The sequence below is a fragment of the Malaya genurostris genome, chromosome 3 (genome assembly GCF_030247185.1).
Source record: "Malaya genurostris strain Urasoe2022 chromosome 3, Malgen_1.1, whole genome shotgun sequence".
In the NCBI taxonomy this organism is placed as follows: Eukaryota; Metazoa; Arthropoda; class Insecta; order Diptera; family Culicidae; genus Malaya; species Malaya genurostris.
Genome location: NC_080572.1, coordinates 4,534,660 through 4,672,150, shown reverse-complemented (window position 1 = coordinate 4,672,150; position 137,491 = coordinate 4,534,660). Strand labels below are relative to the sequence as shown.

The following is a 137,491-nucleotide window of genomic DNA, read 5'->3' as shown; positions in this document are numbered from 1 at the left end:
CAACAAACGCTAGATTATTGAAATTTTCTGATATCGTGGACTGGATAGCTTTCAATATTACTGATCCTCTAAAAAGCTTCCTAACTGCTCTACTGCCAACAGTAAGGACCTCAATGCCCCTCCTTGCAGCGATCGTATCTTTTGATAAATAATTTACCACTGAGAATAGAAGAATATGAACATTGTGCTTCAGTGTAAGATATGACCATTGTGCTTCAGTGGAATTGCAAAAGTATCTCCCAAAACTTGATTCTTTCAAACGCTTAATAAATACTCGCAACTGCGATTTATTCTCCCTGAGTGAAACTTGGCTTACTTCTAACATCAACCTCGACTTCCATCATTTTAACATAATCCGCCTGGACCGAGAAGACTCTTTTGTAAGGGTACTTTTAGGGATCAAAAAGTTCAGGGATCTATTCATTTTATCGTTTCAACCTTCCCTCGACACCGGGAATTAAAGTTGTTGCTTGCCAAACTAATATTAAAGGCAAAGATCTATGTATAGCTTCCATCTACATTCCTCCCAGAGTCTCGATAGGGTATCGTCGGCTTGCAGACATCATAGAACTTATTCCTTCACCGCGGCTGGTTTTAGGGGACTTTAACTCGCATGGTACAGGATGGGGCTGCTTACGATAACCGTTCTTCGTTAATCCAAGAACTGTGTGACAACTTCAATTTGACAATTCTAAACACGGGAGAAATGACACGGAACCCTAGACCGCCAGCACAACCAAGTGCGCTGGATTTATCCCTTTGCTCGACTTCGACTTCTCGTTTAGAAGGAACGAAACCCCAGATAATTATCGGAAATACGCAGCGTTAGAATTTCAAATGGAACGTCTGATTAAAGCTAAGAAACGCGGTTATTGGCGAAGATTTGTTGACGAATTAACGAGAGAAACAGCAATGAGTACTCTTTGGAATACGGCCCGTCGCATGCGCAATCGAAATCACGCGAACGAATGCGAGGAATATTTTATACGCTGGATATTCGATTTCGCTAAAAAAGTATGTCCTGATTCTGTTCCAGAACAGAAGATATCCCGCGTGGCGACTTCGAATACAAACTAAACACCGTTTTCGATGGTAGAGTTCTCACACGCGCTCTTATCGTGTAACAATAGAGCCCCAGGGTTGGATAGAATTAAATTCAACTTGTTGAAAAATCTACCTGACTCTGCCAAGAAGTGCTTGTTGAATTTATTCAACAAGTTCCTCGAGGGTAATATTGTTCAACACGAATGGAGAGAAGTGAGAGTTATCACCATTCAAAAACCTGGGAAATCAGCCTCCGATCACAATTCGTTTCGGCCGATTGCTATGGTTTCCTATATTCGGAAATTGTTGGAGAAAATGATTCTTTTCCGTCTAGCCAATTGGGTAGAGACCGAGGTATACCACTCAAGTCACGGATGTTTTGGAGATGACCCTCCACTTGATCGACCCACCTTGGTTCTTCTTGTCCCAGTCGGATTAGATTCAAGAACCATTTTCACTGCACTGTCGTCCGACATCCTTATGACATGCCCAGCCCATCTTAGACGTCCGATTTTAGTTGTCCGTACGATGGATGGTTCTCCTAGCAGCTGTTGCAATTCGTGATTCTAACGCCGTCTCCACGTTCCGTCTTCCATCTGCACTTCGCCATAGATAGTCCTCAGTACCTTTCTTTCGAAAACGCTGAGGGCGCGTTGATCCTCTGCCAACATAGTCCAGGTCTCGTGGCTATAGAGAACAAACGGTCTAATGAGCGTTTTGTAGATGGTCAATTTCGTGCGGTGGCGTACTTTTCTCGATCGATGAGTTTTTCTGAGTCCAAAGTACGCACGATTTCCTGCCAAAATACGTCTCTGAATTTCTCTGCTGGTGTCATTATCGACGGTCACCAGTGAGCCCAAATGCACGAACTCGTCAACCACTTCCGTTCCAAGGCAATATTGAACAAGATACAAGAGAGTCCATCACCATGACGTAGCCCTCTCCGTGATTCGAAGTGACTCGAGAACGTCCCAGATGCTCGGACGTAGCACATCACTCTACCCATCGTTGCTTTGACCAATCGCGTTAGTTTATCCGGGAAACCGCGGGCTCCAGTAAATCCCGCTTGGTACGGCCCTTCGAATTCCTAAGCTGTTGGTGATAGACGACAGCAAAGAATTTGGGAGAGTACCTTGTAGGCGGCGTTCAGCAATGTAATTGCAACAATCTAGCTTATTACCCTTTTTGTAGATGGGACATACCACTCCTTCCATCCATTCCTGCGGTAGAATCTCCTCCTCCCAAATCTTAGAAATCAGCCAGTGCAGCGCTTTAGTCAGTGCCTTTCTTCCATGTTTGAGAAGCGCGCCCGGCAATTCGTCATGATATATCGGTATCGCAAAAACATAGCGCTTCACTTAACTTTTAACAGAGACGATTCTGGTTCATAAGCCTTATAAACTTAAAATATTGTTACGAAAAAAAATCGACAATAATAAATGTGCAACTAAGGTAACGGTAACTATGATTTACATAACAACAGATAAGCTGCCAGTTTCGATCATTTTTCAACGATACCATTTTGATATTACGAATTGCTGAGGGGTAGTTAAATTTTGTGATACAGTTTTCAAACACAAATGGGAGGTCGTGTCGTCGTATCCATCGTGTGACACTAATAGAGCCCGCATCTCTTCGAATAATATAATTAACTATTGCAAATATTCTTGTGAAAAACCAATGGGTGAGTCTGAGTGGGTTAGGGATTGTATGAAGTGCCAAATGTAAGGCGACTAATTTGAGATTGTCCACTGGTTGCTGACTAATCCATCTCACAAAAAACTACACACTACTATATATTGGCCCGAATCAAGCTCTGCATGTTGATATATTTAATTAGGCTTAGGTTCCGAGGGCAGCATGTTGATATTTATAAGAACCAGGAAGCTAGAGGGAATATAAAACCATTCCCATATAAACGATGAATCGTAACCGTTTGTTGTCTTTTGGGAATCAAGTTGAATAGTTAGTTGAATACGTATTCCAGAAATTTCGACTGTAGCACAGGGTCGTGAACGCTTATCAAACTGTAAATACGGGCCAGTGTGAAATGAAATTTAAAAGCAACATTTTCACCAAGCAAAAAGAAACGAATATAGCCATGGCCGCGTCAGCATCACAGGCCCGTTGCTGTTATCTTGGATCGAAGCTCAACGGACAAAATCCGTGACTTACTTATCAGTTCGATACGGCGGCACTTTCATAAGTATGGACCGGCATGAAATTCGAATGAAAAGATTTTAAATATATAATTTGATGAACTATGAATAATCCGATCTTGCAGCAACGTATGAATTGTAGTCCAATTAATCGAACTTTGATGTCCTGTATATAATTTTATTGTTTTCCATTGGTGCTGTTAAGGCGTTCTTGGGTGTGATCTTGAAAAATAAAATCATTTTTCATTTCTATTTATATTTTGATATAGTTCACCGTACTATGCGTAATCATCCCAAGAAAATGTATTACAGTAAATCGCCGCAATTGGGTTATTAGTCGTTCGTTTGAAAATACAAGTACCCCTTATTACCATAGTCCGACCCTCATGATCATCGTTCATAGCAAACCAAACGAATACTATACAAATATTTTTTTGTCTGCTACGACAGCGTGCTTTTTTGACATAGGATTATGTCTCTATCCTCAATTCTGGGATACATTTACCAATCCTAGAAATAATACTTTAACAATGATCTGATAGTATAAAAATCACATGTTCTTAAAACTTTTACTGAATGTCGATGACTATTGGTGGAATAACTCTAGTTCAAGTTTATATGATTTTTTGCATACTATCATGTTTATCACGGTACAAGACATGTCTAATTGTCTTAGTATAGAATAAATCTGTCTGGGTTTAAAATTTATATACTTTAATAGTTGAAGCTTTGTTTGAATTAAGAAATTGAGGATTTGATAACAGAGATGTTACAGGTTATAGACCCAAAACACATCTTTTTAACTACCAGTCGAAATAATTGGCAAAGAATTCAATTGCATAGTTTAGGTAGTATATAAAGGTTTATATGGGCCAAGAACTGTCAAGTTTGCTTTTGTTTCTTGTGTCGTTAGTAACTAACTATTTTTTTCGGTAAAGAACTCGAAAATATGCGATATTTTTTTATTTCAATATGGTACGTGGAATTTTCGAGATATGATTTTTTGAAGTTTCGCTATTTCAAAAAAGCCTTTTTTCAACAGCCTATACTGTAAAATTTAATAAAGATACAAAAATTCGTGCAAGACATGAAATGTGCGTCTTTTCCTTAGCTTTCAAATAAGCGTTCCCAAAAACAACCTTTAAAATTAGTTCCATGAAAAAAGTTAAAAATTATTAAACAAATAAAAAATTTCAAACTTAGGCCAATTTTTTTCCTTTTGTTATTTGAAAAAGGAAGCCTTAGGAGTTTAACTCAATCTTGGCAAAGTTTCAGAGTGGAAAGATTAATACTTCCGGAGCAGTGAATTTTTCAATAACGACCCTCACGCGCGAAGTGTACCGCAGCGCAACTCGCTCGAATACGGGCTTAACTTATCGACACATGTCGCGCCACTGATCGAATCCTTACTTTGACAGTTTATTGTTAGCAACGTTATAGTTAAGATTGTGGTGTGAAAATGAATTCAAAAATCAAAAATCGCTGCTGCAATCCATTCAAGACTCATGTTAGCAAAAAGCAAAAACATCGAGGAAGTACATTTTTGCAAGCAAATGATGTTTCGTGTGCACCGTACAGACAGAAAGCGAATAAGCGAGTTTAATCCGCCAAATGATTTACGTGAGTATTCAATTAGTGCTAATATACAGTTTTGGCGGAAAAGTTGTGAAATGATGCAACTTTCACTATTCAGCTGTGAGGGAAAATTCTGCTGATGCAATAGTGATTATGAATTCTCTGAGACTGATGACAATGTGTCTATATTCAGGTACTCTACAGAAGGAATTTACATAAATTGTATCATTGCATTTTTAAAATTTTAAAATTTCGATTGCCTTCTTAGAATGAACCATATTTGCCTTCCGGTTATCTTACCGAATTGATACAAAAATTTTATGCAAAAGATGCAACTAAATCCGAGAGAAGGAGAGTTTTAATTGGAGGAGTATTCATAAGACAGCGCATACGATGAACACATCAAGATATTTTGTTACGAAAGTAGGGAATCTCGTGGAAAAAAAATGATTACTGCGATACCGAGAACAACAAATAAAAACTAATTCTTTTATCAAACGTTTGATGTCTTTATATTAAAAATCATGAACATTCATATTTTACAGAAAAACAATTTTCCCTCGAAATAATAATTAAAGTCAAACAGTTTAACACGATGCACACAAAACATCATTTACTTGCAAAAAATCGAATTTTTCAAGAAGGGAAGAAGAAACTCGATGCAACGAATGTTGTTGATGTTAGAATTCATTTTACACCGCGATTTTAACTGTAATGTTGCTAACAACAAACTTTCAAAGTTTGAATTCGATCAGTGACGCGACATGTGTCGACAAGCTAAGCCCGTATTTGAGCGAGTTGCGCTGCGGTACACTTCGCGTGTGCGGGTCATTATTGAAAAATTCCCTGCTCCGAGAGTATTAATCTTTCCACTCTGACACTTTGTCAAGATTGAGTTAAACCCCTAAGGCTTTTTTTCACCTAAAAAAAGAAAAAAAATAGGCCCAAGTATGAAATTTTTTTATTTGTTCATTAATTCTGAACTTTTTTCATGAAACTTACTTTAAAGGTTGTTTTTGGAAACGCTTATTTGAAAGCTAAGGAAAAGACGCACATTTCATGTCTTGGACGATTATTTGTATCTTTATTAAATTTTACAGTATAGACTGTTGAAAAAGGCTCTTTTTAGAAAACGCGAAACTTCAAAAAATCATATCTCGAAAATTCCACGTACCGTATTGAAATAAAAATAAATACGTGTCGAATATTTTCGAGTTCATTACCAAAAAAAAAGTTAGATGAAAAAAAAATTTGGGTGGCTGATTTTGCGTGGAACGCCCCATATATATATATATATATATATATATATATATATATATATATATATATATATATATATATATATATATATATATATATATATATATATATATATATATATATATATATATATATATATATATATATATATATATATATATATATATATATATATATATATATATATATATATATATATCTCAGAATCCAAGAATTATAATTTACATAATGCAATATAATTATTAAATAAAACGCAAAAGAGCAAATGTATTTGTTTCTTTAGACTAAACCGATAACGGTACAGTCGTAGGAAAAAATATGAATCTGATGCGATGGGATTTTTTCGTGAGCATCAGGCGCTTTATATCATTTCATTGAAAAAATATTACCGTGTATTAATATGAATTAGATTGCATAACCAACAATCAATTCAAAAAATCAAATGCGATTTTCAATTGACGTCTCACATATGTAATCAACCCTTATCTTTGCGAACGTGTCCCAGTGGGTTGTCTGGGCGTTTTTGGGCCACAATATGAAACGTCATGGCGATGTCATCGGCAAATTTCTCAGAGCGAATTGTTAACTCTTCTCTCTTCCTTTCTCGCGCGAGCCGTGAATCCCATTGATATGTTGAGTGGGGTTGCTTTGGTCGATTCACTTTGGCTTTTTCACGCACTCTTCACTTTTTCATCGGTCGTCTCGCAGTCGCGGTGGAGGTATAAAACTTTTCCTCTATCGAACTCGTTGACTATCTCATAAATACATTATTCTGGCACATTTCCCGTAGTCAATAGAGCTAACAAAGCCTATCAACTACGAATGTGACATACTTCTGAGTTTGATTTCCGAATTACGCGTATTCGATAAAAAAGGATAATTCAAGTGTTGGTGCATGATAAGTGTTTGGGAGGAAAAATTGTTCCCTGCAGTCCAATGTTGAGTTAGGAAGAAAGAAAGTGAGTGATTGGTGAGCCGAATGCAGAAAGGAGTAAAGGAAACCGATGAAAGGGGAATAGTTCTCGGAAAAGTTACTCGCTTTTCCCGAATGCTGTTGTTACTGCTGCGTGTGCCATCGCCGTAGACGCAAGCAACAAAAAATCTTGTTCACATCATCTGCAACAAGACGACGACGCGAGAAGCTATTTATAGAACAAACGCATCTTTGCCTACTGCTGGTCGCAACTCCAAAGGAAATATTAGCTGCAGAAGAAACGTGCCGCCTGCTGTTACTGGCACGGCTTTTTTATTTGGTTCGAAAATCAGACATTTTATCACCTCTTCCTTCCCCTTGCTGATGGGTTTAGATCTGGAGGAAAATACACAAAGGAAGCCGCTGCTAATATGACGTCACGTCATCATAATACCAACTTCACGCATGGTGTAATGTAGAAACGAAGGTAAATGATACATTTTGTCTCAACAAAGTTGCTTATTTCAAATGTTAACATGTAATCAATTCTAATTTCTAATCTATCCTCTAATCAAATACAGATTTCACGTATGCAGTCTCCTTTGAAAAGGAAATTTGATCAACAAAAATGAAATGAAAACGAGAAAATATTGAAATTGCGATGCCATAAGGATAAAAAACTGGTTGGGTGGGAGAAAGTAGTGCAATATCCGTAACCAAGTTCTAGTCATCATCGCAAAATTACGCGACTACACGGAAAGCAACCAAGCAAAGAGAAATATATACAAGCAAATATTTATTTAGTTCTAAGAGAAGAAAGAGCAGTGCAGGAAAAATCTCACGGCGTTTAGGGATACGGTGTGTGCATTTGGTTCGATTTATCGTGTGGGAGAAGAAAAGTAATTTACCATAGTGTGCCATAAATAATAGAGTTGCAGAATTTTTGAAAAATATTTGCTAGTGAAAATCGTCTTGTTAAATTGAAATGTGTGACGCGGCATGGCAATAAAAGAAGAATGACAACCTTGTGGTTCGCGAGCATGAAACCTTTTTCGATGCTTCATTCAAACGGCAGCCGATTGATTTATGTTTAACAGTGTCAACCGAATTTTCACGCATGGTTTTGTGCTGTTGATGGCAGAAGTATGCCTAACACAAACGAAAATTCACATTCCGGTTCAACCGGTGATGATCTCGGTAGCACGGATGAGGTGAAAGTGTTTAAAGACGAAGGCGACCGAGAAGACGAGAAAGCCTCGTCGGAGAACCTTTTGGAAGAAAAATTTAACCTGATCGATCTGACGGAGAGCGCGGAAAATCTGGTGAAAAATTCTTCCCGACAAGACCTGAGTCCACCGTACGCTGGCGGCGGCAGTGGCGGGAGCAGTGCAGGAAAACTAAACTCTCCAGACCATTCACCAGGATTCAACATGGGATACCTGCCGCCTTATCAGTATTCAAGTGGAACAGTTAGTGCAATACAGGGTTCGATGGGCAAAATTGGTTTGTCACAGTTCTTTTGCAATGAAGATCCTCTCTCGAATCCACCCCCAGCTCATTGTGGAATCATTCCCTATCAGCTCGATTCCAAAGCAATTGGATTATCTGCTCGCCAGTCGCTGTATTCCTTCTCCACTAGTCAGTATCCGTATCCCATATTATCCTCAAATATGCTACCAGTGCCACCGTCTTGGCATACACCGTCAATGTATTCGACTGCACCCAGCTTCCGAAATTCCTATCCTTCTTCCCTTCAGATCTACACAACATTAGCTAGCGATCTATATTCACGCTATCAATCCTCGACTTTACTAAACTCAGTGCATCCCCACAATGTACTAAGCCAGGTGAAACAGGAAGCTTCGGCGGCACAAGAAGGATCTCACAACTACAGTGTACGACAGGCTCATCATCATGGGCAGGCTGGTAGTAAATCTACGGACCTGCCACAAGAACTGACGAATCGTTTTACTCGGCCTTCCAATAGCAGTAGTGCCGGCGGTAGCAGTACCAGTTCGAGCAGCGGTGGCACCAAGAAAAAAGGAACCAATGCAGCTAGTCAACAGCAAAATCTTAAACCACATATCAAGAAACCTTTGAACGCATTTATGCTTTATATGAAGGAAATGCGAGCAAAAGTGGTGGCCGAGTGTACATTGAAGGAGTCCGCGGCTATTAATCAGATCCTAGGTAGAAAATGGCACTCGCTTTCTCGTGAGGAGCAGAGTGTGTACTATGACAAAGCCCGTCAGGAACGGCAGTTGCATATGGAGATGTATCCGGGTTGGACGGCACGGGACAACTACGGATATGGGGCGAAAAAAAAGCGGAAAGCGAAAAAGAAAGATCAGTTGGGGTCGGAGGCGGCTAGCAGGTGAGTATCACTGTTTCGGATGGGGAATGTTCTTTTATGTCCTTTTTATTCACCTACAACACTTCACAGCGAGTGAAAACAGTAGTGGGTAGCAGTGTGTGAAGTGTGATAACGAGCAGACAAGGATACGCAGTTTATGAGGGAGGGTGAATCGGCTGAAGGTGGGACCTGTTGCATTGGTGATGTGATTTCAAGCTGGTATTTCGCAGAACGAAATACATTGACGAGTTTAGTGATAAATAATATCATAAAAGTTGCTCTTTATCGGCTATTCGATTGCTAACGAACTAGTTTTTCTGACAGAGTTCTGCGTAAAGGACTGTAGTTCAATCTTGTTCTTAAACAAATCGACATCCCCCAGTAAACGACTTAACATCTAAAACCAGAGTCAAAAATACGATACGATTAGGATTACACTGCCGCCAAATTCGAAACTCATTCTAGTCCTTACCATTATTTATGTTTCAGAAAAAATAATTAGTTGCTTTAGTTACACAATTTCGGGCATGACTTTTTACACTCATTTCCACTTTAGTTTTGGATGGATCTACCGAAAATTTTGACTTTGAAACAGAAAACTAGTGACATGAAACAATATACTGATGTTTCTTTTGTTCAATTAATGTTTATATTTAAATCAGTATAAATATTAATTCAACAAAAGCAACTTCAGTTGGTTATTATTAATTGAATTAATGTATGTTATATCGAACAAAAATGTAGTACGACTCCATTTCGTCATATAAATTCATGCAATAAAAAAAAGGCGGGTGGGTAATGTCACAGACATAACCTTTGGAAATATTTTAGTAGTTCTGAAAAACCGCTTTGCGTAATTTGTCCAATGTTTATAACTGGTAAAATTTAAGAACTAATATAGTAATCTGGGACACGCTCCAAATTCTACTGCAAATTTTCGGAATCTAGATCATGAACTCAGGTCAAAAATTTAGTTCTAAGAGTAAGGAACTGTAGATATTTTTAGAATTTTCCAAATTGCGTTATAGAACTAAATTTTGAACTTCAACATCAAGTCTTAAGGTGAAATGTAGCGGAATGCGAAAATCGCGTTTTTGATCAATTATTCAAAAACTAGACCGATTTTCGACAAACCAAAAACACTTAAGTTTTCGAAATCAAATTTATCATAACTAAGTATTCTTAGAATTTTAAAATTTTGCTTTGCCAAGTCGTAATTGGTTTTTGAAATGTATAAACGGTTACTGTTTCGTTCCACGGGGATGATTTTAGAACTGAAAAGTAGTGTTTGTAGCAGAATTTCACAAAGAATCTGAAAATGCAACTCAAAATTATAAAATATTAGCTAAAACCACCGAAATTTGAAAAAGTTTACATAAACTTTTCCGCATTTTTTTTATTGCTTGCGCGCTGCTGTTTCGTATTGAGGTGGTGTGAGAAATGCACGGTGGGCACGGTGGCATTATATCGTGAGCAGAAATTACATATAAAATTATGACGCGAATTTATGCAGCATTGGGTTTTGTGTTGATATAAAAACGAGTTGAATACAATAAAATGGGTATTGTAAGAAATTGTTTATTTTCTAGGTAACTGTCATTTATAATGCTAATAATGTCCAATTCTGTTGAGTTCAATGCATTGATGTTGCTGAAGCAAAAAAGCCTGGCTGTGTGATATCGTATAACAGGTATTATTTTAGATTGTAGCAATTTTTATAGCAAAACTATAACTTCATCATTGACAAGCTACTGAATGAAATACAAACCAAGTATTATTGCGATACAAACAATGTGATTACCATTGAAAAACAACAGGCATATACATGGTTAGCAAGTTGGTCAATACATATACATATAACCTCATGTTAGTCATTCATAATTACTCATGATTTATAGCTCTAGTGTAAGAGTAATCAATAACAATAACGATTGAATTAGCATATATTCAAAGTGTGAAGGATTCAAAAATCCATTACGTCCAGTCTTTTTTACAAGCCAATATAATGAGAGGTAAGCCCACTGCGCTCAATCATTGAAGAAAGTTCTTGTTTCTATGTGTCCGTTTTTCTTGGTATGCTTTGTGCGACGGTTCGTTCAACTGAAGCGAATAAAATTTTGCGCGCATTTTATGACGCTACATTTCACCTTAACACTAACTTCAGAATTCAGGTGGACCAGAATTTAGGTTCTGAGATTAGTTCTTGAATTTAACTAAAAATTCAGTTCTCTGCTACTGCTAGCCACGACGTCCGAATGCGAATCGGTCAAGATTTATCTATTACACTCGGCCAGTAGAACATTGGAACTGATATGTGCCTGACTACCTCAAAACCGTCGTCGTGGTGCGAAAAGGGCAAGCAAATGTGATGAGTTTTCCTCGTTGTTTCCAAAAGTTAGTTTTTGAGTTATTTATGGTTATTTTACACTGTTGAAAATTTAATCCCAAATTCCTGATTATATTTCTTATAGCATGGAGAAAAAATTATGTTGCTGCGTTAAGTAAAACAAGAGATATTCACGATCAAAAACTTATCACTCTCCCAGAGGGTAAATTTTGAAAAGGCGCCCCATAGTAAAGTAAGTCGTATTCACGACATAACAATTCCCTAGAAAATTTACCAGCTTTTGAACTATTACGATACGTTTTGTTTAAATTGTGGAAAAAATCTTGCAATATTTACAATCTTAACTCAATTCACTCTGTCTACATCCAACCAAAGTTACAGGTCTTTATGAACCTGCTTTCCGGGATATTAGTGAGTTGACAAGGATTCACTAACGTCGATTCCAATTGTTTGTATTTCAATCCCATGCCTTTGTAATCTCCGATAATCCCAAAACAACATTGCAGCTGAATTATTTGCTGTCTTCTGAAATTTTTCAATTTATGCCTTCCCTGTATGAAAAGGTAATATACTGCCCATACTTGCATATCAGTCCCATATGAAAAATCGGCATGTCGAGAAAAAGACGATTAAAATTTTTTTCCGAATTTTTTGATTTACTGTGCTACCTAATGCTAAATCATGGTATTTTTACATGAAATATCGATCAGCACAATGAAAGCTCACCAAGAAAATTAAGATATTTTGGACGCTGAATTTTATAGGAGTAAGTTTGAGAATAACTACACGAAACACTATTGGCAAAAATATTGGCGAAAAAAAATTAATAAAATTATTAAAAAAATTTAGGAGTTTTTAAATGTAGTAATCATTGCTCTAATTTCATCACCATTTGTTTTAGTAGTGTCAGCTTGCTACAATACTTGTATTATGCTCATATTTGTGTGAGATATTGATTTGAATAGGACTCACAAAATAAAAAAAGCGTAGAACATAGAACTAATTGAAATAATCATAGCATTATTTGTAATCCTGAATGTTATTGAGAGAAGATCTGAATCAGTAATCGGTTCACTACAAATGTGACATTGATCTGCTAGAACCAGATCGATTGTAGAAAGATTTCTATTCAAAGATATACTAGTTGGGCTATTCGGGAATAAAACTGACGAAAAACAAGCGGGGAGATGAAAAATTTGTATTTAATGGTTTTTATAATTACTGTTGCTTAGTATTTGAAACCCTATTGAGAAAAAATAAATCGATATGCGCGTTGCAAATCTCATTTGATTTATTTTTTCATCAACGCATTAAAATTGCAACATGCCGCATTTTAAAACTGAGATGACATGACGGATGTACCAATCGTTTATTGACTAACAGGTACATTAGAAAAAAATGGTGTTTCCGAAGAGTCAGGCGTGGCAGTGAAACGATTTTGCTAAATGTTGCGTATATAAGTATATTTTAAATTTGATTTTGTTGGATGTGAACGGATTTTTTTGTCTGGTAGGTCGTTAAAAATTGGATTTATGGTTTCCATTACCGGAGAACCGAGTGTTATATACCAATCGATTCAGCTCGACGAATTGAGCAAATGTCCGTTTGCGTGTGTGTAGAAATGATCATCTAATATTCAAATGAAAGGTCTTAAACTTTCATAAAAAATACTTGTTTTTTAATCAGATCCGACGCCCCGGCCGCAACTTTTGAAGGGGGCGGCAAAGTCATCTTTGGGACCTTTTTTTGCTCGTCGAAGATATTTGCAAATTTCCGGATTTTGGTTCACCTTTTTTTTTGCTCTCCGAAGATCTTTGTGGATTTCCGGATTTTTGTTTTTTGCTCACTAATCTAACGATGGGGGCGGCAAAACTCTTATTTTGCCCCGGGTGCCAAATTTCCTCGGTACGCCACTGATAAAACGTTATAAGCGTGCTAAACGTTCTGCTCTAAGAAAACTATCGAAGCATCCTTCGCTCCAATTGAGATCTTATTATATGTTCCTCAACAATCGTTTTAAGCGACTGAATAAAACGTTATTTCATTCCCATCTCCTTCGTGTACAAAATAATTTGAAAATCAACTCTAAAAGCTTCTGGAACTACGTGAACGATCAGAGGAAGGAATCAGGACTACCCAACCAGATGTTTCTTGGTGACGTGGAATCATCCGTGTTGCTTGGAATCAGGAATCAGAACTAATTGGCTCAAGTGGCACGTTCCCCTAGTTATTTGGAGATTTGTGCCCTGCCGTAGCTTCTCATCAATTTCCTGATGGGAAGGCAAGGATAAAAGGAACATGGAAGGGAATTGTGAAGTGGGTGAGGTGCACAAAACATAAAGAAACAAATCTTTCTGCATCCCAAAAAGGATGCTGAACGATCTGTAGGTACCAAAATGCACAGGTAATAAAACCTCCAACCCCCGAGAGGATTCAGAGATTTTACAAAAGCGAAACCATTCTGCATTCCCGGAAGAATGCAGAACGATTCGCATTATGTATGAGCAGAAGTAAATTCGGCACCCCATAAAGGATGCCAAAAAATCTGCTAAAATCTTTTTAGGGTCAATAAAGAAAGGATTCATTCACTCCATGAAGAACGATGAACCATTTTGACTATAGCTTCTTACCACATTGGGTGAGAAACGATAGAATATCCTTTAATTTTAGCTCCGCATACACAGACTCAACCATGTATGGAGAACCAAAAACCCGGATACGTAGTTGCGTCAATGTGGGACAGTTACATATCAGATGATATGAAGTACCGTAATCGCATTCACACAAATCACACGAATAATATTCAGCACGTTGAATAGTAGCCATGTGATAATTGAGTTTGCAATGTCCAGTCAGAGCTCTGACCAGAAATACTGCAATGATGCTTGGAAAAATGCAGTAGACACTTTGACATTTTCAGATTTAAATCTGGTAAAAATGCTTTTGTCTGAGCGCAAGTTTGCAAGCTGCGCCAGTAGCTGGCATGTTTGGATGCAGCCCAAGAACGAATCTTGTGCTTTATCCAACTAGTTGAAAGTGGTAAAGCTGGTTCCGGACCAACGAAATTATTCGTTGCACCAGCTCTAGCCAACTCATCAGCCCATTAATTTCCAGTAATACCAGAATGGCCGGGTACCCATAAGAAGTAAATAGCATTTGAAATGCTGTGATCTTCAACTTGAGTTCGACATGCGATCACTAGATTCGACCGTGAATCATTTGAACTGAGTGCTTTTAAAGCTGCCTGACTGTCGGAACAAAAATAAATTCGTTCACGACAAATTCTTTGCTGAAGTGCCGACTGTATTCCACAGAAAATCGCATAGATTTCTGCTTGGAACACAGTACAGTATCTACCAAGTGAATGAGACTGCTCTAACCTCATTTCACGACAGTAGACATCAGTACCAGGACGACTAGTCAACAGAGAACCGTCCGTATAACAAACTATGTGTTCATCATGTTATCGTTCCAAATAACCAGGCAACCATTCCTCACGAAGAGGATAGCTCAAATTGAATGTTTTGAAAGGAAAACTGCATGTGAGATTTAGGTCACTAGGAGCGAGTAAATACTCATCCCACGTAACCATTTGAGACCACAAGCGAGTGTGGCTAGCAGCATAGTCTATAGGGTTACTGATCCAAAGCCCTGTAACCTTAAGACGGTATGCACAAGACGTGAACGAACAGAGGAAGGAATCAGGACTACCCAACCAGATGTTTCTTGGTGAAGTGGAATCATCAGTGTTGCCTAACATTTGTAACCTATTTAAATCACATTTCAGCAATATATTCTCTGATGAAACCTTATCGAATGATCAGATCTCCAAAGCTATCATTAATGTTCCTCGCCGTTCCCCGATTGGCCCCCATCCAATCATAACGACAGCTATGATTGATAAAGCGTGTTCAAAAATGAAACTATCTTCTAACGCTGGGACTGATGGTATTCCTTCTTTGGTATTGAAAAAGTTCTCGAACAGCTTTCTGATTCCACTGTCGATGCTGTTTAATATCTCACTCAACTCAGGAACTTTTCCGGATGTTTGGAAAACATCATATATTTTTCCTGTTTTCAAGAAGAGAAATAAAGCTGATGTATCTAATTATCGTGGGATAGCCGCACTATGCGCTGTGTCTAAGTTACTTGAAAATATAGTTCTGGACTTCACACAACACGGTTTTATGCCAAAACGATCAACTAAAACGAACTTATTGTCTTATACATCTTTTATAATTGGATCCCTACAAGCGCGCCTTCAAGTTAACGCTATCTATATGGATTTCTCCGTCGTCTTCGACAAGATAAACCACCAAATTTCAATCGCTAAACTCGAAAAACTTGGATTCAGTGGATCTTTACTCAAGTGGCTTCAATCATATCTTATTGGTCGGGAAATGTTAGTGTAAATCGGTGAATGAACTACAACACCGTTTGCTGTAGGTTCTGGAGTCCCTCAAGGCAGTCACTTGGGACCATTTTTATTTTTGCTCTACCTCAATGATCTCAACTTTCTATTGAAATGCTACAAACTATCTTTCGCAGATGATTTTAAGCTGTATCATCTAGTAAGATCGCCCGACGACACTATATTTTTATAGTCACAGCTTGAATCATTCGTGAACTGGTGTAACGACAATAGAATGGTCTTAAATGCCTCGAAATGTTCCGTTACGTCGTTTATTCGCAAACACCCGCTATTTAGCTACGACTATAACACACAATCGTTGCGAGAAGAGTTAAGAAATACGATACAAAAACAATGTTTGCTACTTGGGCAGAAGGTCAAATTCCACTATAGGAATGTAATACCAAGGCTGTTTCGAACATGGCCTTATAACTAGCACGAAACAAAAGCCAAAAGCCTTGGTATTACATCCCTGTTGTGGAATTTGACCTTCTGTTTCAACATCCGTTTTTTCGCATCCGATTCTTAGCGTACATAATCATTGAATATTGATTCTTAGCGTACGTACACATTGAATACGATCCTGCTGACACGAAAAATCCTTCCAGATCGGGGCTCGAGCATACAACTAGCTTGTAAGACCAGCGACCTATGCAGAGAACCGCCAACCTGTTTGCGTTACCTTCTCATACAATTTTCGGCTGCGCTTGAGATCTCCTATCACCTCCTTTCTGGTGCAATAGCAATTAATCCATTATAACCCGGGGGTTTTAAAATTTGAATCAAATGAACTGATATCATCAGTTCCATCATATTATGTGTTGAAGATTATGGGAAACGCAAAACCACTGTTAGAAATTTTTCTAAACGAAATTATTCCACCGTATGATATATCATACACACAAATGATAGCATCAAATTTTACATTATTTTACACATTATTTGGATTTTTTATAGATATAACCTTTTTAGAGCATCTGCTAATGTTTTGTCACAAGATATAAGTATTAGCGCATAATTTGACCAAAAAATACAAAGCAATAAATAACTTAATTTTGCACTGCCATTTCTAGTCGTTAGTAGGTCAAGGGTCAAGGATCAAAACACAATTAAATTTGAAAAACATCTAGCAGATTTAACACACAAAGAAGTTGCGTGGTGTAGTTTATCTGTTTTTGTTGTCGTGAAGCTGTAGGGCAGTGCAGTTCCACAGTAAACATTTTTTTTAAATAGATATTTCTTCGTATGATATATCATACGCTAGGACATAATAGGTTAACAGTCTAACAGCATAATCGAAATATAAAATCAAGCCGAGTCTGGGTAATTCCTAATTCGTAGACAGGCAAAATTCAATGCCAGACAGTTTCAAATTATTCGATCCATTCCATTCGATTCAGTAAGCTGGATATTTGGTACTCCATTTTCTTCGTTTTTAATTTTTGTGTGAAGCTTCATAGTCGGGTTTTGCTCTATAACGAGTCCGGCTCAGCCCCGCGGTTCCAGAAATATTGGATTTTGGTTTGGTCACTTCTGCACGACTTGGTATGAAAACTAATGCATATTTTGCCAAATCACAAATTGGGAATTATAACTGAAGGTAGAATCTACGCAACGTTAGTGATAACTTGGATTAAAACCTAGTTGTAATGGATTTAGATTTCCAAAAAGTGTCCGGTTTAGCCCCGGTTTCCCCTATATTATGAAAACTCTTTTCTTTGGATATGTACTGCCCATACTCGCATATCAGTCCCATATAGCCCGACGGATAACATCTATTTACGCTAACAGTAATGGTAAAATACTTCATAATCAACTCTCAGCTGGTTACTTCACAGTTCTTCATCCCAGTAATCCGACTTGTTTCTCTTCAGTGAAAAACCCGTCTACAATTGATCTGGTTCTAACAGATCAAAGTAACATTTGTAGTGAACCGATTACACATGCTGACTTTGACTCAGATCATCTTCCAGTAACATTCAGACTTTCCAACGAAGCTATAATTAATCTAATTAGTTCTATTTTCAACTATCATAGAGCTAATTGGTTGGATTACAGATCTCACATTGAAAATCATGTGGATCATGAAACTATTTTAGAAAATTCTGCGGACATCGACACAGCAATTGATAATTTGAATCATTATATTATCGAAGCTAGAAATCTTTCAGTTCCCAAAGCTCAAACTAAATTAAATTCTCCTATCATCGATGACAATCTTCAACTGCTCATTCGGTTGAAGAATGTTCGTCGACAACAATATCAACGTTCTCGTGATCCTGCTATGAAAAATATAGTTAAGGATTTACAAAAAGAAATTAAACATAGATTTACTCTTTTGCGAAATGAAAATTTCGCTAAAGAAGTTCAACAAATTAAACCATATTCTAAACCTTTCTGGAAACTTTCTAAGGTTCTTAAGAAACCTCAGAAACCAATTCCTGCTCTCAAGGAAGGAAATCAAATACTTCTTACAAATGGCGAAAAAGCTCAAAAACTTGCTCAGCAGTTCGAGAGTGTCCACAATTTTAATTTGAACGTTGTGAGTCCTATTGAAAATGAAGTCTCACTGAAATATGATCATATTTCAACCCAAGTGTTATCACACGATGACATTATTGAGACGAATTTTGATAAAATTAAATCAATTATTAGAAAACTTAAAAACATGAAGGCTCCTGGTAATGATGGAATTTTTAATATTCTTATTAAAAATCTTCCCGATGTTGCCTTGAGACTCCTGGTTAAAATTTTCAACAAGTGTTTTTCATTAGCTTACTTCCCAAAAAGATGGAAAAACGCTAAAGTAATTCCTATCCTCAAACCTGATAAAAACTCAGCAGAAACATCAAGTTATCGACCAATTAGCTTACTTTCTTATATCAGTAAACTTTTTGAAAAAATTATCTTGTTGAGAATGATGACTCATATAAATGAGAATTCAATTTTTTTACCAGAGCAGTTTGGATTTCGTCATGAACATTCAACTACTCATCAACTTGTCAGAGTAACGAACATGATAAAATCAAATAAATCTTCTGGGTTATCCACTGGAGTTGCTCTTCTAGACATAGAAAAAGCATTCGACAGTGTTTGGCACAAAGGTTTAATAGCAAAAATGTCTGATTTCCAGTTTCCTATTTATTTGATCAAAATTATTTAACTGATCGTACTCTTCAGGTTAGCTATCAGAATTGTAAATCTGAATTGCTACCCGTACGAGCCGGTGTTCCGCAGGGTTCGAGTGTAGCTCCAATCTTGTATAATATTTTCACTTCTGATCTTCCAAATCTACCCGTTGGTTGTCAAAAATCGCTATTCTGTGACGACACAAGTCTGTTAGCCACAGGTAGAAATCTAAGAGTGATCTGCAGTCGCCTACAAAGAAGTTTAAATATTTTCAGTGATTATCTGTCAAAATAGAAAATTAAACCAAATGCAGCAAAAACGCAATTAATTATTTTTCCTCACAAGCCAAGAGCTTCTTTTCTTAAACCAAACAATAATCACATTCTCAAATTGAATGGCTTGGAATTGACATGGTCTGATCAAGCTAAATACTTAGGTTTAACGTATGACAAAAAACTCACTTTCAAGGATCACATTGAAGGAATCCAGGCAAAGTGTAATAAATATATTAAATGTTTATATCCTCTTATAAACATAAATTCTAAGCTCTGTCTAAAAAACAAATTGTTAATTTATAAACAAATTTTCAGACCAGCCATGCTTTATGCGGTACCAATTTGGTCAAGCTGTTGTTCCACCAGGAAGAAAACGCTTCAAAGGATTCAGAATAAAATTCTGAAAATGATTTTGAAGCGTCCTCCCTGGTTTAGTACAAATGAGTTACACAGACTCACAAATATAGAACCATTAGATGTAATGTCACCAGACGCGTACCCAGAAAAAAATTTCGGGGGGTGTTTCAGAACATGTTGATCAATTTCCATACAAATGGAACTTTTTATATAATTATTTGAAATTTTTTTTATTGTGGAGTCGTTTGTTGAAAATTATTCATTTTATTTTTTACTTATTTGAAAAAAAGAGTTTACATAATATCATACTTTTTTTGAGTTTCGGAGGGGGTTTGAACCCCTAAAACACCCCCCTGTATACGCGCCTGAATGTCACATAATATAATAAGCAAATTCCGACAAAATCGGTGCAATCTTCAATTGAATCGATTCGCTCTCTGTATTAGTTAGTAAGTTAGTATATAAGTTCCTTTTCCCCATTTCACAATACAAGTAGGTTTAGAATTTTCCCTACACAAAAATCTCAGAATTGCGGAAGCAAATAATGTCCTCATGGTAATAACCAAATCATATATGTAATAGGGCTGAAAAGTCACCACTTGTGGCTGAACACCCTATTTAAATCTTAATAATTTAATTTTAACTCATATTCCAATAGTTATTAAAAAAAAAAAAACATTTATTTACGTAACTTTCAGAAATTGCAAAAACTTTTCAAGTCGGGTCTGTCCCATGTGAAAAGTACTTGCATATCTGTTCCACGCATTAAATATCAGTATTTGTGAAAAATTTTCCTCTCTATTGTAAACTTGGTACTGTTTCGATTCCCTCACGTTTCTTTTAAAAGCAATATGCGTAATGAAAAGCACAAATTCTCCGCTGGGAGACCAATCGAATTCTCAATCGTGCCTTAAAACACGATGTCCAAAAATATTGTTTATGCGAACGATCTACAAAAATGAAAATTACAATTTATTTATAATAGGATTTATTTCTGGATAGTCACATTATCAAATTGTGTAGCATATCTTTTTTTTATAGTTTTCAACTTCAAAACTCGTTTTACAATTAAAATTTATTTTAATTGTGAGGTAAATATTTTATGAATTGCCACTACTTCCTTTTTTTACAATAAGAATCATTTATGTATAATTGATTATGATAAATCACAAAGTTGGTAAATTTTTATTGTCATTCATAAGATCAATTTTAAACTTAACTGAAGCCGAATTCGTATAGTACATTTTGCTATCCCACGTTATTTCGCAGACTGCTCCTTGGAAGCTCGCTATCACACTCAACAATCCTGATATAACAATCACACAAACCATATTCTAATTGTATATCTGGAACAATTTGCATCTCTATTACAGGCGAAAGAAAATTTGTATACGAAACGAGGAGTCCGACAACTATGATGGTTCTCGTATGTCGGATGAGTACATGGGGAGTTACGGTACTGTAGTGTAATATTAAACTATTCGTCACCCAATCAAAAAAAAAACAGCAACAAGCAACAAATCCCACGCATACAAGACTTAAACAAAACAACCAAACCAAATTATAACAAGAACAGTCACGTGATCCTGCCTAGGTCCAAAGTCTAGTTTTATACGATGTACTACTACTGTCTAGAAAACCAAATCTCACATCGTTACATTTACTTTTAGCTAATTTATTATTAAATTTCAATATTTGAGAGCCATCGTGGGATGATATTTTCGCACAAACTCAATTGCCGAAGCTTTAAAAATTTCTGTTGTAAGAAATTGTTCTTTTTATGATTTTTTTTTTCGGGTCAAGATAACGTTTTTGTACTTAATTATCATCTGCTCGTTTAGGCCGTACTATACTTAATTATGTTTGCAAGTTGAGCAAACAGTTAATAAACTGCAGGTGAACATACTGAAACAGGAAACACAGCGATTTCCCCGCCGGTAGAGGACGGGATATTATGTGACGAAATACTTAGTAGGTAAAAAATAACAATCTGTGGTGTTTTTAAAATAATTGAAAGTGAAACCAGTGACGAAGATACGAGAATGATAAGAATGAGTATGACAAGTCTTTATGCGTAAGTTTAGAAATGAAACCAAATAGGTATATAGATATAGGTATATTAAGTATTTAGAGGATAACCATTTAACTAACATGTAAGTAAGTGTTAGCAGTAACTTAAAGAAAACCGGAGTTCAGCAATAATGGTATCTATCATTTGTGTAAATGATGGTTATTGTTAAAACGAAACTGAAATAAAAGTAAGAATGGGAATAAAAACCAGAAGTACACCGGCATTGTTTGCCGTACGGTTTGTAAGACAATTCATTTCCGCCAAGGCAATTAGGATCTCTTTTGAGGTGGGAAAATCTGATAAAAGAGGGAAACATCGTATCTTCATTGCGATACCATGCAAGGGAAATCAAATGACTTAATTTCAGGAAGTTTGTAATCTTCCGTTATCAACGAGCTTATAGGAAAATTATGGTACTACTTGAGCGGAAATGAATTGTTACTTAATCACCCTTTACGATTCGCGTTTAAATTTCGGATGGTATCAGTATTTCTGTTCTGCAAAACGCTTCGTGGTCGTCAACATAGAAAACGATGTTTTTGCTGTTACTGCTGCTGCGGCTGTTGTTTGGAAAATTTATTCTATTGAAATGTTACGACTCTTAGACGAAACACATTTTAAATTCCAATTTTAGTTCAAATTAAACAAGCTTCACGTAAAAGTACTTTGGATCCTTGAACACTCAAAATTGCTTATTCCTTGATCTGACATTTTAGGCACCTTTCTCAACCCCACGTCAACCTCAACCGATGCGAGATCTGGGAAATGATTATTAATACATCATCCTAGGGATGGAAAGGAAAATCAACAGTTTCCACGCTTGAAAGATATAATTTGGTTTAAATCGGATCGAAATTTCCTACCTCCTCGTGTGCCATACTTTCTGCATTGCTTTTTTTTGCCGATCTCACTTCCCCTCTATAATTTGAGCTCGATAATCCTGATAACCTTCAGAAACAGAAACACAGGCATATCAACGTCGGCGGTCGTCAGCAGAATACCGTCGTCGTCCTTGTCGACGTTGTCGGGAGCGAAATTCTCTAATTACCGAGGAAAAGACTCCCTCTTGCTGCTCATGCAGTGACTAGGTTTGTTTTCTTATATTGCCACGAGGATACAGCTCATGATGATGCTGCTGGCGCTCCTCCCGTCATTATTGTTGTTGTTAGTCTGGCGGTGAACCTATATTTCTTCCGTCGGAACCTTCGGGTGGGCAGCGACGAGAGCAGTGCGGAAACAAGAAATCGCTTCATGTGTTTCGAATGAATAATTTTAATCTTCTAAATTAGAATTGAGGGGAGGAATCCCTTTTTACTTCGCCTCGGCTGCTACTGCTGCTGCACACGGACCGTATGAAATGGATGCTACATTTTCATGTGGCTGCCATTGCTGTTACTCCTTGGAAAAGAACATCATATCTATATGCGATGCTCTTGATTGTGTGCGATGATGTTAGAAAGGAAACAAGACTGATATTTGCATTTTATAAGTTGACCTCACAGTGGGTCAAATGGGCATTGTGTGTTCCGGAAAGTATCTCGTTTTATACTGATCTATTTTTTGTTTGTTTTCTTCCTTTCGTAGTCTATGTTGCGGCTCGATTCCATTGTGGAAGAATATTAGTAGACTGATTTCAGGTAAACAATAAACACGGCATTTTATGTCAGATCAGCAATATACTATTTTCTGAATATTTCCACCTATTGTGCATATCATTATGTAGTTTACTTAGCAAATATATTGCTACGAAGGAATTGTCAATTCAATTCATGCCAACATGACAATTGTATTACTGCTGAATGCTTTTCGTTCTCTTCATTCTGTTTATCTGTTGAATCGGTCAAGTACCAATTTGTAGAAATATCCGACCAAGTGATTAATGGAACTTGTTTCTGATATTTTAGCAAGTCATTTATAAGCTGCTATTTTTTATTGTAATTCGTAAAAATCCAATTTTTCAGTTTGTCCGAGGCTGCTTTACAAAAGGGCAGTAATATAAAATGTTCTTGCTCCAGGATATTTTTAGCATATGCAGATTCCCGCTCAAAACGTGTACTCTTTGTATGGGAAGGACTCGATAAACTTTTAGATTAGTTTTCCGGAAAAATAAATAGTTTTACAACAACATTCCATATCCATTGCCTTTCGCGTGTTAAATTAAAGGTTTGTATTTTGCGGGTTTACTTATAGAAGGTACGTAAATCTTTATATCGCAATAATTTCTGCAAGAGGAAATCCAATCAAATGTGTCAGTGGAAGTAAGCTGAAACTGAAATAATTTTTCTCGAGCAGTTTTAAGGAAAACGGAAGAGTTTTAGACTAAGATTTTCGCTTTTCTTGAATTGCAATTTTAAGCAGAATGAACTGGTTGGTTTATTTTTCAACCATATGGAGAACTTTTTGATTAAAATCAGGAAAAGAAGCGCCGGTATTTGTTTTTCGCACACATAGTTGACATTACTCATATGCTTGCAAAGAATCTTTTTTTTTTCAAGATATTTTTATGCAGGCCTATTTGCGTACAACTTTACGTGGCCGATTGAGCCGATTTTTTAAATATTTTTTTTTATTTGGATCTCGTTGTCACTCTTTTTCTAGGGGGAGAGGAGCTTCCATTTCCCTCCTGCGAGGATTGAGGGGCACTTCGTTCGTGGTTCGTCTCGTCATCCATTGCCGCATCGATGGTATTGTTGTCGATTTCCGTCTTCTTTTCGTAGCTAGTTGCTGTAGATGCGCCTTGTACATTGTTTGCAGTTGCTGGTTGGTTGGAGGGTAAGTCGTTAACTGCAGCTGGTGTACTTTGTTCTATAGGGGATGATGATGGATTCGTTGAAGGGGATGCATCATTGTTGTTGGTGGCTGTCACAGGTGTACTGGGGTTGCTTGGGGTTGGTGTGAAGAAAGCACCGTTGTCCTATGGTGTAGTTGTCTCCTTGTCTAGTTTATCACATGGTTGACTATAATGAACAGCTTTTTGGCAATATTGGCATGTTGCCATCTGATAGGTCATGGGTAACAAGTGATTTGCATGGAATTCTTGTATCTTGACCGAAAGTCACATAAGAATGTATAGGCCTCTTCAAGCGCATGCGTAACAAACGTACGCCATTTAGAATACCGGGGAAAAAATTCTTGCACTTTTCTTTTTCGATAGAGAAAATCTCTCCGTATTGGGACATAGATTTGCGAATATATGAACCGGTGACGCTTGAGTGAAGATCATGCACCTGCACTTCTATAGCACTATCATCCATATATACTGGAATGTTGTACTTAATGTTCTCGTGCTCCACATACTGCACATTGTTATTGTCTTTTGCGAATTGAATTGCATCCAACTCTTTATAAAACTTGATGTAAACCACATTATTTGTCTTGTTGCCTTGAAGTAAATGCACACGTTTAGTTTCAAGATGCATTTGCTCCTTAAGCAAACCTTCAAGTTCTCGTATCGAAGGTCGAATTTTGCACTGCCTGAAGTCAACAACAATTGTATTCTTTCGTGTCGGCGGAAGCTTTTGTTCGTTTAGTTCACTCATTTCGAGGTCGTTCTATTGTTCACTACACAATACTGTGCTTGGTTTCTTCTGTCCCGAACGTAAGCGGTTTTGTTTTATCGACTGACTTGGATGAGATGTGAAAGCGAACTGCAAAGAGTCTTGCTCCTTAAATAAAGCCGAAAATGCCTTCACGGGAAGTTGTGGACGAAAAATTTTGTGAAACAGGTGTCAATTTCACCGAAACGAGTCCGTTACAGGTTGTGAAGAAGCCCCTCGGTTAATTTAATATGTTTTTAAAGTCACGTGTAGTTGTAGCGTACGGCTGACTCTTTGGAAACGAGTTTCAAATAGAAACGCGCTGAGCGACACTCCAGTGCTCCATGATGGAAAACTACTAGATGAAAATAAACCTTAATTTCTCACTCTTCTCACAACGATTGGAAAAGCGCACTTTGCTTGCATGGTGTGGAATAAGTTTCTTGCTTGATATGTTTCTCAGCAGTAATATGTGTAAATGGAAACTTCCCTCGTAAACGAAGTATTTTTGCTTCTTCATTTCGAGCGTAAAATAAAAACAACTTTGAGTTGCTTATGCCGTTTTCGTTTTTGAACCTACACGCGGGCGACTCTGACTCCGAGTAAAAAGAACACGTGGTACGCGCCCTAAACAACAACTCATAGAAAAAAGAAAAAAATAAACAAACTCGCATTGATTTCGTGGTGCGACCCGAGAAAATTTTCAGAGCGAAACTACGCGATTGGAGTCCGATCTAGAGCTGGAGCGACCCCAGGTTGCTAAAACAAACATCTCAAAAGTTGTTTGGGTGACTTAGGATCAGCTCTCGGGCTACTCTGATCAATAAACGAAAACGGTATTAGTGTCAGTAGGATCGTAGTACCAGCCATGCAATCATCCTGTACTCTAAAAATCGGCTGCGAAGTCTGTTGAAACAGAAAGCCAATTCCACAAAAGGAATGAAATGCCAAGACTTTGCTTTTGATCGAAGAGAAACTAAAACCGATAAAATCATCGCAATCGATTACTTTTTGCATGTATGATCTGGAAAATCTTCCCGATTACCAACAGGAAAAGTTTTGTCTATAAAACATTGTTCATACAAAAATACAGGATATTCGTTATTTTTCGGTATTATCGACCACCCTAAGCATCTTAAAACTATCGCAGAGCGCAGGAGAACTGAAATGTTGTTGTTTTTGGAAGGCGCCTTTCTAAATTTGCTACTGTGGACCATTGATTTGTGAGAAGCAATGCATGCATTAACTTCTATTATTTGTTTCACATCGCATTATTTTTCTTTACTTTGTCTCTAGAATCAATGATTCACTTCTCGTTGTTCGAATGAGAACTAGACTCCATTTGTTCCCAAGCTGCATAGAGCATATTATTATTTATTATTATTATTTTGATAAATTTACTACACACACACAAAGGTATCCCTAACCATTCCCGCGTGGTATAACCGCACAGTGTTCCATATTTTGAAAAGGTTGGAGACGTATTTTGCGTGCAATAGTCGGAGAGGTCGCGTATTTACACAACTCAAATGCAAACAACATTGTAGCTTCGTAAGCATCAACACGCGGGGCGAAGCTAACAACAACTGTCGGTTGAAGATGTAAATAGAAATGTAAACAATATCATCCCTATACCTTCTCATACCTACTAACATGTTCCGCCCGTTTCTGAGTCTGACAGGCGGCGACCGACAACGACGGCAAAAGCTTCCAGTGTAATCTGTTTCAGCTGGAAAAATGGAGCGGGAAAAGACCACACGAACCCATAGCTGCTTCTGTTCGGATCAGCTCGGTTCGGTAACGATGTCGACGGGAGAAGGATGCGGCAAAGAGACGAGCTTAATTGTGTAACGTAGAAGAGTTTTCCGATTGTTTCTAGGGAGAAGGGATGTAGGACAAAGGCGGAGAAGATAGAATTGAAATTTAAATCTACTCTCGTCCTCAATTCAATCTCCCACTATCCCGGAAAAAATCATCCTGGTGAACTGTTTTGTTACCCAATGTGTTGTTTTCCAAAATGAAAGGGAGGCCCAACATTAATATGGAACAAAGATGTGTTGATTTTGATATGTTTGATACCTTGGGTTGGTGTATAGTATTCTTACAATGTTCGGTTTCAGTGAATGCCGGTTAGGTAAGGTGTTTCCAAACAGGTGTAGAGAACACTTTCAGGTTTTTGTTCGAAAGGTTACTACTTCAGAAGCTTAAAGTTCGTCTTCTACGAAATGTGATATCCTTTGCTTTTTGTGAAAAGATGTTGATTTGTTGTTTTTTAACTTTGGATAAAGAATACTTGGCTTCTCGTTGATGATATTCAATGATAAATAAACGAGATAAAACAAACCCTGATAAGCTTAACAAGATGAAAATTTTAAAAAAGCATATGGTAGTCGAAAACAAATTGCTGTCTCAGTTGAAACGTCGAAGCGGTTTTATTGATAAAGTTATTGACAGATTGCAAGACACATGCGAAAATCCATTCCACAATCCATAGTTTCACTTGCAACGAATTGTTACATCTGATATCATACAACATAAGAAGAACACAGCCAGTAAATTTTGTCACGAGACGCCATTGATTTCTGCGCTTTTGTTTCGATGCCAGTCCCACCTGTTCTGGACTTTCGACAACCGGATACACATTTTTGATTAATGCACTTATTGCTTGCAAGCAATTTCTATAAACAGTTTACAAATTGTAAGAAAAATTTTGCATATGTGAACATTACTAGCTTTTCCCAAAAATTCAATCCAATAAAAAGTTATACCCAAAAAAGGTACTGCATTTTTTTCGAGTACAGTGTTCAGTACTCTTACTAAAACAAAATATTGTCTCAACACTTCGATTCTGGTAGAACAATTATGATAAATAGTATTTGATAATAAGGCATCATAATTATTTAATCTCTTTGATTCCCCGAATTCGTGAATTCCAATAAATATTGTATTTCTTCGTTCGTTACTTTCGTTCTTCCCATTCAATCCTACCCATATTTTTCTTTTGCCCATCTTTTTGTGTCGTTAGTATTTCTCGCTCACTATCAAGACGACTCGAAAATATAAATTTTTGCATAGCTTCAGGCCAAGTGCTTGAAGAGATTTTCAATATCGAAGTACGCATACACACACAAATGTTCGCCAGCCTTCAGTTTATGAGTTCATCACATTTATTTCCCCATGCTACCACCACTTGAGTCGAAATAACCGAATTCGCAACCAGTCTGACATATCCTTGTCATCGTCAACAAGCTTCTACACACTTCCATCCTACTCCAATAGTCAAACAAAATGATCCTTCCTCGAATGGCCCTTCCTCGTCTGTCCCAAATTGATTGTATGGTTTCGGGTTGGAGGCTCGTGTGGGACACATAGCATTTACATTCGACCAACCGACTAACAAAGATATTCTACCCTGCCACTTCGCTGAGAAACATTTTGTCGTATATCACCTTTGGAAACAGAGAAGTGATAGGGTGTCTCCGGTAGATATGCCGTTCCGTTTTATGTCTAATCTTTAGGGCCGTATCATCCGGCAAGTAAATCAACGTTGTTCATTTTATTTCTGTGCATTCGTGGCTTAAACGTGATTGTTCTTATATTGAGTACATATGCTGAAGGGAAACGTTTAATGCCCAACGTAGGAAAAAAAGACATCACCGGCTAAATGATCAGTGGCGACATGTTAGGTTCTATCAATCAATTAGTGATGAAACAAGAATTTTCTCAAACAAATATTTCTTCCTTTAATTTTTCAAAATCATCCAGAATTTCAGAATTGAATAGCATGATTCGAAGATGAAGATATTTAATTTCAAATTTATATTTGTCAATCAATACTTTTCCACCAATTTCGACAATGGATGTATACGAATTTACCGCGAAATTTTTCTTCCCATCGCGTTTTTTTTTGCATGAATATCTGCTTATTAATATCATTTTTGTGTATTACATCAACGTTTTACAGTACAAGTGTTTTGACCCTTGGGCCTTTCATCTTTGTTGTTCTGAAATTTTTGTTTCCAAATTTGACAACCCTATAAACCATGTTAGAACCAAAGCATTAGCGATGGTAATTCGCAGCCCTATCGGCATCGGGAAAAGCGGCCGAGATGAGGTGATGATAGCTCCCCATGATGAGCAGATGATGATGAGCATGTCGAGAGGAAACGTGGGACAGACGGTGAATGTTACTCCGGATTGCTTGTACAAGCCGGGAAGTGCGTGGTTGGAACAGGAAGGTTGAAATTCGAGCGGTGGCAGCATTTCAAATTGTCCGACCAAAGAGAGCGAAGGATAAAAGTTAAATAAACAAATATGTACTCCAATGTATAAATAACCAAAACAAAACAAAAACAAAAAGATTAATGTTTTGTTGTGATGTGTGTTGGTATAGTATGCTGTTCGAACGGATATACAAAATTGGACCGCTCGCTGACTCGGTCGGTGTTTTTTTCTGTTCAGAGCTATTTGGCAGTGTGCGCTTCGCGCGGGTAAATGTTTCTCTGCTGATGGCGGAAACCGAAGTTCGGGCGGCTTATTGGATAATTCACATACATAAAGAAATCACAATCAGCAAAGAATTTATTTTTTAATGTGAATACATGTAGAAAATTTAGTATTTGCTCTATTAATTTAAACTTTGCTTGGTCATCCTTCCGTGAATGGTACAAAACAAACAGATGATATTTGGATATTCTTGAAAGTACGATGAACATGATTTATAATTAAAAATATCCATACGCCCATGCAAATAACTATATAAAGGTAAGAAATAAAAAATTGACCACAGTTCAACAAAACTTTGCGCCACCAACCAGTAGATTTCCATAAAACCTATTATTTGTGATTCATCAATGTATCAATCGTACTTTGCGAATCCTGATTATGGTCGTCCGACGGTATGCGTGACCGTAAAGTGCAGCAGAAGCTATACCCGTCCCCCTAGGGTAAAATGTTCTATTCGTTCCGCGCGTTGGTACCGAAGAATGCTGAAATCGGTCAAGCAGCGAAGAGGTATCTGTACCGAATAAGCATAAGTAAGCAGAAAGGTCAGCTGAGACCGAGATTTTCTGAACAGCAAGCAATCACCCAGACGAAGCGGCTGAAGGTGCTGACCAAAATTGTCATTCCGGTGAAATGTGACGTCATGATAATAATACATAGATGACGAGACCTACTTGAAGCTGAAATGCAACAACTGACAGTCAACCATATACTTTACGTATGTAATGATGCCAATTCTGTTTCCCATACCAAGATCCTGATGAAAGCTCACATATAAGACGAATTTTTCATTAGGTTCGCTACGGTATTGGATATACATTTTTTATGTGGCTGATTGATACAAAAAATCTGATTACACGACTGTCTATTCTACAATCGTCAATGGATTACGGTGCTAAACATATGTCTATCTAAACCAATGTCTGAATTCTTCAAGTATCATCTATTGTAAATCTTTGAGTATTCAGAATTGTAAATACAGGTTATTCACAATTAAATAATATTATGGCCTTTAAGTTGCCTCAAAAGTAACTTAAATGCTAATTTGCGTTTATATGCTGTCATAATCTAGCATTGGTCTTTGCTTCTGGGTCACCTGGATATTCATCTTGCTCGGATCGGATGTACGTTTGAATTGGGAGGTCAACTCACTCTTACTTAAAAAAACATATTCGGTGAAAATTCTCAATATATTGCATGTTGTTACTATCAAAAATTTGCAAACATTTGCAAAGATAGTATTACCGACGAATCGTCAGGTGAAAAAAGGCAACGAGGTATGGGGGTATGCCATTCCCGTGTTTGTTATTTTAAACCTAATTACCTATAATTACTAGATAGGGTGAAAACTGCCTACTAGTGAAAGAAATATGTATGTTTTTTTTATTTCTTCACCAGTACATTCATTTCAGCGGTTTTCCAATTTTTCCGTCCGAAAAGTAATTTCCAGGAAAGTCTGCAAAACACCGGAAACAATTTTTTGTTTCGCTCTATGTGAGGCCGTTTCGCAACGACTTCAGTTTCCAATCGCTCCAATAATACTAAATAAATTGAAATAGTAAATTTAGCGAAGTTACTTTCGGAAAAATAATTCACTCTCATTGAAGAATGGCAAAATACATAGAAGCACTTGTATTAAGAAGCGCACTCTATGTAAAATTTGTTTGTCTACAAATTGCTTCAATTCATAGATCTATATCTTCAGATAAAATAAATGCAAAGTTTCAAAGTCGTATTTCTTATATTTTCGGAGAAACATAGTTTAAGTTGAATTTACTTTCGCCATGCTATTCCTTTGAAGCACCTAAATTTTGTAACCCGTTTCTTGAAACCGCCCCTTTATATGATAAAAAGAAAATGACTATACCAATTGGCACGAATCTTTTTTAATTCGTAAGATGAAGCAAGCACCCTATTTTTGTCTTTCTCATAAAAAAGGTTCACTGTAAAACCGAGGTCCAGATTTCTTCAAGTACGCAAAATGTACGCACCAGTTTTTTTGCGATCCCATACAAAATTCCTGAATATGGTTTAAATCCGAATTCCGGTTCGCGAATTATGGAGTAAAATGTACAAAAAAATGAAAATATGTGTACTAACTTTTCTCGGAGATGGCTGAACCGATTTTCCATTTTAGTTTCAAATGAAAGGACTTGTTGCTTCATTGAAAATTTCTGAATCTCATCTTGATCCGACTTCCGGTTCGGGAATTACAGGGTGATTAGTAAAAAAAATCAATTTCGAATTATTTACTTTTCTCACAGATAACAAATGAATGGTCTTATAGTTCTATACAATATTTCTGATTTTCATCTGGATCTGACTTCCGGTTCCAAAATTACGGGATAAAGAGTGTTGAGCATTTCAAGCAGCTATACAGAGCAGTGATACACGGAAAAATTAGGTAGTTGAGGGCTCAAATTAGTCCCAATTGAATAGGACTTGTCAGTTAACGACAAAATGTATCCATTCCGGGTTTCGGAAGCACCGGAAATTGTGATCACAAACTCTAAAATGGAACGAACACACTTTTCCCAGCGATGGCTTGGCCGATTTTTAAAAATTTGGTTCAAATGAAAAGTGTTATGGTTCCATACATAACTTCTGCATTTCATCTGGATCTGATTTCCGGTTCCGAAATTACGAAAAATCAAAGCTGTCTTATAAAGTGCACCGGTACGTATATTCTCTGGTACGGGAGAAGAAAACACAACACTGCCTCTACGAACGAAGCACGCTGTATGTGGTTTTCGATATCTAAAAGAGAAGAAAAAGAAAACCAACACCTTAGCTCGATTTTAAAATCATAAGCGAGTCCATCGGCACCGAGTATACATGAGCATGAGTTTTTATAAATAACGGTGCAAGCACAAGTGTCTGTTACCGATGTGTGTTTTTGTTGAATATGGTGCTCATAGCCACCTTAAGAGATGTGCGCCCGAAAGAAAGAAATAATTTCAATGAATTCAAGTTTGTTTGAAAAAAATGTACATAGGAATTGCATGCTTCGTGAATTATATGAAATTTTTACAGGCGGCTGTGATATTACTATACCGGTGGTGGTGTCAATGAAAACTGTTAATACACAGAAAGAAATTATGAATTTTACAGCTGACGTAATTCTACAAACGATACAATTCATAACTTGTCAAATGATGCAATATTTCATTCGTACATAATTTTACAGGCTCCGAGTGTTATGTGCCCTCGGCTACCAAGTGCTGGTGCTTGGTTTTATATGTATCAATTACTCACTGTGCTTCTGTGATTCAGTCGATTAACTGAAGTGCTTTGTGATTTGATGTTTCTCGGTTCAAGTCGATCGATCTATTGTTTTTTATTTTATTCGATTTCAAGCCATGTAATTTTCAAATCACACAATTTTACATGTTCAAGCAACTGGAATTAAAATGAACACTTTGTCTCTATAATTAATATTTAGAATGAAATGGGGTAGATGGTATTAAAAATTCTACAAATTTCTTGAAACTAGCCAGTAAATTCTTCTAACATGCAGGGCATATTAGGTTATAACCAAACAAACTAACCGTGATTGACCCGGTCGAACTTTGATTCAAATAATTGTCTTATTATCCTATTGGATGAGGTTGAATATGATCTGGAACCGACTTCCAGGATAATGCAAGCTGACAATGTCCATCCTTCATATGGTTGACGACACAAAAAATGTACGATATTTTTGAAGCAGATTGCAAAACTATTCGAACTGCCTAACTTATTCATGGCCCTAAAAACTGGCAACTATGACAGTCTCCCTATTCCGGTTTTGGAAACATTTATTCAAAATGTCCAATATGAAACTTGCATTGATTTCCCGTGTAATGTTAATGAGAAAGGTACCATTACACAAGGGGTATTAAAGCAGGTGTTGTATATATGTTTGTATGTTTATTTGTAGCTAAATATTTAACATTCATATAGTACATGAGGCTCACGCACTTGAGACAAATCTCTTGATCAATTCTTTTCATCATTTAGATGTACTAGAGTTCAGCTTCGGACAATATTTTTTAAATCATCTTCGAGAAATACTCGTAATGTTCTTCTCGTTGTTTTGCGGTCTGTTTTGGATTCTCCGGTCTCTGCCTTGAAGTTTGGTGACATAAATTGACTAGAAAATTATTACATATTCAGTAAGAGTTCAATGAGAAACCATTGATGTATGGGTATCCTCAAAGTTGATATTCATGTTTTAGTTTAACTTTTGAAAAAAGAAAGACAGATTAGGAAAATTAAGATGCAAAAACAACATCTTACAAACAAGAGGCAAAACCCAAACCTTTCTTACTATCTTCAACCATATTTTGTCTCATTGCCACTCAGTAGTTTGAATAAATGAGAACTCATGCAAACGTTTCAGAAGAGCGATATCATCGTTTGAAAATAAATGGTAGAATTTTAAAATTAAAGCTCTTCTTATACGTTACTGAAGCTAGACCACGAAGATATATTTTATCAAATCGACTTGAATACCTACTAGAGTTTGATCAAATTGGAACCACAGTAGGTGAATTTCAGAATTATTTTCAACCTTCCGTGATTGAACTCGTAGTTAAATGTAACTTGTTACCGCATAAAAATTTTTGTTGTTATTTATCTTACTTACAAAAGTTTTGCACCGTTTATAATAGAAATAACATATTAACGTTGACTTTGAAGGAAAAAAGAGGTATTTAAAAATTCAAAAAGTCTGTGGAGAAGGACAAGCAAAGCCTGTTTAAACAGACTTTGCAGCCGATTAATAGTGTGGGTGGAGTTACTCTAAATAGAAACAACAAAGATACTCCTAAAACCAACTTTGAAGTTTTCCACATTTCGGTATTGTTTACTTTTTTATTCATGTGTAAATGTTTTGAATACTAAGGTCGACATTTTAATATTATGTATCATCATTGAATGTATTCAGCATATTCAGCACAATTTCATAATGAATCCTAAACCACCAAACCCGTTGCATTTTACTTTAACTATAGAGCCACAGATAGCCAATGAACAACTCACAGAAAGCCAGAGACATGGTACTTGATTTTCTTAGAAACATTCTCCGGTTCTCGTACCCTCTACTACCGCCACTTGTTCTCAGGCTAATTTGATGCAGCATATGTTGCATTCACCAAACTCCCTGCAAACCTGCTGAAAAGTACCCGGTTATTGTTGTACGTACCTACTCTGTTTCAATGCTCGTCATAGGATTCTCACGTGCAACGTCGGATGCACTCGTGTAAGTATAGCATGCATGTTTGTATGCCCATTGCTGAATGACTCAGTCGATCCTGAAAAGCACATAACCGAGTGAGCGCGTATTATAATGTCACTTGACATATTTTCCCTACTCCAAACCATCTCTCTTCTGCGCATTTCTCTGCCCCATTCAAGTGAGCCGACTGGTGCTCGTTGGCGAAAAAGAATCAGTTGATGCACTCCTGTGCATTTCTTGTCTTGTATCAGGCACTTTCCCACTGTACCTTCCCTCAGCCTGCGGCGATCGTCGGACGACGGGGTGGTGGGGCTTGGTTCACATTTTCCACTCGTTCGTGCAGTTTGCTTATTTATCCTTCATTCTTTCGTTACCACGGGTTTACTTTAGTTTGACTCTAAAAGTTCTGTTTTCTCCGACAGCATCTTTCTACTTCTTTGACTGTTTCCATGGAACTTTCAAAAGAAAACTTTTCACCATTTTCCTCCCCCGGAATACTTGTCACTTTTCCGTTTGCTCTTAAACTGTGTACACATTCTATAATATTTATTTGTTTTCGCTCGACACATGGCGACCTGGACACAAAACTGCTGTTGTCAGTAACTTTGTCCCGACTATCCATTCGCAAGGAACTCAAATTAGTTTGTAGAGTTTGTTTTTGTGATACGATTTCAAGTGTTTGTAGTTGATATATAGTGAATGCGCTTGAATTGGCCTTATCTGCAAATTTTCTTACTCCTCCTTTTCGTTCGAGGAAAACTCCAAGACTAATTATATTTTAATTTGTCTAAATTGTTTTTTGCCGAAAGCTCACCTTCACAATCAATAAATTTGAGAGTTCTTCAGAAACTCTTCAATGTTATTTTATTTTGGATTCATATAACTGAAACAAAGGGTGATTGTTTCAATTTAAAGAATAAAGACCAATCTTTGCTATTAAGTTTTTAAAGATTTTTAGGCTGGCCACGACTACATTATAGGTGATCCATACGAGGAGTCTAATTTTGAATAACTTTTTTCGAACATATAGCCTGGTATCTCACCGACGCAAGTGATGTTGTCTTCTGGTGATTGAATAAATGTTATTTTGGCAGCATTAACAAGAGATTCGATATACCTCTACACAAAAATAATTCAATGGTGTCAAATCGCACGATCTAGGCGCCCTCAGTTCTTGAACAAGTTTGGATTGGCGTTTAATTGGATTTTATCTAATTAGACCATGATAGTAAATCAATTCTGGAATTAAAACAAAATCTTTTGTCTCTATAATAAATATTCAGAATGTTTTTGCCTTTCTAATATAGATATCAGTTAACTGGAAGTCTCCATCTTGGAATTCAGAACCACCTCAAACATCGTTTTCCGACAACGACTCATCAAACTCGTTCCGAAAATACCCATATTGTAGTAATTTACATGGCATATAAATACGCCGAAAATGCTTTTCATTGCATGCAAAAACCTCTTTTTACAAAGTAGGTTCGTAAAATAAGTTTACGTTATTTCGGATTTGGTTCGTAAAAAATGATTAAGTTATTTGGGATTTTGTTCGTAAAAAGAGTTACGTAAAAAGAAGTAACGTAAAAAGTTTAAGTAAACGAAGGTTTGGGTGTACAAGCTATGCTATTATCCTGTTAACATCGGTTGCAAAGTGTGATAAACCAAAGGGTCAAGTTTTTATTGAGAATGTAGCATGAACAGTATGATTTGCTTTTCTACTACATAGATGAAACATAGAAAGATGCTTTTTTAAAGCAACTCAACTCAACTCAAAATCAACTGTTGCAATTCTTGATTTATACGCCGACCTCACATGTCGTCTTGCATCTAGACTCCACTGTTTTACTTTTGCTCTCCAATTTCCTCCCAAAAGATTCCTTTTATTTCTCTATTGGCACAACTGTCGGCGGATACCAATGAGTTGCAAATTTGGTGTAAGGCATCATTTTTCTTAAATAGAGCGTGTAAATTTCATATATTCAGTCTTCAACGCTAATAGAATCAGTCCACCCCACTTTTACTTCGACCTTCAGTCCGAAGTATTCCTCCATCATAAGCTCAATGTTTCGTGTAACAATTTCAATGTCGTCAGTAAAGTTTAAATTTATTATTCGCGACACTTTTTGAGTACTTGTAGAATTGATTGATACAAATTGACACGTTGACATCATGTGCAAAACATATAAACTATGACTATTTGTAAAACACATAAAATTCTTATGAATTCCAAATAGATTATAAAATAAATGTGAAATCTATGAATTTAAACTGGAATTCATGGAACTGGTCACAAAAAGATGGAAGTTTGCAATGATTGAGCTACTACTATAAAACAAAGCAATGAAAAAACTTGCACTTGGATTATTTTTCCAATTAATTAAAACCTACATCAATTTGACAATTTTAGTACGCACTTCACCGCAAAGCATCGATACTAAAGTGTGTTGTTGGCTATTTAAATCGTTCATGTTTTAATGATAAGCCCAAATATTATCGCTAGTAGTAGTTCACCTTATCTAACTACACGCTATCTCAAAACATTCACATCAATCAAATCTACTTTTCGCATTTGTCTGGTATCTGCACGTAATGCCGCGAGTTGCACAATAAATATCCTCCAACCAACAAGCAAATTCCCGCGTAACTTTGTGCTCCCTGTACCATAAACATTTCCATATCATTACAAATTAAAATCAGCATTGATTGCGAAAAAGCAAACGCTACCGGGGCCTAATGACTCTCAAGAAGTGCATTGATCAGACTGCAAAGTGCTAGCGCTCGGATGTGCTGGTGTGTTTGCTGATGTGTGCATCCCACTCTTTCCACCACACCGGGCTTCATGTCATTAGATATCACGTTATATGTACTATGGAACTCGAGGACGCTCGGCGGCTCCGGGATGAAAATGAGATGCTACGTTAGTTGTCCCAGCTGGAGAACTGTAGTGCATGCACTTCGATCAATCTCACTAGATTTTATTGTGCGTGTAGAAGCAATGGCAGCACCAACGGCAACCGTTCAAGTGTGGGTTGATTCAGGTGGGATGAACACAAGAAAGCATTGCTCTCTATTCTCTCCAACGAAGGGGTGGCCAAGTGATTGAAATACACACAAGAACCGAGCAAACGCTAAGGTATAAATAACAGGTTACAGACTTTTAGTTGGATTGCACGAAGAACGGAGACAACACAGGCGACACTACCTGTTTTAAGGCTTTCGGTCGGCATTCCTCGACGGTGAAGGTACCCATAAAACGATATAATGTCCCATGCGTCATCCTTGGCATGCCGAATCCGGTTTTGTAGAGTGAAAACCACCGTATTGACACGTTAGGCTAGTACGATTACTGCTGACGTTTTCATCGGCAATTTTCCGCACTCATCCCAAATTTTTTTTTCACGATCGCATCGTATTGCAGGGTGGAAAACCTCAGCAGTGCCTCTACGTTGGTTGGAATAGACGAATGAGGCTGGATTCCCTTTTTTACTGTGTTAAACGTTATCTTACCGACTCTTGCCGTTGTTGTCATTGAACCCCGATGAATGGCACAAGAAGGGACTGCCAGAATACAGGTGGTTTATAGCCGAGATTGGTATAGGTTCGATATAAAGCAACAGCGAAAACCCCGTAGACTGCAGTGTTGCCGTATTTGTTGTTAGGCTGAAAGTTTTGTCAAATTTTTGTATTTTATTGATGAAAAAGTCATGATAACAAATACAACTACTTCTTACTTTAATATATTCTTGTAAGAATCTTATAACGAATTTTTCAGACACATAAATAATATTTTTCAACACTACATCCAACATTGCAAAATACTAATCGCATGTTCCATGTGAAAAACACTTGATTGAAGAACATTTTTTCGGACTACTTGATGTTCGAAACCCAGACCTCCTCCATTTACTGAAAATACTAGAAATTAGGAAAAGAGATTTTTACCTACTCAACAAAACATTATCGTTCAAAAAGTTTTTCATTGATGCCATGGTTCTAGCTACGTATGCCAAGATTGTTCTATTTCTGATTTCGTTGGTTCATGATCAGTCGTCGTTGATTAGTCCCACTACTTTATCTCTAGGATGTTTTTTTTATTTTTGGAAAAACTCAACTGTTAGTAAAAAAAGTACGCGGTTTGTTACATTTAAGATATATCTTCATATCTCTTCCGCGACATGCTAAATGCACTTTAAATTTATCGTAGTATGTATCACTAGTATCCCTAATAATAGCCTCACTTTCAAAGAATCAGCGTTTTTAGTGTAGTTAAAGGACAGGAACTTCAAATCGTGCGCTGGCTTGCCCGTAAGTCATTTTCAATAGCTCATTTAGTTTCCTACAAATCTCCTACTGAAATTTGTTCAAGCTTTGTTGGTGTGTTTTCCAGTCGAATGTGATCAAAACAATCTGCTAAGTAACATATATTATAATTATGACTATCGGATAGAAGCGACTCCGAAGACAACGAAGTTGAGTCCAAGACTTGAAAAAATAAGTTCAATGCCTTTGGCTTTCTAAAGGCAATGTAGTTATAGTATTTAGAATGAAATTGTATATTTGACAACACTGCGTTGACGAATGCACAGCAAAAATGAAGAAATACGACAAGTGCTCAGCCGTGGTGCACCATTGTGAGGTGAACTATAATCGAATAGATTGTTGAAAAGCGGAAACTGGGAGGGTCAGCGAGAGCGGTTCCTAGCACTGTAATATGTCGAATGACTCTGAGACCAAGAAAGCCAGTAAAACTCGATGAAACCGAGCTGTGTACGATCCAATTTATATGTACTTTTTCATTTAAAAATAGTCGCTTTCATTAGTTGGAGAGGACTCGCTTGGATTTCTTTCTTTCCATCACTGCTTTTCAACGGATCAGTGTTCTGCTGCCTGGTGCACTCCTATTACCGTCAAGTTGGTGAATGGAAACCGACCGGGCCGGAGAGAAAGACGAATCTGCGACATTTCTGAAGGGGAAATTGCTGGCGTTTTCGAGGGAGTAAGCAGGAAAATTACCGTTCTGACCCCTTTCTGTAATGATGGATGCCATTAGAATCAACAGTGAATTGGTACAAACGTATCAAGTATCCGGCAATACCACAGAAAAGTATTCAATTGAGCAAGGTATTCATACTGATTAATGAGGAAAATGATGCTTTTCGCCAGAAAGCATAAATGCGCGATAATTTCCTCGGCTGATTTTTTTCAGAATGCAACGGGTATTCTGTAGGAAATGTATGGATGTTTAATAGAAACAAATCATTTGAAAACAACATGTTTCAGACTTTTATTCCTAGTAGTATTAAATTGCAGAGAAAAGGAGCAAAAACTGGATTCAATTTTAACCATTTTATGTTATTTAAAACAAATTAAGCATATTTATCGTGTATACCATCTGTGCGATAAACAATCAAATTTTTTTTTTAATACAGCCGAATAGTCGAACATTCTGTTTCGATTAAGTTCGTCTACGTGGAGATTCGATATCGAAATAAAAAATTAGTAACTAAATCTCAAAATCGCTGAGAAGAATAAATTCGAACTCATAGTACGCGGAAGCGGTGGTGTACTGAACGGGTAATCGTCTAGTTAAATAATCACTTGGATTTAATTTCATGAAATTTGTTTAAACTGCTCCGAAGTCCCACTGTGTCGCCGGTTTGCAATAGACTATGGGAGGTAAAACGAGAATGAATTTCAAATTGAAATCAATCCCTTTTCCCAACAATCCTGTGACAGGACAATGGCAAATACTGGTGATTGAATGCAGCAGCGTGAACTACTAGAGTCCAACTAGAGAAGTTGTTGACAATGACATTTATTAAATTTTACGAGTGGAATTTAGAGCAGTTCGAGGATGGGTGACTTCTTAATCGATAGCGTCAATTCAAGACGGTAATTTTACTGAAGGACTGACTTCATGCGGAAGCAGCAGCAACAGTATTAGCAAAGTAGGCGAATAACCGTGGGTCCTTTTCTATTTGCATTTATGCTTTCCCATTTCGCTCCGATGCTCCTGTGATGAGGCTCTCATACCGGGCAGAGTTAGCCAAAGACGAGGGTGAAAGCCGTTGACGAATGCCGTTCCTCAGCTATCTATTGCGAGTAACGAAGCGCGTCCCGTTTTCTCTACTCTTAACAACTGGTGACGAAGCGAAATTTTTAATGAGTATTTACCGAAAGCATCAAATCAGCGTGCTTGTTTACAATACTGATTTATGTTTTTTTTATCTCAGCAGTAGGACGGCAACGGAATATTGGCAGACTGACTAACTGATGTAACATGCTAACTGATTATTGTGATGATGCTTCAAATGTGCCAAATTTTCAAGCTAAAGAGTCAGTGTTCTGATCTATGTAATAAACCTCTTCGATGAACCATTCTCAGTCATTTCTTTAACCAAAACGAAGGAAATAGAATTATGTGCCAAATTAGATTTGAGTTATGTTTAAGTTTTTATCAAGTAATATTATTTTCCTAGTCAAACGCGGTAAACTTTGGCCATATATAGTTTCTCAAAAAGAGAGTTACTTCGTCAAATATACTAAAACAAATTCTTAGCAAATCTGTCGACGATTGCGTTAAGGAATACTCAAATTTCATCACTGTTTGAACACACGAAGAGCAATTAAATTGCTCTTATGCATACAGGGACACATTGATCGTCAGAAAGATTCTTTCTTTCAAAAATAGTCAATGTCTGTTTTTTTTTATAGAAAAACGTTCAAACAACAATATATAACAATTATCAATATATTTACATTTTGATTTGAAGGCCACCAGAAGTCGATGACGCAATAGTAGCTTTTATTGACAAAAAATCAACAAGAGATGTTGAATTGGAAACAAAAACTGTATACACATTCTCGAAAAAGAATAAAAAAAACTGATGACAAACACTTGGTACTTAGTTATGACCAAGTGAAAAAATAAAATGATCGAATTTATCGTAAAGTAATTATTTAAAATAGTGACTTTATTATTTTGTAATATTTGATTAACGGAATACGAAAAATCGTTAGTTTAGTGAAAAGTCAATATTATTGGAAGCTGGAAAAAATCAATTAATGAAACCAAATCATCATACGTCATTGTATGTACCGAGAAGAAAAATTAAAATAAAAACCATCACAAATCAACAATATTTATGCAAATAAACAATAATGAATAATTTCTACCAGTCACACAGAAGAATATAAAGAAAAAACTACCCACAAAAATGATGAGAACCATTAAAACAGGAAGACAAACGCGAAATGTGCAACCAATGAACAAGAGAAATGAAAAAAAAAAACGATGCTAAGATATAACAAGGAGAAAATATTTGTGCATAAATAGAGCTATATATACAACATAAACTGTGAAACCACTTTAGAAGAACACTGTACATGTTATTGTAATCATTTAAAACGGTTCTTTTCGTTCTGATCTGATTGATGACCTTTCCCTAGTATAAAATCAACAGTATCACAATTCCATGAATGATTAACCGCGAAGGAGAATTTCCAAAGGTTTCTGGAATACAAAGATAACTGCCGGGTAAGTATCCTTTGGAAACCTTAATGAAATACCCAGCAATATTATACATGCGAAATTTTACCAGTGAATTTAAACTTATGTAATCAAGTAGAATGTTGACATTTAAAAATGTTAGAGACCACCAAGTACTTCCTGGCACATTTGCGATCCGTCCCAAAATTTCATCGAATTTTACCCATCTAATAAAAAATTATACACGAAAGAAAATATTGCATTTTATTCGACAACAGTCTTTACACTAATTTTACTTGTGTACCAGTTTCACTGAACAACAGTGTTTTCCTTATTTTCAAAGTTTTGAATTGCAGGGAAAATTTTTTATGACTTATTCTTTTTTTAAGTATTTTCAGAAAATAAGTTGTCAATAGTTAGATAGAATTTCCACAAACAAGTGGAAATTGTTACGTTACCTTCTATACTAAAAATTTTAGAAAAGAAATTAATGTTATCATCCGTAGAGTCTAATTTTTACCACAATAAAAAGTTATCCAAACAATTGCTTAAATTCCCTCTACATAAATCTTGTAAGTGAAAACTCATTTGAAATCAACCAAGTTATAACTTAAGTCATAAATAAAATAAACCTAGATTCCCCAGTGTAAAAGTACTGTAGTTGAGCAACCCGTGACGCCAAAAGCGCCGTCTGGTGTAGAATGGGTGCGTGAATGCTCCTAAAATGCATGTACAAAGTTGCATTTAACACAACCACAGTAGCATGAATCGAATAAACATAGATTTCCCACTGTACGGTGACACTAACAGCACCTCTAGTGAGAAACGGGTGTACTCTTTTCCATTAGCTACTGTGGTTGTGTTAAATGCGTAGGTAACTTTATGCATACATTTTTTTTAGGACACCAGACGGCGCTTTTGGTGTCACGGGTTGCTCACTTACATTACTAGTACACTGGGAAATCTATTTTATTTGATTTATGACAGTAGCTAATGGAAAAATTACACCCGTTTCTCACTTGAAGCGCTGTCAGTGTCACCGTGCAGTGGGAAATCTATGTTTGTTTGAGGTATGCTTAAATGCAGGTAAGTGATTGTTAGGCTTTTCGAACCACCTGAGGACTATTCGGAATGTTAGCAAATATCGTTTTGAAAACTGAACTTGCACGTCCTAGTGAATTTGAAGTAATCCTAATCTTTACTCATAAAACCCATTAATTTTCACTACTGCAGCCTTCATTTCTCGTCTCGTTTATTCGACGGTCCGACAAGGTGCTTTATTTACATCTTTAAACAACACATACATTAAAAATTACTTCACAAATAATTGTAAAGTTTTATCCATAATACTGAATTATATGAATCATTCAATTCACATAATGATGACTTATTTGAATTGAATGAATCTATAACGAGCACTGTTTTATTATTTGTATCAAACTATCATTATTATTATTGATGTACTTCACATATACCATAATTTAACTTTTACCCACCGAGAAATCAAACGGATTGATGGATTACATGAAATAAGTGCAATTTGTGAGAAATGTCCGCAGGAAGAGACCAATTTTCCAATAACTATCTTTCAAACTTAAATATGTTGAATAAGTTTAATTAAAAATAAACGCCTTTCACGCACTATGACCATATAAAGTAACAGGAAGAGCAAAACTTCTGGTAATTCTGTATAATTTGCACCGAGACAAATTTATTTTGCCTTTCTCATACAAGAAGGCTATGCAATCACTGTGAAAACCGACATTTCATATACCATTGCACAGTGGTTTGAATTGACAAAAACCTGTTTTAATCCACCTAGTGGTGTAATGATGCCTTTCTCATGTACATATAATATTGTGGTATTCTATTCAAAAATTTTCTCTTCGATTTTTGAAAGAAACCAAGTGATTGTTTATGCATAACATACAGAATAAAACAGTGCTTTGATTGCGTAAGCCATCCTTAAGAGAACGAAATGGGTTCACTATTATATGCACTTCCGGCACCGGAACCAGAGAACCGGTATAATCAAAGTCGGTTCGTACGGCCACCAACTAACATGACATACAAACTCTTCTAGTACGCACCCTATAACTCCGGATTCGGAAGTCGGATCCGGATGAAATTCAGGAATTCCGTATGGGACCGGAAGACCTTTCATTTGAATCTAAGTTTGTGGAAATCGGTCAAACCATCGCTGAGAAAAGTGAGTGAGATCCATTTTGGTATATATGACCACTATTTCCGGTACTTCCGGAACCGGATACCAGGAACCAGGATAGCCGGAATCGGTTTGTTTAGTTGCCTACTGATAATGACTATCGATTTGTGTAGTTTTGAGACCAGTTTTGAAAAATTTTCACGTTTTTTGTTTCGCCGGTTTAAGTGACGGTGTACAATATTGAACACACTTTACCCTATAATTCCGGAACCGGAAGTCGGATCCGGATGAAAATCAGGAATTCCGTATGGGACCGGAAGACCTTTCATTTGAATATTAGTTTGTGGAAATTGGTCAAACCATCGCTGACAAAAGTGAGTGAGATCCATTTTGGTATATATGACCACTATTTCCGGTACTTCCGGAACCGGATACCAGGAACAAGGATAGCCAGAATCGGTTTGTTTAGTTGCCTACTGATAATGACTATCGATTTGTGTAGTTTTGAGACCAGTTTGGAACAATTTTCACGTTTTTTGTTTCGCCGGTTTAAGTGACGGTGTACAATATTGAACACACTTTACCCTATAATTCCGGAACCGGAAGTCGGATCCGGATGAAAATCAGGAATTCTGTATGGGACCGGAAGACCTTTCATTTGAATCTAAGTTTGTGGAAATCGGTCAAACCATCACCGAGAAAAGTGATTGAGATCCATTTTGGTATATATGACCACTATTTCCGGTACTTCCGGAACCGGATACCAGGAACAAGGATAGCCAGAATCGGTTTGTTTAGTTGCCTACTGATAATGACTATCGATTTGTGTAGTTTTGAGACCAGTTTGGAACAATTTTCACGTTTTTTGTTTCGCCGGTTTAAGTGACGGTGTACAATATTGAACACACTTTACCCTATAATTCCGGAACCGGAAGTCGGATCCGGATGAAATTCAGGAACTCCAAATGGGACCGAAAGACCTTTCATTTGAATCTAAGTTTGTGGAAATCGGTCAAACCATCGCTGAGAAAAGTGAGTGAGATCCATTTTGTTATATATGGTCATTATTTCTGGTACTTCCGGAACCGGATACCGGGAACCAGGATAGCCGGAATCGGTTTGTTTAGTTGCCTACTGATAATGACTATCGATTTGTGTAGTTTTGAGACCAGTTTAGAAAAATTTTCACGTTTTTTGTTTCGCCGGTTTAAGTGACGGTGTACTATATTGAACACACTTTACCCTATAATTCCGGAACCGGAAGTCCGATCCGGATGAAATTCAGGAATTCCGTATGGGACCACGAGACCTTTCATTTGAATCCTAGTTTGTCAAAATCGGTTCAGCCATCTCCGAGAAAACCTAGTGAGATTATTTGACACATACACACACACACATACATACACACACACACACAGACATTGCTCAGCTCGATGAACTGAGTCGAATGGTATATGACACTTGGCCCTCCGGGCCAATTTTCACTAGTCGGTTTTTCAAATGATTGCATAACCTTTCTATATGAGAAAGGCAAAACGTGAACGTAATTCTCTAACTGTTAAACCGTCGATCCGATATACATAGTTCCTTTGGAGAACTCATTCACAAAAATATACCTCGTGATTTGATCACAATGTGCAAAGCCTACAACGATAAAGTTTCATTTCAACAACTTTTTTCCCTTAAGAAATAGAAAAACAATGTCTTCTACAAAGTTTTAGAACTTCTAACGAGAAAAAACTTTGCCGAAGAAGCTATAGGTCTAATGCAAAAAGTTTCAGATATATGAAGCATTTTTGTTTGAAGCCACCTAAAATCAAGTTTTTGTACATAACTTAACGCAATTATTTTCAGTATCTACTATGTTCGAGACAATTACTAAAAACGTAAAAGTACACATTTTTGTTGGAAACTGTGCACGGTTTGGCCTTTTACTTAAAAAGTTATTTAACATTTAAACTTTTGTATACACTAACTTTAGCTACTAATAGGAAGCAGGGTCGCAGACCAAAAGGCACATACATATACTTTTTGGGAAGCTTAAATCAAGCAATATAAAGTTACGAAGTGCGTAAGGTAGTCCCTTATCGCGAGATATTACCGACTTCAGTAGAAAATGTAATAGAATTGCAGTAAGACAACAGATTAGTTCCAAATTCCCTAAAAACAAACAAACTTGTTTTTGTTGGTTATTATACTTTATTCTAAGTCTGTGCACGTTTTTATACTCAAGTTCAGGCATTTCTCTTTTAAAAAAACCTGTTTTAATCCACATAGTGGTGTAATGATGCCTATCTCATGTATATATAATAGTGTGGTATTCTATTCAAAATTTTTCACTTCGATTTTTGAAAGAAACCAAGAGATTGTTTGTGCATTAACTAGTATAACATACAGAATAAAACAGTGCTTTGATTGCGTAGGTCATCCTTAAGAAAACGAAGTGGGTTCACTAGTGGGTTCACTAGAACCGGTATAATCATAGTCGGTTCGTACGGCCACCAACTAACATGACATACAAACTTTACTAGTACGCACTCTAAATTATGGTTTAAATGTTTGTTGTATCCGAAAATATGCAGTAATTTTTGGTAGGATCATAAGACCTTTCAATTGGCCCTAAGATTGGGAACAACGGTTTAGAGTCCAGTTTATAACATTTTTTACGGTTTTTGCTCCGCCAGTTTAAGTGACGGTGTACAATATTGAACACACTTTACCCTATAACTCCGGAACCGGAAGTCGGATCCGGATGAAATTCAGTAATTCCGTATGGGACCGGAACACCTTTTATTTGAATCCAAGTTTGTGGAAACCTGTCGAACCATTGCTGAAAAAAGTGAGTGAGATCCATTTTGGTATATATGACCACTATTTCCGGTACTTCCGGAACCGGATACCGGGAACCAGGATAGCCGGAATCGTTTTGTTTAGTTGCCTACTGATAATGTTTATCAATTTGTGTAGTTTTGAGATCAGTTTTGAATTTTTTTTACGTTTTTTGTTTCACCGGTTTAAGTGACGGTGTACAATATTGAACACACTTTACCCTATAACTCCGGAACCGGAAGTCGGATCCGGATGAAATCCAGGAATTCCATATGGGACCGGAAGACCTTTCATTTGAATCGAAGTTTGTGGAAATCGGTCAAACCATTGCTGAGAAAAGTGAGTGAGATTCATTTTGATATATATGACCACTATTTCCGGTACTTCCGGAACCGGATACCGGCAACGTGTTTAGTTGCCTACTGATAATGACCATTGATTTGTGTATTTATGAGACTAGTTTAGAAATTTTTTTACGTTTTTTGTTTTGCCGGTTTAAGTGACTGTGTACAATATTGAACACACTTTACCCTATAACTCCGAAACCGGAAGTCGGATCCGGATGAAATTCAGTAATTCCGTATGGGACCGGAACACCTTTTATTTGAATCCAAGTTTGTGGAAACCGGTCGAACCATTGCTGAAAAAAGTGAGTGAGATCCATTTTGGTATATATAACCACTATTTCCGGTACTTCCGGAACCGGATACCGGGAACCAGGATAGCCGGAATCGGTTTGTTTAGTTGCCTACTGATAATGTTTATCGATTTGTGTAGTTTTGAAATCAGTTTAGAATTTTTTTTACGTTTTTTGTTTCGCCGGTTTAAGTGACGGTGTACAATATTGAACACATTTTACCCTATAACTCCGGAACCGGAAGTCGGATCCGGATGAAATTCAGGAATTCTGTATGGGACCACGATACCTTTCATTTGAATCTAATTTTGTCAAAATCGGTTCAGCCATCTCCGTGAAAACCTAGTGAGATTATTTGACACACACACACACACACACACAATTAATGTATTCCAATTTAGTTTTACATCGAGGATGTTTTTGAATCGAATTTTTTATTCAACTGATGTCCATTTCATAGTACTATTTATTTAGAAATCGTGTAAATTTCATTATTTTTTTCAGTGTATGGCTTAATTCATAAGAACGTATTTCGATGCAGCCTTTCAAGCAGGCTACACTTACACATTTCAACAGATAAAAATTAATATCAGAAGACTTAAATTTAAACGATGTTTTTAAACGTACTGGTAATGGTGTAAGATATCATCCTTGAAATGAATTGGATTGGAATTAAAAGAACGGATAAGGAATATTCTATTAAAACAATAAGTCAAACTCGTCGAAATTTAATGAGCAGGTTAACATGCTTCTTTAGTTTGATCAATTACATACAAGACTGCATCATAAAATTGCACCAAAACTACACTAACGACCGATTCCAATTTTTGAACACTTCCTACAATAATAAATTATTAATTTAATAAATCAAAAATAGTCGTTTTAGTAAATGATTTTTACTAAGAAAATGGTCAAAAAGACGCTCTATATTTCGTTGTCTAATTTACACAATTTAAAAGGGCCACGTTATGCACTTCTTAACTTTATATTGCTTGATTTAGGCTTCCCAAAAAGTATATGTATGTGCCTTTTGGTCTGCGACCCTGCTTCCTATTAGTAGTTCAAGTTAGTGCATATAAAAGTTTAAATGTTAAATAACTTTTGAGGGAAAAGGCCAAACCGTGCACAGTCTTCAACAAAAATGTGTAATTTTGCGTTTATAGTAATTGTCTCGAACATAGTAGACACTGAAAATAATTGCGAAAATGTTATGTACAAAAAATTGATTTTAAGTGGTTTCAAACGAAAATGCTTCATATATCCGAAACTGTTTTGCGTTAGACCTATAGCTTCTTCGGCACATTTTTTTTCAGCTTGCACATTTTTTATTGTGATCAAATCACGAGGTATATTTTTGTAAATGAGTTCTCCAAAGGAACTATGTATATCGGCTAGAGAATTAAGTTCACGTTTTTGTCGATTCAAGTCACTGTGCATTGGCTTCGCTCGTCAAGACCGCAAAATGTCTCTGTGTATGTGACAAAAATATGCCTTCAATTTTCTCGGAGATGGTTGGACCGATTTTCTCCAACTTAGATTCAAATTGATGGTCTTATAGTTCCATAGAATTAATTGAAATTGTTAATGAAAAAACCTGTTTTAATCCACCTAGTGGTGTAATGATGCCTTTCTCATATCAATCATACTATCATACATAATATTGTGGTATTCTTCAAAATAATTTCCTTCGATTCTTTAAAGAATAACCGAAATCGGTTTGTTTGACCGTCTACTGATAAAAACTATAAATTGGAGAAGATTTGAGGTCGAATTAGAAATTTTTTAACGGTTTTTCGCCATTTTCAGTGATGGTATAAAATTTTTAACACTTTTTACCCTATATTTCCGGATCCGGATAAAATTCAGGAACTACGTATGGGACCACAGGACATTTCATTTGAACCTAAGTTTGTGAAAATCGGTCGCGTCATCTATGAGAAAAGTTAGAACACATGTTTTAATTTTTTTGTACATTTTACCCCATATCACCGGAACCGCAAGTCGGATCCAAATAATATTCAGGAATTTTGTATGGGACCACAAGACCTTTTATTTAAATCTAAGTTTGTGAAAATCGGTTCCGCCATCTCCGAGAAAAGTTTGTGCACTTATTTTCACAGCAATTTTGGTCTTTAATCGCTTCATTAATGCACCCTACTTGTATTTTCTCTGTTTTGAGGCAGTCCTCTAAAATTATACTATAACAGTCCCAGAAAACTGACATCATGATCTTTCTGACCCATTTAGCCTCCCTTCCACGCACTCGTGCCGCTTTGAAGTACGAATTTTGTCCATTGTCGAGTAATCATTCTGTTATCTGACGTATAATAATGGATCGAAGTGCGCTTGCGTTCGTCTTTTTAGTCCAGGATATATTTCTCATCTCCAGAATCTTGCCCAACTATGGCAAACACACGCTTTTTCTCTTTCCGGTCATCCAGTATAATTTTATGTAATATTATTGTCGTTTATTCTACCCCGGTTTTATGTGGTTTGGACACTGTTCTGTGTCTGCGGGCTTTATCGGCAGTGAAATTTCGACCATCACGAAAATCTCAAAGCCTCTATCTCACGGTGTAATCTACAGGATCAACAGCCCCAAAAAATAGTTATCGAACTTTATTTTTTGTACCTGTTTCTTATTTCGTGAGGGGCAAGGGTCGATAGCCATTATCAGTAGGCAGCTAAACAAACTGATTCTGGCTATCCTGGTTCCCGGTTTTCGATTAACGATGGGAGATAATAATCATATGCTCAAAAATGGATCTCACTAACTTTTCTCAGAAATTGCAGAACCGATATTCAAAATCTTAGGGTCAAATGAAAGGTCTTATGGTACTACCAAAAATTACTGCATATTTTTGCATTCAACAAAAATTTAAACTCGTTTTGAATACGATGGCCAAGTCATATAAAAACTTTAATATTTGAATAGAAACTAAAGTTTGAATAAAAACTGAATTTAAATTAGACGAGTAGATGTCAGAAAACGATGTTTGAAGTCGTTTCGAAATTTAAGACGATGAGTGGATTATTGAAACTTTTATTTGGAATACCTTGCACCATGAATAGATTTAGAATTTTCTTAGCAAACCTGCATGAAAGTCATCGATAAAGGAGATTGTTCGGTTACCGGTTTTCTTTTAAGCTTATAACTTCTGACTAAGTGCACATTATGCGGACATATATACATCAATGGAAAGCTAAAGTTCCTAGCTAACAACTGAATAAGAAACTAAGTTGATTCAGTCGATAGAAAAAAAATATTATCAATTTAGTAAAGTGATAAATTTTGATCATTTCAAAAAAGGTGTTCGGTTACCGGCATCCCAAGAAATTTCACTAAAAATGGAAAAATATGTGTAAAGACTGCAGTTATTTAAAAAAACAGATTTTTTCTTTTTGGAAGCGTTTTGGACAAAAGTCTGGGGTGCCGGTTATCGAACACCTTGGCGTGCCGGTAACCGAAATCGGTAGACATTTTGAAAATAATGAAACAAATCTTTGGTTGCGAAAATTTTGATAGAATCCGGTATTAATTCACGAAATAGATCGATTTCACCTCATAAATATTCAATCCACTCACCTTTCCGATTGATGCTTCTCAATTTATGATACCATAAAAAAAGTCAGAAAATTCTTTTGTTTTGATTTTCACGCAATTAAAATTTGTTTTGAACGCAGTAAAAAGTACAAGCGTCTGTTTGCTTCGGTATTCGGCACAAAAAGAATGTTCTGTTGCTGCACACACAAATGACATTTGTCGGAATGACACTATCTGCTTTTTGTCAAAAGTTACGGTGGGTTGCCGGCCACCGAACATCTACCCCTAGTGTAAGAATGTATGTAAATTATCTCAAACGTCGTTTACGGTTAGCTGCGTATCAGATCAGCTCGAACAATACCCGTAGTTTTCCGAATAATATTGAGTAATCAGATAATTTAGATATCGAAAAATGACGATATGAAACATTATTTCCCGGTATTTGTTCATTAAATCTTTCTTACCGAGAACAATTTACTGTCAAAGTTTTAAAAATTCATTCAAAAGTTATGCAAAATTATTACCTATTGTCTTTGGTGCAGATCGCAGTATAGAATGAGGTCACTCTTAAAATACATAATAATAATATTTCAATTAGATTCCGTCATTTTAGGTCACACACAAAGAAATTTTTCCCGTAAGGGTAACAAGGGAAAAATTGCATATTTTGAAGGTTGCGACCGCATTCATAGTGCGGGGAGTAAAATAAAACGTACTTCAGTTAAATGTTGGATAAAGCTAATCGCAAATCATTTTAGGCGACTTTATCTATGTATATGGTGAAACACAGACGGAAAGGTATTCATGGTAATTTTGAACAAATATTTTGAACGAAGTAACCTTATGCGATTTCCGTTAGTGTGGGTTAATGTGTCGTTTATTTAATAGCACATGGGTGGCCATAGCGAGATGAGAAGACTGCCGCCAAGCAAGTATCCTAGCCATGGTTCGATTCCCAACTTCAAACACAAAAGTAGAACGTTTAAAAATATAGAATAGATTATAATTTTTTACTAGAAAAAAAATTTTACATCCTATATCTAGAAACCACACATTTTCTAACAAGTTCGGCAATAATTAACAGTTAACAAATTTAGGATTACCGAGATTTTCAGAAATTATACATTTTGCCTAGACGACTACCGAGCACTCGGCTGTGCAAATTTCAGCATTTTTTTGCCGAGACTCGGGTTCGAATAAAAGCTCCTGTGGTCTTAAAGTCTATTTTCACTATTCCCGGGCGGCCGGGACGGGACCATCCGGGACGATCCGGGACGTTTTTTTCCTCATAGACGATGACTGAGCTGCCGGCGTGTGCATGTATTGGAATGCCGTATCCGGCATAAAATCTATTTGGTTGCCACCGCCGATCGTCGGCACCGAGAAAAACTCGGCGAGGAATCGCCGTCAACCAAATGGATTCAATGCAGGATCCGGCATTCCAATACATGCACCCGCCGGCAGCTAAGTCATGGTCGATGAGGAAAAAACGTCCCGGATCGTCCCGGATGGTCCCGTCTCCGATTCAATGTTTTCTTCAGTAACAGATGTTGTTGGGCGGCGAGGGATCTCATCATGATCCAAGCTTGAACGACCACCTTTGAAGCGTTTATACCACTCGTATGCCTGTGTTTTTCCTAGAAACGATTCACCAAAGGCCTTTTCTAACATTTTCAACGTTTCGGAACACTTAAACCCATTTGCAACACAAAATTTGAGGCACGCACGTTATTCTAAATTTTTATCCATTATAAAAATCGCCATACGAAAATTTTTCAACTTCTTTGTATAGACGCCAAACAAAAACTAATCGTACGATATGCGTCAAAATTTAACAGAAAGTGTTGCCAACGTTGAGAGAATAAAAGTTTACCGATTGGACAAGCGCGGGAATTTTAAAATGAAAATTCCGGTTCTTTTTTGATCATAAGGTAATTTATTCAAACTACAGCATCTTCTCACGAGACAATCATCGGACGTGTTGCTTGTACTAGTAAACAGGCATTTCGATTCCATTCGTACATAAATATCTCAACGCTTCAATTAATGTGATGATCACTTGCCTGCGCACCACTCGATTCATTTATTATAATGTCAACAAGATTGTTCACGCTTTGGGTGGGAGTGGAAAACAGGAAGCGCTTGAGTTGTCTATTTCGGCTACCCGAAGGGAAAGAATTAAGATTGTGTTCATTGAATCCGACTAGCCTACAATCACTCACTTTTCCCTCCGGAAGCATCGGTAGTTTGAAGCGGGGAGTGTAAACAAGCCGTAAATCGTACACTCCGGCACCGAAGACGCAACTTCCTCCTGCTGCATTTCTTCAAACATTTATAATCGAATAAATCAGTCGCCACAACGAGTAGCATCGGAATCGACTTCCCGCTTGGGGATCGGCATGTTATCTATCTAGACTAATTAGTTCGATTTGCTCTTTGGTTTCGTCCCCTCGCTTACAAAGATCCCTTCTTTCACGAGTCAAATACATATGCTTAGCCGGTCCGTATATTAGATCATAATAAAATAACACCCTACAAGATGCGAATAATCGAATGCCGTTCATTTCATTGGTCGATTCATATGTTACATCTACACAAATCCAATCCGTGCAAATGGAAAAGGAGCCGTATATCAACTTTCCTCCTGCCAATAAACCATTCTGCTACTAATCGAAACAGCAATTTGGAACGGTTGTAATTCATGCCATTTCTATACGCTCGTGGGCCAAATATTTACATTTGCTATTAAATCCATAACATAGATGTTCATGTCAGTCTATATTGGCTAGCCAGCATGAGCAAGATCACTTATATCCACACGTTGTGTCGGTACAAAATAGAATTGAAGGATTTGGATTGAGATGCAGGCGATAGCTGACGTCATGGCAGGTTAATGGGTGATAGATGTTTGTTGTACAGTGCGAATAAAACAAATAAATTTTCTAATTTGCTTACTATACATTTCCTGATGAAATCTCTCCGAAAAACAAATGCCAAAATCTGTGATCGATTACTGAAAATACCTTCCATTTCATCGAATATCAGTGGGGAGACCGGTAAGCTAGCTTCGGGCGCCAGCCAGTCTGTGTACACACCCCCCGCGCATATCACTTGGCGGTAATTGAAAATAACATTCGCACTCAGCAAAACCACTCTAAAGCAGCGCTAAAATGATTTTTAATTTTTAATTCATCTCCCTCCGGCTGGATGTTGAAGAATTAAAACATTTCTCCTGTTCATTGTTTTGCTCTCATATCCATTGCAGTGAAACTCCGACCGACCGCACCACGAATCCCTCTTGCTCATTATGTTCTCGTCTTGTAATAATTCTGCTATACGAGGCGGAAGGGGTTGCAGCCGTGGTGCACATTTTATTGTTTCGTTTTCGAGTGATTTTTCATATACCCTCTTTATGCTACGATATTTTCTACAGTAGCCGTTGGGGAGAGACTATCCCGGGTAGCAATGTTGCACTATGAATTTTGCAACTAAATGAGAGGAAACGGAATGACTGGAAACTGAGAAGACCCATACTTTCCATTTAAACACTATTATTGCAATGCATATGTTCCCATCGTTCAAATTTATTGAAAACAGAAAATAAAAATGTTTCCTGCCTTCAGATCTAATGTGCCGCTTTCGCATGAATAGCTAACAACTTAGCTGAGCCATAATTAACAACCTAGAATAAAATGAGAATGAATTTCACATCGGTTCGATACCTAATCAACACGAAAGTAAATCATTTAGGCGTTTGATAAAAAATTACGGAATTTACATTCCATTCAGATACTGCATAGAAGCTAAAACTTAAATGAACAGTCCGATGCCTGTGAATCTTTTCTCTCTACAGTGGAAAATTTGATTGAGCGCAATATTCCGAATACTCTGAGTAAAATTAAATGGAAATGAAATTTTAATCGTGACTTCAAAACTAAACTTTTTTGAAAAAACGAACTACCGATTACAAAATATTCTCTTCATGTCTGGATATAGGAAATTATAGTGGGATTTGAATTGCTGGAAAACTGATTTTTGATCGAGCCCCGAAGTACCCTAGTATTTTGTATCATTTCACTCAGATCATAAAATGTCTGTATGTGCTTGTGTGTGTGTGTGTGTGTGTGTGTGTGTGTGTGTGTGTGTGAATTTGTTCAACTTTTCCAATGGTGGCTATTCCGTTTGGAGCTTTTCAGTATATTTTCCATTATTGTGTTTTTCACCACAAAAATTGAAGATGAAAATTTACGAGAAAGTATGGCACATACAAAAATGCGCAAATCTATACACCACTAGATCTTTTTCTCATGGTTAAATTAAGAACAACAAAACTTGTAATCCCCCAGGCCCCGGACTATTTCAGGGGACCCGGAAATTCGAAGATTCAAAAGTGTTTCTTATTATTCATAATAAAATAATACCAATTGATGCACACGAAGTGAAAAAAACGTGCCTGACGAGCCTCACCGACCGAGTTCGGATAGGCCTTGGTGCAATTCATGCGAGAGTCGCGTTTTGGTGTGGGAAATACACGGAGGGCTATTCTTATGTATAGGGGCTCGTAACATTGCAATTCTTCCGGGACCGTATTTTCTCTGAGGACGACCATTCATTTTAATCAACGTACATATAAAGACTGTCCCAGAAAGTATGGACGCACTTTGATTTCGCTGTAAATAATTCACAAGTGTTAGATATTCAAATTTTATTCGATATACTGATAATATTAGACTACAACAACAGAATATTATTCTCAACATTTGCTACTTAGCCATTGTAGACTAGCTGGCGCACCTTCTTGCGAACGTTCCTCATTAAATTCCGTACAGACTTCTTGGCGACAAGTTTTGACACTTTTTTCCAATCTTTTTCGAACTGTTGAATGGTTTCGGCTGCCGAGACATGTTTCCTAAGATGTGCCTTCGTTAATGCCCAAAATTACTCAATTGTTCGAAGATGTGGGCAATTTGGTGGATTCATGTCTTTTGGGACGAAAGCGACATTTTTGGTAGTATACCATTCTACCGTTGATTTCGAGTAGTGGCAAGAAGCAAGATCTAGCCAGAAGACAAGAGGATCCTTGTGGCTTCGAATCGTGGGTAGAAGTCGTTTTTGTAAACATTCCTTGATGTATATTTCGCTGTTCATTGAAGCAGTGGTGATGAAGGGTTTCGAAATCTTACCGCAGCTACAAATTGCATGCCAGACCATAGCTTTCTTACCAAATTTTTCGACTTCTGTCGATGTCTTGGACTGGTTTAACACTTGCCCTTCTCGCGCCGTATAATATTGTGGTCCCGGCAAGGATTTGTAATCGAGTTTCACGTAGGTTTCGTCGTCCATGATTATGCAGTTCAAATTTCCAGCAAGAATCGTATTGTACAGCTTTCGAACCCTCAGCCTGATCGATGCTTCTTGTTTCGGACTACGTTTTGGTTGTTTCTGCTTCTTATAGGTTCGAAGATTCAAACGTTCTTTAGCACGAAGAACATTTGACTTCCAAGTGCCCACTTTTGTGGTCACATCCCGAACTGAAACCTCCTTCTTTTGTTCGAACGCCAGTATACGTTTATCCAACTGAGGGTTAGTAGGACCTTTTTTTTCGACCCGTTTTCGCTTTACCTTCAAAGGTGTTATCCTCACCGAACTTCCTGATTGCATTTCGCATGGCTTTTTCACTTACTCCTTCCATTTTTGCTATCTTTCTCAGTCCGCGTTACGTGCACCATTTGTACACAATTTTTCGACGTTGTTCTGCTGAAAGTCCACGCATTTCGAAACAAACTAATGAAAACGAATAAACAACTGCACGAGTGGTAGAGAAGAGTGTAAACAACAGGACGTAGCCATAAAAATTGACAGATTCTGAACCATTGCGAAATGGCAGCGGTTTTTGATTGCGTCCATACTTTCTGGGACAGTCTTTAGTCACATACAATGGGATGCCAATGTGATGTATGAGAAACGATTCACCATCGAATCTTACAATGTGATAAACTTATTTAGATTTACTTCTTGGATAAACTGCTTAGAATTTATGTTACTAGACAGTGTACAGTACCATTACATGGCTGGTAATACGAACCTAATGACATTAAGAATCCTTCCAGTTCGGGGTTTGAACATACGACTACAGGCTTGTAAGACCAGTGATCTATGTCTTGAACCGCCAACCGCCGGTATATATAGGGAAATGAGTAAAGTAGTTTTGGTTAGGTATTTCCAAATTTCCTTTTTTTGATTTTATATTTACAATATGTACGTAAGCTTCTTAGAATAGACTGAATGCTTAGAGCTTAAGTTACTCGAAGCATGAATAATTCATTGAGTTCAACAGATTCACGGTCGGATAGAATTACAACCCCGTCATTTCCAATGAAAGATGCGACATAAAAAACACACACAGAGTGTCTCCTGAAGCCCACGAGGGTTCAGGGCGTCTAATTGGCTAGTTTTTTTAAATCTAGTTCTATCGTAACTTTTCCTCAGGTGCAACTTGTTCGCTATTTTGTGTCATACAACTATATTCATTCACGTTTTATTTATCATCCAGAATCTGTGAATGAACTAGCACTCAACGACGACGTATGGTTCGCCTGTCGTAAGCCAAGATACGTTCGTCAACGACTCTCCGCAAACAAACAGATATGTTCTATCAGTTGTGAAGGGCTAGGGAGTCACTCCACACTACACCCAAGTTGATGGCGGTTTCAAATGCCTGGCCATTTCAAACAACATTGTAGGTGAGATATTTACAATTGTATACCTGGTAATAGAAGATTGAGATCCAGTGGGTGCATACAGCAGTGTTCCTATGAGAGTGAATTTAGTCCTGGTGCAAATATCGTTGTAGACCATGCCATGGCAGCCCAAATGCTGTCGAAACAGTCAGAAATTCAATTTTTATCTTTCCAAACCATCTCTTGGGCTGGAATGTAATGATTTCTTAGTATTTTGAAGATTTCTATCAGCATTTTTTTATCGTTCTGACAGTGCCTCAACCTTATTTTTCGCTCATAGAAACCGCTCCTGGCGGGGAAGTTAAGAATCAGGGTGGTTAAAATGCATTTGTCATCAACACCGCGTACGAAACGTGGCCAAAGTCAGCAGTGGATACACTGAATACAGTTTTTCATCCTTCTTTCACAGCGCCTGAAGTGCTGAAGTGTGTTCTCCGTTGAATTACATAATTTGGCTGGAGTTCGCCTGTGCCGTGCCGTGCCGTGCCATGGCTGAACGACACATTCAATGCTAGAAAGTCCTGATGTCGGTCGGTGTGATGATATATTAAACACATCGAGGGCATGAAGGGTGTTGAACGAGAACAAAAATTATAATAAACCCGTCAGAAGAGAAACCGCATACTATTGTTCTTAGCTTTTTGTGCTTCCACAGTGGGTTGTGTTGTTGATGACGGAGCTGTTTGGAGACGAGTAAGGATGAATAAGACCTACCTCGTTGATACGTATTCGACAAGTGGCCTGAATCTGTCTACAGCATTTTTCGTACAACGGGTTAGCTAAAATAAAGCAGCATCATAAAAGGGGCAACAAATATAAATGTTTTCCGAATTAGTATAAATTGTGTATATTGATACGATAACGTGATGAAACAATGACAATATTTCAATACCCTTTATTATTGTTACACAAAAAACAAATGTTTGAGCTAGAACTTTTATTCTATTTGTATAACCTAGCTTGTTATCAAAGTCATTGTCAATTATAAGTAATTATCGTTCTACTGTGTTAGTCTTATATAAAAATCAACAGAGAACTGAAAATTTGTTAATATATTTGGGTCATTCCTTATTGATCAGTCTAGAATTTTCAGATTTTCCTAAAATTATTATTTGAAAACTGAACAAAAACTCATACTCCCAAGGAACATCACTTAATAACAATCACAAAACACGATATAAAAGTATATAATCAATGCTGTATCATGACGAGCATCATTTGATTCAACGGTGCACATCTATTTCAATATCACATATGTGCCATAAGATAAGTATAATGATATAAATGGTGAGATTACAAACCGGGTTGGAGAGCGATGATAAACGGCATAATTATAATTATGTATATTTAGCCCCATTAATATATCAATAACCGCTCATCGATTACCACCGATGAAGCGAGCTTCCTAATTGGTTGATAGAAATAATTGATTTTCAAGCATTTAAGGCCATCAAAACAATTTTGGCATGCCAACAGCTCGGAAAACCTCATGGAAAATTTTGCATCGATATTTCTGTTATTGAAAAGAGGTTTTCATCCAAACTCTACCAGCATTATGATTATTACTTTAAAACATGTTCAATTGAAGACTAACGCAAAATTTGATTTGCTCGCCAAAAATTCTCACAGTGAATAGAAATATTTACCAAATTTAGACTAAGTGTCCTATCACGGACATCAAAACTTACCAAGTAGCTGATGTCTTGTTTGCGTATTTATTCAAACAATCAGAAATTTTTGGGCACAGCGAATTGCGTTTGATCAATCAATCTAAGCCGATATATATATGAAAAAAAAAACCAAATTGTGATAGCATCATTAATTTATTTTGAATATCAAAATCCTTTCCACAAATTGTGAATTGAACGCCGTTATGGAGAACAGCTGAATTGAATTTAATTTGTTTTTGTGGTTTTAGAATTACAGGGTACAGGGAACATATTTTCATATCTTATAGAATACTGAACCGATTTTTGCCCACTTAGATACAAATGGATGAATGAATTTTTCTTTTTGTTCTGACCTTTGGTTCTGGAATTACAGAGTAATGAGTAATTGAAATTTCTAACCGTCAAACTCAAAAATTTTAAATTTTCATCACATTTCATCTTAGACTCTTGTTGTGTTTATGTTGACCTTACCTTACCTAACAGCTATAGTCCTTTGGTGTCCTTTGCTGTATCAAGCGTCGCCATCCACTCAAGGTACGGATGCTTTTGAGATCACCCTCCACTTGATCGATCCACCTTGCTCGCTGCGCTCCTCTTCTTCTTGTACCAGTCAGATTAGATTCAAGAATCATTTTCACTGGGCTGTCGTCCGACATCCTTCTGACATGCCCAGCCCATCGTAGACGTCCGATTTTAGCTGTCCGTACGATGGATGGTTCTCCTAGCAGCTGTTGCAATTCGTGATTCACACGCCGGCTCCACGTTCCGTCTTCCATCTGCACTTCACCATAGATGGTCCGCAGTACCTTTCTTTCGAAAACACTGAGGGCGCGTTGGTCCTCTGCCAACATAGTCCAGGTCTCGTGGCCATATAGAACAACCGGTCTAATGAGCGTTTTGTAAATGGTCGATTTCGTCCGGTGGCGTACTTCTCTCGATCGAAGAGTTTTTCTGAGCCCAAAGTACGCACGATTCCCTGCCAAAATACGTCTCTGAATTTCAATATCGTCAGCGAAGCCAAAAAGTTGTACGGACTTTCAGAAGATCGTGCAATCGTGTCGATCCTCGCTTTTCGAATCACACCATCCAAGGCAATATTGGACAAGATACAAGAGAATCCATCACCTTGCCGTAGCCCTCTCTGAGATTCGAAGGGACTCGAGAACGTCCCAGATACTCGGACGTAGCACATCACTCTATCCATCGTTTCTTTGACCAATCGCGTCAGTTTATTCGGAAAACCGTATTCGTGCATTATCTGCCATAGCTGTTCTCGATCGATTGTGTCGTATACCGCTTTGAAGTCAATGAATAGGTGATGCATGGGTACGTTGTATTCACGATACTTCTGGAGTACTTGTCTTATCGCGAATGTGTGTGGCGCGGGCTCCAGTAAATCCTGCTTGGTACGACCCTTCGAATTCCTAAGCTAATGGTGATAGACGACAGCAAAGGATTTGGGAGAGTACCTTGTAGGCGGCGTTCAGCAATGTGATTGCGCGGTAATTGCAACAATCTAGCTTATTACCCTTTTTGTAGATGTGACATACCACTCCATCCATCCATTCCTGCGGTAGAATCTCATCCTCTCAAATCTTAGAAATCATCCAGTGCAGCGCTCTGGATTGCAGCGCCATTGCCTCTCCTCCATGTTTGAGCAGCTCGCCTGGTAACTGGTCATTGCCGCGGCTTTGTTGTTCCTCAGCTAGCCGATCTCCTCACTTATCTACGACAGATCATGTGCTGGGAATTTGTCGTCGGCTAAGCTGTGACCTGTTATTCTTTGGTCACAATGTTGTTCCTTTGGTCACTGAATCCAGCTTGTATTATTCTGACCCGGAAGAGTGAAGGTCGCAGCAGCGAGTCACACGCCAAAAGTGACAACGCGTTTCAGTTCGAAAAGTTCAAACTAAGTGGATCTAAAGGGATCAGTATTTCGTGCCGAAGGTGCCCCACGAACATTTGATACGGGAAAAGTGCGATAGACAAAGTTGACCGGTTGAATTTGCTTGCCTTTAACCCGACGTGTGTGGCTTTGCGGTGAAACAAAAAATAGTGCGCGCAGTATCATTCTCCGGAACATAGGCCTTCGCTACAAACAGGCCGAGTTGCTGATTTATTTGGAGTTGCTGTCCCATCGCCCCGAAGTCAGTGCCGTCCCGCTCGTCGTCGCCAGGAACCATCAAGTCGACCAACGATCATCACGGCCGCAACGGAGTGTTGAGAAGAAGTTATCGACGAATTAACTTGTGCAAGTAGTAAAAAGTTTAATATTCTATTATTTTTTTTATTACAAAATATAGTGACTAAGATTAAAATTGTGCGGTCTTTTTATATACAAGCTGTGTCGTCCATTTTGTTTAGATTTTTTTGTGTAATTCTGTTTCCGCCGAATGAACGATTTACTCAGTGACCACAGGTTGGGAAGAAAGTCCGCCCAATAAAATAGTGAAGTGAAGATTCTCCAGGAGACCAACAAGGTAAACGACCCTGAACTGGTGGTCCGGTGCTGAAAAGCAGCCATTAGTAGTGTAGATACAAACCCGTACGTAACAAAGCGTGCACCAAGATTGATTCCTGTGCCGTTCTCTGTATCTTGTGCTTCGCCATTCAGATGCTCGTCATGTTTATGTTGAACTGTTGGCATAACAGTTCAACTTAAAAATTCTTCTATATTGGGCTTCAAACTATTTCAATGTGTAGTTTGATTTGTATAATTGATGGATTACCTGTTCAGTTTCCGGTTCCGAAAGTACCAGAAATCGTGTTCAAAATCTTCAAAATGAAGTTCACTTTATTTTCTCATATATGACTTGATCAATTTTAATTAACTTAGATTCAAATGAAAGGTGTTATGGCATAGTGGATACTTTTCATTGTATTGGCAACTGATGATGTTGAAAATCGATATGTCACACTGATTTTTGCAGAAATGAAATATAACCTTCTTTCATTGAAAACAGAGTTTTTCAACACATGTCATGTAAGTTTATAGTTAACAGTACAACATATATTTACTGATTTTGAGGTCATATCCAGCAAATAAAACAGTGTCCAATTTGTCGCCAATAACAGGTCGAATTTCCGGCATGCTGGAAGCACGAGTGTCAAATAGCACGAATTGTGGGAGTTTCTCGAAATTCTGTGCAACGTATAAAACACAAACTATACCCTGGTGAAGATCTGAGATCAAAACGCAAAGATGCGTGCGGTCGTCGTAGAATCACGACAGAGAGGAGTGACCGAAAACATTAAGTTTTTTACCGTCCTTGCTAACCTCAATCGGATGAACACATTTTGACAGTTCAGCAGTACTGTTTGTAAACAGAGATTTTTTTGTTTGTCTATTCACAAATCGGATGAGAGCATTTACGGTCCATACCGTCTAAATAGGGTTTCAAAACATTTGTTCACGATTGAATATGGTTTGTTTTGGAGATTCATTAAATTAAAGAGACTAGTTACAAGGTGTAAAGATGATTGTTTGAAATGTGTTCTTCGATTTTTTTAAGCTTATTTGTAAACAGTACCGCTGAACTGTCATGGATGAATGCTTGTTCATTTGTGACGTCACGATCAAAAATCTAATGCCAAAAAACCGTTTCGCAAAAAATTTCACGCTTAATGATTAGAAAAAGGTCTTCTTGAGCTGTATATTTTATTTAGTCAAAATTCTTTGACATTTCACAGGTATGTTTTTCGGATGAATCGATTTTTCTATAGTATCAGTCGAATAGTCGTTTAAGTTCGCATGGCGAAGGTCAAATGCGAAATACACCAAAACCTCAATTTGCGTGCCTTATATATGCATATATGTATATATGTATATGCATATGTTTATACATATTCATAAACACATAAATCAACCGATCTATGTATGTATCAATATATACAGATGTATGTACATGTTAGTGCATATATGAATACATATATACATATATATGGCGCGTAAATTGAGGGTTTGGTGTATAAGTCAGATTACATTGTACCGACCATTAAACATCCTCCTTCCGTAATGGTATAGTCAGTTATCAGTTATAAAGGACCAGAAGCTTTTTATGTTGTCGAAGGTACAATGAATGCTGAAGAATATGAAAATGTTTTGAAAACCCAGCTGCTGCCTCAAATGTATGAATGGAAAACCCTATTTTTATGAATGATGGCGCTCCATGTCATCGTTCGAAAGGAATAGCAACATTTTTAGCTAAGAAAAAAGAAAGTATTCTCGACTGACCAGTAAATTCGTCCGACATGAACCCTATCGAAAACATTTGGAAGTTTTTGAAAGCTGATGTTCGGAAGAAAACCCCTACAACCAAGCAAGAGTTAATTAATATACTGAAACATAACCTAGAGAGCCGAACCAGTATGCCTCGTCGTATTGAAGCTGTGTTTGCTGCGAGAAGTGGTCATACGAAATACTAATGTATGTTCATAGTGAAATATTTTTTTTCATGTAAGTTGCTTAATTCTAAGTAAACATTGTTGTAATTATGATAAATTTTGGTGTTTAAACATGAACTAGCCTTCTGAATGTCTATTTATGTGTTATATGTCAAGAAAACCTAATTTTTAATCGTGGATCTAATAATATGGCCAGGGACTGTTTATGAAACATAATGCATAAGAATTTATGAAACATAAGAATAAGAAAAGATTCATTACACCACTAGGTGTATTGAAACATTTTTTTAATAAAGTAAAAACTCAACCATAAAAAACTTAAGAACGAAGTATTTTCTTACTATCTATAGATTTAAAGTAATTATCCAGGAATGTACGGAAACTATCACTCGATTCTATATTGTTGCCTTTCTCTATAGAAAGGTTTTAGAATTGCTGGGAAAACCGACTTTCGAACGGAGCCTCGGAGACCCATAGTGTTATAAGCAATTCGACTCAGTTCGACGAGATCGGAAAGTGTGTGTGTGTGTGTGTGTGTGTGTGTGTGTGTGTGTGTGTGTGTGTGTGTGTGTGTGTGTGTGTGCAATTTTCGAAGATATTTATACGCGCTCAATTTTCTGAACCGATTTTAACAAACTTATGCGCGTTTGAAAGTTACTGTCGAGCCATTGATCAAAATCAAAGATCAAATGTTGTGACTTTTGGTTCCGGAGATATGATTGTATAAGTGACGTAACCGACAAAACGCGTTGTATTTTTACGCGCTCAATTTTCTCGGATATGGCTGAACCGATTTTAACAAACTTAGACTCGTTTGAAAGCTACTATCAAACCATTGATCAAGTTCGAAGATCAACTGGCCGTGACATGGTTCCAGAGATATGATGGTATAAATGACGTAACCGACAAAATGTGTTGGTTTTTACCGCGCAAGTTTCTCGGAAATCGACAAACAGATTTTAACTAGCTTAGGCCCGTTTGAAATCTATTGTTAGGCCATTGATCGAGTTTGAAGATCAAAAGGCTGTGACTTTTGGTTCCGGAGATATAATGGTATAAGCGACGTAACCGACAAAACAGGTTGTTTTTTACCGCTTTAATGTAAATAAAGGTGCCAATATTTTGGGATCACTTATAATTTCGTAAAGAGCTGTTATTCAAAAGATTAAGCACCTCGAAAAAATTCGCCATGCAAAATTCGAGCTTAATCGGATATGGGTAAGGGGTGCTGCCCGGCGGTTAAGGTTTGAAAAATTTGATTTCATTGTCACCATCATAAACTGACTTGTTGTATGATTTATGTTATATGTTTATGAAGAAGTTACTGGTGCTACTGAGCAATTTTTTGCATAATTTGTTCTGTTGTGTTTTCCTAAAAATAACCGAGAGAAAGTTGAATATGAAGGAAATGTCATTTTCATGCAAAATATAATGAAGGGGGCCTAGAGGACATGTGGAACACCAATTGGTTCATAGTGTTGGTTTTAAAAGCGTATCGTTAAATATGAGTCTATCCATTCCAGAAGAGACTATGCTCTATGTCATATTTTTGCAGTATGTATAATAGTAATGGTAGCTTGAAACGGTTGAATGCTTTGCTAAAGTCAGTGTAATGTATCATGGTATTTGTTATAATTTTCATATTTTTTCCATAAATTTGGTTATTTCCATAGACAATATATATTAGCTTTTCTTGGACGTACGATCTATAATGTATAACATAAAAAAAAATTCTCGTAACCTAATTTTTTTTGAGTTCCACATTTCTCCGAGACTGACCTTAAATCTCATTAACGCAATTGATTTGAACGATGATCAACAGATGTTCTAAACAGAAATTTTCATCTTTCGTTTAGTCCACTTAGTCATGAGATGACCTTGAAACAAGCAAATTATACACATGTTTTATTGTTATGATTCAATTGTATGGTTAGATCGACTACAGTACCCGAATCAAGATTTTTTTGTTTCGATTATAGAAGTTTAAATCATGTGATTATTGGCCTCACGTGACAGGAAAACTTTCAGATATTTTGTGCGGAGATGGCAACCAGATAGGTTGCTTGAGCTTTAGCCCACAATGCCATTCATTGACCAATTTTTCATATTGAACAGGAGAGCAGTTGACAATTTTCTACTTTACTTTAGTCAACCTCTTACTTTACTTTACTTATCATCAATAATATCTGTATAAAAACTGTAGCGAGAAATGTCACCTCAAAGGTACGATTAGCTCCTACGAACTTCGAAATGGATGGCTTTCGGCTCGTGAAAAGCAAAACAGTAACATTGATGGCTCTTGTCAGGTTCACCGGCACTCACCAGCTTTAACAACATTCTGGTGCTTGCTGATGATGACGTGCTGTAAAATACGAACAACTGGGGTCCAGTCATGCTGTGTTGTGACATGGAGAAGTCGTACAGCAGGTTGGTGGAAAGTCAGAAATGAATGGAAAGCTGGTACATGCATTACAATGGAGAAAAATCTGACTAATGTACATGTTTCAAAGGGCCCCGAAGAGGGAAAACGAGCCCGACGAAACCGTGGAAAAAAGAACAGTCACAATAAAAAAAACTCTCCTTTCCAGTACCGTATTTGCTAGGCGCCGAGATGGGAAAAACCACCCACTACCAATTTACCACCCATTTCGATTTCTTTCGTCGCAAAGACTGCTTGCTGATGGTGGTCGGCAACGATCGGTGCCAGCGAACAGCGAAGCAGCGGGTGGATAAAAATTATAAAGAAAAATACGCTCCAACGAATAATAATCGATATTGCACAAAAAATATAGGGAAAATTCTGAAAACTTGTGTGCGGAAATCAACAGACGGGAGCAGGAACGAGAGTGGCTTGAAATAAAAAAGAAACGAGCAAAATAATGCAACCGGAAGAAATTGTACGGAGTGGAAGAAAAATGAAATAAATGAATAAATGAGAAGCATGATAATGAAATATGCATGCATCGAATTGGTTGCAAGCCAGAAAGTAATATGGGTGGCTGATTAGAGTTGTACGGATGGCGATATCGGAAATGGTGTACTTACGGATATGGAGAATGAATAAGAATTGTAAAGTGGTTGATGCGTCCTTAACGTCGCCTTGGGATCGTCAGGCTCAGACAAATTTTACTCCTTTGCAAAGTTACTAAATGATACATTATTAGCCAGCAAGAAAGCTAGTGCATTTCCCGAATGACCTGGATATGGGAATAAAATCGATCATAACTAAACTCTTGTCTGCGTGTTCGGTCAAATGAAAAACATATTTATAATCTTCGGTGCTGTAAGAGTGAAGAAATCTTTCTGTGTATGAGCGAATTGAAACCTTACATTGGCTTATCGTTTTAGTTTCAGTACGGTGCAGATGAATTGCAGTACGTCTTTCAAATAGGCTTCATTGTTGAACTAAATCTATTGCTAATATAAACAGATTCCAACTTAATTGTTTTCGTCAGACAAAGTCATTTTTTGTCTTTCTCACACAAAATATTGTTCAATCACTAACAAAATCGTCTCGACAAAGTTGGTCTGAAGGTCCCAATGCACAGTGGTTGAAAAGCCAGATTTCATGCACTTGATTGTTAGTACCATAAAAACCATAAAAAGTGTTTTCTTCAAAGTTAAGTAACTTCGACAAAGTTATGCAAAAAGTCATTTCAAATAAATTTGCAGATTAGGGGGACTATTCCCATAACATTACACTCAAGTTACGGGAATCGTACCTCCCGTAACTTGTAATGTATTTTCTGTAAGTTTTTGTAAGAAAACTTGTATATTTTTAATTTCTATGAGTTTTTCATGTCATACAAAGTTTTTTATCATTATTGCTACACAACTTTCTCAATATACTATGCCACTGTGAAATAATAGTTCAATGAAAAAGAGCCATTTTTCTTGTAGTTTTTTTATATAATTCCAACTTGTCTGTCATTAAAAGGCGTGGTTGAATTACTCGTCTGTGGTCGTCTGCATGCGAGATATGTTCTATTCATTGTATATCAGCTCAGATTTCCGTATTTATTCGTTACCATGGTAACTTTCACAATAAATGATTTTTTTTGTGTGTTTCATTTACAAAAGGTGGCGCCTAGCATTCTAAGCAACATTGCTCACGTGTTAACAATTAAGAGCGTAAAATTGCACTTTTGAGCCACTGTGCAATGTCATTAACCATTCGACTCTGTCCACCGAAATGAACGATATTTCTGTGTATGTATCGAATAAATTCGTTAACACAAATTTTATGACTGCTAGCAAATTTCCTTCCTGTCTATAAATAATTTCTGAGCGATTTTATGCAACGGTTAGTGTGATGCCAATTATGGAATTAAGTCAAAACGGGTGGTGTAGATCAAAACAGATTGTGATTTTTCGATTTTTCTGAAATCTGTTCTAGAAGCCTTCGGAATCTGTGGAGCCCTGAATCGTTTATTTTAGTCATTTCAATTTCCTGTACGAAAACTTTTTTTCGCTTCGTGCGAAATCGTTTCGTAGCGATTTCTTTAAGCAATTCCTCGAATACTGCACTGTAATACTTGGCTGATTCCTCGAATACTGCACTGTAATACTTACTGATGATGACATTTCCTTTTTCGAGGTAGTTCACGAACAAATGTGCAATTTCCAACCTAGGAAAACAACACCATGACCATTTAAACCGCTTGTAAAAAACGAACCGATTCCGCCTCAACATGACCAAACATGCTTCCGAAGTGCGCTCACGTCGATTTTTTATATCCAGAGGTAAACATCACGATACCCAACGGCAGGATAATTTTTATCTCATCAGCAGAATCTATGGCGTAAGCGCTCAGTGTTGATTATCTCTTAAAAAAATTATGTGACATGTTTTTCCTGCACTGAAAATAATGTCCAACTCAGCCCTTAATATAATCACCCACAAAAAACTTACCTTCAGGAACCAGTGTACAGGGTCCGCCATCTAACATTTTTTATTTTTTGAACTAGCGGTTATTTCGACATTGGTAACCTTAATGTCACTTCTGATTTGAAAGAAACTTAGTTTTATCCTTCCGCTGAACGAAAATATGTATACGCTTGAGGAACGCGTGAAAATAGTGCCAACTGGGCTTGCGATCAGCTTGAAGAAGACGTTATCATGGAGAAGCCGATGCATCCTCAGAGAGTGACGGTTTGGTGCGGATTTTGGTCTGGCGGCATTATTGGGTCATTTTTCTCCGAAAATGAGGCAGGAGCCACCGCCACGGTCAATGGCGAGCGCTACCACGCCATGATTAGCGATGGGTTCTTCCCGTTACTTGAAGAGGAAGACTTGGACACCATTTGGTTCCAACACAGCCAACGCTACGATCGATTTTCTGCGCCCAGTCTTCGAAGATCGAATTATCAGTCGAAACTCGGATGTCGTTTGGCCGCCTCGGAGCTGTGATTTGACGCCGTTAGACTAACTATTATCTTTGGGGGGCTGTCAAAGGTAAGTGTTATGTGGATAAGCCAGAGACAATTCAAGCCTTGAAGGACAACATTCGTGCAGCCATAGCTGAAATAAAGCTGCATACAATCGAAAATGTACTAAAAAACTGAACCGACCGTATGGCGTACTGCAAGGCCAGCCGAGGCAGCCATTTGAATGAAATATATTCTACAATTAACCGGGAGGATTGCACTTTAATATGAAAATATAAATTTTGAAATCGGATGAACCGTTTGTATTTTATTGCATGTTTAAAAAAAAGTTACATGGCGGACCTTGTATTTCACTTTGAACACTGTAAGCAATTTGTACAATAATGTTTTCTCTGTAAATATCGAAATTTTCACATCATTCATTTCTACTGAATGTCTAGTAATGTATACTGAAATTGTTTATTTTTTTCATCAGTATAATGACTTGGGAAAACTTCTGAGTTTGACAATAGAAATGACTATTCAAAAATTACACACCGTGTCAGTAAATGTTTCGTAACTTTTATATAGGATTTGCTGATATTCAGTAGTTCTTTGACAGACGACCAAAAGTAGAAAAAATTTACGCATCGATCACTAAAATCAAAATATTTTACAGATTGTAACCACGAAAACACTACCAAATTTCAAAAGAGAAACTTGGTGAGTGGATTTTGCAATGCAATTATTTTAATCCGTATTGTGACTCAAGAAGCAGTCAACATTGTCAGTAAAATATCTCATATAATCTGCTACCTTAGTATAGTTTTTGTTAGATATTATTTCAATTATGTAGCATGAAATCGATTTCATCGAAGTCAGCAGAGAGACATTTTTTCTGTAATAATACCTGAACTAGCCTCGATTGGCTGATTTCGCGTCACGTAGACACGTTCCCATAGCCTTTCGTCCCTATACCTCCGGTTGCCTGAAGTATGTTTGCACGTTGAAGAGCTTTGTTAAAATTTAGCTGCGACAACAAGCTACAAAAGAATATGCTTCACCCAAGAGCACCCACACTCGTCGGAGCCAGCCACATCTATTCCGTGTTGCATATACTAGTTGACTGCCATATCAATAAACGCGCATTGCTTTCCAAATCCACTTGGTGCCCCATCAGGCAGAGCCCAGAATACACAACATAATCACTGCTAAGTGGCGGCTCGAGTACGGCATACCGGCGTCAACGTGGTACATACCGAAAACCAGACGTCGACGACCACTCGAAATTGCACGCGTCCTCAAGGGCGACAACCGCGCGGTTGACGAGGAAATCTTCCAGAGCGTATCGTTGATTTATAATTGAATTGCTCTCTTTTTACAACTCAAATCAAGTGTGCAAAATTCAACAATTTCTGCTTCGCCTTTTTTTAATTTCTATCTTGTTTCCGTTCTCTTTTCCCTTTCGAACCCAATCCCTAACCGGAGAGAAATTGCAGGCAGGCAGGATCCTATTAGATCCTGTATTGCACATCGAAATTCCTCCACTGTAAAATGACAAAAAATTCCAAACCACCCTACTACGAAATCTCTTTGCACACCGACGACGAAACAATTTTACCACTATGTCAAACTTCGGTCGCGGAAAACTCTGCGGACATGAATTAATAAGGTAAAATGCCGAGTTCGCTTTTCTTTCACAAACAGGTTTCTATCTATAGTCTATAACCTCTAACTAATTTCATATGATAGAAATGATATGTAATTATTTGTTTGTTGGAATGCTATCAACAGAAAGAAACCCTAGTCATATCCCTTCCGTTTCCGTTTTTGTGTGAACGTCTTTCCATCGCATGGTTCTACCTCACAACCTCTCGAGCTTCTTTCTGCTTGCTTCACATCAGAATAATGACACATACTTAATTTTCCGTTTTATCCCACTTTTCCCGACTTTCCACTCGGCTTGAAATGCGAGTAAATCCAATCTTCATTCTTCGGTGTTCTGTCGTTCCGCTGCGAGTTGCCATCATGCTGATTCGTCTTTTTTCATACTTCCCCCAACTACGCGTTAAACGAAATGTACTTCTTTATTTCTCGGAAAGGGTGTGAATTTTGTAATAGATCTCCATTAAAATATCGGATGCACATAATGACACCAATAGCTGGGAAAACACATTGTACCAAGTGCATTTATTTGTAGGTATTTCAGTCTTTTGTGATTTTATGTGATACTTACATCGCAAGGCATTAAATGTTGTAACATATATATAATACATATAATAACAGGAAAAACTATCAAAAGGGAGTTCTTTTTTACGGCTGCTTTTGGCCTCGTACGAGTGTTCAGATTAAAAATATTACATGAAACATGAGATTCTTCATTACGATATTTGTCATCGATGATTATAATAAACAAAATGATTTTCCAACAATCACGCGTAGTAGTTGTTATTGTTCTTACTTCCATCACCAACCTGCTTTTCTATCGCATATGCATCCTGTTCTAGTAAACAGACTGCACCATCTCAATTCATATTACATCGTATATAGTAAGCGTTTTACTTGACTTCATAATTATTGCGGATTCCATTTCCCTTGCATAATTATAATACATAGCAAAAATCCACAATGAAATGATTTTGTGCAAAATATGTTGTTTGGGTGAATGCGATTTTTTACCATCTCGTTCCACTGCATCTGCCCACTCCTCGCAAAATTGCTCACACGGAACCCTTTTTTAAAACTTTCTCCTACATTGTACACGGCTACCACTCTTTCTCTCTCTTGGGAGCAATTTCCATTGAGGCAACCGATCAATTTCACTTATCAAGTACAACAATAATAACGAAAACAAATAATAACGATAATAGTAACAATAACTATAGTACCCATCAATAAATACGTACCATCTTGATTTTAAAACGCTATCGAATAGTAGTTATTATTTTCAATAATGTTATTGATCCAGAAGCATTTTATTATTTGTAACTATTACCAACAAAAGTGTTTCAAAATAATTCAGCACGAGTTCTGTTGTAAATATTGGCGTTTTAACCATTCATAAAATCTGATCTATAAAGCAATTATTACAGAGCTGTGGTGTAATAATGTCTTTCTTTTATTACTGTGGGATTCTTCAAGTTGTCAGCAACTAGGATTTCGCCACGAAATAAAACATTAATTTTTATCCGGATAAAATTTTATCAAATTTAGAAGAATCTCTACGTTTTTTGCATAATCAATTAATTAATCCTGTAGTCTCGAAACCGTCGGATCCGGAAAAAATCAATAGTAGCCAATCAATCATGAGACGTTTCGTTTGAGCCAAAGCTTGCGAAAATCGATTCAGTTACAGTTTTGGAGTATTTGACAACTATATTCGTTACTTTCGGAATCGGAAAATGAATTGAACAGCGAGCTGAAAGGATTTTGCTCAGCGTCGTGGATAGAAACACACTTTTGAAATAGGTTTTTTTCACTTATCTTTCACCAGTAATTCCGAAACCGGAAATAATATGTGGATAAAATTCAACAGCTTTCTATGGAATCATCAGGTCTTTCATTTGATAAGAAAAATCGATTGCAGGTTTTCTCTCTTACTTTGGATGTTATTCCAGAACCGGACGTCGGATCCAAATAAAATTCAATAGTAGGCTATGGTACAGCCAGGCCTGTCATTTGATTCTAAGCTTTGAGAAAATCGAGTGCTCATTTTACCCCGTAACCGGAATTTCGATCCGAAGAACTTTAAATAGCAGCCACACGGACCACGGTACCTTTCATTCGAATCTAATGGCGTTTTCGTTTTTAATTTGCGCTACACCGGTGCAGTGATACACTGAGGCATGAATAAACGAACAAAAATGACGAAAACATAAACAGTAACCATTGACTACAATAAACAATTCCATTGCACAGAGCTACACCAATCTTTTGATGAGTTCTACACCAGTGGTATCGGCGCAGAAAAAGTGTAGCACTGGTGTAGTGCAATTGGTAAAAACGAAAGGTTTCAGTACAGCTGTCGCTACACCAGTGTAGTGCAATTTGAAAACGAAAACGACATAAGTTTGTGAAAATCGAGTGCATATTTTTGCACAGCCATCTCATGATCTCGATGAACGAGATGACTCTGTCGATAATCCTGTAGAACTTGTGGAGTTGATTACAATAGTATTCGAATCCTTCGGATCGCAATTCTCGGCCGCTCACCCTCTGCTTGCATGCATGTAAAACATGCAACTCCGACAAATACGCGGCTCAAGTCAGTTTCTCGAAATGTGCCTTTCCAAGACACATCGAGCAAACGAGCCGTTTCGGTTCTTTGCTTTGCATGCACATTACATTTTTCAAATTCAACAACCCTATTCCAATTATTTTTACATTCTATCAACTTCACTCGGTTCGGTTCGTCTTGTGCCAACTCCTCGCAAACCCTCCCAGCAGTACATTGGAAATCGGTTCCGTTTCGCCACACACGCGTCGTTGCTCCCTCAAATTGGGAAGGATAGCAGTAAAAAATGTATTGCTACGAACAGTTGAGAGTGGAGTTCTGCAGAAGATAGGGAAAGCTTCGGTGAGGAAATGCCATCGACTTTTCTCCTGCTTTTCTCCGGCATCGGAAAATGTCGATAGTATCGTAGCGACAGAAAGATGGAAATATTAAACGATTCGATAGGAATGTGCAGGAATGATATATGAGCATCGCTTGGTTGGATCCTGCGGGTAAAAGGGACACATTTTTGATCGGCTAGAATTACTTTAAGAGAAGCCATGCCCGACGATTGTTCGAGCCTTTTTATATTAGTTGTGGTTTAAATGCAAATTGCATGGTACAAGAAACAATGTCGAATGCTGTTGTGACCCAACATTTTTAGGAGGAAAAAAATGGCAATCGAAGTATTAATTCAATATTAAATATAACGTAAAAAATTAGTAACAATCGAATGGTAACTACAAAAAAATAATGTAAACTTATATAGAAAACACCACAGGGAAAAAATATTGAATTGAGCAGTTAATATGTCGATATTTTTCACTATCAACACCAATGCGGTAAAATTTCATTTTCAATCGAATAATATAAGATGAAAATAAAATTTATGGCCACTGACCGTCAGCGTATCCCTACTAATTCATTTGACTTATGCTGCCAATTCCAAGTGAAGCTCCCAGCATTCATCGTCAGTTGAATAATCGTACCTAGTCATTCGAAGTTTTGCTTGCTCAGTTTCAAGTGCCAAGTAGTCTAGCTGCTTCATAGTCTTCGCTCTTGGTAGTAAGCAAATTCGATCGAATAGAATTATAAATGGAGTAAAGTGTTAAAAATGAAAACTTAAGGAGGAAACAATTAATTAATGTGTATTCTGGGATTGATATTTCAGCTGTCTGATTAGTCTTTCATCTATTATCTTGAACCAATTCGAATGTTTACATAAACCTCATTTGAAGGCCGCTCTCACACTATTGAAAGAGATATTTTGTTAATTCAAGAGATCAACTGACGGTGGTTAAACTAAGCCTCGATTGAAGAGAAACGACTGATGACTGAATGCTGCCCGTTCGGGCCGTCAGCAAACATTGTGTGTGTCAGAGAGTGAAGTTTACTGCATTAGAGAGATCGTCAATGTGTTCCACATTCAGTTTCAATTGAATTGAATGAAGTTTTACAGCACTATTCAACACTATAACTATAACAATATTTTATGGAAAATTTTGAAACATTGATTTCTGTTACCCCTCAATAGTTCCCAGAAACATAATCAGAAAATAGCACGAAAATTGTTTACTGCATTTTTCTGATTTATACCGATTGCCCATAGAAAACCCCCTTTTCAGTAAGAAATTTACTAATATGCTAAAACTACTTTAATAGCACTTACTTACTTGGGCTCTTCAATTGATGAAATATTCGTATTGATGCAAATTCAGCAGTTAATATAGAATTTCCAAAAGAGGATTTTAAAGACTAACAAATACTATTTGCTCAAGATACAATTTTTAAACATCTATAATGAAACATCCACACATAAAAACGGCCTTTAACCAGAGACGTATTAGTCGTCAAAATACAATGAACTTCCAGAGACCTCATTTGAAACATTATTAACGTAAAATGCGAGGCATTAAGAAGGTGCAACACTCTATTATCCATCATTTTTCGAAGCAGATCGAAAGCCATTGTAGCAAAGCATATATTGCAGTATCCTTTACTTTTACTATTTACTATAAACCAAGTTCATGGAAAAAACGAATGATTAATCTCAATGTGCAAAGTACTTAAGTCGGGAATAGAACTCTCTTCTGCTAGGATTGTCAGCGATTCGGCTGTACGACCGGACGCAGTAAGCTGGACAATCATGTTAATATATTATATATCCTGATTTTATTTATTTATACATTTATTTACTTACATATATTGTGTCCATCGGATACAAAATCTATACGAACAAATTATCGGGTCAAATATCATTTCTTCGGAAATATCACTGTGAAATTAGTAGGAAATATAGGCATTACTTATGTTATAGCGACGCGGAAATTCGAAATAAATGCCCTAATTCTCATCCTTTCCTTTGATTCGAATCATTGAACAGAGATAGATCTCACTTTTGCCTCGGCATCTTTGAACTAAGGCAGTGTGTCTTATTAAATATATCATATAATATGGAAGAAGCAGCCTTAGATGATTAATGTTTTATAGCTAAAGGATTTAGCTTACGAATATTACATATTATTCCGAGTAGCAAAGTTTTATTTTCTATCTCACTCCTGCTTCCCTTATGTAATATTCGTTGCTTGTGATTTATCAAAATAAAATCATAATCGAAAGATATCGGCTTCTCTTCCCCCGCCGGAAGCTAAATCAGAGCAACATTTTTGTAGTTATATTTTTCATTCAATCAGGACAATTTGGACAAATGTAAAACATAATTTATTACGATTTCCGTACGTTTTATTATAGGCAATAAGTCGGTTTTGAAACACCCTGTTTCAAATCTGTTATTATCTCTAGACATCGAATTCTTCTTGTCAATTTTGCTACACTAGGCTAGATACTAATTTTAAAATTCGCTCACTGGCATCGTTTTCAATTTTCTCAACTTTTTACTATACAAAGTTGTTATTATGAAAAGAATTGTAATATTTTTGGTTTTGAGCTTTCAATATGATAACAATGTACAAAAAAGATAACAAAGTATAAAAACTAAATGAAAATAGTGCTAATAGTTGTCGCAACAACTTTTGAAATCCCTTCAAAATGGCATATTTGACTAGATTCTGTACAGACCCTATACGGAGCTTCATTTGATTTGCCCTTATTTTTTGGTAAGCATTTGAGATCGCTCAAAATTTAATTCAAATAAAAACTAGTGATATAAAATCAAAACCACTAAAACTAGACTAAATTCATTTTTGGCAAGTTTCTATTGGTATTATATGGCATCAAGGTTTTTGAACTTATGTATACTTGGGCTTGAAATGCAAGATTTCCATTATCAGAAGTATGTAAATCAAAAAGATCGGGTTAAGCTGAATCATTAGGGAAACAACATATTAATCCCATTCAATACTACATATTCTTTCGTTAGCGTTCGATTAGTTACATATAATAGAGTTCAAAATAATTCGATCGAGAGTGCTGTACAATTTCTGAAATTTCCTACCGCTTCATTTTCTATATATTACAGATAATTCGTTCCAATTATTAGTTGAAAAATTAGATAGTTCGAAAAGCAAAACCATAGCATCAGTAGGTTCTAGTTCGTCAAATCCTCCAATAGCTCTTCGGTACTACGATTGGCTTTCTTAAACTCTTCCATATATTTGGCAGGGACTGTCCATTCCAGTAATTCCTGAACATTTTGTTTCAGCCGGAACGCCGGATCCAACGATCTGTCGTCGCAAGCTTTGCGACCAGCGCATTTCAGCGAATCGACGAGCACATTATCAATCAATCGTTTGTCGAACCCAAGGTCTTTCAACCGCTCTTCTGTAGAGATCTTCTTCAGCAGAATGGCCACCAGAAATCTCATGTGCGATACCGGCATTGGAGGATCCACTCCACTGTTTGCATGCTTAACCTTAAAATAGCAGCGGGTTAATAAAGTCAAAATTTCTAACTCAAATCAGAATAAATAGATTCTTACGTTTCTATCGATGATCTCCTCTACACTAATGGGTCCCTGCTCTTCTGGTGAACAAGTCGCTATATGATTTTGATGATCCAACTTAGTCTTGAAGAAAACGTTGCAAGTTTTGCACAGATATGATTTGTCCTGATTGTGAATAGAGAGCATATGTTTCTTAAGATGAGGGAGCTGGGAGAATCCAACTCTACAAATCGGACATTCGAAAGGTTTCTCTCCTGTGTGCTTACGTATGTGTAACTTCAAAACACTTGAGTGTGCGAACGCCTGCCAGCAGACCTGGAATGATGAGTGATGGAATTAATGCAAAGCGTCTCGATTTCTGTATTATAAATGGCTTACTTGACACCTGTATGGTCGCTCTCCGGTGTGGATGCGTTGATGCACAACCAACTGCGAACGCTGCGAAAAGACAGCCCCGCAAACGGCACATCCATGCGGACGAATCATCTTGTGCGTTCGCATATGCTGCGGGAGGTGGCCTTTGAACATTTTGTTGCAGATTTGGCAATGGAAAGCTTTCAAATTGGCGTGATAGCAGAGAAGATGTTTTTTCAGTGCATCCGGTCGATAGAAACCTTTCCCACAAATGTGACACGTGTAGTCGCGAATATCCAGGTGACTTTTGAGGTGCATCTTTAGATTAGCTGCACATGAGAATGCTGATGAACAGTGTGGACATTTGTGTCTTCTTATCCCATTGTGGGTCGCCAAATGCTGGGTAAGCTGTAGAGATTGAATTAATCGATTTATTATTGGAATTCAATAAATATGTTCAACTTTTCCAACCATCCAGAGAAGTTTACACAATGTCAGAGAATGTCAATGTTGTGCCGTCAACCCTGCTCCAATTATTCCTTCCTTGTCAGCGAGCGAGAACATGAAAGGAATAATCTCTATTTGCCGTACACATTGAAGAAAGAAAAAATGATATAAAAGGAAAACAAGCAAAACTCAGGCTCCGACGACAAGGTAAAATCGGCATGGAAGCAATATTTGTGTTAGTAATCAATTTATCGTGTTTTTGATTACAGCCCCGTCCCATTTTCCCAACATCCAAATACAAAGCCACGTAAAGTTTGTTCGTTCTAGCTGGAAGTGCTTCGAAAGTCACCGCGGAATATACACACACGCAACCGTTAGGGACCCAAACGAATGGAACGGGGCATAGAGGATCTGTCGATGCCTCTCCTGCACCGGTTGGTACATATGCAAAAACCGTGGAACTCCATCGTCCCCATCGGAAAATAGCACAGTCTGCAGAGCAGCCGTGAAGCGTAACGTTTACTACATAGGGTATGGCAGTGTCAAAAGCAGGCAAATAATTTCCAGCCAGTATTTTGCCTAGAAGCAATGCCAATCATGCATTGGAAGCTTCCATTAGAAAAATACATCATCCCTCTCGAATATGAAAGCTGAGCTGCAATGCTTCGTAAGCCTACAGCTCTAACGCAAAATTAACTCAATCATCTACACAATTTTCTCGCTTCAAATCCAGCATCACAAGTATACCTTCTGTTGTTCCCTTCATGATTTTTAAAAAGGGCTGTTGTACTAATAGTCACCTCATTAGTCGAGCCACCACATCACTTTGCTGTGTACCCGGCTTACGATCAACGGATTGTGAACAATTTTCTACAATTTACTTACTGGCCCTAAGAAGCAATATCACAGGAGATAATAATGTGAAAAATATACAGTACTATTGCTACAGCGACACAAATATTCGAAGCAAATTAATCAATTTTCATCTCATCCTACGAGCCAATAAATTGAATAAATATCCTGCTGTAACTGTTAGTTTTAGTATATGCGACCTATGGAACACAATTAAAGGTACGATTACCTTACCATTCCGCAATCTGGGAATATTTACATTGTGTCCAAGTGGATCGTAATCGTTGGTCTATGTATTATCGATTTGAATCATACTGGTAGATGTGAAACAGGAGAAGCGATAAAATTAATTTATATTAAAGTCGTATCTTCGATTGAGTTGAGATATGAATTAATAATTCATCATCATCATCTCGTGTGCCACGCTTCTTTCATTTATATTTTCAAATAAAAATCTAAGGTGATCAATGTCGATTTAAAATTAAGATAACGAAATTTCGAAACGGGTATTGATAAAGAAGGCTTTCTAGCGCATTTTGTATTTTTTTTTTCATTCCAAGTAAAAATAATCTAACTATCATGAGACGTTTATTCAAAATACTCTAGCGGCAAAGCGATACTATAAGTCTCCTATGCCTTTACCAGGTTAACGATAGGAAAGAAAATGTGTTTCTTCGTAACGTAGTTCAAATGAACAATTTCATGGAGTGACGAAAGTTTATAAGTTCTAGCTCATGGGTACATATTTTCCCAAATTTTCACATTTGCCATTTCATTCAGGTTACATTGTTAAGATTTAAGTTTGATGTTCAGTCACAAGGCGAAATCCATACTGCCCCAGTGAAGAGTTGAAATCTTATTGATATAAGACATCACTTTCACAAATATATTTGTTTCAAAAAAATTTCTAATGGAAAAGTAACCTAATTGATCTATACATCAATATTTCAGTTGGGTTTTTATCGTGTTTGAGAATCGGATTAAAACAAAGTCTTTGCATTATATTCCTTTTGTGGAATTTGACCTTTCTGTTTTAACAGACTTCGCAGCCAATTCTTAGCGTACAGAGTCATTGCATGACACTAAGAATCCTTCCAGATCGGGGCTCGAACATGCGACAACTGGCTTGTAAGACCAGCGGCCTATGCATTGAACAGCCAACCCGGGGTAGTCGGGTTAGTATGGCGTATTTCCATTTGATAGGAAAATAAACGGAAAATTAAGAGCTTTTTTATAAGAGTATTAATAATTCCATCATTATCAGAAGTATTCATGTTGTTAAGTTTCCTAGTGACTAGCTCAATGAGAATTTGGTTCTCTTCTTTGAGAGCTGAAATTGGTTCCTGAGGCTTCATAAGAACCTTGGAAAGTTTCCCGAAATGTTTAGAACATGATTTAACTTGTTCAACTTCATTAGCGAAATTTTCATCTCGCAGTGAATCTATGTTTAATTTCCTTTTGTAGATCCATAACTATGGATTTCATAGCAGGATCACGAAAACGTTGACGTTGCCGGCGACAATCATTCTTCAAACGGATGTTGAATAAAAGATTGTCGTCGATGAGTTTAGTTTTAGCTTTATGGAACTCTATCCTGGATTAGGAGACGGATATAGCATGATTGGTTAGTCGATGCCTTTCACGCAGCCCGCCTGGGTTCAATTTCCAACCCCGCACATAGGGTCAGAAAGCTTTTCTGACCTGAAGAGGCGAATGACCTTAAGGTTAAAACCTCTATAATGGAAACAAATAAACCTAGGTTCGATGTCAGCAGAGTTTTTGAAATCAAATTCATCATTCACATTATTTTCAATGTGAAATCTTTATCCTAACCAACTAACTCTATGGTGGTTGAATATTTAACTAATTGGATTGATTAGTGCTATTTGCTCTATTTTCCATAAGTATTACTTGGGAATTTCACCAGTACTATGATCATTCTCCTTACATATTAGTTTAAAGTCTGAAGATAAAATTCCAAAAAATGACTGTAATACTATGACTGCTTTGACTATGACCATTTTATATAACTTTTAGGACTACCATGAAAGATGTGTTGGATTTTACGTCATATGAAAAAATAGAAAGCTCGCAGTCACATAGTGGGGAAGGCGTTTTAAAATCTCCCAATCCATCTACCAAGACTCGACAATCTGCTTTTCGTTCGTTTTGACATGAGACTTTCAGTTCTCTAAGGAATAAAAGAAGCTCAGTACAAAATACTCACAGACAATGGAAGCAGAGAGTTTTTTTTTGTTTCAGAACGACAAGCGTCCATTTTTATAATTCAAGAAAAATATTGTTCTATGTCACTGCATTAAATTGAATTGGTTCAAGTATTTTGGCTAAAAGCCTTTCAAGGAGAGCTCTGGAATTTTTTCTGAAGTACATAAATTAACTTAGCTAAATTAGTCTTGTAAAAGACTACTAATTTAAATGTCCTGGGGATGACCGATTTTCAGACAGCATTAAGTGGTAGTACAGAAAAGGTGAATAAGTTCGTAAAATAATTGCTGACCAAGCGAAACTGTGAAAGAACACGAATCTATAGCCAAGAATTATTTCTAATGCTTCAGTGATAAAACACGTCAGTATATAAGAGTTAGACGTGAAAATGATTCGAATTTCAGATCCACGTTCAACATCGTGACGTGACTGTGAAAGTGACTTCAAACAAATGGTTTGATAGTAATTAACTGGACTAGATTTTGGCCTACAGGCGGAAACAACATTAGATAATCTAAGGATTCAAAAACAATTCTTGAGTGCCTAAGAATTACAATATCTGATTTTAATTAGGTGAGCTAGGTTTATAAAGAAAAATCGCTTTCAACGAGATCGAGAAACTATCAATATAACTGCATGCAAGCAAAACTTGAACACAAACTTGCAAAGAGTGGTCCGTTACCAGTAAATTCATACAGCAGACGGATCGTGTACGAAAGCCTATGATTGCGTTTCGAGCAAGATTGACGATTACATTGTGTATCGCTAGACCAAGAGAGAAAAGAGATACCAAAGCAAGAAACACAACGGAAGCCCGATGCTCTGGGGACGGGCATAGCGTAGTGCGATTCCGCATCTCAAACATAGAGACATAATTTTTATGGCCCGAAGAGGCGAATGACCTTAGGGTTAAAACCTCTATCATCGAAAAAAAGGTAATATCCGAGCCTATCCGTTTTTTGTTTTCGCGACGTTTCGTTCGACGCGATTCAGTGCAAAAAGAAAGTGTTGTGCAAATGGCAGAAATCTTAGGGCATATTCAGTAGTGTTCTAGTTCTAGATGAAAAATTTATGTCAATTTTTAAAATTTGAATCTAGAATTTAAAACAAAATAAACTGGCAGCGTTTTGTCTGTGTTTTAAATATGACAGTAGAACTGTTCGAATAAATAAAACTAAAACGGCTTGATGGGGATACGTTTGTTTCGGTTTCAGTTATATTATATACCACTCATATGAATCTGGCAGCTGCTGAATTTGCTCTTACGGTTTATGTTAATTGTGGTGGTTTATGGTTTATGTGGTGGCATAAAAGTTCAACATAAACTGTTATGCACTGAAGGGTCTAATTTATCAAATTTAATCCAATTGACTAGAAAACTACCCACCTGGCCTCCACGGGCAAACGTCTTAGGGCACATAGGGCACTGGTACGGTTTCTCGCCTGTATGTACTCTCATATGCAAACGAAGTCGCTCCTTGATCGGGAATGTCTTACCGCAAAGATCACAAGTGTATAACGTGTCCGTGCCGTGCTGGGAGGCGATGTGATTCTTTAGACATCCCGCCTGTCGAAATCGGTTGTCACAATGCGTACAGGCGTAAGGACGTTCGTCGTTGTGGATACGGAGATGCTTCCGCAGATCATTGGCTCCCATAAAATTCTTATTGCACACATGGCAGATGTACTGCTTACGGTTTTTCTTTCTACTAGCCTTCTGTTCGCTACCACCGTTGTCACCGGTCGCCGATACCACCGAAATTGAATCATTTTCAACTGCTAACACAAGCAAACCTTTGTCCAAATCCTCCGCCTCAGGCAAGATAGGTTGATCTACTATAGCAGGCTGTTTTACCGGATTTGGAGCAACAGGCTCATTGTTGTTACTTTCCTGTACGACGATTTTAGACTTTGGTCTACCGGCACCAGAAGATGCTTTGATTACTTTAGTTACTTTATTCTGACGAGAACGTTTCATTGTGTTAGTTAAAAAGCAGAGTAAAATTAACTTAATTGTACTTCAATCATACGTTAGTTCAACTAGATTTTGTATATGGCACCAAACTCTTTGGTTTACTTATTCGCGCACAGCGACCAAGCACTAATTACACTGGTTAGTTATTAAAATAACTATTAAAGATCGATAGTACGTATTAGTTACACCACCACCAGAAAACGAGAAGTTTGTGATTACATCACTTTCACATTTCAATAAAAAAGTTTCGCTCTACACCAACTACTCAAAGTCCTGCGGCTTTGTTTCCTTTGAACTATATGTGTACCATTTCTTCACGTTCTAGCGTATCCAACTGATTCATTCGCCATTATGCATAAACACATTCGATTTTTTTTCATGTGTACTACAAGCGCAGCTTTACTCCGATTTCTGTATATCAAGCTTACTGAGCTGAGCGAGGGAATAAAAATGAATTACAATTCTAATTTATTCTTTTGAACACGGCAGGCTTCTTCAATTTCGTCGCCTAACGTAGTCCGGTGACTTCCTCCGCGCGGGTCAATTCGAGGTGACGCATGTACAAGAGGTGATCGACGATTGTCGCGAACGGCTAAGACTGAAAAAGAGTCGACAGAAATAAATAATTATTTTGTTCCACAGATGGAAAACAGCTAAACGCTCAGTGACTTGCATGCATACACTTATTATCTGGAGAAACGTGTATAATACATAAAAGATTTGAACTAGATTCAAATATTTACCTTCACAGAACTCTCAGTCAGCGGCTCGCTTCGAGAAAGTGTTCTCTTTGCTGGCTCGGCGAATCATCGTCTGACGACATCGAAAGATAAGCTGAATAAATACAACGGGCTAGTACTGATAAGCCACAAGAACTGCGTTGAGTTCTGCTGGCTTGAACTATTCCTGCATGAATGATCATAGTGCAGCGTAGAAATAGACCCTACCGTTCCTACCAAATGGCATAGCAAAAAGGAGTCATGAAAAACTTCAACACAGGATAAAGGCGGAAACCCCTTGTACGAGATGACGGCTGTCGGTAGGATCACGAAAACATACTGCACCCTACATATACATGCACGCTAGTATGCAGCACATGGAACGCAACGTGGTATTATTATGGCGACACGCTCCCTTATGTACAATAACAGCTAGTATCGAATAGATGCTATGTTACAGCTGTTTTCCCCCTCCAATGCAATGCCTACATCATTTCGGGTCAATGAATTAATTCGCCTTCCGGCTCGCTCGCTGATTTCTGGACGTAGCACATAGGGAGGTTGAATAAGTTTAGATTAGTGAGTTTGACAGATCTATGTTGTTGGAAAATCCGAAAGAAAAAGCTTCAGAAACAAAAGCATACCGATCATATCCGAACTTTGACTTCTTTATGTTGATTTTTTTAAATCTTTTGACACCATAATTTTTTTCCAACAATGTTTTTCCTGAAAGAATATCAAAGCTCGTACTTATGATGAAATAGATACGGTAGACACACATGACCAATTGAATCTACTGGTGCATGTGACAAATCCTCTTTCGTGAGTGTTCCACAAAAGATCTCATGTATTCCACTCAGTCACTTATTTTCGTTCTGTTTAAAGATCTTATGACCGAAAGAAGCATTTAATGAAAACATATTAGGCTGCCGGAATATGTGACAAACATACACAGTTAAAAATACTTGATCAGTCTCTATTTTTCGATTTCTGTCTGAAACTAAATCTAGCATTGATTTAAAATTACGATCTCATTGATTGAAAGTTCGACAGCTTGCTTTAGAGACTGAATTCTATAAGAAAGTGTATAAAAAGCATATATTTCGAAACGGTTGTATTTTTCAATAATGCAGTATAACGGCCTTAAGGTCTACCAACGTAATCGATGATCCATCCAAAAACTACCTGTAGTTCAGGGCTTAAGATATATCAGTGTAACAAAGTGCATTAACGACCTTATCGTTCTCGATCCATATTCGTGATTCCACATGCGATCAATCGGAAAATTGTAATCCGCCATCCAAAAACTACCTGGAGTACATAAACTGCTGAATGTTCGTGTAGATCTTAAGACCTGTTCTCACTGAAGTTCATGGACGACTGGGAATGTTCCGAAAAATAATCAAAACACAGTTAGTAAGTGAGTAATCAGTATGTAGCTCTACGACTATGAGCAGCATTGAAAAACCCTACATAGATTGCTAAATGTTCGAGTAGATCTTAAGACCTGTTTTCACCGAAGTTCTTGGACGACTGGAACAGCTATAAATAGACAAGTGAGCAATGTGAAGCTCTAAAGGTATGCAACACAAACAAAAATGGCAAACAAACAAAGCCGTTGTAGTTCTTGCTGGGACACAGTGTAGTCCCTAAGGACAATACTCCAAGTAGTTCTTGGATCTTGGAACATCTCTTAAGCATTACCATAGTCTCAGAACATACTCAGAGGGTCCTCAGGCGCTAAAGCATCGGACGTAGTAGGATTGTTCATGTTATTTACACTAAAATCAAATAAAATTTGAAACACAATTTTTTACGCGAAAAATTTGAAATAACGCGATGTTTCATTTAATTTACGCGATATTTAATTTACGCACCCCGGCTCTGCGCGTAAATTGAGGTTCCAGTGTACAATACTGATCTTTGCTACATTAATTCAGGCGTTATGTCATAAAAATGCATATTTTAAAACTGAGCTAAATAAATTGGTGTGATAATCATATTTCTAACACGATTCCATGGTTTTTTACTTTAACTAATGTTTCAAATGAATAGTAAAATATTGTCTCTTCGAATAGTAAAATATAGCGTTTTCGAGGAACGACGCAGTTTTGCAATCATTGCCGCAAGTTTGATTTCGTTTATGTGAGTTCACACAAACGGACCACGTGAAAAAACAAGTAAAATTGTTATAAACCGCCTAACGTTAATGTTTTCCAAATGAAAGGCGTAGACGTGCTTAGTTCGTTCATTATCTTTTATTACGACAAATCGCTGGATACAAAAACACAATTTCTAATTAATAAATTAATATTTCTCGAAATCAAGTAAACATCCTAAGTAGTTCTGGTTTTTCAATGTCTGCCCATTATTCTAAGCAATCCATCACATTACTCGAGGTAGAAGGTTCAAGTGATATCCGGGTAGAGAATCGGAGTTACGAGTTTAGAATTCCTCAAGTCGCACATTATCTGACCATGATTTATTTTCATGGGGGAAGAATTATTACTCATGATTTGAGTCCTTTTGATCAAAACATCATGGAAAACTATCATGACTGCATGAGAAGTTAAAGTGATTGGTCTCATTATTTGGTAATCATGACAACAGTAACGGATTTATTTCCGTGTATATAAGCGACCTCTGAAAAAATGAACAAAAGTGAAAGATTGCTACTTTAAATACATGCAAAAGAGTTTAGAAATTGTGCTCTCTGGCTATGTGCTAATTTAGATTAATTTTGTTTCAGTTTTGAAGTACTTTGAGTCGCTCTAATAAAAATACTAGAACAAGCTCTAGCCTCTAGAAGAAAAATTTATCAAGTAATTTAAATCACAAGTCCGCATCGAAAGTAACTTCTGATTCTCCAAATGAGAAAAAGTCGTAATAACGGGAAAATAAGATATTTTCATGTTATGACAATCCAGCAGTGTTAAAAGGCCTCGTATCATGAATTAAGGTAGCGCAGGTATTTTGGACACTCCACTATATTCCCGGTGCTGATATTTTTGGTAATAATCAAAATGAAGTACATATGCATACCTACTATGTTGAAGAATGGAATAATCTTTAAAGCTCTGAGACACGATGTACTTCTTTATTGTTACATCCACCAATATATATTTGAGTGCATAAAATAGCTCCGCTACCCTTTTTTGACTTATTTTACCGCAAAATGCGCAATACTTCTTACAATGATGGGTATAACTTTAGGCGTATTTGTATAATGATGGTTTGCAGTGTAAATTCAGTCGATATGTTTAAAACTATGAAATGATTTCAAATTTTAAACACTATACATTTGAATAGTAAAATAGATCACAGTAAATAATCAATTTCTTCAAAAGACCAATTTGAATTCAATTAATATATGAGTTCATTATTATTCACGTAGTCGAAATATTGCGTTTTTGAAGAACGACGTGTTCTCTATACACTGTCTCGTTTAGAGATCCGGGTGTGATTATGTTTTTGAGAATCCATTCAAAATAAGTATGTGAAAAACGTGTAAATCGAACCTAATAAAAATCAGTATTAAAACGTTATAAATATTTATTTTTGGGTTAGTCGTACTTAGTCTGTTCAAAATCTTATTTGATGAAAATTCTCTAACTTTTGATAAATCAACAAACCCACAAAATTTCGAAAATTTTAATGAAAATTTTGAAGTTTATAATTCTATCACATTACAACTTTATTTGGAATGTTCAAAGTGATTTTCGGCCAGATAATAAGAGTCACGAGTTTCGAATGAAATACATCCCGCAGGTAACGCATATTCCAACCATAATGAATTTTCATGGGAGAAATAACTCTTTTGACAATTCGTAATAATTGTCATGATTTTAGAAGATTGGGTTCACAATTTTTCAATCATAACAACGGCAACGGATATCTTTCTGTTTTAATAGTCGCCAGCTATTCTTTGTGTGTAACAATTGTAACTACGCATCGAACCTAAGAGCAAATTCAGCAGCTGCAAGATTCATATGGGTGGTCTATAGGGACCGTGCACGATAACAAGTAGCGCCATTAGTGGCGAATAGGCGAAAAAGCTCTACTATAGCTTTACACTGTTACCATATGTTCACGCTGAATAAAATAGTCAAAAACCCGTTTTAATACAACATAGTGTGGTAATGATCCTTTTCTCACATCAATCATATTCTCATATATAATACTGTGGTATACTATTAAAATATTTCTCTCCGATTCTTAAAATAAACCAAAGAGATTTGTTGTGCATTAAATAGTATAACCTACAGAATGAATCAGTTCTCTGACATCGATGAAAAAACGAAGTGAGTTCCACTATTGTAGGTATTTCGGGCACTAGAACCCGAGAACGTATAATCGAAGTTGGTTCGTATGGCCATCAACTAACATGATTTTAATTGCAACCGAAAATATGTTTAATTTTTGGTAGGAGCATAAGATCATTCATTTGAACCTAAGATTAGTAATACCGGACTAAGTGTAAAAGTAAGTGAGATCCTTTCTTGAGTGTATGACTATTTAATGCCGTCGTTATTCGAGATTCGGGAATACTTTCGAGAGCAATTTAGAAAACTTTTTACTTTTTTCGTTTCGACTCTTCAAGTGACGTTACATAATTTTTAACACACTTTACCTTATCGTTCCGGAACCGAAAGTCGGATCCGGATGAAATTCAAGAATTCCGTGTACAACCATGAGACCATTCATTTAGATCTAAGTTGGTTAATATCGATTAAGTCATTTTTAAGAAACACACACACACAGATAGATTGCTCAGCTCGACGAACTGAGTGGAAAGGCATATGACACTTGGCCAATTTTTACTAGCCGATTTTCAAGTGATTGTATAACCTTTCTATATGAGAAAGGCAAAACAGTTCAGCGTTTCAATAAAATGATTATTTGTTGTTAGCTTCGTGACTCGTATTTTCAATATACGTCAAACTGGCTACTCGTGAGATTGCTAGCATTTTCACGATCACAATTTATTTTCTTCCTCCATTCTAAGAGTATGGACCATCCTGCGAATTATTTGAACTTTTAGTTAAAATTTGACAGTCGGGCAGTTATTTTGTATCGAGTAGTTACATTTATCTAAAACTGTAGCCTATTTCAAAGTTGTTTTTTTTTTTTTTTTTTTTTTTTGCCCACCACACTCCCCCACACCAAAAAGCTTCAATTTGAAGCCCCCTGGTAGTGGACGCAACTAGTCTCAGCGGAAAAACAAGAAACAAATAGACACTGGCAATAATAATACTAGAAATACAAATTTAATTTTGATTCAAAGTCCGCTGAGATTCTATTTATTCATGGTTTGATGTGCAATTTATTAAAGTGGAATCCCAGTGGAAAAGATTTCCTTTTAAGGGATCCACAATTTAATTACTACGCTATGTTGGAAAGAAAGTACAAATTAAATTAGGTAATTAGTTATTAATATGAAATACTGTTGACGATAAATACATTACATTATAAAACAAAAAACTAAATTAGCTAAATATCTCGTTCAGTCTGTGCTTAAAATGGTACTTTAGTCTAGCCGCAAATGTGGCACGATTGCTTATTCCTCGCATGTCAGGCGGAAGTGCATTATATTTAGTTGGACCAACAAAAAGGATCCGTCTTTGACCAAGGCTTGTAGCTGCTCGAACACGAAACAAATTGTTACTACGGCGTGTTGTTCTAGAATGGGATATAGTTGGGAACTGTAGGTTATGGTGTACTGTGGATTTATACAAATTATCATGGATGAATAGCAACGTTTGGACATCACATAAGTATGTTATTGGTAAAACATTATGGTTTCTGTCAGAGTATAACAATAGACTCGAGAATAGTAAGGGTTTATTGAAAATGATTTTTAGGCATCTGTTCTGTAGAGTTTGGAGTTTCTTCAGATGAGAACTAGCGGCTCGCCCCCACACCGATACCAAGTAGTTGAGCTGTGAATGGATATAAGCAAAATAAAAATTTAACAGCACACGCTGGGGAACAAAGGACTTGACTCTCCATAAAACACCGCAGTACGACGCCACGTGCTTGGCAACAAACTTTATGTGGTGAGCCCAGGTTAATGTGGGGTCGAAATATATGCCCAGATACTTGAAATAGTCAACTTTTTCAATAATATTGTGTCCAAGCTGGGGATGATTATGCGTTGGTATAATTTTCCTTGTGGAACGGAAAATCATATACTTAGTCTTTGTGGCATTTAATAATAATAAGTTCGCATTGAAATATTTTTACAAAAGGTCTGAAATTAGAATGTTTTAGCAAGATATTTTTCAGTGTTTCCGGTCAAGTCGATTGAAAAATCATTTAATGCGCTGAGAATATCGTTTCAGTGTTTGAGTTTGACGAATATTATACACAAATCCAACTGCAATGACAGAAAATGACGTGGCCGTATTTAAATACAGAATGAATAATTCGATTCGAAATTTTATAGTCAGTAGATGTTGAACAATCGTTTGCACCACACGCGAATAGTTCCATAGGGTTCGGAAAAAATCCGCAGAGAAAATACGCTAGAAAGAATTTTCAAACTCAGTTTACAAGTTTTGCTATGGTAGCATTATTTTTTCCACTCGCCGCCTCGTGCGCTGTCGTCGCCGGGCACTAAACCACGCCCTCGTGCACGGTCCCTATAATGTAAACGAAACTAAAACAAACGTATCCCCAGCAATCCGTTTTAGTTTTATTTATTCGAACAGTTCTACTGTCAAATTTAAAACTGGTATACATTGCCGTTCTATTTTTTCTATATTTGAAACACAGATAAAACGCTGGCTGCCAGTTTATTTTGTTATAATTTCCAGATTTAAATTTTAAAACTGACATAAATTAGGCATCTAGAACTAGAACACTCCTGAATATGCCCTAACAGTGATTATTTATTGGCTATTATATGCTGTTAAATTTCTGTTCCCTGTACTGGTAATCTGAATAAATTCAGTTCAGATCGTGACGAAAAGGTTTGGTCATCATTATTTAAAATAGTTTCATCAACGAATACTAAGTAACAAAAAGCATAATTGAACATTGACCCGAATAGTGAAATCTGCAGTACAAGAACCACCCTAGGTCTTCAAACTACTCAATTTAGTAGCCTTTCCCTACGGAAGGCAACTTTCTAGCAATCTCTTGTGTCCTTTTTATTCACCCTTGTCGTTAGCTCGCACGAGCGGTCTCATCCCGCACCCCTCTATGAAACGACCAACATCCTCGACCGGGTGTGTGACTCATGATTATGCTTCTTTTTCGGATCGAATCCGTTCTGTAGATCACACAGTCAACGCACATGTGTTTCGCAGATTGTCTCACATGATCATGCTCCCAGAAGAGAGATAGAAAATTCTATGTATTTATGTATTTGGTATCGAAATCCAAACAGAGCCCTCTTGGATAAAGCGCGACAAATGGATTGTTTAATTGTACGAATCAATGGAAAGAGCGTCATAAAAGAGTGCTTATTTTCATACGAATGATCTCCACTCTAGCTCTATCAAACCCAGTAATGAGTGCATATTCTTATATATGGAATATATGTATATTGGTTATTGTGTGGAGCTCGATGAAAACACAGGAATCAAGAATGCATCATAAGCGATTTTCGTTTAAGCTTGCAGACTAATTTGCGGTAAACAGAGCAGAAGTCTGAACACTGAAATCGATGGGCACAGCATGCTCGCCGGTTGCAATGACTTCTATGAGTGCATAAGTAACAAGTCTCAATATATCAGGGCATGGTTTCCGGTATGCCTAATGAATCCAGATTGTTTTATTGGACGATCATCTTCACGAACGGCAAGTTACGGTTCACTAGTTTTGAACAAAGGTCGCCTTTTGCGAGCGATGCCAACAGTTATTGCGGGCGTGTGGTCATAATTGTTTCATGACCGACTGGATTAGTTAAAATAAACTGATGATTCATTTCTACGTTTTGTGTGTGGATGATTATGAAGTGATGAATTTGCTGTTTACGTTATGTTGGAATATTAGTGCCTCATGCTTATCTTATCAATTTTGCTAAATTAGATCGCTGATTGGCAATTTCACTCAACGTACGATTGAAAATATATTGATCAGTTTTAGTTACTTTGTGGGACATTGTCTCTACTAAGAAACATTATCACCCTCATTCTTGTTTACGGCCGTATGCGATACGTTCGAAAGTATATCAAATTCGTATTCCCGTTTACGTTCGAATCGATCACACTTTTAAACATCGTACTTGCATAAAAACAACGCCCATCCAACTTTAAACTAGCAGTTCTGGTTCAGACTTGAGTTGTAATTAAAAATGTTTGACTTGTTTTTTTCGCTGATTTTGTATCATCATGATTGCTTACGTCCGTATCAACTATTCGACGAACACATACTTTCTAACGAATGCGAACAATCCATTCTCGTTTTCACTCAAATGTGTTCGAACGCGATTCCTGTGCAAAAGAAGGATCGGTAGGTAGTTTTTTAGGAAGATTCCAAGCATCAAGGAAGTGACGAATGCTGCATAATGAATAAATACTCAGGAACAATTTTATTCAAGTTTGTAAATGAAATTTTCAAATTAAACTTCGTGCAATGTGAAAAAAGCATTTAAAATAGAAGTCCGATCAGTAGTATCTGCGAAAAATATGTTGCATTTTTTTCATGTTTTCGATAGTCGACATGTTTATTACATTGGTAAAACCATGCATTTAATTTAAAATAAAGCATGTTTACCCATGGTGTATTTTCCGTAAAATAAATAATACATGTCAAATTTGATCCGGATTGAAAGCTTGGAATCGCGCATATATTCGAGGGCTCGCCAGAAAAAAACAGCATTTTACTATGACTGCTATGCTTTCTTAATTCGTCCGTAAACTATACTTTCTAAATTCGTCAGTAAACGAGAATGGGACTTTTTGTTCGTACGAATGATCTTCGAATACATGTATCATTTGAAGCTAAACTTTAGCATTTATTTGAAGTTTACTGATATTTGAATATTTTTTGGCAAACTTGATGAAATTCAACTGGAAACTGTGATTCCATAACACCAACCTGTTTAATATAATTATCAGAATCATTTATCAGAGTCCCGAGAAAGGCCAAAAATTCAGAACGAAAACTTTTGGATTACCAACAGCGTGACCTTCTGCGTTGGTAAAATACAATATTTTGTCAACTATAGTATCATTGAAAATGATAAAAAATGAGTTCATCAGAGTTCTAATTAAATTTAAATCAAAAAGTAAAAGTTCACTTACTTGGTGTTTCTATATTTACCAGACTCAACATGTCAGCTGTTTTCGAAACAAAGGCGAGTCTTAAAAGTAAACAAATCGCATCTCTTTTTCCTACGAATAAATGCTTCAAAATCCTATAATCCTAGAAACTTTGATTCTACTAAAATTTAAATCGTACTAATACAAAGAACTATATAGGGAGAAACTGTCATTCCATTTGTTTTCGTAAGTTTGGCCCTTCGTGTTCCATGCCAACAAACAGGGTGATACTTCTATTGCCAGAAAGGAACGGAGAATCTTTTTTTTTGTCATTTTAGATGGTTTCCGAACTTTTCACTACTGAAAATAATAAATGAGACGATAAAACAATCCGCAGATTTGTCATAATGACGAAAACCAACCAATATTACGAAAAATGCACGAGGGCGTTGCACGAAAAGTGCGCGACTTTATTATTCACTCAAGAGCCATAGAAGGAAGCAAATCGAAAAAGGGCGAAACTCTTTATATTTTGATTTATTCAGGTGATATGGAAGGAAGAAACTGGAAAAATTTGGATACCCTTCAAAAATAAATTTAATAAACTAAATGGATGTACTTCATCCAGCTCTTCCTCTCTCGATAAATCGACATTATTCTCTACTATAATCCCTTCCTATTTCATCAGAAAACATTTTTTGCGTATTATACGTTCAAATTCTACAAATCCACATGAAGAACACGAATGTACTAACTGGCACCCAGGCAAAATGACTTTTGAATTATTGTTTCTAGCGGCCCTTACACAAAAATTATTAATGTCATTTTTATTGATTGCTCAAGTAATGACATTCCAAATTTGTGTGGAGAACTGCACTTACAGTAATGACACTTTTAATGAACGTGTCTCTCTTACATATATTAAAAAAATAAAAACGATTGTTTTATCTCTTTTTAAAGCAGACAAAAATAAATTTAAGATGAAACTTACAATCTTGGGAAAACAGCCATTGCTCAAATACTCATAACAGGTATCCGTATCCGCTAAATAAAATTTCGAAAAACCTTAATAAACATCACTGTACTACAGAACTTGATTTTTCGTTAATGAATTTCCACTCAACTGCAGCGATGAGAAGTGATTTTTCAGCAATAGCAGTCGTTGCGATATGGTAAGTATAATCATAAAATATTCTTCTCTCTGTCTTTCAAGTGTTGAAAAATAAGGAAAACTAAAGTGTTCAAAAGTGCAATAATATTTATTTCACATACACCAGTAAATATCCTAAACTTTCTGAAGTAGTTGAATAAAATGTGAATTTATAATACTAGATCCAGTTCGCTTTCACATCTCATCAAAAGTCAGTCGATAAAACAAAACCGCTTACGTTAAGGACGGAAGAAACCAAGTACAGTATTGTGTAACAATAGAACGATCTCAAATTGAGTGAACGAAACGAACAAAAGCTACCGCCGATACGAAAGAATACAATTATTGTTGACTTTAGGCAGTGCAAAATTCGACCTTCGATACGAGAACTTGAAGGTTTGCTTAAGGAGCAAATGCATCTTGACATTAAACGTGTATATCCACTTCAATGCAATAAGACAAATAATGTTGTTTACATTAAGTTTTATATAAAGTTGGATGCAATTGTATTCGCAAAAGACAATAACAATGTGCACTATGTGGAGCACGAAAACATTAAGTACAACATTCCAGTACATATGGAAGATAGCGCTATAGAAGTGCATGTGCATTATCTTCCCTCAAGCGTCATCGATCCATATATTCGCAAAACTGACCCAATACGAAAGGCGTACGTTTGTTACGTATGCGCTTGAAGAGGCCTATACCTTCTTATGTGACTTTCGGTCAGGATACAAGAATCCCGTGCAAGTCACTTGTTACCTCTAACAATCAGACGGCTACATGTCAATATTGTCAAAAAGCTGTTCACTAAGCCATGTGATAAACTGGATAAGGAGACAAGTACACCAAAGGGCAATGGTACTTCCTTTACACCAACCCCAAGCAACCAACAAGAATGAAGCATCCCCTTCAACGAAACCATCAGTATCCCCTATAGAACAAAGTACACCAGCTGCAGTTGACAACTTACCTTCCAACCAATCAGTAACTGCAACCAATTTACAACAAGGCGCATCTACAGCAACTCTCAACGATCCCAAGACTACGATAAACAAAGGAAAAGAAAAGAAAAAGGAAATCACACACAACACCGACAATGAAGCAATGGATGATGAAATAAGCCACGGACAAAGTGACCCTCGATCCTCGTTAGATGAAAATGGAAGCTCATCTTCCCCTAGAAAAGGGTGACAACGAGATCCAGTAGCAAAAAAAAACATAATGTTAGCCAATCGGCCAGAATAAAAATTTTTATTAAAAAAATAATAATACTAGAATATATTGAATTCATTATAATTTATAATTCTTATACAATCCCGATTTTTGAACTGAGGCTTGGAGGGCCGATGGTCATATACCATTAGAATTAGTTCGTCGAGTACGCAAAATGTTTCAAAACTTTGAAAATCGCGATTGAAATTTTTCACAAGTGGTTTTCAGACAAAATCGATCAGAAAACTCACTCCGGAAAAGTTCAGTACTGATTTTTTGACAACGCAGATTCGAATGAAAAGTCTCTTGGTCCCGTAACCTGTTATTGAATATTATCCAAATCGAACTTTCGGCTTGGGAGTAACAGGCTAAAACGGGCAATAAAATGAAAAAAGTGCGATCGAATTTGTAGGCGACCGGTCAACCGATTTTGTCGGTTATTGGGGTACCATTTCAAGATTTACCTTATTAAAAAGTGTTAAATATTTGATCGCGAATATCTATTTTTTTATTCATAAATTTATTTTATGCGGGTCAAGATCCTAAAACTAAACAGAGCCGATTTATCATATCACATTGATTTTAAATAAAATCAAGATATTTTTTTTTATTGGATCTTGTTGTAACCCTTTTTTGCTCTCGTTCCTACCCACCATAGGTTGAGGGGCCAGGCCATCTTCATTGTCGTTGCTGTTGTTTTTAGTGTTTTCGTAGTCATTGTTTTGATGCGTCTCTTGAACATCCATAGTATTGCCCAAACCGATGTTAGTTGAAGTGGGTTTGTGTTGTTTCACGATGGTTGCAGTTGATTCTTTAGCTGGGGAAGCTTGTTCGGTTATTGTAATATTTTTGTTTGTTGAACCAATTGTACTGGACTCGCTAGATACCCGTGTTGAACGGTTGCCTTCGGTTTATTTTCTCGAACGAAATAGTACTACTAACCTGCGGGGGAAGGTCATGTACACGTAATTCTATGGTATCATCAACCACGTACACAGGAATTTTGCATTTAACATTGTCATACTCAACACTGTGCACTTCATTGTTAACCGAAGTGAATGCAATTGCATCTCTTTCACGTTTAAACATAATGTACACAGAGTTACACACCTTGTTGAACTGAATCTCATTTACATCATTAAGGTGAAATGTAGCGTCATAAAATGCGCGCAAAATTTTATCCGCTTCAGTTGAACGAACCGTCGCACAAAGCATACCAAGAAAAACGGACACATAGAAACAAGAACTTTGTTCAATGATTGAGCGCAGTGGGTTTACCTCTCGTTATATTGGCTTGTAAAAAAGACTGGACGTAATGGATTTTTGAATCCTTCACACTTTGAATATATGCTAATTCAATCGTTATTGTTAGTGATTACTCTTACACTAGAGCTATAAATCATGAGTAATTATGAATGACTAACATGAGGTTATATGTATATGTATTGACCAACTTGCTAGCCATGTATATGCCTGAGTTTAGTAGCAAACATGGATTCTCCTTCAAAAGAACGAATGAAAACGAGAGAACATTCAAGTATTTTCGATTTATTACGATTGAAAACGAGAGAACATTCAAGTATTTTCGATATATTTGCCAGTCGTTCACCAGGCCCTTCCCGCTTCAGCAACATCAATGCATTGAACTCAACAGAATTGAACATTATTAGCATTATAGATGAAAGTTATTTAGAAAATAAACGATTTCTTACAATACCCATTTTATTGTATTCTAAGTTGTATTTCAACACAAAACCCAATGCTGCATAAATTCGCGTCATTATTTTATATGTAATATTTGCTCACGATATCATGCTACCGTGCCCACCGTGCATTTCTCACACCACCTCAATACGAAACAGCAGCGCGCAAGCAATAAAAAAATGCAGTTAAGTTTATGTAAACTTTTTCAAATTTCGGTTGTTTTAGCTAAAATTTTATTATTTTGAGTTGCATTTTCAGATTCTTTGTGAAATTCTGCTACAAACACTACTTCCACTGCTAATTTGAGACTGTGTCGGATGAGATGCGAGCACAAAACTGCGAGTATCTATTGTTGTATATAACATATAAACATCATTTTTGCCTTTCTCATATAAAAAAGTTTTGCAATCATTGTGAAAACCGACTTTTGAACTGAGGCCCGTAGGGCCGAGTGTCGTATACTATTCGACTCAGTTCGTCGAGTAGCAAAATGTCTGTGAGTGTATGTATGTATGTAACGTTTTATTTTGCACTTTCTTTTCTCGGAAATGGCTCAACCGATCTTCAAAAGCTTAGATCCAAATGAAAGGTCTTGTGATCCCATATAAATTTTTTGAATTTTGTTCGGACAGGACTTCCGGTTTCGGAGTTATGGGGTAAAATGTGCAAAAAAATTAAAATATATACTAATTTTGCTCAAAGATGGCGGAACCGATTCAGGCATAGCAAAAATACGGAACCGTTCTGCACGGTACTCACCTTCACTCGTGAGAACATCACCAGGAGTATTGAATGCTACGCTTCGTGCCCGTGTTGAATAACAAACACCGAACGCAGCAGTAAAAGCACCCGTAGCGGTGCTCGTGTAATTGCCAAGCGACGGTGCTTAGATTTTCGGGCAGCACTGAAGTCGAGTGTTCCTGACTTCGGCAAACACCGAAGCCGAGTGTTTCCGATTTTGCCTTATACGTTGCTTGTACTATAAGCGCCTATTGCGCCACGGTATGACGAAAAATGCGTTTGAATGATTAATTCTTTTTTGATCAATACGGGTGTTAACAAAACTGAAAACACGCGGTTTATACTTCATTTAAATGGGCGAAACAAACACTTGAAAAATTATCTAAACTGGCCTCAAAACTACTCCATTTGACAGTCATTATCAGTAGACAGTCAAACAAAGCGATTCCGGTTATTCTTTCAAGAATCGAAGAAAATTATTTTGAAGAATACCACAATATTATTATGATTTATATGAGAAATGCATCATTACACCACTAGGTTTTTTTCATATCTTTTGCTTCTCCCAGTTAATGTTTACCGAAAAGAATCAATCGAAATTGATATAATAGTTATTTTATGTTGGTGCTGTCCCATTGAAAAAAGATATAGTCATAGCTTAAATATAGCATCTGATAAGCTTTTGAATACTAAATTGAAACGACAAACCAAAAAAGGACTTCAAATGTATACAGATGGCAATCATTCCACCGGGGTTGTTTTCAAACAATATATTGGGCAAAAATCTTCACTCTGCAAAACAAAGTCTTGTGAAATTTTGTGAAATTTGGCCTTTCTGTTTCAACAGACGATTCATAGCGTATAGAAAAATTGCATGGGTAGTACTACGATCCTACTGACACTTAGAATCCTTCCAGGTCGGTGCCCTATTGAACCGCCAACCCAATCTTCAATCTAGTATTCATCAAATGGTATTCATTATTGATCCAATTGAATGTCCACAGTAATTTTTTTGCTAGGACTCAGCGAACCTCAGCTATTCAAATTATATCAATTTCAATGCGGATATTTTAAAAGCACTTAAACTAACTATAAGTAACCAATAAGTACTAAGATTGGTAGGAAAATTCCCACACACTGTAAAAACTCTATATCAGCTTCGGTTTCAATTCGATTAATACTAATAATTCTGAATGGACACAGTCGCATATTTTGTCAAAAGCGGCATGTAACAATCTTGAGAGCAACTGAAACGTATTTTGACAATTAATTTTTCAACAACTTTGAAGCATTTTTAGGGGTGAGTTTAGATGGATCACCTGAGACACTTTTTCGGATTCGAAAGGCTATGTCAAGGGTTAAAATATTTTTCCTATCAATTTGTATGCACAGTTTTTATATAATGTTGTACAAATTTTATCCCAAGTCACGCCAATGGTCCACACCAAAAAATTTTGAATTTTGCAGGTGACCTAATCCATCATAAAGACCTAATTTGTCAAATGACGGAAAATCCATTTGTAATGACTTAATGTTGGATTAGCTTGAATTTTACTGGTTTCAACTGTAACTTGCATTCTACTCGAAGGAGCGAATTTAAATGCGCCTTTTACCAGCCATGCAGATGCATGCCTCTGTGGTTCAGTCGACTAACAGACGTACTTGCGATCGAATGATTCTCGGTTCAAGCCTTCGGCGGTTGCTATCAGCATTTTTTATTTCAATGAATTTCATGTCATGGATTTAAGACACAATATTAAATGTTCTTCGATGTAAATTTGCGTGAACTGCGACGCTCGATTTATGTGCATCCAATAAGATGTAAGATCACAGGGGTTTTTTAAGTGTGTCGAAACACCACTTTTCTTCTACTCAATTTGTATTAACCAGAAATAATTCAAATAGTATGCATAGTCTGTCACTTTGCGATGATAATTGGTAATAGCAGAACATGCAATAAAACTAAAAAATGAAAAACTATGGCCAGCAAATCACGGAAGTTCGAGAAATTTAAATGCATTTATGAAGCGAACCTGATCGGTAGCCGCTTTTATCGGAGCCATCATCGCAAAACAATAAAATGCATACCTACAAGGAAAGAAAAATAACGCCACCGAGGGCGAATGAAGCTGAATACCACCGTGTCATCACATTTCGCCTGACAGCAAAGAGAACTAGAACCACGACTTTGAGATACATTTGATCAAACGAAATTACACTCATTACGAACAAAATCAAGCAGAAAACTAATATGGAACGGATAAAGCCGACTAGGCCAAAGGAAAACAACGCATACTTACTTACCTGCCGACGTAGTATGATAGGCCGTTCCGATAAGAGTGTAATTACGAAATTTAAAAAAAGTAAACATAACTAGGTTCGCAGCACACGACACCTCATGGTGATACGAGAAGCACACGTTTGCCGACAACCAATTTCAAGCACACAAACACTAACGAGACACAATCGAAATTGTCGTATTGTTTCACTGCCTACTGATAACGTGCTGAACTGAATAGCGCAGAACGAACTCAATAGTACTAGAAACTGGTGACCCACTGCAACTGATGTCTTGATTAGCCTGAGCTTGGCTGACGAATTATGCTTTTATTTATTTCAATTGACGCATTCCAAGAATCATGTCCGGACCGATCTCGTCGCTGTGACACTCGTTGAACATTCACTAGAGTACTTCATATAGAGTTTCCAATCTATACCAGCACAGGATGCAGATGGTCTTACTATATGTACTCTGCCAACAGCTTCCACTGGGATCTTGCGATCGAAAGTCACCAGCCGCCTACTGTGTGATACATGGCTGTGAAGAATAAATATTTTAAAAATACTCTACAACCGAACCATATGAACTGAATGCGCTGATTGTTGGAACGAAACTGCGCGCGCGTGTTCATCGTCGGGTTCGTTTTCAAATTTTTCTTCTTTATACACAAACACAGTGGGTTCGGTGTCTAATCTTCAGGTCTATTTTCTGCGAATATTTCTATTCGAAAACATCGTGTCCTTAACGAGATCGTTGAATTCCAACATTGTATTTAGTCTCAAAACAATGGTACTGTTTTACTACATATTTTAAACCATTTTAGAGAAATGCCGATTGTTCTCGGCAAGATATTGACTGAAACATAGTAACAATTCTTATTCAATTACCGCATCTACTGTAAAGGCAATCAAGGGAAGTATATAGATCAGTCGAAAGCAGTGCACATGTGGTGAAATATGTATTTATGTCTAAATATATAAATCAATTAAGACTTCTGTTCGCAGGACAAAAAATCGAGTTTGTTTCTCGTTTCAACGATCATGTAATGCACACAGACGCAAAAGTTTACATATGCAGCTGTTGCCTGGCACTTGAAGATCACACGAGAATTCTAAAAATAGTCCATGTACCAGCATAAGCTGGACTATGTAAATACAGTCTGACTTATACTTACAGTGTTTCAATCATATATGCCAAACGTCAGATAAAAGACTTCAACGTTTAAATGAAGTCTCTGCTCATAGAATAAAAAATAACGAATCACCCTTTGGCTATAAATGTGTGCAATTTTGATTTTTTTTCAACGTAAATGCATTTGGAAGAAGGGTTTATTTATTTGTAGTTTCAGAATCGAGATAAAAATACTTTCAAATTTAATTAGAACTTTTTGCATGCAAATGTTGAGTCACATGAAAGAATGTTCCTATTTTGTAGTACTTTTTATTACCTAAGCTTTAAATCACAAAATCATTTTCCAATGTTCTTAAACAAGTTCGTATAAATAATTGGGTTATGTTTCAGAAAAAAATCGTCATCAAAACTCTTGTAATTAAAATAAACTAAAACTAAATTTGCTTTTATTGTTCTCTCAATCAATTCATGGCGTTGTCCACAAATTACGTTATAGTAAATTGATAAAAAGTGTACTCTCCCTGCCCAACGGAATGTTACATTTACTGGATCTCTTCCATCCTCCAACATTTTTTAATCGCGTTCATGATTATGAAACATAGAACCGTAGTAATTGTTATGTTCGAACAAAAGACGTAAATTCACACCATGTTTCATTAGTGTGTCTATATATAGGAATAGAACGCGGGGTAGCTAGAAATAAATTCATCATTCAGAAACCAAAGGTGTTTTCAATCCGATTTCCGAATGTTTCATTCCTGATTATATTTTCGCTCAAATTACATTGAAAACCTCACCCAAATTAGGTAAAGTGTAGAGGTAGAAACCTAACAAGTCCTGACAAGTAGCGGGCAAATTTCGTTTGGTAATCTTGAGAAAATAGTACGTTTTCATGTATTAAAAATAAAACGTGAATAGCAGTGCTGGTTTGATGTGCAATATAATCAAATTTTGCATTAATGAGTATAACTTCAGACTTATTTCGGTTGTGATTACCGAAGCTCTTCTGTGCAGTATGATTTCAAATGATATATGAAAAGTTTTAAATGTGATTACAATGCTTTATTTTGCGTATGATTTCAAAATTACCTTTATATGACTTATCTTGACTTTTCGCCTCAATATCTACATTAAACTACATGACAAGAATCGACAAAAATGAACCTCATAAAACATATCTAGTTGTGACAGTCGTGCACTTTGGTTAGTGTTTATTTCAACACATTACATTAATAAACAATGCCTGTTTGCTTCCCTCTTCTTCATTATCATATCTCGAATTATTGGCTCTTCCCCGTCAGGTTCAGAGTAAAGTAGTAAAGTAAAGAGTGAAGAATATGGGACTAACGAGTTTCAAACAAAAATTTTATTGATGAAAATAATGTTCCTCAGGACGAAAATTATTTTAATCATGAAATCATCTATAACTACCATGGTTTCATATGAAAACGAATAGTCTTGTTTCATATTCCATTACTCATGGTAGCGATTTCGGAATCCATTCCGTCTATGACATTTTACTAACATTACAGTGTCGACGAGGTAACATTGCTTTCTACGATAGTTGCACAATGAGGCGGATGTGTTCATGTAAAAAAATTTGACTTTATTATTAGGTTTTCCACGATGACGACACTAATAAACTGCCGATGAATCAAGTTCATCTTTTGACAGCTAATTTGTAATTTGTTCACATATCTATTAACACGTAGTTAAATTAGGATTAACACATAAAAAACTTTCTTTAATGTTCGATGCGAAAATTACATCCACACAAATTTTGCGTGCAACACTCAACCTGGAAGCAGTCTTAGTGTCAGTGGAATCGTAGCATCAGCCATGCAATGGTTCTGTACGCTATACACTCAAAATAATAATCATATTATAGTTACGTGAAAAGTTATGTGAATATTTTCCACCCTACTTTTCACGTAGGTTTTAATGGACTGGCATTTAAAAGCTGTTTAATGCATAATCCAGTAAAAGTTACGTGTTTCATAGGTAAAATGTAATGTACTGTTCATATCACATTTATCTATCAGTTCATATCAAATTTAGATACCAGAAAATTACTATTTTATATATTGGTTGAAGTCAAAAGGGAGATTCCAGATTTTTATATAAATTTATGAAATGAAAAATGCCATTAAATATAAAACATTTATTTCAGAAAATTGTCATATAATTCTAATGGCTAAAAAAGCAACTAATAACGTCGTGGTATCTCAAATCGACAAGCCTTCAGAAATCGTTTATGTTTTCACTGCCATCGAACCGAAGCCGAAGTCGAGATCCAAGAACTCCCACAACACTACCGATGCAGGTTGAAGTCGCATTACATGGTTCCAGTGTCTCTAGCTTCATACCGACGGCCTGTTTGAAGCATTCGGCAGGAGCGGGTAAACTTCCGGACTCACGCAGGCACTCGGTCCAGTTGAACACATGGAAACTTTCATACTGAAATGGTCCGGTCGATTGAGTAAAAAATTTTAATTATATAACTTTTCTCGCAAATATTTACACTACTTACACTTCGAGGACCACTGCTCGCCATTTTCAAAATCGAGTTTTTCACACTGGAAATTCACGTAGATTGTTTGACGTTTGGTCAATTCACGTAAACCTTATGTGATGACTCTATTCATTTTAGGGGATGTTCGCATAACATTCATTTTCGTCGCGTAAAATATTCAATTTGACATTTGAAACCATTCTACGTGATTTTTCAAGTGAATCGAACGTGAATTTTTATTTGAGTGTATGAATCGACTGCGAAGTACACTGATAAAAAATTGCACGATCGATTCATATGTTAACACCACTTCAATTTAGAATGCTTTTTCATTTCAATACATAACCAAAGCGATTTGGTCCAAGATTTTATGTGCAAATTCACTAAGATGCGAGATTAACTTATTTTTCATTTCACGCTTTGATGTGTTTTTTCTTTGAATGTTATGTGTTTTGCTATTGAATCGAACTACATGTGTTAAACACTTTATTTTATAGTGGAAATGAGTACAGCACAAGTATATGTGCAAAACACTTGAATCGGTCAACTCTGTTTCAATTGAAATCTATGTGGAAAACAATGTGACATTTATATGAAATGCATATAGAATCTAGAGGTAACGATATATCTTATCGTTTTGATGGCATTTCATATAAACGTAGTATGATTTCCACTAAATATCAACAGTTTTTACACTCATTTTATGAGATAAGTGTATGTTTTCATGAATTTCATGTTTTCTACAAGTAGTAATAGCTCAAATGCTTTGCACATAATGCCAGTGTGCATATTATCTTCGGTGTATGTTGAAACAGAAGATCAAATTCCACAAAATAAATACACCAAGGCTTTGCTTTGCCTCTTGCTGTATGGATTTGGGCGAATAACGGAAAGTTTAAAATTATTAAAACCATAAAATTGTTCACTAATTACAAGAATTTAATTTTGTTGCTCCAGGTGGTACACCAGCACCATCACATAATTTGAAAGACGTTCGAGACGCGCTTGGAAGTCTCCAATAGTAATTGCTTGACCATGCGACTCACTCACCAGATGTGACCCAATCTGACTACCATCTCTTTGCTTCGTTTGAGGACACGCTTTGCCACATTGGGTCACGAACGAAAATTTACGAATATGGCTGACCCACTGGTGTAACACATAGGGCATTCAATTCTAATGCATGCTCAAATTACCAGGAATATGGCAAAATGGATAGAAAGCATTGGAATTTTTTTATAAAATAACTATAACAGCTTCCTGGCGATTAACGTGTATTAAAAAAACGGAAACACCTGGTAGTTTAATTCGACGTATCCCTTTTTGTAGAAAATACGATGGTCAGCTATTTCTCTATCAATCGGTTGTATGATATAGAATAAACAATCGAAACCTTTGTATTGTTCTATTCACCAATCCATAAACTTCTTTATCAATTAATCGTCTATCGAGATCCGTGCATTGAAGTCTTTCCATAGTTTGTGACATTGATAACACACTCCTACGTGATGCGGCGAAGTGCAGGGAAACATGCGCGATACAACAGGAACAAAAACAACTACTATGGACTGCGAGGATATTTGTAACTTACATAAAAAGTTCCTGTATATCTAAGCTAAAACACGACCTTATACAAAGCAACTGCTGATGGATTGTAGTAATCTATAGATTAGATGCTACATTCTTAGAAGCAGCTTGTGTTCGATACATTAACTAAAATTACGCAATGTCTATTTTTAAACTAGCGCTCCTAATAAATTAATTGGCTCTGCAAATTTCAATAGCTTAGAATTATAAGCACAGATGAGCAGAACCTTTATTTCGCATATTTCGGTAGGGTTTCTAGCCTGACGATTGTGCAGTCATTTTCAATTCAGTGACCTTTAGTCGCCCATACGCTCATTCAAAATCTAGGTTCGATAAACGAAAAGACATCGACAAACAGAAAGAAGCAAAACAGTATTCGCAAGACATGCAGGAATTTCTTTTCTTTAGCTTGAGAACAAAAAACACAAACAAGATCATGCAAAAACACACTTATTTCATTGCAAACTTACTTACAAGAATTTATATTCGGAAATGAATGTACTTCAAACTCACATAAAAATCAACTTTATCCAAAAATATCTCCAAGAACAGAGCAGAAACTCCCCGACGACGGCCGTTTTCACCAATTTTTTCCTTTGCTTTTGGTTGTGTCTCAAGTGACAGCTTGACGACACGCACACATAGGTTAACGGTGCTGTTTGTTTTACAATTTGCGCAAGCGTACCAGTAAAGTGCTGCCAGAGCCGTTATGGTAGATGTTTAGAGACATTATTATTATATACACAACATAACTGCTTAATAATTAGTGAATAGAATTTAACCGAATTCACGGAAAGAAACTAGTTATCATTGTTATAATGCGTTGACTTAGAAAGTTCTAGTCTACAAAAGCTCTGGGAAATTCATTCGTGACCAGCGGTGTTTATATCGCAGATAGAAACTGGAGATGGTCGGATTTCACGTATTTGAACCCGAAGCCCGACCCGAGCCCGAACCTGCCGAGTGTTGCTCGGGTTCGTGTACAGAAAAAGATATGATACGGGTATCGATTTTCAACGGGTACAGGTCGGGTTTGGAGACTTTTTTCGGGTTCGGGTCGGGTACGGGTAAAGAGTTTCAGAGTAGTAAACATGCTAGTTTGCTTCCTTAATCAGTATCGTTGAATATTTTCACTATGTAACTTATGGATTGTACTAGATGTGTAATCATCGGACTGACACTACCTATCCTATTATAATTTTAATTACGATATTCCGCAAAATACTTATCTTCACACCTGCAGCTCGACCCGGTAAGCATTGCAGACAAAAATAATCTACTCAGCTTGAGCAACACGTGTTAGAGGGGCTGGAGTCCACGAGGAGATTGGTAGTACCAATGCCAGAGCCATTATGGTAGATGATTACAGGCATTATTAGTATATTCACAACATAACAACTCAATAATTAGTGAATAGAATTTAACCAAATTCTCGGAAAGAAACTAGTTATCACTGTTAGGAAATAGAATGATTTTTATGTTCAAAAACGTTACATTGTTGATAATGCGTTGACTTTGAAAGTGTTAGTCAACAAAAGCTCTGGGAAATTCATTCGTGACCAGCGGTGTTTATATCGCAGATGTGAAATCATCGGACTGATACTACCTATCCTATCATAATTTTAATTACGAAATTCCGCAAAATACTTCTCTTCACACCTGCAGCTCCAACTGGTAAGCACTGTAGACAAAAATAGTCTACTCAGCTTGAGCAACACGTGTTAGAGGGGCTGGAGTCCACTAGAAGATTGGTAGTACCTATTATCTTTCTCCAGACAGTGCTAGCCTAGATGCGGAATCCGGCGAAAATACTTCAACAAGAATAGATCTACTGAATTCCTGCTTCCATGTCGTAAAAGGCGACAACTGCAGGAGTTTCGTTTTTTCTTTCAGTTACCAGATTTTTTCAACGTTTCACATCTGATTACTCTATTTTACTAAATTATCTCTTCATTCAACTTATCAATTTCCGGATGGCTTCGGAGAAAAGTTTTATTTGGTTTTTTTTCCCATGTTATTGCTTGTCTTTCAAGATTATAAATTGAATAATGAAATTCAAATTTTTCACAGATTCGTTAATATTGTAATTTTAATAACAGAGATAACATATATCGGTATATTAAATATTGTTTGATAAGTTAACAATTTTTTCTCGGTAGCCGGCTACCCAGATCAACCAAAACCGATTAGCCATTTAAACAAATAATTAAAATAATAAAGTGGAAATAATGAACAATCAAGACGCTCGAGAAATCTATGGACCTTTGGCTGACTTAAAAAAATTTGATATAATTTATAGAATAAATCAACTATTTTGTCTAAATCCTATTCACTCGTTTATTTTCCAGCAGGTAATCAGATTTAGAAAAAATGGGGAAGTTTTTATACGTTACGCGATAGTATTTGGAATTTTTCTTCAGTTTCCACGAATAAGAAATATGAATCAATAATTCCCGGGACTTCACTGTCGGATATTGTTGAAACGTTCACTTAAGAAGTCTGTGAGTTTTGTGGTGCACCTTGAACCCGAAACATACTAAGTCGCGCGCGAATGCTACCATTACTGAAATTTTTACTAACAAATGTCCTTCTTCCGTGACACTTGTGGAGTGTGCAGTAGTATATACGGCCTCCAGTAACAACAAGTGTTGGACTAACATCCCTTTCCATTCCTTAGTCGATCGACGTTCAGGCCTGGCCGGCGTCGGTACTGATCAAAGAACTGTGGGGTTATCAGAAAATGTATATTGACGGATGATTTGCCAGTCCCCGGTCTGATTATCTAGGAATTCTCTGTACAATTTCAGCTAATCCCGATCAGTAACGGAGTAGCAACCCGGGGTGGTCGCTCAAGCTCAACTTGAGCAACACGTGTTCACAATTGATTTTCTTTTCTAATCTCCCGTTCGAAATCCCGATTTATTTATATTCTTTGCATTATTATGTTGACTGCATAGTAAAATCCACTTTACAAATGACAAGATTATGTACTGTGTACATATTCAAGATACTTACAAGCGGCTCAGGTCCACTAGGAGATTGATAGCACTTATTATCTTCCATGTGGAATCCGGCGCGAAAAAAACTTAGCCACTATACATCATCGCACTATACGTTCATTTTTCGTTCTATACTGTGTATAATTAATTCCATTTGCCACTTTTGTCTTTATGATAAATAGTATAGTTATCGTAAGGACGGCTGATCTCTAGACAACTGGTTGTGTGGAGTTTCAGGAATTTCGGAAGTATATTTCGTGCATCGTCCTTTTTGTTTAGATCGCGTTGTTTGCCAAGACTCATCCTGTGACATGCAATGGTGCCCGCGGTATCTACAAACAACGAATATCGAACTAACATTCCTTTTCTGCCCCCTGCTCATTTAAAATGATTAGCTACTCCCAAGTAACATTTTCTTGGTTCATTATGCTTTTTCACTCACTCGGTCAATCACAAAGTACAACATTACATTACTTTTGTGAAATTAGGCCATCGTGTTTCATTACTTTTGTGAAATTAGGCCATTACATTACTTTTGTGAAATTAGGCGGTATTACATTACTTTTGTGAAATTAGGCCATTGTGTTTCAAAAGACTTCGCAGCCGATTCTTAGCAGTCAAAACCATTGCATAGTTAGTGCTATGATACTGCTGACACTGAAAATCCAGGTCGGGGTTCGAACATATAGCAAATTGCTTGTTAAAATTTAGAACTAATCTATTTATTGGTAACCGTAGTAACGAAAAGATTTTTTATTGATGAATCATTTAAGAACCTAAAATCGCATCCATATAATCTATGTCATAGAATACTCCTGAATTTTATCTTGATACGACTTCCGGTTTGAGAATTACAGAGTGATAAGTGTAAACATATTGATTTTAAAGGATCTCTCTCGGTCTTTTGATCTTGTTAACGAATGACCAAATAATCGAACTTCAATTATACCAGCCTCCAGTTTTCGGCTCCAGCAGTATCGAAAACAGTGATAAATAGCTCTGAAATGGAACTCACTTAAGTTTCTCAGAGATGGTGAGGCTGATTTTCACAAATTTATCCTCAAACTTACATCAGAGGACTTTAAATAGTTTTAAATTTCATCCGGAATCGACTTCCGATTCCTACATGATATGGTGCCAGTAACAGGGCCTTGTAATTTATGGTCATTCAAACCTACATTGACTCTACCGGTTCTGGATGTATCGGAAATAGTGGTCCAATATTTCCAAATGGAGCTCACTTCGATTTTGCAGAGAAGGCTGCATACACAAAACTCGTGAATTTTAACCAGATCCGACTTCCAGTTCCGAAAACAAGATGATGAGGGCTTAATCTTTTGAACCGTCGCTCAAGCGTGACCATGCGAAAAACGGAGAAAGACTTCTAAATGTGGCTCTAGCATGTACACAAATTGAAAAGACTATACTATTTTATGATTTAATAAGATTATATATTTAAGTTCAAATGACAAAAAAACAGGAATAAATAAGTCAAAGACAAAAACCACTTACGGTGAAGCTCTAAACGGGTGAGCACCTTGTATCATGATTCATGTTAGTCCGGAGAAACTTCGAGTATTTCGTAAGAAAGAAAGGATTTTTATCCGTACTTAGACGACTCGACGCAGCCACACAGCGCGAATTTCGCTTATAGTCCATTGGACTATAAACGAAGATTAACTGGCAATATAGCCTAAGTTGCTGTGCCATCAAATCGGCTTCATCTCAAGCCAACCAGAAAAAGAAGAAGAGGAAGACAGACAAAAACATCAATTTGAACTAAAATGATTTGAAACCTAAAGCATAGCATATTATCAATAAATAGATAATAACTAAGAAGCATGGGGAAAAGCATTAGCAGTCTACCAATCTCATCGTAGCAGCGCAACGCATCAATTTCAGATGAGAGTATATGTATGCATTGCAAAATAAATACACTTCTGAGAAGTGCCATCAATTTCCCACGATTCAGTTGCTCTACTGATTATCTTACTAGAAGTGTATTAGGAAGATTCCCTCAATGAGGCACGCAATTTGGTTACTATTGAATTAATATAACTTATGACGAACATGAAGGCATGCTGCAGCTATAGCTACTAGAAAGGAAAATCCTGTTAAGTGTGAGTAATCTTCTACTCAGTATTACGTTTTGTCTGCTTGCCTAAACATGTACCGGTCACTCTATCAAAAAGTAATTTTTATTCTAATAATTAAAATAGTTTCAACGGGTTCTACGTTTGCCCGGCGAGCTCCACGTTATCGTCCACCGAAACCACACTTCGAAGTATTTCAGCCAAAAGGTCTCATCATTTGGATACCCGTCGAAAACGGTATCACGATATTCACATTTCACGGTAAACTTAACCAACGTTTCGAGGATGATTATGAGATTGGTCGATGGGCACAGACAATTACTCGACCCAAGGACGGACGGTTCATGATAGCGGATAGGAAGGCCGAACTAAATCCAGGAGATGTCATTTACTACAAAACCATTATAACGCACAATGGTGTAACGTATCGTGGAAATCACGGTGTTTATGAAATTAGCCGGTATAGTGGCACGACTCCTGGGGAAAATGGCGGAGGGAAGAAAACTACAACAGTAAGGACCACATTGCCACCATTTGTGTACAAAAACAACGAGCGGAGGACCAAAGGTGTAGACCCGGATACGGATGTGCCACTGGGACCTTTTGAATATGAGTCCAAAGAATTCTATTCGCCACCACCACTTATTCGTACTAGAACCATTATGACCCAGACAAGTGAAGAGGAGTTAGATTACAAAGAGTGCGATAAAGCACAAACTCTAGTAAATGGAAGGAAAGTATGTAGTGGAAAGTTAATATTCGAAGAAACATTCAATACGGAGTTCATAAACGGTCAAAAATGGCGAATTGAAAATCGATTCGCATCTGATCCGGTGAGGAAAAATACTGTTCACACGTAGTTATTTATTATAACCTATTTAAATACCTTCAGGACAATGAGTTCGTGGTTTACGCAGATTTCAAGGAGAACATTCAGGTACGCAATGGTAAATTGTTAATCAAACCAACGCTGTTTGAAAGCAAGTTTGGCCCTGGAACGACAAACACAAAATTCATGTTTGGTTCTGAATGTACCGGAGTGCAGAATTCACGTGATTGCATAAGGGATAGAAAAATAGATTTTGACATGATCCCACCGACACTATCATCGCAGATTTCCACGTATCATTCATTCAAATTCCTTTACGGAAAAATTTTGATCCGCGCTAAACTACCTAAAGGAGATTGGATATTTCCTCGTAAGTAATCTGCACCCAATTTGTTTGTCTGGTGTTAATTTCATTCCTTTTTAGAGTTGTACCTCCGCCCAAGTAACGAGTTTTACGGTCGCGATGAATACGCTTCTGGCCTAATGCGGGTGGCATTTGTTCCCGGTGGTCCAAGGCAGCGCAATCAACTGTCCGGAGGATTGATTCTTAATAACGCCGAACCACTTCGTTGTTCAAAAATGTGCACACTAACAAGACCGCGACAGTGGAGCGATGATTTTCATGAATATGGCCTTACGTGGAGTCCAAAAGGAATCTATATGGAAGTGAACAAAGAGGTCTACTGTCACATCGACCCAGAGGAAGGATTTTACCGGGAAATGATCACAAAACCACAAATAGCTAATCTATGGAAGCTGAGCGGAAATAAAATGGCTCCATTCGATAGAGAATTTTACATCAGTTTAGGAGTTGGTGTTGGGGGACACTACGATTTTCATCTGTTCCAAGATAAACCATGGAAGGACCTCTCCGTAAAAGCAATGCATTCATTTTGGAGTGCCAGAGACAGTTGGTATTCCACATGGGGTATGAATAGTACGCTACTGGTGGATTATATTAGAGTATATGCACTTTAAGTAAACTAGAATATAAACATACAACCTGTGATTATTGTAGGCATCAACCTGACGAAGGAGTTTTTTCGCAGTCGAAAAAAAAGAGGGGAGAACTGTGTTTTTAATTCTTACTTGTAAAATTAATTTCATTTGAAAGAAAATATGGTTCATTGAAACAATCCAATTAATTGACCAAATTTGAAACTTATGTATTGAATTAAACCTTTGATAGTTAAATATGACTTAAATAATGTTCCTACAAAGCTTCTTCAACATCCGATTTTGCTTCAACCTGTTTTTGGAAAGATACTTGAGATTGGTATAGTTATAAATAAGTTAAGCTTCTTGCCTGGGAATCGTCCAACGCATTTTCTTCGTTATCATTATTTGGCTGCTCTTCTGTTACTTCATCGGTCGGTTGTTCATGCGCTTCCTGTTCCGGATCACGCTCAAACACGATAACCAATTCAACGTGTGGTGAATGTGGAAACATGTCGACCGGTAAAGCCTTCCTGGCCACAAAAGGCGCACCTCGCATTGCTTTCGAACAAGGACGTATCAAATCGATCCAGTTCTTGATGGCACTTCGTGGCGAACAAGACACATAAACCAGACGATTCAATCCTTGGGCGTTCCGCAATTGTGTAATCGATCGAACATCTGCGATCAGAAATTAAAAAATCAAGGGATCACTTCTAGCACGTATGGTACAACTTACGTAGTCCGGCTCTTGGAGGGTCAACGATCGCGACTAAATTTTCTTCATTCTGAATTTTTGCTTTTTTGATCAAAGAAGTAATTAAATCATCAGCATTGCCACAGAAAAATTCACAATTCTTTATTTCATTCAATTCAGCATTATACTTAGCATCTTCAATGGCTTGGTCGATAATTTCGACTCCCAGAACTTGTTTACAATGTTTTGCAAAACATATTCCTATCGTTCCTGTTCCACAACAAATATCCAGAATAGATGTTTTATCGGTAGCTTCTGCCAAGTCTATTGCACATTTGTAAAGGACTTCGGCTCCAGGTGTGTTAATTTGAAAGAATGCTAACGGACTAATACGAAATTTGAGTCCAAGAATCGAATCCACAATGTGAGTTTCTCCATACAAATGTTCAATCTGATTCACATTATGACCTGGTTTGCACTTTTCTATTCGTTCAAAATATATCGAATTGATGCCGATTTCTTTGGCTCTCGCTGAGGTGAAGCACGAGACAATAGATTCCTGAAAAGCTTTCAGCTCTTCCGTATTAAGTGATTGCTGATGAATTCCCACAACAACCATTACCTCACCGGTAGAACTGGATGTTCTGATAGTCAACTGTCGGAAATGTCCCAAATATGTTTCCGGGCTGTATGCTTCATATTTTGACTGTTGAACATACTCTTCAAAAAGTTTCACGGTAGCCTTCATTTGATCCGAAATATTTTTCAAGTTCTCCGGCGATTCTACTTCAATGAATCCGTTGGAATAACTACCTACTCGAAAACCAACCCGTGTTTCGCCTTCCTCATTTTTTCCAACAGAAAACTCACACTTGTTTCGATATCCATTGACTTGAGGAGACTTTCGAATATCTTCCAACTTACAAGGCAAGCCATCGTATTTCTGACGTTGTTTTTCCACGTGACCCCTCAACGATGGACAGGTTTTCCAAATCAAACTACCGAAAGAGCTCAATATATTTCTCACTTCCGATTGTTTCTGCATAAGCTGATCCTCGTAACTGAGATGCGCTAAAGCAGTGACGGTTTCCTCTAGCGTTTTGCGTTTCTTTGCACTAATGGTTCCATGCACACCTGAAGCCTCATTCCGTCGTTTCACCAATGGATCTGGTGCCGGTTTGGCTTCGAATGCTTGAAGCGTTTTTCCTTTCCAAACGAACCCGTTGAGCGCTTTGATAGCAGTATGTCTTTCAATTTCATCGCGAAAGCAAACGAACAGAAATGGACATCCCGGACGTATAATTTTTATTTTGTTTGTAGCGAGGCCAAGTTTAATGTTCAGTAATTTTTTAAATTCCTAAATATACAAGATACATGACCAGTAAAATAAATATTGCTAACATTTTCAACTTACATGTATTCCATAGTGCTTAGGTAAATTTCTAACTTCAATTTTGAACCGCTCGGATGTGAAACCAGTAGCTGCAAGATAGGCATATTCGTTCTCCTTGACAGTAGCAGGATTCTTAGAACCCTCCACCGGTATCTGACACGAGTTGTCTACAAGTGTTTTCGGCTCATTAGATTCCTGTAATGTTGATTCAAGTTCCATAGTTTTCCTTTACTAGAAATAATGAAAACAAATCTATTCTAGACACAATCGCTAACCGCATGTATGTTTGATAAACAAACAAGAAATCAGAACCAGCGTTGCCAACTTTCCAGGCAAAAACACACTAACGAACCAGATCTTTTGCCAGATTTTACAAGTTTTCCCTTATTTTGTCATATCTCGGTTAATTTTTCAAAAGGGCGTATAAGCAAGTGACAGTTTCTCTTTAATCACTCTCTCTTCCGATTATTGTGATGTGATTAAAAAGATTTTCTTCGATATCACTAGTCTGTTTGAAAGTCGAAAGTTTCGGGTATCATTTCATGCAAAGAGTTTCTCTTTGTTTACTTTCTCTTCTATTAATTACCAAGCAGTTTCGTTCTAATAAGATGCACATAAATGGAGCGTCGTATTTTACACAAATTTTTATTCAAGAACATGTAAAATTGTGTGATTTGAAAATTACATGGCTTGAATACGAACGAAATAAAAAAACATAAGATCGTTCGCAGCAGCGCGACTTTAACCGAGAAACATTAGATCGATTGAACCACAGAGCTCATATCTGTACATTGAATAACTTATACATATAAATCCATACAGCGGCATTTGGTAATCGAGTGCAAATTACATTCGAAGCCTGTAAAATGCGAGTGGAATATTGCGTCATTTGAAAAATTAAGTAGTTGTGAATTGTATCGTTTATAGAATTCTGTCACATGTGAAATTTACAAACCAATAATCGATTCCACGTACATGAGAAGTCAAACATTGCTAAAAATGTTAAATATATTATCAACATAATTCCACAATTTGTTGCGACGATTCATTTTCAAATATTCTACAATCAGGCATCCCTGCAAGCAGCTGAACTGTGCTGACAAACGGGGGAACTAGTAAAAAAAACTTCAACATAGTAAATAGTTTGCGCAGTTGAATATAGGTGGAACTAGTGCCCATCGTAAATTTATTTTTAGAATTTACTCAGTGTTATGTCCGTTAGTCTGTGATAATACTAAGTTGGTATGCGATGCTCCCGCGCTGACCAAGGAAAAGGATTTGACAGTCAGCGCAGTTAGCGAGTGCCGTCGCTCTCAAGTGGAAAAATTTTATTTTAGATGACACTAAATGCAGTTTTGAGACTTTTGACATCAAAAAAAAATTTCGATTTTGGAAATTTCATGTACCACAATTACTTCGTTTGCAACCACACTGTTGTTCATCACATTGTAGACCTTAACGTCGTGCGACAATACGTAACAAAATTCACATCAGTCCTCGCACGTCGCACGTTCTTGATTAGTGTGAGGCACTGAAGGTGCTGTAATTATACACAAGTTAGGGCGAGTGTTGTCACCACTAAAATAATATAACGCACCACTAAAACAATCACATTTGTTTGGCAAACTGGTTTGGGTTAAACTTCAAAAAAGGCGTCATATGTCATCGATGAGTGTACGTTATTTGGCCGAAATTTGTTGGGTATAAATGTGCCACGCCAAGCTGCCGAGGTAACGCAGTCCGAGTCGTCCAAGCACTAATCAGAAAACCTGTAATCCAAGTGTTTTGGGCCGTTATTTATTTCAGCCTTTTAGAGTAGTCCCAGAACAAATCGTATCTAAAGAAAATATGCACAATTGTAAAATGAAACAGTATGTCTTTCTATTTTATGCTAAATGACATTATGCCAAACAAATTAATACCAATAAAAAGTTAAGCCTAACTAAATTCGGCCAAATAAATTTCGTGAATATTACCACCCACTCAGCAAGTGATAATATTTTGGTGGTCGTTGAGCGCTTATTGAGCGACATACTGCACGAAATAATCGTTCAGTTCGCAGGAACGGTTTGTTGTTGTTTTTTCTCTTGCTAAAATAGTGTGAGAAATAGGTGTTACCTTCATATAGGAAGAAAATATGTTGTTATTCTACGTGAAGTAGAAATATTGTACAGATATGTAGTGTTAATTTAACAAAATAAATGGAAAAAAAAACTTCGGAAACTCTCCAGTAAACTTGTCCAACGGGACTCCAACTCGTCATATTAAAAATGGTTCAACAATGGTCATCTGTCTGCCGGGTTTGTTGAACGAAAAAAAAAATGGCATTCGGTTCAACGGTCTGTTTCAAAATCGGCAAACGAAAGTCCCGTATTGGCCTCCCGTTGAACGATTGATTGGACGTTAATTGGACCAACGATCCAACGTATTGGAAGAACGAAGAACCACCGTTTTTTTTCTAAGAGGGCATGATATTCAACTTTTAGATTTTACACACATGATATAAAAGGCATAATTATTTTCGAGCAAGCCGCCCCGATCGAGTGTGCTTCGAAATTCGTTATATGGGTCGTATATTATGAAGAAAAACAAATTCGAACATGTAGTAAATGCTATTCTCGAATTTAAACATTAATTGCATGTCGATCTACACAGAGCCAGAAAAATTGACATAAGCATGTGCAAAGCAAGAAACATTTTTACTGCAAAAATGTAGAGTTTTCAATATTTATGCTTCACCATATCAGCGTTTATTTCGTTCAGTGTCGTTCAACAAACGCCCAACAAGATCTAACCGCTTTCTCTGTGGGAATGCGGATAACAGAATAAATTCACCGAAGAATTCACTCCATTATCAGAAGCAGAAAACAAACTCTTCGCACTTTTATGTCGTTTTTGCTTGAGAAAACTGAAACTGACCCAGGATAGTTTCATCAAACAAACACTTTTCACGTAACTGTTTTGATTTCGCCTTTAGCAATGGGGGTTTGCGCAAACCTGATACAAATATCAGGTTCGAAACTGACTCGATTTTCAGTTTAACAACATTGAAATCAGAGATGCCAGGTCATTTTTCTAAATAACTGTGATCAAGCCAAAAATTTGTCTGTGAAAATCTGTGCACGTTTCCCGTACCATAATAGCTGATCAGAATCATTTTGGCGAGCAAAAAATAAGGTCTCGCTACCAAACCGCTCTGTACCTTTTTACTCAACCGCTCTGTACTTTTTGGTGCTAAACTGTAATCGATTTCAAAAATCTGTGAAAATCAGTCTGTATTTTTTTCAGAAATCTGTGAAAATCTGTGCAGAAAGTTGAAGATCTGTGTTTTCCTGTGAACCTGGCATCCCTGGTTGAAACTACATTCAAAACTGGCTTCAAACAAACGGTTTGACAGCAGTTAGAGTGGAAACTGGGTTAGGTTTGGCATCAAGCGAAAACCACATTAGATAGTTTTTGTTTGTCGTGTATTGGTCCGTTAAACGGGGAAACGTTGACGTCAACTTATGACATGTTTATCAAAGCGAGACAGCATGCTACTAGTTTTGTCTTGCAAGACTTACTCCTTTAGAAAACACCGTTCACAACTGTCAAAACGACGTTGTGAGAGGTCGCTTCGGTACTTCGTTGATGTTAATATTCGGCCAATCGTGGCTTCACACGAACGTAAACTTGCCACGTCCAGGTTTTCCCGTTTTGTGGCAGTCATTAAACATCGAAAACGGTGTTCGCAAGTCGAAGTCTCGTTCAGTAGTCGGCTGGTCGTGAATGTAAGTAGTTGTAAATAGTATGGCAGCTTTTCTACAGTACACATATTAAATTTGTAAAGTATAAGTCCATTTCTGTTAGTGGATATGTTAGTGCTGTCGAAAACTAGTAACTAATTTGAACAGTGGATTCTAATTCATATATTTTCCATCCGGTACTTAACTTGCAGAGCATTAACGATAGGATTAGGAATACGATACAGTATGCGTGTAGCTACTTCGTTAGGTTTGGCCTTGTTTGTCGCCGGATGTGTTCTTGTGGCATCTGAGGTGGAAGTCAAAACTGAGGATGATGTGCTTGTGCTGACGAAGGACAATTTTCAAAAAGTGATCGACGAAAACGAGTTTGTTCTAGTGGAGTTTTGTGAGTATTATCGATTTCTAGAGTATTTCAAGTAACATTCTCCATCTTGAAAATTGGTATGACCGATATGGAATTCGCACCCTGTTCGGAAACCTTTTTCAGTCTTCATCGAAGATTCTAATAATCATTTTATATCCGAGTTCAATGAAAATTGCATTAACACAGGATTCAATGCATCAAAGAAAACGCCAACACATTCGATAAAAAGTGTTTTTTTGTACCGCTCCTTTCCTCATGGATAGCGCAGTTGCTTAATGTTTCGTTTTAACCAAAATGAATCCAGACTTCTTTAGCTTTGTGTATACGTGGAATTTTCTTGCTTCCATTTCTATACACGTTGATTGTCAAGTTATACATTGAAGATAGTTGTTTCTCACATCCACCAATGTCGAACGTTTTCTTAAGCAGATAAGAAACAAGAAAATTAAAATCAGTTCAAGCCTCTGGTGCCTTGTACAGGTGTTTGTTAAAATAACACTACCCTTTCAAGATTGACAATAAGCAAGAATTTGCAAAAATGATTCGGCGTTTTCCGGTATGTTAAATTTCATTCATTTTTTTTTGTCATGTATTGGTGAGAACATATCACGTACCTACACGCTGGACAAAGTAGGCTTGGCTAATTGCACTGTAGCGCGAACCGCAGTGAACTCCATGATTCAATATTTTTTTTACTAGGGTTCCTGTCCTATTGTACAAATTTCTCGCATGAAGTAAAATCTACAATAAAATTATTTAATTGATGCAACCAATAAATCTGAAGAAAATATACTCAAAACAATTACATTGTGATTAAGATATTTTGCTTTTTACTTGTGTGTATTAGTTTCAAATAAACAAGTTTTGTGTTGGAAAAGTCTGAAAAAACACGGTAACAAATGACCAAGTCAATTGGATTGACGGTATTGACAATACTTTGGATTGCAATATTTAACGCTTTCAGTTGCAATATTTAACGCTCTAAATGCTAGAATTTCTCGAAAAACGCGGAAACCAAGTTACCAAGCCAATTGAAATATTGGTGAGCAAGTAATTTGAAATTGAAATTTTTACATTAATCACGCTATAATTCCGGAAAAGGAAATCGGATCCAGATGAAGTTCAGTAATTTTGTAGAGAATCATAAGACCATTTATTTGAAATTAAGTTTGTAAAAATCGGTCACGCCATTTTTCAGAAAAGTTAGAACACATATTTTAATTTTTTGCAAATTTTACCCCATACTTCCAGAACCGGAAGACAGATCCAAAAAAAAAGTCCAGGAATTTTGGATGGAATCATAAAAAACTAATGACAAAAAAAACGTTACATACACACACAAACATTTTGCGTACTTGACGAACTGAGTCGAATGGTATATGCCACTCGGACCTCCGAATCTCGGTTCAAAAATTGGTTTTCACCGTGATTGCATAAGCTTTCTATATGAGAAAAGCAAAAAGTTCAAAATCCTATAGCAATACGGTTTATTATATGACTTAAATTGAAAAAAAATAACGATATGACAAAAAACAAGCATGTGTTGTTCGATGTTTAATAAAACTGATAGGAAATTAAAGAGTAGATATGTACAAACTAAAATTTTATTACTGAATCAGGGCAAAAAATGGTGAGAGATCGGTAATCATCTCGGCAAAATAATAATTACTGAGAATCTCGGCAATACCAAATTTGTTGACTGTCAATTATTGCCGAATTTGTCAGCAGTAGTTTTGCTGTTAGCTCGGCAAATTCGATTATGATCGAATAATGAACTGCCGTCATCAGGAATCGAACGTAGAAAGGATTTTTCTTTATCATTTTAGGAAATAAATATCACAAAAGCTAAGGTTGGGGAAACGGGGTGTTTTATTGATGCCCATTTCAATGGATTTTAATAATAATATATTTTAACGCATCTACCTGGAAATAAGAAGACTTTGTAAGAATTTATGAACAGAAGAGTTTTTTATTTCACTTATTTTTTCAAGAAATATAAGAATCTCTTACCTTCATCCAATATATATTGTTTTCCCGCTCCCAAGCACGTGGTGTTTTGCACATTCGACAAGAGACGTTAAATGACAAGTGTTTTACCGAGTTTCAGTAAAAGCTAACACACTGCTCGAAATCTCGGCAAACGGATTTTCTGATTTCGGTATATTTATTGTTTACTGACAAGCTCAGCGTAATATTTTTCCAAACTTCGGCAAAAGAACGCGCTTTACTGAGATATCAGAATATTATATTACCGAATTTCTGAAAAGAGCATATGGATTACTGAACAATCAGTAAAATGTCGTGTTGCCGATCTAATTCGGTATTTCATTATGCCGAGCTCAAGAATCTGTTTTAAGTGTGTAGCACGAACATTATGTTTAATTTATTAAAGTGTTACAAGTAACCTTACAAGCGTTACTGAAATATGTATTTTTGTTTTCATCGCTACCTTAATGTCAAAGTTACCGGGTAATTAAATTTTCTTATCATGGTAAGCGATACGCTTATCAAAAGTAAACAGTCATGTACATGCCGTATCACGATTTTCAGTTTACATGGTACTTGAAATCGCATTTCTGCCGAAAACAAAAATTGTCAACGTGTTCTTCACGTTCATGCTGAGATCATCAAAAAATATCTCAGAAATTTCTAGGTCCTGGTTCCTTACATCCGACAACAGTATCAATTTTTATCAATCAATGTTATCTCAGTAGGATAGACATTTTTTTTATGAAATCAGATTTTCGACTACATAATAAAATAACATAGCAGCCGGCTTTCTGTACATGCCGGCCTTTCTCTTCCTATCGCACCAAAAAAAACGGAATCGATGGTTGTCTGCTTTCTGCATTGACCGCAATTCGAGAAAAAACAGAATTTTAAATTGCTGTCAGCAGCACGTGGCTCATACAAACTCAACGAACCGATGCTTATTGGAGAAGGAACAATGACCATTTTCGGCCACTCACTCAAATGCTGTACAATGTGTAATCTGTACTTTGTTGCTGTAAGCCAGTACCAGATTCGTCGAAGCAACGTTAAGACTTGTCTACTAGAATAAAATTATTGTTAATGTTAGTATTTTTCATTTGCCTAAGACTGCATATTCTTGAACCATTTGGAAATGTAAACTGAAATGCGCTTTACAACTAGGTATCTAACTCATGAAATGTACTGTTTTAGACAACATGAAGCAAGCTTCCTCCATTCGTCCCACAATGCGGCAAACCGAGTAATAGATATACAGTTATCTTTCCCCTCTCGTATTTCTCTCATAGTCTTTATGCGTACTTCTACGTGTAGAACGTGTTCCAATGGTATGGGAAGAAATTGCTTCGTATAAATACATCTGTGCTTCGAAAGGGTGAGGCAAGACAAGCCATATTCAGTGAAATGACGTATTCGGATCGAGTGGAGGACCATGTTACGTTCAATGTTAAACGACGGGATAGAAATAAGAAAGCAACTAGTGAACACAGTATTTAAGAAAGGCAACTCGATAGCAGCAATATGTGATATTTTTTCAACATAAACTGAACTTATCACGCTCTCGTTTCATTCACTTATGAAATTTTTCAGTAAATTCCTCTGGACGTTGTCGTTAGAAGTCGATATAATAATATTTTTGCCATTGTTGAAAGGTTATGCAATTACTAAAAATATTTGAAGAGGCTATATACCAGGCTATATAGTGTCATATACCATTCGACTTAGTTCGTCGAGTACGCAAAATGTGTGTGTGTGTGTGTGTGTGTGTGTGTGTGTGTGTGTGTGTGTGTGTGTGTGTGTGTGTGTGTGTGTGTGTGTGTGTGTGTGTGTGTGTGTGTGTGTGTGTGTGTGTGTGTGTGTGTGTGTGTGTGTGTGTGTGTGTGTGTGTGAGAGAGAGAGAGAGAGAGAGAGAGAGAGTTTTGTCACTCAGTTTTTTCGGAGATGACTAAATCGACTTTCACAAACTTAGAATTTTAACAAACTTATATTCAAATGAAAGGTCTCACGGTCCCATACAAAGTTTCTGAATTTCATATCGATCCAGCTTCCGGTTCCCGAATTATAGGGTGATATGCACCAAAAATGTGAAAATAATGTCACTCGCATTTCTCGGAAATGGCTAAACCGATATTCACAAGCTTAAATTCAAATGGAAGGTTTTATGGTCCCATATAAAGCTCCTGAGTTTTATTTGGATTCAACTTCCGGTTCCGGAATTACATGGTGATATGCATAAAAAATTGTGAAAATAATGCAATTTCAGGAATACTTTGTTCATAAGCTACCTCTTTATATTGGCTAGTGATTTTCTCTAGTTTGCAGACCATGTGACTTGTAACCAAATAAGCCATTGATAGTCCAAATGACTTGCTGAATTTTATCCAAGTTCGACTACCGGTGTATTTTTTTTCCAAAATTCACAGAGAACCGTAAATAAATTTGTAGTTCATGTTAGTGTATGGTTGAATGAACCGAATGTCATTATGGCGGCATCCAGCTTTCGGTTCCGGAAGTACCGGCAATAATAATAAAATATGATAAAATGGAGCTCACTTCACTTTCATTCTGATTGAATAGATTTTCACTAACTTAAATTCAAATGTAGTGTATACAAATCTTCAAAACTATTTTCTAAACTTTTTTAAGTTGTAATATTTTGGGGATTTTCTGCTGTAATATGCAGGAGAAAATAAAAATGAGAAAGGCATCATTACACCACTAGGTAGATTAAAAAAGGTTTTTTTTATATGTTATTGCTTGTTTTTAAATATTATAAATTGAATGATAAACAGCCTAAAGGCTAATATCAAAGTGTAAGATCCGTCAATACTGTAAAACATAAATCGATATGTAAAATAAATAGTAGGAAAATGCTACTTAACTCGGACAGATCTGGGGTAAATAAATAAACAATTTTAATTAACCTGACACTCGAGCGGTTATTTTGATGTTGTGCTCAAGAGCATGGTTATTTTTGACAGATCGATGATTATTTTCCGACACTAAAAAAAATCTTGCCAATAAAATTCTAATATCAATTCTTTAGTTGAAATTATTCCCAGTGGAAAATAAACCCAAATAACTTTCCGTCCGTCAAACTTTGAAATGGACCGCAGTTTTAGTTAAATTTTACTACTCGACACAAAATAACCACTCAAGTGTCGAAATGGTTGTGGTTCACAGCCTAAGTGTTATTATCACTCGATGATTTGAGCAAGCTAAATTCCCGCGGATATGTAAACAATCCTACATTTGACCAATATTTAAAGATGGCGATCGTCGTCATGTTGTAAACTATTGTGGCATAATTAATCTTTCCGCATCATCGAAACTTTTCGAGATTATTGTGAGTAGTGCTATATTAGATCGAGCAAGGAATTATATATTATTCGATCAACATGGAATTATGCCAGGAAGATCAGTTGCAACAAATCTGCCAACATTTACTTCAATGTGTATTGCCAGCATGGAAGCTAAAGCTCAGATGGATGTCATTTACACGGATCTAAAAGCTGCTTTCGACAAAATTGACAACACAATACTTCTCAGCAAATTATCTCGTCTCGGATTTTCCGCCCATCTTATGTCCCTGTTGAGCTCTCATCTTTACGGGAGATTTTTACGAGTAAAATTGAGCAACACTTCATCATCACTTTTCTCTAACAAATCAGGAGTTCCCCAAGACAGTAATTTGGGACCTTTGCTTTTTGTATTATATTTCAATGATGTTTCATTTGCGTTGGGAACTGGTTGCAAACTGACATATGCAGACGACCTGAAATTGTACCTCGTTATTCGCACTGTGGAGGATTGTTCGCGCTTGCAAAATGCACTTGAATCGTTCGTAGATTGGTGCAGTTGAAACAAACTTATGATTGACGTCGCAAAATGTCAGGTGATCACGTTTCACCGTACTCCGAGGCCTGTTAAATTCGACTGTAACATTGATGGCTCAGTTTTGACTAGAGTTACCCAGGTTTGCGATTTAGGAATACTGCTAGATGAAAAATTATAATTTGATTTACAACGATTACGGATCACAAGCATCACGTCAATTGGGCTTTATCAGTAAAATCGCTAAGGATTTTAGAGATCCTCACTATTTGAAAGCTTTGTATTGGTCACTTGTTCGGCCTATTCTAGAGAATGTTTCTCTCTGCTTTCTGTTCGGAAGCATGGTTATTTTTGACAGATCGATTGTTATTTTCCGACACTGAAAAAATCTTGCATAGAAAATTCTAATATTAATTCTTTAGTTAAAAATATTTCCAGTGCAAAATAAACCCATATAACTTTCCATCCATAAAACTTTGAAATGGACCGCAGTTTTAGTTAAATTTAACTTCTCGACACAAAATAACCGCTTAAGTGTCAGATTTCAACCAAAAGTTAAAATTAACCGCGAAATGGTTTACAGCCTAAGCTGCGCGCGAATACATTACTGAAATTTATAATAACAAATATCCAACTCCCGTGATACTTGTGGAGTGCACAGTAGTATGTACGGGTGGCAAGTGACCGGGAAAAAGTCGAGAATTTCGTTTTACCGGGAAAAAGTTGGGAATTTTAGTGCAAATCCGGAAAAATTTTTACTAGTCCTAATCTTAGTAAATCATGATATTTTTTATTAAACAAATGAAAAGTTAAAGGTAATACTCCATTTTGTGTTTAAGTGAGAAGTCCAGTATAAGTTTTGAAACATCGTATTGTCCCACACAGGTTTTATGGTACACAATCCATTGGATATGGGGCCAACATCCCATGTTTCGTTCAACAATTGTAAGGGTTTGGCAGCAATTTTTAATAGATCAGAAAGCATTTCTTAGTTGTTATCAACAACAGCACATCGAACGGATGCTTTTGCTGGATTTCTGTTAAATTTCAGAATAAGTTTGCATAATATGATTGCAAAATAAATATCAGGTAACATGCTTAACAAAATTATGAAAAATTCTTAGGAGCCTGCATGTTTTTGAGTGGGCTAATGATTGTCCTAATTTCATCATAATTTGTCTCAGTAATGTCATCTTGAGACAATACTTGTGTTGTAATCTTGGTAGTGATTTCAATAGGATTCACAAAATTTAAAAAGCTGTCGACTTTGACCTTGTCCCTCCGTTTGCAAATGAGTATTTGATTTCCTTCTTTGGTTTCTGAGAGTTTGTGAAAAACTTTAGAAAGGTTTAAAAGATGGTTTGATTTGTTCAGTGAATGTTTAATGTTTAATTTATATTAAACATCATTACCTGTGGATTTCATAGTAGGATGCACAAGAATGCGGGTATTGATGTCGACGAACTTAGATCATTTCAGTCAATAGAGGCATAGATTGTTTTTTGTTTTTCCAGAGCGACAATAGTTCATTTTAAGAATTTTAGAAGGATTTTGTTCTGCTTCGCCAAAATTCAATTTTGAAGAATATCGTATATGTTGTTAGATGGAATCGGGAAGAGAATTGTTTCTTGTTTATTTTTAACCTAAGGTATCCTTTTTGTAGACTATACTAGGCCAATATAGTATAGGAATACACTAGAGATGGGCAATCCGTTCACGATCAGTTTAATGAGTTATTTCTCCTCGAAAAGTGAGTGAATTTGAGTTCTTTATTTAAAAATGATAGTTCTCTATATATAAATGAAAAAAAATCGAATTCTTTGAGGATGTTAGTTGCGTTTTTTGGAATGTTTGCTGGTTTGAGGAATCTGGTAGAAGTTACCCAAATTCGTGACCTTTGATAACGTATAAAAAGAAAATGATTGTTGGTAGAAATACATGCAAAAAGAACTCACTATTATTGAATCTGTAATCTCATATTATTTTCGAAGAAACATACAAAGTTTCTGGTTAAAACCGGGATAAAATAAATGATGTATAAAAAAGAAGAACGAAAGAACGGTTCAATAGAACTAATTTTTCCGGTATAACTATTAAGTTTTGAGCGATTCTTTGTAATGAACGGTTTTGCCCATCTCTAGAATACACTCCTAGTTTGAATCCTAAGGGTGTACTACAGCCTTAACAAGGCTTATTTAGTGGTAGTCTTACAAAAGACTGAATAGTTCGGATAATAACAGTTGAGTATTGGAATAGTAAGGATGATAGGCGGTCAGAAGCATACGATAACCCAGCCGTGGAATGGAGTGATTGAATATTGTAAAAGTTTTGTTGAATGCGTCCGACGAGGGCTGAAGAGAAGTAAGCCGAAACGTTATGCTGAACAAAAAACGTTAAGAACAGTGTTTCAAATCAACAAACAACCATAATTGAACAAAGTTGCGGTGACCAGCACAAAAAAAAAGAATAACAGTTTTAGTTTTAGTTATAAGGCTTTAAACTTAATTCTTTATTATTTGGCTTTCAAATGACTGATGATTTTTCTGGCTATCTAGAAAACACTAACAATAATCGAATTTGGGGTAAAAGCTGAACTTAAGAGAATTATTGAAGATAGCATGTCTGAATAAAATGTATTCATTTTTGGACAAAATTGCAAGAATGTTAATGCTGTATTCCTTCGTGAAATGCAAGACTTATTACTTTTATCATATCCGCTAGCCAGCTATGTTTCTTGTTTTAATCCTACTGTTACCTCAAATTAATTTGAAATAATCAAAAGATTGAGTTTTTATCTCGGAGAGCTAGTACATACGAATAACATTAGTAGCAAAGTAACAGACAAAATAAAGATGGAATACATTGAGCTGGGTGGAACTGTTGGTTCTAAAGATGAATATTTGGACAAATTGTGGATCAGGTTTTTAAACGGATTATTTAAATCTTAAATCCTTATACTCAAACAAAAACGTCTTGAAAGTCTTGTGGCTCAGCGTTTTGCTGATAATGCTATATGAAATGCTGGGAGTGTAATTAACAAAACAGAACCATTAAAAAACATATAATCGATACAAGCAGGCTGTCGAACCGAAGAAACAGTTTCTAATCAAGATTAGAGCTTACATTTTCACTTTGCAGATCTCCACCTGTACACCTTTTTCACAACCGGAAGTTGGATCCGGGTGAAATTCGTATGGGACCACAAGAAAATCGATTCAGCCATCTCTGAGAAAATTGATCGCTCAAAAACGTTACATACATAATTTCTAATATTTACGAACTGATTCGATTGGTTTATGACACTCAGTCCTCCAGGCCTTGGTTCCAAAATCGGTTTTCGCAGTGATTGCATAACTTATCTATATGAGAAAGCCAAGAACGACTTTTTCCCATTGTTATGTGCACTTGCCATAATGAATATTTCCTATTTCTAAATCGAAATACCCAAAAAATACTTTATTTCTTAACTCTCGATGTTCTTTTGGATATGGAATTTCTAGAAATATTAAAAAAAAAATACTAAACATAGGCGATATGAGCCTGTTCCAAAAACCGGGAATTTTTTGTCTCGCGCACCGGGAAAACCAAGAAATTGAAATCGGCAATTCACTTGCAACCCTACTAGTAACATCAAGGGTTGGACTAACATCCCTTGCCATTTCTTAGGCGATCTACATTCTACATAAGTACGCCGGTACTGATCAATGGATTCTCGGGTTCCCAGGAGATGTACATTGAATGATGATTTGCCAGTTCCAGGTCTGTGTCTGTGAGAAATGCTCTGTACATTTTCAGTTGATCCCGATCAGTAAAGGACTAGCACCAGAGGTGGTTGCTCAAACTCCAAGTTAATGACTAAATGAATGGTTCGAAATTTTGAACACACTTAACTCTGTAGTTCTTAGGCCTAGTCTAAGCTTGTAAAAATCAGCTGAACCATCTCGGAGAAAAGTGAATGAGTTCTGTTCAAGAGTTGTTCATCGCTATTTGCGGTACCGGATTTCGAGGACCAGTAAAGCTAAAGTCGGTCTGTATAGCCAACAACTTACACGACCTATACACAGTTTAGAGTCCAATGTAGAAGAATTTGCTTCCTATTTTTCCCCGGAACCGGGAGTCACTTCTGGAAAAAATCCACGAATCCCTTAAAGGACCCTGAGACATTCCATTCAAATTTAAATTTGAAATAATTGATTGAGCCATCTGAGTGAAAAAAAGCAAAGTGAGAAAGTTCTGTTTTAGAGTTTTTGGATCACTATTTCCGGTACTCTCGATTCCGGATTCCGGGGACCGAATTATTCGATGTGAGTGTGTGTGGTCGAGAACTTGCCAGGCGTGTGAACTAGAGGAATTTATTTAGTATTCTGGGAAATTAGCTCATCACATTCTTCTATAAAAGCAAACTATTTAATTTGCAGTTTTTTACTCACCAACCTGTAATTCCGTAACCGGAAGATAGATAAAAAAAAATCAAAAAATTCCTATGGGGTAAGAGTGCCTTTCATTTGAGCCTAAGTTTGTTAACATGGGTTTAGCCATCTCGAAGAAAAGTGAATGCATATTTTGTGCAATTTTACATTTCAATTCCGGAACCGCTGGGTTCGCACAAAAAAAATAGGAAACATTGTGGGAAAAGTGGGAAAATCCATTAATTATTGCTTGCCAAATGACTTAATGGCGGAATACATATCACTGTTCTAGCAACACCACTGTTGGTAACAGAAAAAAGTCTGATGCCTTCCACGCAGCCTATCTGGGTTTGAGTCCCAACCCCCGCAAATAAGGTCAGAAAGTTTTTATGGTCCGAAGAGTTTCTTCAAACAAACACTTTTAACGAAGCTGTTTTGGTTTCGCACATAGCAAAGGGGATCTTAGCAAACCTGACATAAAAACCAGGTTTGAAACTGACTCGATTTTCAGTTCAACAATGTTGAAGCTAGGTTCGAGACTAGCTTCAAACAAACGATTTGACAGCATTCGCATTCGTTCGAAAGTATATGTTCGTTGAATAGTCCAAATGATATCAAACATTGTTCATGACAACTTGAGTCTGTACCAGAACTGATGGTTTAAAGTTAGATTGGCGTTGTTCTTATGCATGCACAATGTTTGAAAGTGTGATTGATTCGAACGTAAACGGTAATTTGACATATTTTCGAACGTATCATATACGGCCGTAAACAAGAATGAGGGTGAATAACTCAAAAAACGGAACACACTTCGTTTTATCAGGGGCTGTTAAATAAAAGACCCTAGACCCTATGATCTCATAGGTTGCTCTGAAATTTTATCGGGATCCGACTTCCTATTCCGGAATCATTCAAATCCTTAATTGAAAACGACAATGCAAAATTCCTACAAATCTTTGGAACTGATCCAATAGATAGGGCTTGTTAGTTTATGACCATACAAATTTACTGGGCTATTTCGGAAATATTTTGTAATGAAAGATTTTATTTCGAATATTTTTTCTACAAAGTGTTTGTTGAAATCATATTCGTTTCAAATCCATGTGTTTTTTTTATGTCATGGCTCGATTCAAACAACGGGAAGAGTTTTCACTTTTTCAATAGGAATCTGCTGCCATTGAAACCACCGTCAAAACACATCACAAAACCCATGTCGACCGTCATGTCACAACATATCACGCGCTGGCTCCTTTATAACGTCTAGCCGACCAAGTGATGCAGTAAGTTACCATCATCCAGCGTAATTTAATATTTTGCATAAACGTAATTTGATAGGGACGATTTTGCATTCCGCTTCGACGCCTTTTTTGAGTCAAACCATTGGCGCTGTACAGCGAGATTTCAACCGGCAGGCACGAACTGCGGAAGTAAGGAATGGATCTTTCATGATACGAATGGAGCCTAGCAATCTTTTTTCCGTTTTTGATTATCTAAATAAAGCAATGATAATGCTAATGATGACGATCAGCCCCACTGATATATATTCAAACAACAAAAACAAAAATCCATAGTCTATTTCTTCCTTCCTTGCATATACATAAAAAGCGTTGTTTATAAATAGAAATCTAATTTTCCCATTTGTTCGAAACAGATGCACCATGGTGCGGGCACTGTAAAGCTCTAGCTCCTGAATATGCTAAAGCAGCAACGGCTCTGGCAGAGAAAAAATCCAGTATCAAATTGGGTAAAGTTGATGCCACCGAAGAGCAGGAATTAGCCGAAAAACACGGAGTACGAGGGTACCCGACGTTGAAGTTCTTCCGTAGCGGAACTCCCATTGAGTACAATGGAGGGCGTGAGAAGGATACCATCATATCTTGGTTGGAAAAAAAGACTGGCCCGTCAGCCAAGGAACTGGAAACGGTTGCGGACGTTGAAGCATTCCTAGAGGAGCTTAATGTTGCCGTTGTAGGTTTCTTCAAGGACCGTGAATCTGATGCTGCTAAGGCTTTCTTGGCTACCGCCAATGCCGTTGATGATTATGCTTTTGCCATCACGTCTAGTGATGAGGTATACGCCAAGTATGAAGCTAAGTGCGGTTCAGTCGTCTTGTTCAAGAAGTTTGATGAAGGCAAGGCAGTGTTTGAAGGCGACATTAGTGAGGACGCTCTCAAGAAATTCATCGCAGCTCAGGCTTTACCTTTGATTGTTGACTTTAGTCACGAAACCGCACAAAAGATTTTCGGAGGAGAAATAAAGAACCATTTACTCTTCTTTGTGTCGAAGGAAGCTGGACACATCGAAAAGTATATCGACCAAGCCAAGGAAGTAGCAAAGAAATACCGCGAAAAGATTCTGTTCGTCACCATTGATGCTGATCAAGAAGATCATCAGCGTATCCTAGAATTCTTTGGAATGAAGAAGGATGAAGTTCCATCTATGCGTATTATTCACCTGGAAGAAGATATGGCAAAGTACAAACCTGAAAGCAATGATTTATCGGCTGAAAAGATTGAAGAATTTGTCAAGAAGTTCTTCGAAGGCAAAGTTAAGCAGCATCTGTTGACCCAAGAATTACCTGATGATTGGGACAAAAATCCGGTCAAGGTGTTGGTATCAACTAAATTCGATGAGGTTGCCCTCGATGCCAATAAAGACGTTTTAGTAGAGTTTTATGCCCCATGGTGCGGACATTGCAAACAACTTGCTCCGATCTACGACAAACTGGGTGAAAAATATGCTGATTCTGAATCGATTATCATTGCCAAAATGGATGCCACCGCCAACGAACTGGAACACACGAAGATCAGCTCATTCCCAACCATTTATCTGTATCGAAAGGGTGACAATCAGAAGGTTGAGTTCCGAGGAGAACGTACCCTTGAAGGATTTGTTGATTTCCTGGAAGGCAAACAGCCTGGGGTAGGTCAAACAAAAGTTCATTATTTTGTTATCAAATACATCACCACATTTTTACTTACAGGATGATGTGAAAGAGGAATCCGATGAAGAAGAAGAAGAGAAGCCTGGCAAGGATGAGTTGTAAATCTGTAGAGAGAATGTATGTAGTATGACAATTGCAAATATTAAAATACACGGATAGGAACACCTTCAAAAAGTGAAACAAAAACGTAATTCGTGCAGAATCCATATAACAACAAACTTCACTCTAAGAGACCTACAAAAATCGGAGTTACCATCATCCGAACATTGTAAAATAGTCATGATCGAACCCTTCCCTTTCCTTTTCTGTTAGGTAAAGGTGATAGAGTAGAAATTTAAATTTGCAAGAGACTGTTTTTATTTAGTAATTTGTGCTGTCGGGATAACCAAATACCAGCTATAAAGATGCATGCATAAAGGAATGGCCTTTCCCAGTTGTGTCGTACAAAACAAGGCGCATAAATGGTTCTAAAATGAAACTTGGGTGAAAAGAGATGCATTTTTAAATGTTATATTAACATTAAAGAATAAAACAAATAAAGAATGAAAGAGTATAAAAATGGTTTTTAGCCTTCCAAAAATCAGCAACACTAAAGGTTTAATTTCGTTTTGATAGTGTATCGAAACATGAATTGTTTGATATCTTCCCACGGTTTGCATTGTTGGCATTTATTCAGATCTTCGAAAGGCTCAGCACAAACACAGTACAATTCTAAAATATTAGTTACTTGTTCTTATACCAGGTTTGATGTCCAGTTGATGAAGCCAACGAGTTTGATGATCTTCTAAACGAGTTGTAAATTGGTTAACATTTATCAAAGATTGATTTTGAAAGGAAAATAAAGTCATTGAAAAATTTATTTGCGTTTAAATTCACAGCAACTTGCATTGAAATGTCTGTGGCTATGTGTCAACATTCTGTTCCGTGAACCTATGCCGGTCCCATCGATTGCCAATCATTTTTATTCAAATTCGAAACCCTCCCTACATTAGAGATGTCCCGGGTTGGCGGTTCAATGCATAAGACGCTGGTCTTACAAGCCAGTTGTCGTATGTTCGAGCCCCGACCTGGAAGGATTCTTAGTGTCAGTAGGATCCGTAGTACTAGCACATGCAATGATTCTGTACACTAAGAATCGGCTACGAAGTCTGTTGAAACAGAAAGGGCAGCAGCAGGCCGTTCTATTTTGTTGGTCGTTGAGCGCATGTTGAACGACATACTGCACGATATATTCGAAAAATAGTGTCAAAATGAGGTGTTACCTTTCTATAGAAATAAGATTTGTTGTTATTTTACGTGAAGTAGAAAAATTGTACCGGTATGTAGTGTTAGTTTAAAAAAAGTAAGTGGAAAAAACTTCAGAAATTCTCCAGTAAAACTAGTTCAATGGGGCTCCAACTCCTCGGCAAACGAAGGTCCCGTGTTGGCCTCCCGTAGAACGAATGATTGGACGGTCATTGGACCAATGATCCAACGAAGGACCACCGTTAAATATTTTTTTCTAAGAGAGACTCCTGAAGAACACAAAAATTTTGGTAGAGAGAGAAAATAAACCTGTATAATTGTATAACTCAGTACTGGGACTGCGGTTTTCGCAAGAGTGAAAACACAACTTAGCGTCCGTTCTTCACAAGGGTTAACTTTATTCTGTTTTATTCATTACAACAATGTTGTCAGGTAAAAATTAAAAGTAATTCAAGCAAGAAAATTCATAGATAAAAATCATATAATAGCTCAACAGATGGTAGCAATGCAATTTTAGTTACGGCTCGTTTGAATTCATTAGCAGTGGTTCGAACAGTAATCACTCGAACGGCCGTATCCTCCCCAGGATGTAATTTCACAATTCTTCCTAACCGCCACTGCTGCGAGGGTAAGTTTTCGTAGACCAACAGCACTGGTGCTCCAACCTTGAACTCCTTTAGTGTACCGTGCCATTTCTGACGAGTCTGCAATTGACGTAAATACTCCCTTGACCACCTAGTCCAGAAATGCTGCTGCATTCGTTGGATATGTTCCCATCGTTTTAATCGATTGATCTTCTCGGACGTATAGGAAGGTTCTGGTATAGCAACCGCTGATCTCCCAATCAAAAAATGTTGAATACCGAAATCATTCGGATCCTCCGACATCGCGCAAAGGGAACGTGAGTTCAAAATCGCTTCTGTTTGAGTAAGGAAAGTGTTCATTTCTTCTGTAGTCATTCGTGTTTCTCGAACAATCCTTTTCATGTGATGCTTGAGCGATTTTACACCTGCCTCCCAGATCCCAGCAAAGTGAGGGCTTATGGGAGGAATTAAATGCCAAGTGATTCCCTTCACAGCACAAAATTCATCCATCCTCTCTAGATGGTGCTGGTCCTTAAACAAATTATTCAACGCAGCACGCTGATGTCAGGTTTGAAACTAATTCAAAATTAATCGCCTTTACCGTCATGCAGACAAAGACGACTACGTAAGCCTTAAATGATTTCGTACTTCGCATTTGAGGTTCCAACAGAAACGGCCCAGCATAATCAACACCAAACTTAGAAAACACCGCTGAAGAATTCACACGAGACGCCGAAAGATTACTGGGTGCCGATAATGGGTTGGTGGTTGGTGTGGTATCCTGAATTATGTGATATCCACATTGAGTATGATTGGGTTAGCGTGTAGCAGTGGGCCAGAGTGCGTAAGGACGGTGGCTTGCGTTGAGCCAGAGGCCGCGAACGAGTGTCTGTGATATATGAGTGGATATCCGCGGAAAGGAGAATATCACATTGGCGATCCTGCCATGATAAACTGAACTGGAGAATCTTAAATTCATTTTCATCGTAAGTATAATTAAGACGATTTACAAACGACGAGAAAGCCGAACAAAAAGAAAGAACGATGGTAAGCTTTTTTTTCAAGTGTTGCCAGAAATGCGCAATGAGCAAGCCAAGTTCAGCTCATGGCAAATAGAATTAAAAATAATCAACAACAAAAAAACACAAGAAAACGATAAGAGATGCGTTGGGTTAAGCAAATAACCAACATGGAGTACATTGCACCGAGTAAAGCTCATGGTCAATGTTGAATAGTAAACAAAAAAAAACAGATTGTTGCGTCGGGTTAAGCCCATGGCCAACATAAAGTTCATTGAACCGAGTTTAGCACATGGTCAATATTAAAAAAAAAAAAGAATAACTGTTGCGTCGGGTTAAGCCCATGACCAACATGAAGTATATTGCACCGAGTTAAGCTCATGGTCAATATTGAATAATTATAAGAGAAATTGTTGCGTCGGGTACAGCCCATGGCCAACATGCAGTTCATTGCACCGAGTTAAACTCATGGTCAATATTGGAAAATTCAAATCACAAAGAATTGAGTTCAACTCAGAGTTCAGAAACGTGCGAAACAGGACAAAAGCAAAAAAACTGTCAACACTGCTTTGTAATACATATGGTTGATTGAAATGTGAACGAGATAGAGTAGCAGCTGATGTCCTTTGGATAACTTTCGGTAACGAAAAACACACATGTTTGTTCCGTATACAAAGAAAGTAGTATAAACTGCTTCCGTATACGTTACATACACGTGAAATTTATAAATTGATTAGAATATGGCAACAGAGGCATTTTGTGCGAGAGTGATTTGGTTTTCGAAGCATGGCCATGCTGGTGTTCAGTAATGTGAGTGTCTAGCGTTATTGAGTGCTTGAGGATTCAAGTAACGTGTGCGAACGAAAGAGTTTCACCCGCTGCTACTCGCACTCGTTCTTATGTTTGGTGCAATTTATCGAGAGGAGCGCAGGACGGTTGCTGTTTTCATTCGGTGCTTCTAGAGCATGTACATAAGCTGTTTGTGCGCGGTGGTGCCATTTTCGTATATATTATGGACAACCACAGATTCTGTAATCCAATATGCTACACATATTTTGTGCCACAGATCGCTTTTTTTTTCATGTGAAGAGTTTGCAACTTATTGCAGAGAGCGTACGCAAGAATAAATATAATTTGGGTTCTGAAGTGTCGAGTTTTTCTGCAGAAATTTTTGAATTTTTTTTTCTGGTAAAGCAGAAAAGGGTTGAAGGATTGAAGTATAAATGGAGGCAGATGTTGAAGACTGGCATTGACAGCTTATAAGACAGATAACCGCGGTTAGCCTCAATCAAAACCACTGTTAGGTCTCTGTAGGTAGACTACAAATATATCTCGGTAATTACACTTGTTAATAACTGATATTTATTAATTCTGTTGTTGATGGGGATAATGTGGTATCCTGAAATATGTGATATCTGTGATATTCTCCTTTCCGCAGATATCCACTTATATTCTATACACCCGCTCGCGGCCTCTGACACAACACAACGCATGCCACCGTCATTCCGCACTGTCACCCACTGCTACACGTTCACCCAATCATACTCAATGAGGATACCACATAATTCAGGATACCACAATATCCACATTGAGTATGATTGGGTTAGCGTGTAGCAGTGGGTGACAGTGCGTAAGGACGGTGGCTTGCGTTGAGTCAGAGGCCGCGAACGAGTGTCTGGAATATAAGTGGATATCCGCGGAAAGGAGAATATCACAGTTGGCACACTTTAGACATCAGGAAATAATTCTCCTGATAGCTGATTTAGCTCGCAGTGGCCAGTACCGTTCGCGTACGATCGCTGAAGACCAAGATCGAGAAGTGATGGAACAGCTGTACCGCGTAAATGACACACGGAAATTCTATGAGAAAGTGAACCGCTCACGTAGAGGCTACACGCCACAGGCCGAGATACCAATGGTAACCTTCTCACGAACGAACGTGAGATGATCGACAGGTGGAAGCAGTACTATGACGAGCATCTGAATGGCGGAGCACAAGATACAGAGAACGGTACAGGAATCAATCTGGGTGCACGCTCAGCCGACGACAGATTCCCAGCACCTGATCCGTCGAAGATAAGTGAGGAGATCGGCAAGCTGAGGAACAATAAAGCCGCGGGTAATGACCAGTTACCAGGCGAGCTGCTCAAACATGGAGGAGAAGCACTGGCTAGAGCGCTGCACTGGATGATTTC

General features: G+C 37.0%; 6 protein-coding genes across 11 annotated transcripts; 3 read left to right on the top strand and 3 right to left on the bottom strand.

Annotated features, from left to right (window-relative positions):
• The first annotated feature begins 6,740 nt into the window (after positions 1–6,740).
• On the top strand, positions 6,741–42,562 carry LOC131439374 (protein pangolin, isoforms A/H/I/S-like). Its single transcript, XM_058610298.1, has 3 exons — positions 6,741–7,438; positions 7,533–9,325; positions 21,197–42,562. Exons 2-3 carry the CDS (start codon positions 8,097–8,099, stop codon positions 21,291–21,293), a joined length of 1,326 nt encoding a protein of 441 aa, XP_058466281.1. The 5' UTR covers positions 6,741–7,438; positions 7,533–8,096; the 3' UTR covers positions 21,294–42,562.
• Positions 42,563–76,931: 34,369 nt separating this feature from the next.
• LOC131434879 (zinc finger protein OZF) lies at positions 76,932–106,857 on the bottom strand. 6 transcript variants are annotated; one of them, XM_058602107.1, is made up of 5 exons: positions 106,729–106,857; positions 83,379–84,564; positions 78,491–78,874; positions 78,149–78,427; positions 76,932–78,082 (listed from the first exon to the last, which is right to left on the bottom strand). In XM_058602107.1, the coding sequence occupies exons 2-5, from the start codon at positions 83,967–83,969 to the stop codon at positions 77,759–77,761; spliced, it is 1,578 nt and encodes a 525-aa protein (XP_058458090.1). In that variant the 5' UTR covers positions 83,970–84,564; positions 106,729–106,857; the 3' UTR covers positions 76,932–77,758. The 6 variants fall into 6 exon arrangements, with proteins under 6 accessions (XP_058458090.1, XP_058458092.1, XP_058458089.1 ...); XM_058602109.1 differs by having other exon boundaries at positions 106,686–106,851; XM_058602106.1 differs by having other exon boundaries at positions 106,690–106,851.
• Positions 106,858–111,381: 4,524 nt separating this feature from the next.
• On the top strand, positions 111,382–113,159 carry LOC131437552 (beta-1,3-glucan-binding protein-like). Its single transcript, XM_058606971.1, has 3 exons — positions 111,382–112,140; positions 112,200–112,506; positions 112,561–113,159. The coding sequence occupies exons 1-3, from the start codon at positions 111,382–111,384 to the stop codon at positions 113,112–113,114; spliced, it is 1,620 nt and encodes a 539-aa protein (XP_058462954.1). The 3' UTR covers positions 113,115–113,159.
• A 74-nt stretch (positions 113,160–113,233) lies between these two features.
• Positions 113,234–115,482, bottom strand: LOC131437551 (tRNA (uracil-5-)-methyltransferase homolog A). The gene is made up of 4 exons (XM_058606970.1): positions 115,184–115,482; positions 113,812–115,126; positions 113,443–113,753; positions 113,234–113,385 (listed from the first exon to the last, which is right to left on the bottom strand). Exons 1-4 carry the CDS (start codon positions 115,379–115,381, stop codon positions 113,350–113,352), a joined length of 1,860 nt encoding a protein of 619 aa, XP_058462953.1. The 5' UTR covers positions 115,382–115,482; the 3' UTR covers positions 113,234–113,349.
• A 3,298-nt stretch (positions 115,483–118,780) lies between these two features.
• LOC131434894 (protein disulfide-isomerase) lies at positions 118,781–133,305 on the top strand. Its single transcript, XM_058602139.1, has 4 exons — positions 118,781–118,932; positions 119,100–119,293; positions 131,156–132,426; positions 132,488–133,305. Exons 2-4 carry the CDS (start codon positions 119,134–119,136, stop codon positions 132,548–132,550), a joined length of 1,494 nt encoding a protein of 497 aa, XP_058458122.1. The 5' UTR covers positions 118,781–118,932; positions 119,100–119,133; the 3' UTR covers positions 132,551–133,305.
• An 805-nt stretch (positions 133,306–134,110) lies between these two features.
• Positions 134,111–135,274, bottom strand: LOC131436793 (uncharacterized). The gene is made up of 2 exons (XM_058605709.1): positions 134,879–135,274; positions 134,111–134,808 (listed from the first exon to the last, which is right to left on the bottom strand). Exons 1-2 carry the CDS (start codon positions 134,930–134,932, stop codon positions 134,158–134,160), a joined length of 705 nt encoding a protein of 234 aa, XP_058461692.1. The 5' UTR covers positions 134,933–135,274; the 3' UTR covers positions 134,111–134,157.
• Between the last annotated feature and the right edge of the window lie 2,217 nt (positions 135,275–137,491).

What these genes read in the sequence shown, in the direction of transcription:
- LOC131439374 (XM_058610298.1), top strand. Translation starts at nt 8,097, where the DNA reads ATGCCTAACACAAACGAAAATTCACATTCCGGTTCAACCGGTGATGAT. An exon ending in GGGTCGGAGGCGGCTAGCAG is followed by an intron (nt 9,326 to 21,196) that starts GTGAGTATCACT and finishes TCTCTATTACAG; the next exon opens with GCGAAAGAAAATTTGTATAC.
- LOC131434879 (XM_058602107.1), bottom strand. Translation starts at nt 83,969, where the DNA reads ATGAAACGTTCTCGTCAGAATAAAGTAACTAAAGTAATCAAAGCATCT. An exon ending in CGTTTGCCCGTGGAGGCCAG is followed by an intron (nt 78,875 to 83,378) that starts GTGGGTAGTTTT and finishes CAATCTCTACAG; the next exon opens with CTTACCCAGCATTTGGCGAC. An exon ending in AGCGACCATACAGGTGTCAA is followed by an intron (nt 78,428 to 78,490) that starts GTAAGCCATTTA and finishes TCATCATTCCAG; the next exon opens with GTCTGCTGGCAGGCGTTCGC.
- LOC131437552 (XM_058606971.1), top strand. Translation starts at nt 111,382, where the DNA reads ATGTACCGGTCACTCTATCAAAAAGTAATTTTTATTCTAATAATTAAA. An exon ending in ATCGATTCGCATCTGATCCG is followed by an intron (nt 112,141 to 112,199) that starts GTGAGGAAAAAT and finishes AAATACCTTCAG; the next exon opens with GACAATGAGTTCGTGGTTTA. An exon ending in AGGAGATTGGATATTTCCTC is followed by an intron (nt 112,507 to 112,560) that starts GTAAGTAATCTG and finishes ATTCCTTTTTAG; the next exon opens with AGTTGTACCTCCGCCCAAGT.
- LOC131437551 (XM_058606970.1), bottom strand. Translation starts at nt 115,381, where the DNA reads ATGGAACTTGAATCAACATTACAGGAATCTAATGAGCCGAAAACACTT. An exon ending in CTAAGCACTATGGAATACAT is followed by an intron (nt 115,127 to 115,183) that starts GTAAGTTGAAAA and finishes TTGTATATTTAG; the next exon opens with GAATTTAAAAAATTACTGAA. An exon ending in CCCTCCAAGAGCCGGACTAC is followed by an intron (nt 113,754 to 113,811) that starts GTAAGTTGTACC and finishes TTCTGATCGCAG; the next exon opens with ATGTTCGATCGATTACACAA.
- LOC131434894 (XM_058602139.1), top strand. Translation starts at nt 119,134, where the DNA reads ATGCGTGTAGCTACTTCGTTAGGTTTGGCCTTGTTTGTCGCCGGATGT. An exon ending in GTTTGTTCTAGTGGAGTTTT is followed by an intron (nt 119,294 to 131,155) that starts GTGAGTATTATC and finishes TGTTCGAAACAG; the next exon opens with ATGCACCATGGTGCGGGCAC. An exon ending in TGGAAGGCAAACAGCCTGGG is followed by an intron (nt 132,427 to 132,487) that starts GTAGGTCAAACA and finishes TTTTACTTACAG; the next exon opens with GATGATGTGAAAGAGGAATC.
- LOC131436793 (XM_058605709.1), bottom strand. Translation starts at nt 134,932, where the DNA reads ATGCGAAGTACGAAATCATTTAAGGCTTACGTAGTCGTCTTTGTCTGC. An exon ending in TCGTCTTTGTCTGCATGACG is followed by an intron (nt 134,809 to 134,878) that starts GTAAAGGCGATT and finishes AATTTGTTTAAG; the next exon opens with GACCAGCACCATCTAGAGAG.